The sequence below is a fragment of the Photinus pyralis genome, unplaced genomic scaffold (assembly GCF_008802855.1).
Source record: "Photinus pyralis isolate 1611_PpyrPB1 unplaced genomic scaffold, Ppyr1.3 Ppyr1.4_LG5, whole genome shotgun sequence".
NCBI lineage: Eukaryota > Metazoa > Arthropoda > Insecta > Coleoptera > Lampyridae > Photinus > Photinus pyralis.
The window spans coordinates 48,615,397-48,754,644 of NW_022170596.1; the positions used below are offsets into that span (position 1 = coordinate 48,615,397).

The 139,248-nt window shown below is 36.0% G+C and overlaps 17 protein-coding genes and 5 long non-coding RNA genes across 31 annotated transcripts; 11 read left to right on the top strand and 11 right to left on the bottom strand.

The window, feature by feature from the left end:
- Positions 1-16,018: 16,018 nt before the first annotated feature.
- LOC116171886 lies at positions 16,019-16,499 on the bottom strand. The gene is made up of 2 exons (XR_004145555.1): positions 16,372-16,499; positions 16,019-16,320 (listed from the first exon to the last, which is right to left on the bottom strand). It is a non-coding gene; the product is annotated as an uncharacterized LOC116171886 (long non-coding RNA).
- A 1,370-nt stretch (positions 16,500-17,869) lies between these two features.
- LOC116171887 lies at positions 17,870-18,368 on the bottom strand. The gene is made up of 2 exons (XR_004145556.1): positions 18,273-18,368; positions 17,870-18,219 (listed from the first exon to the last, which is right to left on the bottom strand). It is a non-coding gene; the product is annotated as an uncharacterized LOC116171887 (long non-coding RNA).
- Positions 18,369-18,925: 557 nt separating this feature from the next.
- LOC116172136 lies at positions 18,926-19,950 on the bottom strand. The gene is made up of 3 exons (XM_031489282.1): positions 19,440-19,950; positions 19,297-19,396; positions 18,926-19,249 (listed from the first exon to the last, which is right to left on the bottom strand). Exons 1-3 carry the CDS (start codon positions 19,823-19,825, stop codon positions 19,019-19,021), a joined length of 717 nt encoding a protein of 238 aa, XP_031345142.1. The 5' UTR covers positions 19,826-19,950; the 3' UTR covers positions 18,926-19,018.
- A 2,076-nt stretch (positions 19,951-22,026) lies between these two features.
- On the top strand, positions 22,027-25,818 carry LOC116170133. Its single transcript, XR_004145174.1, has 3 exons — positions 22,027-22,168; positions 25,167-25,303; positions 25,581-25,818. It is a non-coding gene; the product is annotated as an uncharacterized LOC116170133 (long non-coding RNA).
- A 6,132-nt stretch (positions 25,819-31,950) lies between these two features.
- On the bottom strand, positions 31,951-35,169 carry LOC116170525 (chromobox protein homolog 5-like). The gene is made up of 3 exons (XM_031486992.1): positions 35,024-35,169; positions 34,564-34,891; positions 31,951-32,947 (listed from the first exon to the last, which is right to left on the bottom strand). Exons 2-3 carry the CDS (start codon positions 34,888-34,890, stop codon positions 32,204-32,206), a joined length of 1,071 nt encoding a protein of 356 aa, XP_031342852.1. The 5' UTR covers position 34,891; positions 35,024-35,169; the 3' UTR covers positions 31,951-32,203.
- Positions 35,170-35,650: 481 nt separating this feature from the next.
- Positions 35,651-38,764, top strand: LOC116170522 (transcription initiation factor TFIID subunit 5-like). Its single transcript, XM_031486986.1, has 7 exons — positions 35,651-35,844; positions 35,896-36,475; positions 36,520-36,727; positions 36,775-36,894; positions 37,114-37,270; positions 37,319-37,639; positions 38,143-38,764. The coding sequence occupies exons 1-7, from the start codon at positions 35,770-35,772 to the stop codon at positions 38,650-38,652; spliced, it is 1,971 nt and encodes a 656-aa protein (XP_031342846.1). The 5' UTR covers positions 35,651-35,769; the 3' UTR covers positions 38,653-38,764.
- LOC116170521 lies at positions 38,717-51,981 on the bottom strand. Of its 4 annotated transcripts, none has more exons than XM_031486981.1 (10): positions 51,752-51,981; positions 51,004-51,146; positions 50,886-50,955; positions 50,586-50,834; positions 49,979-50,265; positions 49,617-49,933; positions 49,305-49,566; positions 44,345-46,053; positions 44,136-44,296; positions 38,717-39,734 (listed from the first exon to the last, which is right to left on the bottom strand). In XM_031486981.1, the coding sequence occupies exons 2-10, from the start codon at positions 51,130-51,132 to the stop codon at positions 39,007-39,009; spliced, it is 3,912 nt and encodes a 1,303-aa protein (XP_031342841.1). In that variant the 5' UTR covers positions 51,133-51,146; positions 51,752-51,981; the 3' UTR covers positions 38,717-39,006. The 4 variants fall into 4 exon arrangements, with proteins under 4 accessions (XP_031342841.1, XP_031342843.1, XP_031342842.1 ...); XM_031486983.1 differs by having other exon boundaries at positions 51,004-51,104; positions 51,752-51,770; XM_031486982.1 differs by lacking the exon at positions 51,752-51,981 and adding an exon at positions 51,227-51,418.
- LOC116170526 (gustatory and odorant receptor 24) lies at positions 51,426-56,099 on the top strand. Its single transcript, XM_031486993.1, has 6 exons — positions 51,426-51,645; positions 55,114-55,175; positions 55,222-55,614; positions 55,669-55,740; positions 55,790-55,879; positions 55,930-56,099. The coding sequence occupies exons 2-6, from the start codon at positions 55,131-55,133 to the stop codon at positions 56,050-56,052; spliced, it is 723 nt and encodes a 240-aa protein (XP_031342853.1). The 5' UTR covers positions 51,426-51,645; positions 55,114-55,130; the 3' UTR covers positions 56,053-56,099.
- Positions 55,783-56,233, bottom strand: LOC116170528. Its single transcript, XR_004145249.1, has 3 exons — positions 56,093-56,233; positions 55,954-56,041; positions 55,783-55,901 (listed from the first exon to the last, which is right to left on the bottom strand). It is a non-coding gene; the product is annotated as an uncharacterized LOC116170528 (long non-coding RNA).
- Positions 56,234-57,291: 1,058 nt separating this feature from the next.
- Positions 57,292-71,735, top strand: LOC116170523 (seizure 6-like protein). Of its 5 annotated transcripts, none has more exons than XM_031486989.1 (9): positions 57,292-57,422; positions 58,947-59,118; positions 61,539-61,642; positions 61,890-62,081; positions 62,135-62,506; positions 66,453-66,545; positions 66,595-66,679; positions 69,279-69,384; positions 71,605-71,719. In XM_031486989.1, exons 1-8 carry the CDS (start codon positions 57,362-57,364, stop codon positions 69,343-69,345), a joined length of 1,146 nt encoding a protein of 381 aa, XP_031342849.1. In that variant the 5' UTR covers positions 57,292-57,361; the 3' UTR covers positions 69,346-69,384; positions 71,605-71,719. The 5 variants fall into 5 exon arrangements, with proteins under 5 accessions (XP_031342849.1, XP_031342850.1, XP_031342847.1 ...); XM_031486990.1 differs by lacking the exon at positions 71,605-71,719 and adding an exon at positions 69,856-70,702; XM_031486987.1 differs by lacking the exon at positions 69,279-69,384 and having other exon boundaries at positions 71,605-71,735.
- Positions 61,636-67,657, bottom strand: LOC116170529. Its single transcript, XR_004145250.1, has 3 exons — positions 67,339-67,657; positions 67,040-67,286; positions 61,636-61,754 (listed from the first exon to the last, which is right to left on the bottom strand). It is a non-coding gene; the product is annotated as an uncharacterized LOC116170529 (long non-coding RNA).
- LOC116170520 (HEAT repeat-containing protein 1 homolog) lies at positions 71,665-86,585 on the bottom strand. The gene is made up of 4 exons (XM_031486980.1): positions 86,428-86,585; positions 85,223-86,380; positions 78,095-80,473; positions 71,665-74,250 (listed from the first exon to the last, which is right to left on the bottom strand). The coding sequence occupies exons 2-4, from the start codon at positions 86,371-86,373 to the stop codon at positions 71,736-71,738; spliced, it is 6,045 nt and encodes a 2,014-aa protein (XP_031342840.1). The 5' UTR covers positions 86,374-86,380; positions 86,428-86,585; the 3' UTR covers positions 71,665-71,735.
- A 234-nt stretch (positions 86,586-86,819) lies between these two features.
- LOC116170527 (mediator of RNA polymerase II transcription subunit 20) lies at positions 86,820-89,211 on the top strand. Its single transcript, XM_031486994.1, has 2 exons — positions 86,820-87,521; positions 89,192-89,211. The coding sequence occupies exons 1-2, from the start codon at positions 86,912-86,914 to the stop codon at positions 89,194-89,196; spliced, it is 615 nt and encodes a 204-aa protein (XP_031342854.1). The 5' UTR covers positions 86,820-86,911; the 3' UTR covers positions 89,197-89,211.
- Positions 89,212-90,393: 1,182 nt separating this feature from the next.
- Positions 90,394-93,383, top strand: LOC116172378 (SET and MYND domain-containing protein 4-like). Its single transcript, XM_031489586.1, has 4 exons — positions 90,394-91,245; positions 91,594-92,716; positions 92,770-93,106; positions 93,164-93,383. Exons 1-4 carry the CDS (start codon positions 90,957-90,959, stop codon positions 93,380-93,382), a joined length of 1,968 nt encoding a protein of 655 aa, XP_031345446.1. The 5' UTR covers positions 90,394-90,956; the 3' UTR covers position 93,383.
- A 2,608-nt stretch (positions 93,384-95,991) lies between these two features.
- LOC116171392 (porphobilinogen deaminase) lies at positions 95,992-99,130 on the top strand. The gene is made up of 5 exons (XM_031488204.1): positions 95,992-96,232; positions 96,286-96,358; positions 96,410-96,596; positions 96,642-96,906; positions 97,917-99,130. Exons 1-5 carry the CDS (start codon positions 96,173-96,175, stop codon positions 98,838-98,840), a joined length of 1,509 nt encoding a protein of 502 aa, XP_031344064.1. The 5' UTR covers positions 95,992-96,172; the 3' UTR covers positions 98,841-99,130.
- Positions 99,131-102,672: 3,542 nt separating this feature from the next.
- LOC116170923 (glycerol-3-phosphate dehydrogenase, mitochondrial-like) lies at positions 102,673-107,812 on the top strand. 3 transcript variants are annotated; one of them, XM_031487478.1, is made up of 13 exons: positions 102,673-102,862; positions 102,910-102,984; positions 104,425-104,579; positions 104,630-105,015; positions 105,109-105,272; positions 105,320-105,616; positions 105,662-105,865; positions 105,915-106,109; positions 106,156-106,344; positions 106,391-106,600; positions 106,648-106,847; positions 107,382-107,483; positions 107,592-107,812. In XM_031487478.1, the coding sequence occupies exons 3-13, from the start codon at positions 104,478-104,480 to the stop codon at positions 107,724-107,726; spliced, it is 2,184 nt and encodes a 727-aa protein (XP_031343338.1). In that variant the 5' UTR covers positions 102,673-102,862; positions 102,910-102,984; positions 104,425-104,477; the 3' UTR covers positions 107,727-107,812. The 3 variants fall into 3 exon arrangements, with proteins under 3 accessions (XP_031343338.1, XP_031343339.1, XP_031343340.1); XM_031487479.1 differs by having other exon boundaries at positions 102,918-102,984; XM_031487480.1 differs by lacking the exon at positions 102,910-102,984.
- A 430-nt stretch (positions 107,813-108,242) lies between these two features.
- LOC116170924 (zinc finger protein 385D-like) lies at positions 108,243-109,261 on the bottom strand. The gene is made up of 3 exons (XM_031487481.1): positions 109,064-109,261; positions 108,838-109,009; positions 108,243-108,784 (listed from the first exon to the last, which is right to left on the bottom strand). Exons 1-3 carry the CDS (start codon positions 109,166-109,168, stop codon positions 108,642-108,644), a joined length of 420 nt encoding a protein of 139 aa, XP_031343341.1. The 5' UTR covers positions 109,169-109,261; the 3' UTR covers positions 108,243-108,641.
- Positions 109,262-110,500: 1,239 nt separating this feature from the next.
- LOC116172147 (cleavage stimulation factor subunit 1) lies at positions 110,501-112,718 on the bottom strand. The gene is made up of 4 exons (XM_031489293.1): positions 112,545-112,718; positions 112,149-112,491; positions 111,868-112,101; positions 110,501-111,431 (listed from the first exon to the last, which is right to left on the bottom strand). The coding sequence occupies exons 1-4, from the start codon at positions 112,628-112,630 to the stop codon at positions 110,781-110,783; spliced, it is 1,314 nt and encodes a 437-aa protein (XP_031345153.1). The 5' UTR covers positions 112,631-112,718; the 3' UTR covers positions 110,501-110,780.
- A 598-nt stretch (positions 112,719-113,316) lies between these two features.
- LOC116170915 (transmembrane 9 superfamily member 4) lies at positions 113,317-116,758 on the top strand. The gene is made up of 8 exons (XM_031487468.1): positions 113,317-113,465; positions 113,520-113,908; positions 113,953-114,108; positions 114,157-114,434; positions 115,108-115,311; positions 115,359-115,776; positions 115,827-116,010; positions 116,063-116,758. The coding sequence occupies exons 1-8, from the start codon at positions 113,454-113,456 to the stop codon at positions 116,300-116,302; spliced, it is 1,881 nt and encodes a 626-aa protein (XP_031343328.1). The 5' UTR covers positions 113,317-113,453; the 3' UTR covers positions 116,303-116,758.
- Positions 116,759-117,090: 332 nt separating this feature from the next.
- On the top strand, positions 117,091-118,615 carry LOC116170916 (GPI transamidase component PIG-S). The gene is made up of 3 exons (XM_031487469.1): positions 117,091-117,300; positions 117,343-118,327; positions 118,377-118,615. Exons 1-3 carry the CDS (start codon positions 117,249-117,251, stop codon positions 118,483-118,485), a joined length of 1,146 nt encoding a protein of 381 aa, XP_031343329.1. The 5' UTR covers positions 117,091-117,248; the 3' UTR covers positions 118,486-118,615.
- Positions 118,616-122,201: 3,586 nt separating this feature from the next.
- On the bottom strand, positions 122,202-124,872 carry LOC116170454 (heat shock protein 83). The gene is made up of 3 exons (XM_031486869.1): positions 124,712-124,872; positions 123,148-124,605; positions 122,202-123,088 (listed from the first exon to the last, which is right to left on the bottom strand). The coding sequence occupies exons 2-3, from the start codon at positions 124,603-124,605 to the stop codon at positions 122,390-122,392; spliced, it is 2,157 nt and encodes a 718-aa protein (XP_031342729.1). The 5' UTR covers positions 124,712-124,872; the 3' UTR covers positions 122,202-122,389.
- Positions 124,873-126,124: 1,252 nt separating this feature from the next.
- Positions 126,125-127,100, top strand: LOC116171540 (mitotic spindle assembly checkpoint protein MAD2A). The gene is made up of 3 exons (XM_031488440.1): positions 126,125-126,319; positions 126,367-126,513; positions 126,564-127,100. Exons 1-3 carry the CDS (start codon positions 126,250-126,252, stop codon positions 126,953-126,955), a joined length of 609 nt encoding a protein of 202 aa, XP_031344300.1. The 5' UTR covers positions 126,125-126,249; the 3' UTR covers positions 126,956-127,100.
- The last annotated feature ends 12,148 nt before the right edge of the window (positions 127,101-139,248 follow it).

Below are 139,248 nucleotides of genomic sequence, written 5' to 3' on the forward strand. Positions count from 1 at the left end.
TCTATTTTATGCTACTCAAATAATTGCGTGGTAGGCTCAACTATTAACAAAAATTTCCTCTGTGCATTACTTTATCACATTTTTTTATGATAAGGTGGGTGTGTTATTCTGCTCGCCGCAATGACAGTGGTAGTTGATGTGTTCATTGACTAGAAACTTTCTCATTAATCTAAAATAATAGACCTGAAGGTTTTTCTCATTAGGCCACCTGGAAAATTTTCAACAGAGACCCTAAGTGTTCAACAAAAAAATGAATTACTGTGCAAAAGTAGTCCTTACGATTCTTCTTCTTTTGTTCTGCATTGATAAGTGTTTCGGGCAAACTCAATTCCCACCAGGAAGTATTTTTATTATACGAACCTACCTACTTTATTTATTGATTTGTTTTTTAGATGAGAACCAGTTCTGTCTCTTTTTCGAAATGACGTGGATATTTGGTAGATGTAAGCAGCAGTGTACTGTATCACAAGCCATAATGGAGTGTTGGCTTCCTGGTGCTCTAAATTTAAAATGTTGCACTTGTTGATGTCAACATGCTCCTAATCATTATCATTTTTGTTGGGTTATCTATTGATATACGCAACCAACGGAAGTCTGATCTGATCTATTACAATTCATTACTCATTAGTGCATATATTAAGCCAGAAATGTGTCTTAGACGTAGACCGTATCTGTGTTAACTTTTCCACAATGTAAAGGCGTATAGTGTTTCAGTATTTAGCTTAAATCTCTTAATTATTTAATTAGAGTGATAGTAGGATTCCATTTAATTATGTTACATTAACCTTTTTTGTAAAGTCCCACCCTTTACTCTACCCAGTCTCTATATTACAAACGCTCTTTGTGAAAAACCATTCGTTTGAGCGTGAAAACAAATAGGAAACTGAACAGAAAGATAATCCCATGAAAATACTCAAGATTACTTGTAACGGAAAAAATTGTGAGGCACTTGGGAAAACCAAAGCTTGATTTTGGCGTACCAAACGTTTTAAGCAGGCTCATCATAAATTCTCTGATGTTACGAATCTATTTTTAACACATAGAAGAAGTGACTGAGGGGGTGAGATGCTCTAAGTTCCATTGGTAAATGATTTGGAGATTATTAAGGAACCCACATGTCTCGAAATCGTACCGTCGTCCGTCGGTTCCTCTGTCCGTGATAATTCATGAACGCAAGGTTCAAGAGGCCTAGTGGTTCAAGGATCTTCCTTATCGAATTTAAGGATAATTCTATCAGTTATTTATTTCAAACACAGATCATTGACAACTTTCAATAATAGGAATGCCTAATTGAAATACCATTGAGTATCATATCTATCTTCTCAGAGATTATTGCATGGATTCGGCTGTCATTACAAACATCGTTAAAAAGCATATTTAATGCACGGCTGATGTGTCCGCTGACCTCCTCGTTGTGATTTACGCCGGTTATAGTAAACTGCAACGACGATATTCAATTAAATCAAAAAGTAACAGAATGGTTAACTTACGTTCGCCGATTCAACTGAAGGCTTAAACACCGTCGGCTCAAAACCGCTAAAAATCTTGTAGCCAATTCTCAGCAAGAGTTGAGCATTTTGAATCTCGTATCTACAAAACAAGGATCAATAACACCAACGACTCAAAGTTCCCACTCACCCAAAACTGCCCTTCCCGTAAATAATGGGAATATTAGTTTCCCACAGCTCAACCGATGCAACCGACTTGGGGAGTTGAATTAAAAGGTTGCAGCTTATACTAGGAAAATTCACGTCTAAATAAATATCAGTTAAAACATTCGAAAATCCTTCAGCATATACATTGGTAGCGTTGAGGTGCATCCTAGAATTAACAAACTATATATTGAAAAGATTATTCAGTAAGCAGCTTACCCCAAGATCTCCGATTTGTGTTGGTTTACGTTGATTGGATCAGTTTTCTTAAGAGGATCGATTAATAAGTTAATTAAATCCTTAATAAATGTCAACTCTAGTTTGAAACGTTGTGAGCTTGTGGAAGTGGTTGCGCCCAAAGCAAGCAAGCCGAGGAAGACGAGGATCAGCTTCATGTTGAAAGAATTAGAACTATTCGAAATGTATGGATGAGATGGTGCTTATATTAGCGATCAGGTACCAACGTATCGGGTGAAGTACCTACTTAGTACAGAATAGATAAAATCCTTATAGGTACTTGTCCTAAAACTATTTGCACATTTCCAGCATAACTACTTTATTATGGCATCTAATACTATAATCGGGATCAATTGTTCGCTGATGATGACAGCTTTGTCGTTGAAATGCGTTGATATTGTTGTCCTTTATAGGTGTTTTTGTTTTATTTTTTGTCACTTCTATAACCACAGCAGTTTCAGTGCTTCCAGTAGATAACATGATCAGGTTAATTTGCCATTCAGTTACCAAACGAATAAATAACTAGGTTCGAATGTCGTTAGGCAAAAAGCGTTCAATCATGTAATCAAAATAAGCGATGGAAAGACATGTTAAACTACAAAAACAGTAATTTGAGGGGAACAATTGGTATGAAACATATTGACCTTTAATTTTATTCAACCAGTCAGGTCGTTAAGATCCACTTGAATCCATAATTTGAAGTTTTCTGTTATGGTTACAGAGTGCCATATGTGCATATCTATATCGTACCGTATTCTTACTAGAGTACCATTGAAAGTTTAATCAACTTTGGTGAGTATACCTTGTAAGATATCACATCTATTTAAGTTCGCGATCTTAGGGTACAAGATGTACTATACTTTGAAATATAGTCCTTTCAAGGGATTTTTTGCAATGGAGGATCAAGAGATATGTATGACATCATGTCAATAGTTAATAAAACTAAGTACTTAAGCACATCATCAGAAAACCTCATTGGGAAAGAAATGGGGACTGTCGAATAGACTAACCAACGGCCTCCTCGCGCTACAGGCGACAATGAATGAGGTTCCCACGTCTAAAGTTGTCCAAAATTAAGTAAAATATTGATCATATTTTGTCTGGAATATACCTAGCAATTTAATTCTTTCTAAATTCGAGCAGTGGCGATGTAAGGATCTGGATACAGCGAGCAAAGCTTCTATCACGTGTGGGGTACTATTCTCAAGAAGCGAAAGCTTTTACGCTGAAGAGCTTCTTTATGAAATCAGTAAAAACTGCACTGATGAGGTAAACACGAGCTATTGATGTACCGAGTTTATTTGTCTTAGATTATAGGATGAAATGATTGACAATTTAATCTGGCATAAGTAGAAGCAATATCAGGGTTCGAAATTTCGGTGCGAGGACAAGTAATGATCTGAAATTTTAGCGATAACGAGGTGGAAATTAGTCCCTTGATTGTATGTGTTTACCATTTTACTCACAAAACTAGAAAATCATTTATTATTTACTTTTGAAGTAGATATATTATACTAATTTCTTGGACTAAAACCAACGTGATTTGTCTTCCAGTTAAGGGAAACTCATTACCTTTTAATCCCTTCGGGAGGAAAAGTAACACATATACGAAATTAATTGTTTTCTTCTTATATCAATTCCCAAGAGCTGGGCAGAATACTTTCAAAAAAGTATTTTGAAATACTAAATAGTAAATACTTTTACAGCAAATCAAAGGTATTTTGAATACTAAATATTTTTAACGTCCAGACAAGCCGAATACAAGAACAGAATACTTGAAAAGTATTCAATACTTAAAAATAAGTATTCAAATACTTTAGAATGTATTCGAATACTTTTCAAAAGTAATTCGAATACTTTGAAAGGTAATTCGATCAGATCGACCCGGAATGAATGTGGCCCTGTAGAAATCCAATAATTTCAAACAGTCCAAGATTGGGCTTACTAGTTCAAAAGTTACAGCCCTTTGAATTTTCTTTCGAAATTGGTTTCTAGTCTATAACCTTTGATTGAGAAGTCTGATCGAAAAAGTACGAATTGATTTGGATTCTACGCACCCAAATTAATAAAAAAAAGTGTTTTCCCGAGAAATTTTGGTGTAGTCGATTTTTGGTAAAAAAGGAAGGTTATACACTGCCTTTTTTTGAGGCTCGAAAAAAAATTGTCTCAGATCGATCCGGAAAAAAATTTTCTTATAGAATGTGGCCTGTAGAATCCATAATTTCAAACAGTTAATAAGAAATTAATAAGAAAAAGTGTTTTCCCGAGAAATTTTGGTGCAGTCAATTTTTGGAAAACAAGGAAGGATATACACTGCCTTTTTTTGAGGCTCGAAAATAAAATTGTCTCAGATCGACCCGGAAAAAAATTTTCGTATAGAATGTTGCCTGTAGAATCCATAATTTCAAACAGTTCCAAGATTGGGCTACTAGTTCAAAAGTTACAGCCCTTTGAATTTTCTTTCGAAATTGGTTTCTAGTCTATAACTTTTGATTGAGAACTCTGATCGAAAAAGTACGAATTGTTTTGGATTCTACGCACCAAAATTAATAAGAAAAAGTGTTTTTCCGAGAAATTTTGGTGCAGTCGATTTTCGGTAAAAAAGGAAGGTTATACACTGCGTTATTTTGACGCTCGAAAAAAAATTGTCTCAGATCGATCCGGAAAAAAATTTTCTTATAGAATGTGGCCTGTAGAATCCATAATTTCAAACAGTTCCAAGANAATAAGAAAAAGGGTTTTCCCGAGAAATTTTGGTGCAGTCGATTTTTGGTAAAAAAGGAAGGTTATTCACTGCCTTTTTTTGAAGCCCGCAAAAAAAATTGTCTCAGGTCGACCCGGAAAAAAAATTTCTTATAGAATGTGGCCTGTAGAATCCATAATTTCAAACAGTTCCAAGATTGGGCTACTAGTTCAAAAGTTACAGCCCTTTGAATTTTCTTTCGAATTGGTTTCTAGTCTATAACTTTTGATTGAGAAGTCTGATCGAAAAAGTACGAATTGTTTTGGATTCTACGCACCAAAATTAATAAGAAAAAGTGTTTTCTCGAGAAATTTTGGTGCAGTCGATTTTTGGTAAAAAAGGAAGGTTATACACTGCCTTTTTTTGAAGCCCTCAAAAAAAATTGTCTCAGATCGACCCGGGAAAAAATTTTCTTATAGAATGTGGCCTGTAGAATCCATAATTTCAAACAGTTCCAAGATTGGGCTACTAGTTCAAAAGTACAGCCCTTTGAATTTTCTTTCGAATTTGGTTTCTAGTCAACTTTTTATTGAGAAGTCTGATCGAAAAAGTACGAATTGTTTTGGATTCTACGCACCAAAATTAATAAGAAAAAGTGTTTTCCCGAGAAATTTTAGTGTAGTCGATTTTTGGTAAAAAAGGAAGGTTATACACTGCCTTTTTTTGAGGCTCGAAAAAAAATTGTCTCAGATCGATCCGGAAAAAAATTTTCTTATAGAATGTGGCCTGTAGAATCCATAATTTCAAACAGTTAATAAGAAATTAATAAGAAAAAGTGTTTTCCCGAGAAATTTTGGAGTAGTCGATTTTTGGTAAAAAAACGAATTGTTTTGGAGTAGTAGTAGGTATTCAAAGTATTCAAATATTCAGTATTCAAATACTATGCGAAGTATTCGAATACTAAATATTTGTGAAAGTATTTGAGTTACAAATACAAATACTGCTTCCATAAAAGTATTTAATTACAAAGTATTTGAATACTTTAAAGGATTTGAATACCTACTAAAAAGTATTTACAAAATCGAATACTGCCCAGTTCTGATTCATTCTAATCGTTCCACGAAATTTTATAGTGATTATACCGTTTTCCATTTTTTTTGTGAACATGTAATAATATACCATTTTTATATTTGGTAGACAGTTTCCTTTATAGCTTCTTCTGCGAAGTTATAAATAATAATTTCTGCACAAAGGCCACCCTCGGGATTAAAACACAAACTTTAGTCTCTTGGCAGATATCTATTTATTAATCCTCCTGAGAAAATTATGGATTTCCTCTTAAAATTCCCTAGTTTAAGTTTGTTAAATTGTTAATTTCGATGTTAAGAAGTTGAATGGAGCACTTTAAACAGAAACTACCATTTACGTAAATTAAGGGTATAATATGGGAGTCTCATAATTCGAAGGAACTAAAGGTTCGGGGCATGATTATACAAGTCGAAGGTGCATAGTGGGTTAACTCACGTGGTGGGTGAAGCTGCTGCCGATGTTTGAAAAACCTTCAGCGGGTACGTTAAACTTCAAAGTAAATTCGGAAATAGAAGTAACCTTAGTTAGGTAGGTAAGTATGTACATTGGTGGAACATTAGGTTTATGTTTAAGAACGGTTTTTTTCCTGTGTGATTATCTCGAACAAATACACAATAAAGTCAACAAATTGTACCAGTGGGAAAAAGTTGATCCCATAGCGTTGTGCAGGAGAGAGAAAGTAAAAGACTATTCATTGAAAGTAAGGTGTATAAAAAAACTTGCATCTTTTATAGTAGAAAAAAAATCTCCAAGCAGATAAAATGTGGAGTAGGTACTTAAAACTACACGATTGCATAATTATCATATGATTGGTCAAGTGTTGGATCAAGTTGCCTTAGAAACAGTCAACAGTAGCCAGCGATTCCTACTTCCTGACCGGTTTAATTCTTGATTTCAGTTCCCCTTGTAGAAGCATGTCTTTTGAACCATACGATTGCATGTTATTGCCTGTAATGAGTCAAATTAATTACATTGACACTTAATACCAGTGATACTTCGATCATACTGATGCTGTAAGTGGTTCTCAGACCTCAAAGGAGGCTGATCATTTTCGGCATTGAGGAAAAGGACCAGGCTAACCTAATTACGAGGGGGGAAATGCTCAGTTATTGGTTTTCCTCTCTAATGTTGAGGGTTGAGGGTCCCAATAAACCTGCACGCCTCTTTATAGGTTGTGACGCAAGTGCGCACTATATACTACATGGGAGAGCACTAACGTCAACCCTAGGGGTAAATTATTACTTGAATATCTGACAAGTACTAATCTAAAGATTCTCAATCAAGGCATCGAAACCATATGTTCGTAACTAACCCGAACACATAATGAACTGGCAAATCACTCCAGAAGCGACTATGCCAGATCATAGAATAATGTCATTTGAAATTGAATAAATTGGTTTTTGATGATGATGACATTAGCCACGCGGAAACACTTTTTACAACGTAAATTTGATCAATTTTATCTAACTTGGGCATTTCCAATTATAAGTTTTTGATTTGATAAGGTATTTATTTTTGATTAGAGGTTAAGGACTTTAGATACCGAGAAAGGAACATTTCGAAACTTGCCTTTTGAAATTTATTTTTACAAGAGTTTCACAACTTATTTTAGTTTGTAAACTTCTTTCCCGTATTCAAGGAGGCGGTTATAATAGAAGTAGAAAACTAAGGAAACGGGTTGATAGGGTCATTTCAGATTCAAATGGTCTTAGGTGCATGCCCAGTTGTGAAAAGACGGGGAGACGTTAATGAGAATTAAATAAGAAAGACTGTAGGGCAGGCATCTTTAAACATTTTTGACGCTACGGACGTTATACTTTCCTAACGGGTTATAGGAATTCAAAATGTCGACTATACGTTTTATGCACCTACAAGTTTAGTATGTTTTCAATTAAAAGAGAAAGGAACCCATCAAATATATACTTGTATCGTTCTGATGGAGAATGAAGTGGTATACAATGTAGAAGGTCATTTAAGTGCCAAAATTGATATTTCTGTGCCAAGAATAAATGACTGTGTTCCTTTTGTAGTACATAATATAAATGTTATCATAATTAGCGATTTCAAAATTCGTAACCTGTTATAAACTTGGGCAGCAAAGTATCTTGACAACAATTTTATTGTATCAGCAAGTGTATCCTGCATGAAATTTCTTTAGAAAGCACGAGCCTGATAGTTTTACGGAAGGCTATGGTGTATACTTTGGAATTAAGACACGCTAAAAGATCATTTTAACAGGAAATTTCTTACTTATTTCATAAAAAGTGTGTATATTGAGAGTATTTGTACACGGTCGTCGTATATGTATCGGTCTATCATGCATATTGTGAATAAAGTCATGCATACAGCAAATAGGAAATTTTTGATCTATTGTAACTTATGTTTACTTAATATCTCTTTTATCGTTAAGTCTTATCGCAAAATACGAAAAAGATATCTGCCTTGTTTTATCCTTTGTCTTATGCTATTTATAAAGTGCACAAAGCAAAAATACGTAATTTCGGGAAGGTATAAAAAAGAACCAACATTAATCACAGGCATAATTTTACCTAGTTTGTAATTGTCACATCAGGTTTATAAGCTCGTCAATATGAAGGTAAGGATTCTTGTCGTTTAGAAATATAGCAGTTTCTTTTTTCCACCTTAGGATTGTATAATATTGCCCGTTTTGATAATCCTGATCGCCTTCCATTTCGCGAATGCTCAGTTCAGTTTGGGTTGCACCCTTTCCTGCACCATTTGGAACGTGTGTCGAACAAGGCAGTCCATTTTTGGAAACCTGGTTGCTTGTGGTGCACAACCAGCAGGTTGTGACTGTACTCATTTTGTATGGGAGGGATAACTACTTTTAATTTGTTGTGCTTTATATATTATAATTGATTCTACTGTGTATCTTTAATGTGGGCCAATAAAGAGAAATTCTAATGCATTATGTTTATACTTATTATTTTTCATATTTCTGTAAGCTTTTTTTTTTTTTTTTTTTTTTTGATAGGCTATTCGGGATCAAAGCCCATAAGCCACGTGGGGGAATACAAGAGTGTGCTAAGGAATCACAGGGCCACACGCTTCACGATTCGGGGCCTATCGAATCGACTTTGAAATCACACAAACGATTAATCAGCCATCGGAAAATGGGTTGTATCGCACAAAGGAAAGGGGGAAAAACGGATAGGAACTCTCGTATTCTCCATTCAAATTTTTAATTTGCATTCAATTATGTATTCAATTATTGCCTTATATATATTAATGTTATTAGTTTGTAAGATTTGTACCATGTTCGTAGGAAACATAATACCAAGTTGTGTCAGTGTATTGTATAATAGCTTCCGTTGGACTTCATATTGACTGCAGTTTAGGAAGATATGATTTAAATCGGCTTCTATGTTCCCGCACACGCACTCCGGACCCGGAGACCCGATTATTTTTAATTTATATAGGTGAGCTGGATATTGTCCATGGCCAATTTTTAAGCGCGCTATTGTCGAATAAACGAAACGTGATACATTTACATTCTTATACCACTGATCGAAGCTTATGGAGGGGTGAATTTCTGCATATTGTGTTTTCTTTTTTTGTTGGTCCAGTTCCCATTGTTTTTCCCATCCTGTTCGAACGATATCTTCATAACACTTTCATTTCGCATTAAGACTCTCGACAACTCGCATCGCTTAAAAGTTTAAAGCTTTAAAACTAAAAGCTCTTTTTAAATACGATTTTGGTAATCTCGTCTTAAGTAGTAACCAGATGTCCCGTATTATATGTATATACCGGATTGTCCCTTATTTTCAATTTTTACGATAACTCCGTACTGTAGTAATCAAATGTTATGGTTCAGTAATCAGTTTAAGCCCTGGTTTAAAGAATTTGATACCTACGTTAAATTTCTATAGAGATTAAACGTAAAGTAAATTTAAGCTTAAACCGGGCTTCTGGAAGATACGTAATAAATCACGACAGATATTTTGATTTGTGGAATGTGATTTTGTGGTTGTAAAATACTCTCTCTCTCTCTCTATGATAATGATTGGGTGAGGGAAGGGATTGAGAAAAACGTCACATGCCCTGAATACCTACATGACTAAGGAATGATTGTAATGTACTTTCGGTCAAGATACAAATCAATAATTTTGGCTTTTGAAGATTTTTTCCAATCAATCGGCGAACTTTTACTAGTTGTGCATTTAGTGTACAATATATTTTAAACAATACCTATAGCCACAGAAACAGGGCTTCATTGCTACATTTTATATTATAGACTGAAATGTTAACGGCGTATCAGTATTCATTTACTCTTAAGCAATGTACTGGCGATAGGTATAGAAAAAAAACCTTTTTCATTTATTCTTTATCCAAAACGCCTGTGTGTTTTATTTACTTTGTTGTCATTATCAAGGTATGGGTAATCACAAAATAATCCCTTTGTACAGTTTATAGATATTTGGCTATAATCAGTTGTGAGATAAGGAATTGAAAAAATATTTAAAAAGAAAGTTTACTTTTGTGAAGTTCATAGATTTACTATGGTTTGCTAAATTTTGCTAAAACATGAAGGTGAGGGATTGATATTTGGAATGATGGAGTCTTACATTTTATGTAATTTATAGGGCTGTATAATATTGTCTGCATTGTTAATGGTGGCGGTATGCACTCTCACCACCACAAATGCTAAATATGTGAGTTTGAGTGATATGTTATGTAGCATATGGAAAGCGTGTCATGAAGAGGCTAGCAAAAATTTGCAGAATTGTGGTTCACGACCCAAAGACTGCAGAGTACAGTTAACTGCATATGGACAGTGAAGTTTTATGTAGATGTTAATATTATGATACTATGAATTTTTTTTAATTAAAAATTGGCAGAAACTGCGTTTTTATCTTTCACCTCATGAATCGCAAGTCAAGAAAATAATTCTCTGAAGACTACCAAGTAGTTAAGGAGTATCTGAAGTGACTGCAGACGGTGCGCTGATTTTTGCCAACTTTCTTATAATTTTCTACGCCTATTATTAAAGCCAAAGAAGTTCTCAATAGCACATATTATTTCTGTTACATAGTAGAATGCTTGTACGTAAAATATTATTTGATACTTATTACAGTTTTTGAGTTTTTTAATTCATTGTCGAAAGTTTCTTATAGAATATCAACGTTATTATTTGGATTACAGAATATATATTTATGTCGATGCATGCTTCTTAAAAAAAATCTATGCTTGTACATAAAGCGATTTTCTTCAAATATAACCATAATATCACAATTTAATAAAAAAGTTTTATGGGCTCATAAAAGTTAACGAAAAATATAGTAAGGTTAGGCAACTCAAGTGACCTGAGTTGTAACAACTGTTGTCCTTGCAATTGTAAACTACCTGCTACTTGTTTGGGTCATAATGAGGTATCACCTAATTAGTCCGATAAGCATCTACTATGCTCATCCATATTTTTCCTCATTGTCTGTTGCAAATACGTTCTATTTATATAAATAATGATTAGTAGTTAGTTATGCAATAAATACGATACAAAATTGTTGTGATTTCTTTTAATTAATATTTGACTATTTTTTGTCAACGTGTTTATTTAAAAATAGTTATAGTTGCTTGAACGTAGCTAAAATACGTACATTAATTAAATACCAAATACATAATACGTGCTTAGACGTTGATGTGGATGTAACCTTACTCCAACTTAGTATATGGATCGAACTAAAAACATTTAAAGTGCCTATTGAATTTACCTTTTACCTTTTTTTCCAATTCGATATGTAAGTTTATTAAAATTGTAATAATCATACGAAGATTGTTTATTTACATACATTTTCTTACAACATTATATTAATTCATACAATAAATGGATTAAGACATATATATTTCGCGTAAATTTTGATTTCGGGTTCTTCTAGGGTCTATTAACTCAGGCAAGAACGAATTTGTAAAAAATTCATATAATTTGTCCATCATCTTGTTTTTCCAAAACAAATCGTCTCTGGAAATAGATATATAATTAATTTTGTTAACACGTATTTATGTTTTACGTTACCTTTTAATTTTTTCCACATGTATTCCACCTTTGGTATATACAACAAAATAACAAAGCTCTCTCTTTGTAATATGAAGAAGCCCTTGCACCTGGTAGTAATAGTTGTGGTTTTTACTCAGATGCCACTGTCCGTTCTCTTGTGAGTAGTAATCTATCTTACGCTGCTCAAAAGCATCCAAGGGAGCGAGATCTCCACTTTAGCGGAACTCTTTACCTCTACTACTGCCTTATCATCAACCAGTCCATCTGGAGAGCATGCCAAAAACGAAAAATGATCATCGATTATTAAACCACTTTTGGTAACCTTTATTTTACACTCCTTCTCCAGTAACGAAATTGCAACACCCTCGTTATTTATTCCAAACTCTGTTGCGTTATTGCCTTGGAAATTGGAGTACAGTAATGTAGCTACGGTCTTAGCAGTGTTAGTGGTTCTTCTCAATTTGCAAATTTTCCCAAAAGTAGACGCTGTAATTCGTTTTCTTCTCTCAATCTTCCATGTTTCGCATTTGGATTGAAGCAATGTTTCTTCACAAAGCCGTTTTTTGTCCACACTTGATAATCCATGCATGAATAATTCAACTTTTGCAGAATATTGCTCCAAATCTATATCGGGCAGAAGTAAGTCTGCATCGGCGGCCTCGGGACTTGATTCACAATCACAAACTTTATATTCCAAAATTACAGCACTAAAATAGCCCGAACGTTCGACTGCAATAGTCAATGCAATACGTGCTATTACTAATTTTGTGTAAATCAAGAAGCATTATACACCAAAATCTCAATTAAAACAAATTACTTATTGTATGCAATCACATTGCAATAATTATCAGATTATGCGTAATTCGGTTTTAATATCAATAACTCTCACATAGGTACGCATGCACCTAATTTAGAAACGAAATAATTATAAATATAATGATAAAATAATGGATCCTTAGTAGTTATTTCATATTTGTTTTTCCGTAGGTACTCTAAATTAGATTTATTATTATTTTGGCACCTATTAGACAGCTGTCTCGGAATGCGAAATTATATAATTATCAAATTAGTACCTATTTCCTACGTGAAGAAAAGGAAAGTATTTATTCTAATCAATTCAAAATAAATGTAACTCATTAGAACATAAAGGAATTCGAAAAGTAAAGAGGTGATATGGATTACAATGCAATGATATATTTATTACTTATACTCATATTTACAACGACTAATGACAAATAACCTCATTAGTGAATTGCGGTGAATTGTCATTAGACATGAACATTTCCATTCAAAAGTAAATAAAGAGACTAAATGGTATCTGCAGGTATAAAATAAGGTTATCCTTTTCTTTCAATGTCTCAATCTCAATTAATTCGCAATCGAAATTAGGCCACTTTACATACTCCGTTTGCGATTTAAAATGTACTCCTAAGGAGCCTTAACAAACGCCGAAGATTGTTTCGTTACTGACTAGTCATTTCTTTGCAAAAGGCTCGAGGGAAATGATTTTTTTCGGTGTACGGTATTTTTATTGCAAGATAACATGATAGAGATGATATTGAAATTATTCATAGTCGATTGTTGTTTTATAGGTTTAGTTCAATTTACCTAAAAATTAATAACTGGTAGCTAATTTGCACATAGGTATACGTACCTATGTAATTCATTCTCCTTAGTGTCTTAGAGTTAATGCAATTTATTTCTACACTTCGTACATAATGAACACTTAATTACAGTCTGTCCCAGAAATCAGAAAGTAATACATCAGAAGAAATTTCAATATCTGTAGAACCAACCAGCTACATCGATGGAACAAAATTTTCCATCACTGAAGGATGGTTTTAATGATGTCAGCATCGTCGCAACATCAAAAATTGAAACGTTTTTATGATTACTTCGTGAAGAATAACCAAAATTACAATCAAAATGTGGAACTGTTAGCATTATACGCCATGGAACTAATAATTCCGTTGAAGGATAGACTAACTGTTTGCATCAAACGTTGAGGAAATCCCATCCATCCATTTTTCAATTTATTAGTGTATTGGAGATGGAGGCAGAATTACGGATTTCGTATGCCAACGTTATGAGCTGCAAGTAAATAACGGGAATTCTCTCCGAAAAGTTCCCCTAATAATCGTGATAAGATAGGAGAATGTATTGATAGATGTATGATAGAAGTGTAGGTACGTCTTTCGACGATTTAAAAACGTTGTACAGGTCTTTGAATAGCTACATACCTATGCTTCTTTTTCAACGTTGAATTATTTACCTACCTATAAATGTTTTCTTACCCATTACTTCCTTAAACCATTCGTACATAAATGTTTATTTTACTACAAATATAAAAACACACTCCATTTATATCTTTCATTATCTCGTAGGTACCTATATAATGAGACAATACCTGGTAATTTTTTAACCATAAGGAAAATGATAAATAATCTAGGGAGGGAGCAAATAAAACAAGCAGTATCAAGTAAAACATTAGCTTGAGACTGTTGTATTCAACGTAGGTTTCTAATTTCATCATTATGAAGGTAAGGGTTGCTACTATGAAATGCGAAATCTTATGTTGTTTGATTTATAGGTTTGTTTAATATTTTTCGTACTGTTAATGTCGATTATGTGTATTGATGCCGGTCGTATAAGCTTGCGTTGTACATTGAAATGCGGAATTTGGAACGCATGCAGAATAATGGCCATCAGATCGGGAAATCTGAACAAATGTGGTCGACAACCAAGACGCTGTAACTGTTCACGATTTGCGTGGGAGGGTTAAACGCTTGTGTACGTTGATCTGTTGCATTTTGTATAACTTAAAGTTACACTTGTATACAATGTATATATAATCAAAGAGTACCCATAATTACTCTTTGATATAGGTAACCAATTTTATTTATCTTACGCGCTTAGGTATAAACTTATGATGACAATCACAAACTAGGTAAACGTATGCCTCTGAACTGAATAATGATAGCTCTTCTTTTATACCTTCCTAAAGTAACTTATCTAAGTATTGGTTTAAGCACTAATAAAAGTATAACACAAAGGATAAAACAAGGGAATTACTTTTTTCGTATTTTCCGCTAAAATTATGATAAGGGTTAATAAACTTTCTAGTGTATAGAAGTAGGGAGAAGCCGAGGAGCCCTTTTTCTGTCCCATGATCACATTACAAAAATAGCAATTTTTTACGATGGCAGATGAGCTTTAGGTGACTTCACTGATTAAGTAGTACCTACTTCATGAATACATGTATAGTTAAACGATATTCTTACATGTGTCGTTCGAGATGTCACTCAAACCGGCAGTCAACAAAAAAAGCAGTGGCTGAATTTGTAAATGCAAAAACTTCATGGCGCTATAAATCAAAAGCAATTCGCAAATGTCAGAAGGGTTTTCAATTCAGCATAAGAACAATAAAATGTTCTGCTATAATTGCGTTTGATAGGTACTTAAATAAATAAGTAAATATTGAGGCATTTTTCGAACTACAAAAACGGAAAGTTAAGCTTGCAAGAAGTACAGTTCATTTTAAAATAAGTTGCAGTTAAATTCGATTTCTTGGTTTTGCTTTTTGTACCAGTCACCACTTAGACATCGTTTTGGATCAAACAGTTTATCGGTTAGCTTTGTGGGGAGACAGTTTGGGTCCATTCTTTTTAGTTTTTACTTTTACCATTGAATAAAAACAGTGTTTTATTCAATGCTTTTACTTGATCACCGAATCAATTGCGCTCATAACCAGCTATGTATTTTATAGCATAATTTGGTGATTCAGTATTGTACGAGATAATAACACGACAATACGCACCCTTTCGGTATTTCAGAAGTCGGCGTTAGCATGCAATGTTATGTTTAAACCCCAATATATTCAAAAAATGTCCAGAAGGGCAAATATTTTCAAGAATCCAATCTTTTCAACTTCCAAGGTGTTTTTATTTCAGAAATCAAATTCATTAATGGATGCAATTTCATATTTGATAATTCATTGTCGTAAATATATTGAAAAATGATAATACGTTCTTAGTTCAACTAAAACGGGATCTTAATTAAAATTTTTATTGCAGTCTGCACAACTAGAGGTATCGTAATCATCGAGGTAAGTAATTATAAGAAGAAGAAAATCCAGAGTCGACATGTAGTTTGAGAGTAGTTTCACTGTGTACAAACAAACAGACATTTTGTTTGTTTATTAAACAATGGTAGATGATATATTTATTAGACGTACTGTTTAGGTATATGTAATTTACATGTATTAGAATTTTGACCGTCTCAAACGGGCTTTATTAATGTTCCTCCTACCTATACCAACTAAAAATAGCATAAAATATCATCTGTATTAGAATTTCTATTTATTGACCCACATTAAAGATATATAGCACAGTAAATCAAAGTATAATAATATTTAAAGTACAAATTTATCAAACAAAAGGTAATTATCCTTCCCATGCAAAATGGGTACAATCACAACCTGCTGGTTGTGGACCGCAACTCTCCAGGTTTCCGTGACTGGCCTGTTTTATTCGACACGCATTCCAAATGCCACAGGAAATGGTACAGCCCCAACTGATCTGAGCATCCGCGAAATTGAAGGCACACGCGATCAGCACTACCAAAGCGAGCAATATTATACAACCCTAAAAGGAAGAAAAAGGAACTTTATATTTCTAAAAGACAAGAATCCTTACCTTCATATTGACGACTTGTGACAATCACAAACTATGTAAACTTATGACTCTGAATAATGATGGTTCTTCTTTTATACCTTCCTACTATCTATTGCTTTATCTATTTATAAAGGATACCTAAATCAGGGAATTACCTGTTTCGTATTTTGCGATAAGATGTTTATATTAGCTTATGATAAAAGAGTATTGAAAGCTTCCTATTTACTGTATGACTATGTCGTTATGGGGACTTACTAAACGAATTCAACGAAGTAGGGAAGAACGCTTTTTCTATACCCATGATCACATATGTTATGCGCTAATAGCAATGTTTAGACGCAATTTAACTTTTGACCAAGATGACCAATGGTGCTTTGGCGATTTCATCTTATTAAGTAGGGCTTCATATCCAAAAAATGCCCAGAAGTGCAAATGTAATTCAATTCTTATCCAGGATGTTGTTAATTCCATAAATCAAGTTCATATTTGACTTTCGCGATAGCAGACACTAACAAAAGACTAGACGATTTCCAAAATCCAAGTAGTGGTCAAAGCTCCAGAACTCGATTTTTCATTTTATACGTAACAAACAATAACACCATTTAGAATCAGGCATTTTACTTCATAAACATCAATGGATATATTCTCTAAATTGCTTAAACCCTATAAATCCCATAATCTTGATTCAAACCCAGGCCTTTCTACAATAGGTATTCTCCAGCATTCGGCGATAATTCATTTGTCGTAGTCTACAAATTTGCAAATAGAAATAGATCAAATAGATCGATTGTATAAAGGAGGTGTTAAAAGCGTTGACATTGAAACTATTACTGTAGTTTGAGGTATCGTAATTATCGAGATAATTATCACACATAGAGAAAATCCAGAGTCGACATGTGGTCTGAGAGTAGTTTCACTGTGTACAAACAAGCGGACAGACAGATATTTATACAGGTATCGACACAAAAAAAAATTGGGTTGAGGGCATCCGCACTCCCAACTTAGCTGGACTAAAAAATTCCACAAATGGGAGATTCTAAATGGCGGAAAAATCTAATTAATTTCTAAGAGAAAGACTGATATTATCATTGTTTATTGCACAATGATGGATGTTATATTTATTATACGCACTGTTTAGGTAAATCTAATTTACATGTAGAATTTTGACCGTAATTCGAGTTTGTTGATAACGAGCGCCGATTCGACTACCCCTCGAAGACGCGCACCTTGCAAAAGGTGGTTAATTTCGCACTTTTAGGAAAAAACAAAATTCCCTCACGCAAGAGTTGTGCGCGTATACAAGACCTTTCCGTCGACACGAATTTGAAAACAATCGAACCAAAATTGTAGAAGAAGATAGAAAAATACTGAAAATTCTACGTATACGTGCACTTCTCTTCTTTCTACAAGCGTTCTTCTACGGGCTCTCATTTGCTGCCAGCCAGCCTACCATCCCGCCAACCGGCTAAAGGGAATTTAAAACCTACCTTTTTACATAAACTTGCAAAAATGCTATAAAAAGGGCTAGATCAACCTTTATTAAGTCCTATAATATAAACATTATTATTACCTACCTAAAAACAATTTGTTTTCATTTTAAGTTAATTGTACTGCAATTTTAATTTGATGTAGCTTGTTATTTGCAATTGCTTTTGGCTGCTAACCTAATAAATGTAAATAAATCTAAAATTCCCCAAAAGAACAGTCACAATCTGCTGGTGGAGGACCGCAAACCTCCCGGTTCCCTCCATATTTCATTCGACACGCGAGCCAAATGTTGCAGTTAAAGGTACAACCCGCAATGATACCATCCGCGAAATGGAAGGCACACGAGATTATCATTACCAAAACAGGCAAAATTATACAACCCTGAAACCAATAAAAAGAACTCGCATATTACTAAAAGACGAGAGATTTCTTACCTTCATATTGACGAGCTTATAGCCCTGTGACAATCACAAACTTAGGTCTCGGAATAATAATAATTCGTCTTTCATAGCCCGTCCTAAAGCTTCTTATCTTACCTATTGATAAAGATAAAGATATTTATATTTAACTTATAATGGAATTTTTGTACTGACTGGCTGACTGGCACCAAATGAGGACCTTGTAGACTTTGAATTTGCAGTTTAACTAGCGAATAGAATACTGATCTGCCACACATAAATGCCCTAAATTTGTAAAAATGCGCCAAACAAAACTGTAAACGTATCCCAGAATCGTTTAGTATTTGAAGAGGGTATCACTTGTTACATGTTACGACAGTTCGCCATTTGAGACGGAATTTACATCAAATTTAAGTGTGGATTGTATGTTATGTAAATTGCGTCTCAAATTTTATGTTAAGCCGCTTAAGCAACCAATACAGCCTCAGAGGGTGGTTCAAATCCGTCGCGCACCATTGGGATTTCCGTAACGGTCTGCAAAGATTCAGTGTAGGTTAAATTGGGGCAAAGTTGTCCCGTGTTGTGACTAAAAACGCATTTGGAATGTTGAAAAGTGTTTAAAAATAACTGAGAGATCACCGAAAAACTTAAAATGTCAAATTTCTTTGAAAGTCAAGATACATCCAACCAACAATTAATCAAATGATTATATTAAACTTTGTATATACTTAAGACAATGTTAATGTACAGTAGAATGACTTAAATATCTACAGCATATTATCTCAAAAAGTGAAAATTTCTTCCGCATCACTAACCAAAACTCCTTCTCCATTAACAGCGGCCACTGCTTCAAAAAATGCATTGGGACGAGGCCACCCCGATTCCGAAAGGAACTTCTTAACAAAGGCGTCCAGTTTTTTACCAAGTTCTTGATGAGTTTTGCGACTGTTTACTATTTCAAAAATGTCATGACTCACTTTTCTGCTCAATTCGCGATTACCATCGATTGTTACCTAAAAAATATAATAAACAGGTGATCAACAAAAATGTGAAAATTTACATTCACTCTTCCAATCGACATTGATACTTTGCTGGGCAGCATACCGCCAGATTTTTTAATGGCGACAGTTGTGCTACAGTGAAAGTTTTTAAAACTGAAACTGAAAGGAACATATAGATTAAGAATAACAAAATTATTTGTACCTTCCGTCGCCGTTGAATGCGAAATTGGGTAGGTCGCTGCTGAATGACTTTATCTCTCCAGAAACGTAAGGCAGAGTAAACTGATATTTCAGTACGGTAACAAAACGATTGGCGCTAAGGAATTTGGAAGTTCTCACATTTGAAAGGCCTTTTATGTGAGCCTCGGTGAAGTTAAAATAATGCCCATTTATCCTTATGGATTGATTAGCTACTTTTAATGGATCGCGTAACACAAATTTCTCCGCGTAATTGTCAAGAATATCTTTCAAAGTTCCGAGTTCTACAGACGCACGTTCCTCCAAAAAATCACCGGCAAAGGATAGGTAATCATCTTCCAGTGCTGCAGCTGCAATCACAAAGCAAGTAAAGATCACAAACAATTTCATTTTGACGCGATCGTAGGTTATTATTACTGCTTTTGGATCTAGCAAACTTTCCTTATATATCAAAAGGTAGACAAAAGATGATAGTTTTGTTTTGCACAATTTGGGGATGAATCACTTTGGCTTATCAATTTGTCATTGGGTAAGGGGGGAAGTACCAAACTGAATTATTGGCAGGTCCCGTGAAACCTTAATGTTTGTCCAGACATAGTGTAAATAAACAACAGGCGATTATCGTATCTGTAGATACCCACACATTTCCTAATTGATCTTGCCCATTTCTCTTGTACTCTACGACTTAAGTAAGGGGGATGGAAATATATGAACTCATTATATACTTGAGGACCATTCCTCTCGCTATTCCTCTTACGAATCGCATCAATTAAATGCGTTAATTAATTAAAGGTCGAATATTGATAATTAGGATCATAAGTACGACATGCGTTTATGACTATCATATCTTATCTTCCCTTTGTAGTTGAATGTCATCATTTCAGGGACGTTCGTGAAATTTTCTGTCACTAAATAAGGGGTTCAGTAACCTCTTTAGCTTAGGCTGGAATTTTTTGGATGAATATTTTGGTGAGATTATTACAAAAAACTGATGACTTTTTTAGTCATATAATTTACATGGTAACAAATGCTTTTTTTTCGTTTAATGTCATACTTATTCACGGCCCCCGTGAAATCGCACACTTTTCATTCTTTCCTAAAACTTTGGCAAGCAGCCAGTTTATATATGTCAACTGCCAATATAATAAACGTTCACGCTACTTTTGAAACGGTTACCTATTAATGAGGTGCCCTCTTCGTTACCTATGCCAAAAAATTAAGTCAATTAAGAGCGATCATAGAAAACTTACTTTAGTTTTTGACATTACGGCACAGAGCAGTTAAATGATTCATGAAATAAACACGCGATAGACCATTCACCTAGTTCTTTAAAAATAATAGGCTGCCAAATTAACTGCTAACAATATTTAAATTTTTCTTTAAGCACAGGAGCTGAAAAACACGGTGTGTCAACGTGACAAGTAGTAGGTAAATGGCGCCTTATGGTTCATCAGCAGCAACTTATAATTAAAAACGAGGACTTTGCAATGGCACAAGACTCATCGCTAGGAGTCAACATAATAGAATGTACCTATTATTTTTAAAAAAGTAGTTGATACGGTACGTAAGGAAATGGGAAGCGCATATAACGAAAAAAATGTTGATAATTGAGATGAAGAACGACACGGGAGAGACCAATACAATTATAGCTGCTTACAGGCCTAATGAATAAGACGGAAAAGTGGTGAGGAAAAACAAAATTTGGACGATCTAAACTTGGTGATAGAGAGCAGTAGAGGAAAGTAAGAATTAGAGTAAAAAAAGTAGCGCCCACCTCACAGAATCCTCGATATCAAAATTTAAATTCGTCATCCCAAAACATGTAGTGTTTCTAATTATTACTCCAAATCCACCTGAAAGGCTCATAGGTTACGTTTTTAAAGGTATCATTGTAAATGTCAATTTTAACCAATTCATTGTAGCGTAGTTCAGATTCTGGAAACTGCTACACTCTAAACAAATAATTTTGTCACTATCGAACACAGTTGTCACAGCTCTTTTTAAATTCCAAGTGCGGGGAATTTTTGGTTTTGAGTCATCGATCACATAAAGAGAACTTGTGGGTGTCTGTCGTCAGTGTGGTACTTGCACACAGTCACTAGGAGTATTATTCTATGGGAAGAACATTAACCTTTCACAACCGAGCATTGGTTTGGCAAATTTCATAGTAAGATATTCGTATCGCATTCACAGTTCTATTAAGAATGTTCATGTCCTTTGGACATTTGGAACAACCGTTCTCTCTATTTGTTGCAATTGTAAATTACCAATGAAATTCATAGGAAATAACAAACTACACAAAATGTAGCAGAGTGTATCAAAGCAACTTTCTTTGGGAAGCTGCCAAAAATTGGAGATTACTGAGTGAATTATTTCCATATACCTACTATACCATAATATTCGAACACCACTTGATCAATATAATAAAAATCATAATACAGCGTATGGAAACGTAAATTGTTTTTGAAGTTGTTCAGATTCCTTGAATCTATTTTAAGATGTGCTTGAGTAAGAAAAAATTTACAAAATTTACCCCGTCCTTCTCTCATACACTTGCTCTTTCGAGACATGTAGTGCAAATAAACGAAAATCGTAAATTTAGAAAACTCAAAAGTTTAAAACTCCTCCTACAACATGATCGTCATCAATCCAGAACGAGCTTTTGCAGTGTTAAAGCGCCACGACGCCCGTAAGGTGCCTTTAACTGTTGAACCAAACGCTTCTTCCAATCTTGTAAGTATATTTTGTAATTGGCTTAATTCTTATTGTACGTTAAGATAACGACACTTTGCAATTGTGACTTTTTTTCTAAGGGATAATTACCGTTTGAATGCACTGGGGACTGGCAAATTGCCGCTTCGTTAATGTAGATAAATACAACCCAATTAAAATCTGGAAGAGACGTGCGTTTATGTGGGTGAAGGTCGTTCGCGTATTTTTGTGGACGAATCTGTTTTTTTAATAATAGCAAAATGTCGATGCTTTTTTATTTTCCGTACATTCGAGTTACTGGTTCCAAGACGCGTAACGGCACGTACCTATTTAATTTTTTTTGGCAATGGTTCAAATCAATGCAGTAAACTTGTCTAATTTGAAGGCATCGTATTGAAACATAATTATTTTGTTATACCTATTTATAGCCCCAAACGCAGAAACTTAAAATTGGATCCGTACGAGACCGTAATCGGTCAAAAACGCTTAGGACCAAATGGTTCTGCTACCATGTGAGTTGGCAAAGTGATACAATTCGTAAACAATTTTTGGAAAATTGACAAATTTGTCGTTGCTAGCTGCGCTTAGCTGTGGGAGTGCAATATCTTTTTCAAGAAAAAAATTTTCCGATTTGGATATTAATCACATCGTTTTGTCTCGCTGTGAAGGTTGATTTGTAGCGATTCCAACTTCCACCTTATCATTAATTTGGTTTTTCAACCTAATAATTCATGTATTTTTCTCCTACAAACTCCCATTACTCATTTTAATCTCTACCGATGGACGTTTGGTAATCTGCCAAAATCCATTTAAATGCACCTGTGTGCAGCTGAGGCTATGCAAAATACAGACATTGATTATCAGGTATTAATTCCACTTCATAACATTTCTGAGCTGCGTAACATATTTATAATGCTTGCATTGCGCCGATGGCCAGCTGAAGGGAGAGTTTGGTACAATCACAGGGATAATGGATGTCCCATCACTTTCTTAAACTGCTTTAATTTTTGATCAGTTGAATTGTGTTAGTCATTGGATTTGATTCATTTTCAATAGGCTTATAACTTGTCATGCATATAGGTCAACTGTCCAAGCGTTTGACCGTTATCGTGTTCACGGCAGGGGCGGTTTTTGGGGGGGCGACAGGGGCGATCGCCCCCCCTAAACATACTGCTCAATTGTTTTTTTATTACATTAGGTTCACATAATAATCGAATTAAATAGACCTAACCACAAACCACCTGACGGAAAAGTAAAATTGAATAAAATAGGTACAAAATAATGCCGGCGGGGGCGGAATCGTGTATTGTCCAGACTGCGACTCACGACTGTACTTTAGCACTATCATTATCGCCTCTCGTATTTTTTCTGTCTTTGTCAGTATTCGGAAATTAATGCGGCAATAGATAGTTTAACAAAAAAATACAGCTGAAATTGGGTCAAAGCTACTCAAAAAAAATTCCCGCGCACCTCTGCATCTGCAATTCTGTAGTTTTTTTATTTTCGCCCCCCCCCCTGAGTGGATGTATAAAACCGCCCCTGGCTTCACGGACAGACGGACAGACGCACCCTAGACTCCTATATAAAGCTTGCATCGCTTTGCTCTGCCATTAATAATGCGGTCATTATTAACTAGTAATCAATAATAAAGAACCGTCACCCTGTCATATTTAGAAATCACAATCCGAAATTTCGCTCAAAAACGTTTATACAATTTCTCTAAAATGAATAATTGCCACCATCCGTCATTTCCAGAGAAATCTCAACGACAGAACAAACAAAATACGGCCTGCTTGACTTTTACTTCCACGCACTTGATTGGCATGTTAAACTAATAAACAAAAAATTCTGTCCAACCGTAGGTACACTTTCTTAACAGTATAATATGTTAATTTAGAAGACGTGAAGTCTAGCTTCAAGTACTAGTCGTGAAAAAATAGTATATATACCATGGTAAAGAGGCCTATTATTGGCTTGGGGGGGGGGGCAAAAATGAAATAGCCTATCAAAATAGGACATACGGTACCTACATATAGCGAAAAGTATTGGGTTTTACTAGATTTGTCTGTCTGACTCTTTGGTAATACGCGATTCGCCCTTTTGTAACTGTGAGAAATCTTCTTCCCTGTTACACCAAAAGATCACAAAAAATGCTATAAGGGCGTAAAAGAAAGACACTCAAAGCAGGATTTTCCTTTTTGTGATATACTAGCTACTTTATAAGTTTCTGCAAGCAACACAAATACTACTTTCTTATATCTCTCACATCCTGATTTAGCCAATTGTATATTCACAGAAATCAATAAAAATCATCTTAATGTTTCTAATAGACAATGTCTTCAATTATTGTACCTATCTAGTTAGCCGTGCACTTTATCCGAAATCCAAGAAGGTTTTATCTTCGACCCATTAAACTCTCCATTGAATCGTCTCTCTAATCCACTAGCCCCCAGGCCTCTACGATTAACAATTGAAAATGCTAATCCTGTCTAAAGAATTGGGTGAGAACCATATATACAACTTCACTCCCTCGACCAATGTCACATTTTACCATTGGTTTCCATCCAATATTAAACTCTTCCAGTTCGTGTCGACTTAAATGCTATGCGTTTATTACCAACCCTTAAAAAACACCTTACATGTAATCACCATATATGCGAAAAAATTTTGGAAAGAACCTCACTCTCGTCCTATTGTAAAACATTTGAAAATTTGGCTGTTTAAACTAAACAAACTACAGCGTAAACTAAATCTTCTCGGATTTGTTTTTGATCTGCAAATCATTATTCGCAGAACATTTTATTTGTAATGTAGTAACAAATATCTTAGGTATTTCCCACCTACATATAACGTGACAGATCATTAGGATATTTTTAAACCAAAAAATTGGCGCCAAAATTGATAATAAATTAAAAATCTTTATAACGAAATTTTAATTAATATTTTTAGAACGTCACTTAACCAAGGGTTCTTCGTATCCTTTTCCTTTTACTATTTAATGCACGCGTTTCTTTTGCAGGATACTCACAAATAGAACAAAATGCCACAAGCGGGAGAGACGAAAAACCTAATTACGACATATTTAATTTTGGTGGCTCTGCTATTTGCCCTCTGGATGCTTTACACCGGCCTGTTCTAAGCATGTAAACGATCAACGTAAGTATTAGAAACATCAAATTAGCTTTCTGGCAGCAAGAAAAATGCCTGGCATAAGTTTTAGGGCACATTAACAATATTCCTACCGTAAACCTCATTGGTAAAACATCATTTGTGCAAATGATGTAACGCGCGCTATTAATATTAATTCTACCTGACTGTACGCGTAATATTGCAAAACTAATTTTAGAATTATACTGCAAGCATCGTTTTAAATAATTGTGTAAACTGTGTTTAAAATAGAACACTATTTTTAATTCGGTTGTTTTTTTTGCAGATCAAAGACGAGTTAGAAAAATGGATGCAAGAAAGACAATATACATACGTTAAAACATTAGTTGCTGCAAAAGTCCCCCGTCATCGATCATCATGATTCATAAACAACTTGCCTAACATGATGTGTACATGTGCATTTGTATTTTTATAAAAAAAATAAGACACTACCCTAGAATGTTTTTATTTAATTTTTAAGGAGATTGTTAAGTGGATCAATAAATCGTTAATTTTTCTAAATATTGGGCACACACTTTAAATTTTATTTATTGGTCTTTCCCGGCCTAAAAGCTCTTTCAAGGTGAAATTAAATGTGTTTGACACCTAACTCAATTCCATATTTTACCTATTCTTAATTTCCCTGATTGCAGAGCCACTGGCAAACCTGCTCTAGATGTTTCTATAGTCCGCGGTTTGGAAAGTCGGTAAGGCTATATGCGCTGTTATATTCTACTTCGAAAGTCTTACATTTTAGTTATAGTCCAGTCAACCTGTGTCGTAAAACACCCGTCGAAGGAAAAAAATAGTATAAAGCTAATTTTTTCCCCATCGACTACTACCATTTAGACAAGTGTTTAGCCAAAAGTCCCCACCCCTACCCCCCTTGCTTCCCTCCCTGTGCCCCCCTAAACATGAAAAGTGTAAGGGTTTCTTAAATCGCGTCTCTCTCGATTACTAAACGACATATCGGATTGCAATTTGTTTTATTCTCTTTGCTATAACATTGTCTACAAATAAGTTTCAATTGACTTTCGTCGTAACTTTTACCGTTTGTTGGTAATGACTATGAAAAGGTAAAAAGTGGTATATTTTTCGGCACGTAATTTTACTTTTTGTCGCAGAAATTTTCACGCCGACATTTTATCAAAAAATGTTGCCTACAAAAGTTGTAGCTCCCATTATTACCTTTAAAATGATATGACATAGGACGTACTTTGTTGAAGAGCCGCCGAGATTCAGCCGGTGTAATGCAGAATGCGTACCCAGTCGTGGCGGGCTTCGTCGAGGTGGGCCCGGCGGCGCGGCGTTACAATGCTAATATTGTTGTATAGTGAGTGTTTTTTTTTTAACTTTAAGGTACACTATTGCATTTTCCCTAAACAAAACCTAAATTCCACCCTTTTTCAATTTGTGTCAAATTTTAATAAGTCCTTGTATGCAGCTAAAAATCGTATTTTAAATAGTTTTCTATTACCCAAAATCGTCCTGAAACCTTCATTTTCATGCTTACTTTCTGTCAGGAAATTTTAGTTTCCATGACAGAGGCAGAGCAGACTACGTTTCCTGCCGTTTGTCACTTTACTGGCCGCACCTGTCACTTATTACCGGCCGCACCGTCACTTTACCAATTACCGGCCGCATTTGTGACATTTCCAAATGTCTATAAAGACTCCTGTCATCACTGAGACTGACATTAATCAAAAGTTCTATACAATAATTGAAATTTGATATTAAAATACGATTTCGGGTAAAATTTCATACAAACCTCGTCAGTAAAATGACATTACCTGACTCGGAAATTAAAGTACTCGACAGTAATGTATCATTTACCTGACTTTTATGTAAATAACTATTGTTTAAAAATGCATGTAATATTTTTTTTATGTTATTTTAGAACAAACTAATTGCGGTATCTTAATTTGAAGTAAAAAATATTTTCAGATTATTCACATTAAAAAATAAATTGATGTTGACCATTTCCGATTTCCTAAACTTCCAGGACAAGTTCTTCATTTTCCTTGACTTCAACCAAAGTTACATTACTGCATGATCCGCCACAGCTCCCACACATTTCTGTGCAACAAGTGATGCTTTAAAGCAGCTGCCATTACTTTTGCAAGCCTTTTTGCAGTTGCAGGATCCAGTTTTGAATCTGATAGTATGCTCGATAGACGATAAGCGTGTTGTTCAGCAGCACCAGATGTTGGAGGGAGGGATGCGATGTTAAATTTGGATTTTAATGACATTTTTGCAACAGCTTTAAGTTACATTGAATATCAGACATGCAGACCTTGTGCATCCATATTTTTTTCAAGAAAAAAACCTCTCCTACCTCTTTGAGAATATTTTTGTCTGCCTGTTTTTCATAAAACTGTCATTTGATGAACTTAGCAACTTGTATGCGTTGATTTTGGAAGAGCAATAGTGTCTCCCGACTCCCAGATTCAAAGTGTGAGGCCTACAGTTGTTGTCGGACACGATTCCGATCTTTTCGTTCTATTCTTAGGGCTATCACAGTGCCAAAATGTACAACTCTTCTTCCACAAACCCTCTGGCATACCATCAACCTATGACATCGGCAAGACCCGTGAAGAGATTGGTGATATGAAGGATGTGATATTATTTTTTTATGCTATCACATAATGTGATACCACGTCTTCTTTATTCGGCAAAGGCAAAATCAACGAGAACAAATCGGAAATGGTCAACATCAATTTATTTTTTAATAAAAAAAATTAAGATACCGCAATTATTTTCTTCAACATAAACGAAATATTACATGCATTTTCAAACAAAAAACTATTTAAAATACGTTTTTTAGCTGTACTTATACAAGGACTTATTAATATTTGACACAAATTTAAAAAGAGTGGAATTTAGGTTTTGTTTAGAGAAAATGCAATAGTGTACCTTAAAGTTAAAAAAAAACACTCACTATACAACAATATTAGCATTGCAACGCCGCGCCGCCGGGCCCACCTCGACGAAGCCCGCCACGACTGGGTACGCATTCTGCATTACACCGGCTGAATCTCGCAGGCTCTTCAACAAAGTAAGTACTATTTCATATCATTTTAAAGGTAATAATGGGAGCTACAACTTTTGTAGGAAACATTTTTTGATAAAATGTCGGCGTGAAAATTTCTGCGACAAAAAGTAAAATTACGTGCCGAAAAATATACCACTTTTTACCTTTTTATAGTCATTACCAACAAACGGTAAAAGTTACGACGAAAGTCAACTGAAACTTATTTGTAGACAATGTTATAGCAAAGAGAATAAAACAAATTGCAATCCGATATGTCGTTTAGTAATCGAGAGAGACGCGATTTAAGAAACCCTTACACTTTTCATGTTTAGGGGGGCACAGGGAGGGAAGCAAGGGGGGTAGGGGTGGGGACTTTTGGCTAAACACTTGTCTAAATGGTAGTAGTCGATGGTGAAAAAATTAGCTTTATACTATTTTTTTCCCACTAAAAACACAGGTTGACTGGACTATTAGCTCTTTTTCAGTTGCCAAGCTCGTAGGAATCCCGTAAAAGTGCAAAGATTTCATTGCCATCGTGCTGTGAACTTTAGAAAATTAGGGGGAAGCAGCATTTTTGCTTGGTAGATTCTAAATACTACGTACCCCATCGATCTAGGTATATGCCGCTGTGAGTTTCACGCGGGATTAAAGGTCCTAAAAATCTGTTTTTTTGTTGTAAATATCTCTTTCGAATCCCATATTCGTATCTCCCCCAACAATACATGCTTTTCTTGTTGGAGAATTATAGGTATCCACCGAGGAAACGATTCCACTGTGGATTGAAATGATTTTGAAAATCCATAATACTTGTTCACCATATCCAGACATATTTTGTTTGATTTTAGTCCTTTCTTAAGCATCAAAATGCACTAATAGCGATATTAGTCTTGATTCCTGCTTATATGACTTTGCATTTAGTAATTCATTACCTACACTGCAACAAAAGATGCTACTGGCCAAACATTTCTTGGGAAAACACTTTTTCTTATTAATTTTGGTGCGTAGAATCCAAAACAATTCGTACTTTTGAACTAGTAGCCCAATCTTGGAACTGTTTGAAATTATGGATTCTACAGGCCACATTCTATAAGAAAAATTTTTTTCCGGGTCGATCTGAGACAATTTTTTTTGAGGGCTCAAAAAAAGGCAGTCCTTTTTTACCAAAAATCGACTGCACCAACATTTCTCGGGAAAACACTTTTTTCTTATTAATTTTGGTGCGTAGAATCCAAATCAATTCGTACTTTTTCGATCAGACTTCTCAATCAAAAGTTATAGACTAGAAACCAATTTCGAAAGAAAATTCAAAGGGCTGTAACTTTTGAACTAGTAGCCCAATCTTGGAACTGTTTGTAATTATGGATTCTACAGGCCACATTCTATACGAAAAATTTTTTTCCGGGTCGATCTGAGACAATTTTTTTTTCGGGGCTCAAAAAAAGGCAGTACCTTTAAGTTATTCAAATATTTGAGAACGATTTAGAAATGTTTAGGGAAAGTTTCCATTGTCACAAAATCAAATATAAAAATCCGATACATCTGAATACCGAACTCGATAGTCTACGTAACTTAAAAACAATAGGGACCTTTCTTATATCCTTAAGACCATGTGTACCAATTTTCAAAGCGATCGCACGTTTCTAAACAAGTTATCATGCACACGGACAAACGGATGGTCAAAAATGGATCTGTTCCAAAATCGCTAGGATTAATTTCAGAAAGGCGTACGTATCATGTGCACGACGTACTCGCTTTGAAAACTGGTACACGTATTCTTAAGGATATAACTGGTATAAGAAAGGTCCTGGTAGGTACCTCCTATATAATAATAATAATAATACGCTTTTACTCCCCTTAAATTTGTATATAACAATAGAAATAGAAAAAAAGCTAACCCCATACAAGGTATAACTTGATTTTTTATGTAGTATACTATTTTAAATTTTTAATGTATTTGAGTGACAAGTATTTGAATACTTTTCAAAGTATTCGAAATGGTACTTTTTATAGTATCCGAATACCTTTGATAGTATTAGAATACTTTTGAAAGTATTCGAATACTTATTTTTTTAAGTATTTGCATACTTTTCAATGTATATGTATCTAGGATTCGCTTGTGCTGGACGTAAAAGTATTTAGTATTCAAATACCTTTGATTTGTGTAAAGTATTTACTATTTAGTATTCAAATACTTTTTGAAAGTATTCTGCCCAGCTCTGATGGAATGTATATAAGGGCATGTATACAATTGGAGGTAAATTAATATGAAGAGGAAATTAAGTGGGAAAAATCGTTAAAAGAATTTTCTCAGGCATATAGTAGCGCAATAATTAGCAATATACTTATATAAAATGAGTAATGACATTATAATTATTGATCACGTTAGAAACTGTAGAGAGCTTAGGCTAAGGCGCAAATACTCATTCTGGGTTACATTTGGATTTGCAATAGAAGGTAAATGTGTGACTAACAGAAGACTCAAAAAGGCAAGCACACATTCTACAAGTCAAAGCTAGAAACTCTCTAATGATTCAGAGCAACTAAAATTGTGTACAAATAAGTAGGTAGTTGCGTCCTCTCTAAAACTTTAAGGAAGTTTTCAGATATCATATATGGATAGGAAAGTCAATTGTGACTTATAGGTGGACATAATAACATTTGGTCACAACAAAGTGAAGATGATGATTGTCTGTGTTGTCACACCAAGAGTAAATCGAACATTAGGAGTAGTAGTAATATCCGTTTGTTAATAGCTTTCTATTTTTGTTCGCTGTACGAGTTGTGCAAGCATTAATTGACATCCTTTTTCCTCATGTAGTATTTATACAGCGTAAATTTGTAAACATTTCCTTCAATTGGAAAATCTTTGAATGGGCAATCTAGTAATCCTAGTTGATCCTCGATTCAATATTGTAGTTCATAGGAACTAAGTGTACGTCCCGTGTAGGTACTTAAACTTATTTATGGTATGATTCGGTGTGTGCCCGTATAAAATTGATCGACGTTTAAAAAATGTCATTCTGAAGCGCTTTAGTTCTTGATTTAAAAATGTGGTACAAGCCCCAATTGATACCTAACGGTATTAAAGAATTCAATTCACAATTTAATTATAATTGAAGCCCTTTACTTTACTTGAGTTTCAATTACTTAGTCCGATTTTTAGATATTTTCTTAAAAAATGAACCTGAAACACCTTACCAAGGAGATGGCGCACTTGTACCAATTGTATTTAAACTAATTATTCAAAAAAATTTTTTTCCGGGTCGATCTGAGACAATTTTTTTTCGGGGCTCAAAAAAAGGCAATGTATAACCTTCCTTTTTTACCAAAAATCGACTGCACCAAAATTTCTCGGGAAACACTTTTTCTTATTAATTTTGGTGCGTAGAATCCAAAACAAATCGTACTTTTTCGATCAGACTTCTCAATCAAAAGTTATAGACTAGAAACCAATTTCAAAAAAAAATTCAAAGGGCTGTAACTTTTGAACTAGTAGCCCAATCTTGGAACTGTTTGAAATTATGGATTCTACAGGCCACATTCTATAAGAAAATTTTTTTTCTGGGTCGATCTGAGACAATTTTTTCCAGTTCCAGTATATCTAGTAGGTATAATTAAAAATAAATTTACAAAAGAAACTATATTATTTAACTCTTAAAGTTACACTTACTGCTGAGAACAGTGACATACAGTACGATCTGACGTTGAATACATTACACATAACTTTTTAATGTAGTCTTAAATGAATACGAAAAATAACATCTGTCAGAAGAAAGTGAAAGTATAGAAGAAATGAATTTCTTTCCTCTTAAAGGTAAAATGAGACTGCAAAGCAACTCAACGATTAAAAAGACGCAACTATCCAACTTAAAACAAGACTAATTGTGTTCGTCAGGAGAATGCCAGGCAAGTCTTTCTTCGTAAAACTGTATGACTACTTGGGGACATAATACATTGGCCTTCTTAGCAGCAACCAAGTCAGCATCATCTGTACCCTTCCACTTCATTAAGAACATTAGCTCACCGGTCGTATCGGATGCGCCAATAATTTTTTCTGCCTCCAACCCCCGATCAAATCCAGTTTTGGAATCGGATTTGGAACTCTTGGATTTCGATTTTTTATCGGTCTTAGTGTCACTTTTACCCTTGTCACTTTTGCGCTTAGGTTTCTCGCTATCGTCGGACTTATCTGAACTTTCAGAAACTGCACGTTTTCGCTTCGATTTCGAATCTGACTTTGACTTTTCTTTTTTCTTGGGGGAGACCTCCTTGACATCGGAATCTGAACTCTCAGACGCCGCGCGTTTTTTCTTATCTGGCTTGCTCTTCCTCTTCTCTTTCTCCCCTTCGTTGTCGGATTCTGAGCCTTTCTTATCATCTTTCTTTTTATCAGATTTGGACTTGGCCTCTGTGTCTGAGTGTGACTTGGCGGAATCAGATGATTCCGTACGTTTAACTTTCTTTGCAGACTTATCATCTTTCTTTTTAGATTTTTTTACTTCGCTGTCTGATTTTTCTGAGGACGAGGAACGGGTACGTTTCTTGGACTCTTTCTTCTTTGCTTCTGATACATTAGACTTCTCAGAGTCAGTGGACACGCGACGAGATTTTCTTTCGCTTTTCTGAAAGGAAAAAATTTTTAACTTGAGGGACAAAGAAAACCAAAGTAATGTTCTCCCAGATTTCAAGGTATACTACTCGGTTTGGGGTAACACTGCATGAAAACAACTAAACTTACCATAGACATCAAAAGAAATGTCCAAAAAATGGTGTGTGCACGATATCTAGTAGGTCATGCATATTTCAAAAATAAAGAAAAAAAACAACTGTCCGCCAAAATACATTCCTAAATGAAAAAAGTTGCCAACCTTTTTCCCACCAACAGAATGTAATATATATATAAGTAGGAGAATAGATTATAGTAACTAACAATTCAGGTTACCAAGGGTTGGTTTTTCATATTTCAGTTAAACTAACAGTTAAATTATCTTCATAGGAACAAATGTATTCACATAATAGGTTAACCTTCAGTTGCACATAATTTGAGGAATGTAAATAAATTAGAATTTAGTCAATAATCACAATACAAGTGGGAATGACACATCGCCCTCTAGGAAAATGATATAGTACTACAATGCAGAATACTGTCCTAAGACAACAGTTTTCTTTCCTACAACAAATATTGCACCCATTTTATAATAGAATCAATGTCAATGTCATACTCCCATCGATAAAGACTAATTTATTTAGTAATACTCATTGACTTTAGAAAAATAGTTTTGCATATCGAGAAACAAGTGCAAATTAAGATAATCTTATGCTAAATTACTATACATAAGTTAAAATAATTATTATTCGGAAAACCCACTAGTTTTGACATGGCTATCACTACATCAGTAAAACAATTAAAATAGTGAGGAGGGGTTAAATTAGACAAAATTTGATCCTAGTAGACTAGAACTCCTGAAATTCTATCATATTTGAATATTATCTAGCAAAGGGCCATTTGAATATATAACTCTCGCCAGGAAAGATTGCCGGTCACAGCACACCTTGTGTCGATTTACAATCTTTGTTTTTATTAAGATGCGAGCGACTTCTGGAATAGGATCGTGCTAATGTTGAACAAAAAGTCTTTTCGTTCAACATTGACACGATACTATCCCGGAAGTCGCGAGCATATTACGAAAAACAGGGATTGTAGATCGGGATCAAGTGTTCTGTGAACGGCAATCTTTCCTGGCGAGTTATATGTAATTTAAATTCAGCGATCAATAAGGGGCGATCAAAAATGAGTTGCTGTCGAGTCGCCTTTGTAAGTTCAAGTTAAGTACGATTTCCCATGTAAACAAAAATTCCAAAGGTAACTCGACAGCAATTCACTTTTGATCGCATAGTACAATACTTTAAGCAATGAGAAAAAAAACGGAAAAAACTTGAAGAAAAAGACACACGCAGCAGTAGTACATGAAAGAATAATGAGCGATCAAAAATGAGTTGCTGTCGAGTCGCCTTTGGAAGTTCAAATTAAATATGATTTTCCATGTAAACAAAAATTTGAAAGGCGACTCGACAGCAACTCATTTTTGATCGCATAGTAGTATATTAACCAAATTAATAGAGGGGGACCGCTCATCACTTTTCAAACGCAGATAAACCTTCTGTCTTTTATTACTGGTTAAGAAATTAATACTTTTTAAAAGGGGAACAAGAAACAGTGCAATAAATTGTTTTATACCTTCTCCTTTTCCTTGTCCTTCTCCTTCTTCTTATCACTCTTTGTATCGGAAGCATCAGATGCGACTGAGGAAGTGGAATTGCGCCGCTTTTTGTCTTTATCCTTGCTAGCTTTCTTCTTCTCGCGCCTTGTCTTTTCGAAGGCTTCGATTAGATCGGGACAGTCGAGATTATCCTCCGGCTCCCAGGTGTTGTCGGTCTCCGAGTAATTCTTCCATTTGAGGAAATATTCGACTTTACCGTTTACTATCCTTTTATCGATAATCTTCTCGACCGAGTACTCCTCCTCGGAGTCGCTGCTTTTGTCCGCCTTTTTGTTTTTACCCATACTGAAAAAAACGTTAGGGAGTCAAGTTTGTTCGATGCTTCCCTCACCGTGCTAACGGTTTGCGTTGAATGCAACGGTAAAACGGTAGCTACGCGCGATGTTTAATAAATGAGCAGTAGTTTTAAAGGCTTACCTCAATACTTTTCGTAAAACTTGAGAAGCAAACACAAAAGACCGCTAAACGGCTAAATACAGGTACGCGTAATGGCGAAGATTTTATTACCAACGTAATTAATACCGCATTTTTAAACGAAAATCCCTAACAAATGGCGGTAAGCGGTGGCGTTGGGTTCAATGGTTTTAAAAGGTCAAGTCAGTGGCGTCCCTGTTAATTTTTATCAGTCCAAGAATACGACAAGTTTCAAATCCTTGGTGTTTCTGTTTTGTAATGTTAGTCAGTGCCTCTTCCTCTTTCATTTTCTTGTCCTTCCTCTATCAACCCTCTTCCCTCGCCCATCTCCCGCGGTTTTTGTGCTTTTCAGTGCTATCACTGAATAAGTAAATTACTTAACAACAAAGAACAAACAAACTTGTTCTGGGCTTAACAGATATAACATTAACGAAACGTAACTGCTAACTGCCAGAATCAGGAATTAGTACAGTACCATTGAATAAGTATTACCGTTGAGTGAATATTTATTACTCAATGGTATTATGACAGTACCTTTCTTTCAACTGCCACTGTTAAATTTGCGCATTTCTTCAATGGTGTCGTCATCTATCGGCGCATATAGAATGTTAAAGTACCAACGGCAACTTATTGTTTGTTTTTGGCAACATTGTATTGTAATGTAATATCTGTTTTGTTTTGGAGGTTATGGTTCAAAAGTTTGATAGCTTTTAAATTTAATTTTATAAAAATCGTAATTTACATAAGACATGGGAACAAACGTAAACCCGGATAAAAATCAGCTTTTAGCTGTTTTACAAGTTTTACGAAAATATAACCTAAAAGTATGTATTTACAATTAACAATGCAAAATAACTAAATAACATAATTCTAAGGGTACGGAAGAGTTGTTAAAGAAAGAAGCGAACATTGCAATCAATTTAGAACAAGAGAAAGTAGAATCAGATGTTAACAGTGTTCTAACTGGGTACAAAAGTGATGGTGATCCGGAAACGTACGAAGCGTCATATGTTGAGCTAAAGCACTTCGTTGAAAATTCTTTGGATATTTACAAGCACGAGTTAGGGATGATTTTGTATCCTGTTTTGGTTCATATGTATCTTGAGCTAGTTTATAACGGTCACACTGAAAAAGCCATTGATTTGATGCAAAAATTTGGCCCAGATCAAGACTTATACTATCAAGATGATTTAAAAAAATTGGCCCTGGTCACAAAAAGAGACCATATGAACGGAAATGAACTTACCGACACCTTTAAATCAAATCAATTTATCATACGCATGTCTCGTGATACGTTATCCCTACTCAAACGGCACCTGCATGACAAAAAGGAATCAGTACTCTTAAATATTATTCAGGAACACTTGTACTTCGATATGTATGAGGGAGTAGCACGAAATAAGGCCCAGATCGACGCGACTGCTGGTGCAGTTGTAGGGGAAGCAACTCGCTTAGGTACAACTAAATGTGTGTAGCACAAGTACATTGTTCTGTTCTAGATAATAAAGCCAAAGTGTATTACGGCATTCCCAAAGCACCTGATATACAGACATTGGCAGCACCTGTTGAGGATGAAGAAGAAGGCGGCGAACAAGAGACCCCCGACAAACCGAAGAAGAAGAAAGCAAAGAAAGATCCTTTATTTTCAAAGAAGACCAAGTCGGATCCCAATGCCCCACCTCCTGATCGTATTCCCATTCCGGATTTGTGAGTTTTCTAGTCGTTTATGTTTAGCCTAAGATTGGTATTTTCAGGAAAGACAATGACAAGGTTGAAAAGGTGAAGTCGTTTCGTGAATCGTGCAGGCGAATTACTTTAGGGCCAGAGACAATGCCTTCTGTGTGCTCGTACACATTACTGAATGCAAATTATACGTAAGTCTAGTCTTTATGTATGTGTCCTTTAGTGAAATCCGTCATTTCACTAAACTCTGGCCTAGTCATTTAGCTAGATAAGTGATATCATTTATTGATCTCGAAGAGGAAGGGAATCCAATCGTTTGTCCCTAGAAAGTACACGGATTTTACTAAAAGACTATGACATATCTATTAGAATGCACGTCAACACGCCCTCTATATGTAGTCAATTTTTAGGGTGACCTGTGCAGAAATTACTGAAGATTCAAGCATATTGGCAGTCGGGTTCAGTGATTCAATTGTTAAGGTATGGACATTGGTACCGCAAAAATTGAAAGCTATGAAATCCGCTGAACAGCTGCAGGATGTTAACACGGATGCCGAAGACGTTTTGGTAAGTCATTAAGTGTGGATGACACGATTTTACAGTTCGTCTGCTTAGGCTCGAATGATGGACGAGCGATCCGGCGAGAGTTCGCGATCTTTGGTTGGACACGGAGGTACAATCTACTCTGTGTCATTCTCACCTGACAGGACGTTATTGCTGAGTTGCTCAGAAGACAGCACAGTTCGTTTGTGGAGTCTACAAATTTGGACTTGCCTGGTTGTGTATAAGGGCCATATGTTTCCAGTTTGGGATGTTAAATTTTCACCATTGGGGTACTACTTTGCAACTGCGTCACATGATCGCACAGCACGTCTTTGGGCAACAGATCATTATCAGCCTTTACGTGTTTTCGCAGGACATTTTTCAGATGTTGATGTAAGTTAACAGTCCTCACACTTTGGAACACAGTTAAAAACAACAGTACAGTTATCAATATTTTAAAAAGCGCTTGAGAGAGACACGTGTATTGTTCCGTGGGAAAGAGAAGGACGACGCATAAGAGAGTGCGCATTCTCTTCATCGGATAGACGCAGACAGAAATATTAATTTTAATCAAGGGTAGTCTTTACCTAATTTCTGAAAAAAATATATTTCACTTGGTAAACAGATTAGAGAATCTTACACTATACTCTATTCATTTTAAGAAGGTAGCAGTAGGGAAGCTTTGACCTTCACTGTGATTGGTTAGTCTTACTCTAAAAAATAAAACGAGTGACAAATTTTGTAAGATGGTAATTCCTGATCCCAAAGAAACTGTCCAACTGTATTTAGCTGTTGATGTCAAAGATCAAAGCGTGAAATTGTTTAACCTTACTGACTATGGAACAAAGATACTAACAATATTCTCAATCTAATTCTTTGTTTTTTTAATCTTCCAGTGTATACAATTTCATCCAAATTCGAATTATGTGGCGACAGGATCGAGCGACCGCCGGGTCTGTTTATGGGATTGTGTAACTGGAAATCATGTACGAATCATGACTGGTCACAAATCGCCAATCTACGTTTTGGCCTTCAGTATTTGCGGACGTTTCTTAGCATCTGCTGGAGCCGATTGTAACGTACTAATTTGGGATTTAGCTCACGGACACTTGGTCGCAGAATTTCAAGGACACGAAAAGACCATCCACACGTTGACATTTAGTAGATGCGGTAATTTGTTAGCCTCCGGCTCCTTGGATCACACCTTGAAATTGTGGGACTTTAATAAACTATCTGAAGACACCAATTCGGAAGATGTTAACATATCGCATAATCCAGAAGTAAAAATGGGCGATTTGTATATGTTACGGAGTTTCGCTACAAAATCATCCCCTATTATTGCTTTACATTTCACTAGGCGTAACTTATTGTTAGCCGTCAGCATGTACGATGGAATTACTACTTAAATACTAAACTTCATTTATTTATAAAAATTACAGAAGTAGGTTAGGTTATCGAATGTAACACAGAATGAATTTATGTTTGTATTAAACGAATCTTTTGTCTTATATACATTTTTTAAAAAATCATACAATGCAAATGAGTGTTACCCTAAATTGATAGTGTAAACAGAAAGAAAACATTAAATGGAATAATTAACATTAAATTTGCAGATTCAATGCATTGTCCTTCGTCAGTAACAACACAAAGCCAAAAAACTAAGCTACATATATACAGTATTACCGAAAATGTAATATTTTGAACACTACTCAGTTTCTTAATTCATGAAATGTAGGTAAATTACCTAATAAATCACTTATTTAAACAACTTCCATACTTTCGTCAGTCTGTTCATCCACTTTTGTATTACTTTCACTTTCGTTACATTTATCTACTTCCATTACCATACTGTCTGACCCACTAATCACCGTCGATTCTTCTGTTATGGCAGTTTCATCGTTATTTTGTTGATCAGTCTCGTTTGTTTCTTCATTACAATTGTTCGTAGTTTCAACATTGTCAGTAGCAATTTCATTGCTGGTCTCTTCTGTGTCATTTCCATTCTCTTTACTAAAATCTTTGTCATTAGCAACGGGAATGTTATCATCCACAGAACTTTCTGCTTCTTTGTCAGGTATCCTACTATCCTCGTCATTTAAACTTTTAGTTACGTTCTCAGCTTCATCTTGTTTAACATCCTTATTTTCCTTTTCCTCTTCGTCGTTTATTTCGACAACGTCGTCCGATGTACCAATTTCCTTTTTAAACTTTTTACTTGGCTTCAATTCCTTCCTATCCAGACTCTTTTCCTTACTACTAGGTCGTTTCGTCTTCTTCGTCTGTGATTTTTTCACTTCTAGTACTTCATCTAGTTTCTCATCTACAGCATCGCCAGCCTGTGGCGTAGTATTTGAAGGTTCTTCAGGACGCCTGACTAATCCAAGCACGTCGAGCATACTGTGCGTTTTAATTGCCTTTTTCGCATCCTCTGCCGATGGATAGGCAGACTTCCGTTCACATTTGGCTAAATGACTGGCCAACATATTTCCTATAACAAATAAAAATTAAAGATCGAGAAGATTACTTCAATACTATACAGGGTGTTTTTTTGGGAGCTTTAGTTAAACGTTTCTGGGAAAGTAAAATAGGTAGGTTTTTGAAAATTTGTACTTAGGAGTTACGCTGAAGGCGGAATCGATGTAAAATATTTTCAAAATTGCCACACTTCCGGAAACACTGGAAGTAGATAGTAACTTCGTTATTTTAAATAGCAACCTCAATTTTTTATTGGGTTTTTGGATTCTACGTGAAATTCTTTGATACCCATATGTCGATATCTGCCATTTATGGTTTTTAAGTTATTTTGACTTTAAGAAAAAAAATGGCGGATGCAGATGGTACCTTGATAATTGATTACTGGAAAACGGTTGTAGTCATGGCAACCTATTTTTATCAGTGCATATAGAATGAATACAGCTTTCTTTTAGTGTACTTAAAAAAAAGTTAAGTTGCGTAAGACCGCCCCTATGGAGATCCAAATTTATGAAACTTCAAAGACTAAAGACTCAGTTTTTTTTTTAATGGAATCACCATTTTCTTAATATTGCATGAGATAAAGAATCGAAATGGGCATATTTTGACAATACATTTTCCTATAGCTATCTTTAACAGTTTCTGACTTATTCCCATATTATTGAATTGACACTATTTTTTTCGAATTTTCTTTTTAGTAGTCGGCCATGATTTTATAACAATTGAATTTTAAACAATTCTAGTGACAGTAATCCGTCACCTACTGTTATAGGTTAACATAAGTTTTTCAAAAATCGAAAAATGACCCGCAGTGGTTTCACCTATTTTTGAACTTAATTGTTATTTATGGTGAAATGGACAGAATCACGGCACATGCTTGCCGTACATTCATTCGAACACTGGAACGAAATTGTATGAATTTTGGAAATGTTGTATCCCCAAATGCACTACAAACCGTTGAAGTACAAGTGATACAAAGCTCTACAAGAGAATATTTAAGAAAATGAATTGAATTGCAAATGCAAGATTAACAAAATAAATTCCATGTAAAATATAAAAAACTTCGTTGAAACATTTTTTGTATGGAATTGTTGCTAGAACAGCATTATCTCTCAGAATTTTCAGACTTATATGTTGTTTAAGAAATTCAGTTGAATGACTCTGTCTAGGTTTCTCAAAAGCTTACCGTCCTATATCTTTAATAAATGACTTATTTAGACTAGAATCAATGATATTAAAGTATCCTTTCCTTGATTTGTTTAAAATTCGATTGTTATAAAATCATGGCCAACTACTAAAATGAAAATGCGAAAAAAAATGGCATCAATTCAATGAAATAGGAATAAATCAGAAAATGTTAAAGATAGCTATAGGACCATGTAATATCAAAATATTCCATTTCGATTCTCTATCTCATGCAATAGTGAGAACATGGTCATTCCATTTAAAAAAACTGAGTTTAAAGACTTTGAAATTTCTTAAATTTGGATCTCCATAGGTGCGGTTGTATGCAACTTAACGCCCTATTCATTCTCTTTGCACTGATAAAAATGGGTTGCCATGACTATAACCATTTTCAAGTAATCAATTATCAAGGTACCATCTGCATCCGCCATTTTTTTCATAAAGTCAAAATAACTTAAAAACCATAAATGGCAGATATGGACATGTGGGTACCAAAAGAACTGAAATTTCACGTAAAATCCAAAAATGCAATAAAAAATAGGGGTTGCCATTTAATATAACGAAGTTACTATCTACTTCCGGTGTTTCCGGAAGTGTGGCCATTTTGAAAATATTTTACATCGATTCGGTCTTCAGAGTAACTCCTAAGTACACATTTTCAAAAACCTACCTATTTTACTTTCCCAGAAACGTTTAACTAAAGCTCCCAAAAAAACACCCTGTATAGGGATGAACAATGAGAGGAAAAACAATCAAGGATTCATCCATTAATGGTGTAAAGGCAATGTTTCTTCCAACACTATAAGGGTGTTGGTGGAGGGTCATCATGACTTTCCAATCTTTTGTTTTATGCACTTTACATCACCGCAATAAACAATTGAGAACACCAAGTGGATTTTTTGTGGTAAATTCTGTCATTTTGTTTGTATCATTTTTAGATTTGCATGATGTTTATAATTATTTACTCCTATGCCAGTTCCTCTTTCCACATTCATTATACGAGGGTGTTTAATTCATAACAGGAATCATTAAGAAAACAAAGTGTCTTGTTCTTTTGAAGAAAAAAATGTCCATGTTTGCCGCTTGATAGTTTTATTAAAATTCCATATTACAAAAAAAAATGAGAAAAAAATCAAAGTTAAAAAAACTCAAATATTTTTTGTCGCCAAAACGGTTACTATAATCGGGCGAATGTACACTGCATAAACGATGCAAATTTCCAAAAATATTTCCATAAATAAGAAAGTTGACACTGCGCATGCACGCATTTTACATAAAGATATTTTTCTCCAACCACCTGAATAAGACCCTATTTTGTTACGCTTTTTGGTACAAAAATTGGGCGATTTCGGGAGTCGTCGGTGTCACCATGGTAACTGTCCAAAAAGTAGGTACTTTTCGGACTAGTCCAAAAAGTAATTTGACCTTCAAGACGAATGTTAACCAATCAAAAAATTACAAATACCTAAGGCCTGTTTAGAGTTTGCAAGTTTTATTGCGGGCAATAAAAATTGCGGCAATATTTATTGCACGCATGCGCACAAGTTTTATTAAATACTGTGCCGAAGAAATATGTGAACCATTACAGTACATCGTCAATAATTCCTTGCAATTTGGAGTATTTCCAGATAGACTCAAGACAGCAATAATAACGCCTCTACACAAAAGCGGCAACAAAAGAGATATGGCAAATTACCGGCCTATTAGCATCTTGTCTTCCTTTTCAAAAATTTTTGAACATGCTATGTCCAATCGAATAACTACCTATTTACATGAAAATGGACTCTTTTCAACTTCTCAGCATGGATATATAAAAGGTAGATCCATCGCTACAGCTGTTTTTCACTTTACCGACAAAATACTTAATGTTTTTGAGAATGGTAAAGTGGCACTGGGAATATTCTTAGACCTTTCAAAGACCTATGACCTAGTCGACCATGACGTGTTGCTAGACAAGCTGTTAAGGTATGGTATTAGAGGTACGGCTCATAACTGGATTGCGTCATTTTTACGGAACTGTAACCAAAAAGTTGTAGTACAAGGAGAAGCAGTCATAAGGGAATCAAGTACACTCTATACTACCATGGGCATCCCACAAGGAAGTGTAATTGGACCACTGCTATCCATTCTTTTGGTGAACGACATTGATTTAGTCTTACCCCAGGGCGATAATTGTTTAATTACTAATTACGCAGACGACTTTAACATCCTGATAGAAGCAGAGAAATTTGATAACCTAATGTTAACTAGCAACAAAGTGTTCGGTGACATGAGGTCCTATTTTAGTGCTAATCAACTCCTCCTCAACGAAAATAAAACACATTGTGTGCTTTTCAAATCTGTGTATTCAAATTTAAGTGTACCTGACGTAATTAATATTTGTGGTGCTGAGAGACGCTTGTGTGAGAACACTACATTTTTAGGAATAACGCTGCAATCCACTTTGAAATGGTCCGTGCATATAAGTAGAATCTGCATAAAATTAAATTCTGCATTGTACTCTATACGTGTCATGAAACCATACCTCAATGCGAATTTTGAAAGCCGGTTCAGATTTGGCATAATATTTTGGGGGCATAGTTCTGACTGTGAGAAAGTTTTCTTAATCCAAAAAAGAGTAATCAGGTCCATTTTCTCGTTATCATACCGTCAATCCTGCAGGGGCGTATTTAAAGGTAATGGCATTCTTACCGTCTCAGGGGTGTATATATTTGAAACATTAGTGTTTATGTTCAAGAATAAACTTTTATTTAGTCGCGATAAAATCGGACATAGTTACAATACAAGGAAGCTGGAGGCCTCGTACAACGTACCCACGCATAGACGAACTGACAGGAGAAGAACTGCTATTATTCTTGCATCAAATTTTATAATAGACTTCCAACAAATATACAAAATTTAAGTAGCCTTAATGAATTCAAAAGAGCGGTGAAAAACATACTAATTCAAATTGAACCCTACAGTGTGTCGGAATTTGTGGAGCACCGGCTTGGACTTTGATTGGTTTGATTATATGTATTGACAATACTTGCGTCAAATGTATTTCAATGTAATTGTAATTGTATACATTTTTCCGCAAATATATTATTTTATTATTATTATTATTATCAAGTGTACTTTTCGATCAGCTGTTGCAATTTTTATTGCGTTGCCAGAAGTAGATCCGGAGCGATTTTTACTGCATTGCACTAACACAAGACTAAACATTTTAATATTTAAGAAATATACCTACCGTCATCATCACTATAACCGCACACGCAGAACATTTCATGTGGCAATACAGATATGGGCAATGATGCGTTGAGTTTCTCGCACATGCCCATATGCGTTTCCATGGCTGCCTTACACGACGTTGAGTATTGACAATTTCTGCTGGGGCAACCATCTAACGACCTAAACGGGAACATTAGTCTCAATGACTCGACAAGAGCGCATACTTACTGGAAGTGTTGAGAAGCGTTAATCGGGAATTTACATTCTTTACAAACTAAATAACTAGGGGCACTAACAATGGTTAAATTAGAGAAATTAATCTCCCTTTCCGTGTCCTCCCACACCTGCTTGTCTTGTTTTGATTTAGGAACCATAAGGCCATTCTTCGGAGGCGTCCACGATATCAGACCGGACTTGCTACGCTGTGACGAATGCATGGTGATCTGGTGATCTTTGAGAGTATCTTTGTGTATAAACCATAGGGCACATTTAGGACATTTTTTCGCCATAGTCTTTTTCTGATGTTTTTGTAGATGTTGCATGAAATAGTTAAGATTCTGTGGCAGAACTCTGCCCGCTGTACATATACTCGTTGACTTCAAACAGAACGGGCACTGAATTGTTGAACCATTGTCATGCTCGCTGTAAAAGTGATCAATGACTTGGCGATGTGAGGAACATCTGTAGCTGCATGTGCCGCACTGATAGGGTAATTCGGCAGGTACATGCTCCTTTGACAGATGCTTGCCCAATGAGAATGAGTTAGCAAAACGTGTTTCGCAGATGATACAAATGTACGCCTCTTGAAAGCGCGTTTCCGAAGGATGTGATGATACAATGTGTTTCGCAAGACCTTCAGGTGATCCTACACTAGATAAACAATATCTACACTGTTGTATACCTCCAGTTACACTGTGGGCGTGCGAAAACAAGTGGTTCATTAGCCGTATATTGTTACTAAAATGACTTTTACACATTGTACACTTTAAGTTATACCCCAACTTTGGTGTTGAATTTTGTTGGGTGCCTTGAATGGTTCCGTAATAGTAATTTTCTAAGTGCACCATCTGCTCAGGTACATCGGGTGAAATTGTTCTTGGGGGCTTGGGTTGCATTTCTAAAGTGGGTGAGGGAGAATCCGATTTGAAATTAATGATTTTCCTCTGTCTGCCAGAAGTTCGTTTGGCACCACCAGAGGGCGTGTTTGTTTCAACAACCGGAGTTGGTGCTGGTTTGATAGTGACAGCAGGTGGGGGCGTCTCCTTTGTCATAATACTCCAATTCCTAAATGGATTATTCGACACTTTGTTTAAACGAACGGGCAGGGAATCTGCGGTATCGGCTCTGGTTTGTTCCGACAAATGCAGGAGAAGATTGTCGAAACATGCTGCGGCTGTGGTCCCATACCACTCTCTCCAGACCAATTCATCCAAAAACTGTTGAATAATCTGCCGAGATAGTAACGACAACGTATTTTGGAACATTCTTGGTACAATTCTTCGTAAATAATCCATTATCGTATGATTATTTTGGGATGCATCACTCGAAGTGGATTGGAGAACGTTAGCAAATCCGATAGAATTTAATGTCCCTTTATCTACAGTCAGATCGGTTACAATAATACTTTGCGGATGTACCCACTTAACGAGAGGTTCTAATATTTTTGCAAAACGCTTTTTGTAATTCCGATCACCGTCAGCTAAAGGTTCGACGGCTCGTAACCGAATTAACCGTGCTTCTGATTCAAGCAAACCAAGCACTTCAACTTTAACCTGTCTCTGTTGCCCATCTTGAGATGTCGTCCCCAATGATATCACACCAACTTCGACACGGCGCCCTGGACCCCCAAGCGGCTTAACATGAGAATGTAAAGCTACTGTACACATCGCCCGTAACCATGTATATATACCCTTCACGTAAAAGTTATCAACTTTAACCTGAAATATGCGGGTGTTAACAATGCATTCGTATGGTTGAATGGTAAATGTATCCTGATTAGATCTAGCCCCCCCCCATCACCAAACACTACTCTGAATCATTTTGGAACATTTGATGATCGTACCTATCAATGTACTACACGGTTATTATGTTGTCTACAACTGTATTTAATCACACAATCAACTAACTGATAACTTCTTAATGCAAGCTGTCAAATTAATTAATATTAGATGTGATCTAAAATTTACACGGCCTTCTATCAATCAAAATTAGCTTACTGACTTATTCAATAAATATAAGTTCTGTAGCATACATTTCCTATTTTCCAATTGTTTCCAAAATTTCAGCCACATGGGTCTGCTCCTTACAAAGTTATACACAATTCAATATACAGTGTGTCCCAGATCGCGTGGGATTGCATGGGTAACTTTGTTATTATTAAAGATAGAGAATTGGTTAAATGGGCAATGTTTTGCAGTTTTGGATGCTTATTTAAAATTTCCTTATGGAAATTCAAAATGTCGCATAGGTTCGACGTAAATTCAAAAAAACTAAAATTGGTCATTTCCTTGAATGTCTTATATCATCGAAAGTATAAGAGATATAAAAAAAGTTTTATATAAAACTGACTGTCTTTGATACGGTTAATTTAGAATTGATGTCAAAAAAAATTCAAGATGGCCACTTTTGAGGAACATTTACCAACTTCCTAAAGTTAAATGGGCGCCATATTGGATTTTTAGATTACTTGATAGATTTTTAAATTCTCTTTTCAACAAGCTATTATAACATAAGATTGAAAATAAGATACCAGTTATATTAACGGTTTTTGTATTTTAATCAAGTAGTCTGTGACGAATAAAAAAAAAAAAAAATCTATTCGAGGCAACCAAACAATGAAAATAATTACACCAGATGTTTAAAATACTGGCCATTATTAGTGAAACACACTTCAAGACAGTTTAGTTTAGGCAACACGTTGCCATTGATGATTATTATTATTATTGTAGTGGTAGCTACTTCCACTTTACTTTTATTTTTTAATTAAGTACTTACTTTTATAATTTAATGTACTGTACATAATTCGTGAATTGTGACCTGAGCAGCCAGTTTGTTGGTAGGTAGCATAAACTAACCCTTCCTTCGAAACATACGTTGTCGAGAAAAATCCTTTAAGGAAGTTTATTGGAGAATTTGTAAATAATGGTGAGCAGTTAAAGATCCATCGAAGATTACCGGTCCAATTACATGACTTCCCATTATGCCATAAAATACATTAATTTAAAAAAATATTACTTGATTTCGGCGTGAAACTACAACATGTAGGTTTTCCTGTGACGAGTAGTGTTCATAATGTCGATTTGAACACTTCGCAGTTAGAAAAATAAGATTCATCTGTCCATATACTCGGACTGGTAAAACTGTTAGTTTCGATATTCTTGCGGATAAACCACCTACAAAATGTGACCTGGGACAATGCATCAATGGTAATACATTGTGTAAAATAAAGCGAAGTGTCTTGAAATGTCTTTAACTGGATAATGGTATGACTGATGTTATAAAAATCAAATTTTTCTAGACCTAATGCTTATATAAAATTTTGGAGGGAGTTGTAATGCCCAAACCCCCCCTCTCATGAGTGCGTCCCTGATTTTTTTAAACATCTGATGTAATTATTTTCATTGTTTTGTTGCCTCGAATAGATTTTGTTTTGTTTTTTTTAATTCATCACAGCCTACTTAATTAAAATATAAAAACCGTTGATATAACTGGTATCTTATTTTCAATCTTATGTTATGATGGCTCGTTGAAAAGAGAATTAAAAAATCTATCAAGTAATCTAAAAATCCCATATGGCGCCTATTTAACTTTAGGAAGTTGTTAAATGTTCCTCAAAAGTAGCCATCTTGAATTTTTTTTTTACATCAATTCTAAATTAAACGTATCAAAGACAGTCACTTTTATATAAAACTTTTTTTTATATCTCTTATACTTTCGATGATATAAGACATTCAAGGAAATGAATAATTTTAGTTTTTTTGAATTTACGTCGAACCTATGCGACATTTTGAATTTCCATAAGGGAATTTTAAATAAGCATCCAAAACTGCAAAACATTGCCCATTTAACCAATTCTCTATCTTTAATAATAACAAAGTTACCCATGCAGTCCCACCCGATCTGGGACACACTGTATATAAAATTTATTGCCATCTTTGAATCACTTCCAAAAGCTTTTCATCTCTCGAAACCTGATTAAGTCACACATTCCACATTATTGTGGTATCCGCCTTATTCTATGCTATCAGTAGTCTGACGCTGCATTAATTATCAACAGTTGACTATATTGTATAGGGATAAACAAAAGATGAGCAGTTTTAAGTGTTGTATTATTCCAAAACAACAACAATGACACTAGATAACCGTTTTATTACCTGTTACCTATCGCGATTTGCCATACAAATTTTTGCAAAAAGAAAAGTCGTTTTTCTTGGAGAAAACACAAAAATATACATGTGACCAATAAAAAGTAAATTGTGTGGCATGATTTCTATTTTCTATTTTTACGTGTAGCATGTAGTAGAACTGTATGCCCTTGAATAACCTGCACATTTGAGGTAAAAAACTGTCAAATCACAAAAGGGCATATGTGATACTATGAGGCAAAGAACAAAATTTGCAGTTTTTAATGGTGTGAAAGATGTCCCGTTCTGGGACAAATAAAAAATGCACATGGCGAACCATCGTGCGCAGGTGCCCTATGCTCTATTATATCAAAATATACTACAATGTGCTACCCAATACGTTGAGAGATCCGGAAGAGAGGGAGTTCGTTGCCAAGTCCTTGAAATTGGCGAATGTATTTCTAAATTAATTGTATACAGTGCATGTCGTTTGATATGGACCGTAAAAAAAATCATGTAACATGTCAATTTTAGTTTTCAGAGGGGCACGATTCTACATACAAATCAACACCTTGTCATCTACCACTCTCTATAACAACCCACATGCACAGTCAGAGCTCATTGCTTTACGTAAAAACTCTTAGATATCTTTTCATTCGTGCATAAGTAAAGGGCTACTTCCAAATGGACTTGTCCGTCCCACAATAAATTTTAAATTCTCATTAAGCTCTAAGAATGAACGTCTACACGATCAAAAGCTCCTAAATAGCGTGTAGCAATAATTGAATTGATTCCGAGTAGCAGGGGGCTAGATCAAACAAGGTAAATATACCAATGGAACCTACCCATTGTACGACATTTTGAATATTTGTTTGGCAGGCCCAATGATAAATTAGCTTTAATATAACACTGGGAGGGTAGGGACAATTTTCAAATATTGACCCACTAAACACAGATACAAATCTAGTAGGACAACATTCCGAAATCCAAACATAGCCACCCGAAAAGGGAAACCTCGAAACATCGCTGTACATTCCTAGTTTCAATTTTGCGGATGAATGATTCACACAGTACTGTTCGGATCGTACCAAGCCCTGCTGTATCAACCTGTAAAAGTAAGACTTAAGTGTTCAGCATTTAGAAGGTCAGAAATTTACCATTCTGTAAACTTTGTAGGTACGTGCATTAGTACACTTTTTACTTTGGAGTCTAACTTAGATCGGTCACCTCCAGTAACATCTTTTATGCCGAGGTGAGGACGGGCGACGACCACAAGCGAAGGAAAGGTCTTCCCTTGCAGCTTATTGAAGGAGATTTCTCGAGAATCAGGCAGCGGTCGACTGTCATCCGTTGTCAGATCAACAACAGCAGGTGAGGCAGAAGGAGTAGTAGGTTTCTGTACGTTGGCACTACTGTTTTTAGAAGTCTCTGTCGGTCGCAGCTGTACTAAAGGTGGCGGTCCCACAGAAACTGCCTAAGCAATACATTATCACCCAAACACACAAAGCGTGCAGTTTACCTTTTGGGCTTTCGCTGGAGACAATGATGGTACGACAACACTATTCCTTCCGCGCCGCCGCTGAGGTTGGGTCCTTGTGATCGTTGTCACTGGTGTTGGTACTTGAGGTTTGGATACTGATGGAGAAGAAGAGGTGTTTTTGCTACCCGTCGGTGTCATTGTGCCCACTATAACACCCAATCTGGGATCCATAACTAACTGATACGAATTATTTTGCTTGCCCGGTTTTAATACTACATTCTGTTGAGTGCTTGATACACTTTGTGTAGCTTTTTTCTTCGGAGTTTCTGTAACAAAAAAAAAATTGAAACACTAACACATGCTTCTGTCTTTACTAAATGCAAAAAACGAAAACTGGGGGGCGGGGGGGATAAAATATTAGCGCGTTAAAAACTGGCGACCATTGGCGCCGCCTTGAATCCTAATCATAAAGTGAGTTGATATGTGATATCCACACAATCCATGGTAAGGAAATTTCATAAACTGGTAAAGATAAAGACATGATTCAAAGGGCGTTAAAACATTCCTGCGCATGCGTCCTGACGCATGCGCAAGCTGGTCTTTTTCATAAGGGTTATTTATGGCTCTAGTTAGCTTGAATACTCACCAGGAATAGTGGTTGATGTAATGTTTTCAATCTGATAGATACTGCAAGCCTCCCCTTGGTGCAGAATTTCAGTGTTGTCATGCTTGGTGAACGTATCCAGTTTCTTTGACAACTCGTCCAGCTCATTTTCCACCTTCTTATGCCACTCAACCTGAACCGAGGACAGTTCATCTTCCTCGCATTCCATAAGAAACGGCTCGTCGCTGGCATCATCGCTACCAATGCTCTTAAGGACTATTACGTCGCGATCTAAAAACACAACACGAATAGAATCACACCCAAAGTGAGAGGGCAACGTACCATTACCGTCTGACGATTTGCGATGGCTAAGGCGATACTTTTTTTTGGGTGGCATTTCGTCTTCTGCCATCTAAAACAGGTGTTTTATACATGAATGGGGTGCGCAAAAATTGTTTACGTAATCATCATCCTCTGATGGTACGCGAAATGTGTCGCTAGGATCGTCATCGTACGCAGTGTCAGAGAGAAGTTGCATTTGTTTCAATGCCTCCGTACTGGCTGCACGCCGAACATTTTTGCGAGACATACTTAATTTACTATCTATAAATGCAAAGAGGAAGTCGACTCTTGTTAGAGAAATGTTAATTTTAAGCGGTAAATATGGCGGTAATAACACTAACCTCACTTTATTGTTTTTTGGCCATCCGCCGCAACAGAGAAACGGACAGAAACATGCTGTACATATGAATTTAGAAAAATTACAGCAACAATACCGTTCTCAATGGAACGAAAAAAGTTAAGGTTAAGTAATCACAAAAGCGTATTTTTAAACGATAATGTTACAGTTGTGAACAAGCCACAAGGGGCTTGCTTGTTTGTGCGCTCATAGCGTTCAAAAGGTGCATTCACACAAGTACGTCTCAGAGGTTAGAAACACAAATTTGCAGTGCACAAAATCAGACCAACCAAATTTGAATATCATGCGACAAATGTAGAACAAAAAGTGTTTGCACAATACAACAAACATAGCACAAATGCAACAGCAGTACGTGTAACATCGTATGTCATGGCGGTAAACGAAGCTCAATCTAAATCTAAGGTAAGTCTGCATACCAAGCGATTCCGCTTTACATAACAATACGTATTGTAGATTATTCAAGTAGCGAAACACTTACGCATGTAAGAAATCTACAAAATATACACACCTTGCTCTTAGATATCTTGAAAAATTAAGAAAAACACAACTTGTCAAAATAACACCTAACTAACACTGGCGGCCATATTACAATAAATTTTAAGTAACACTCGACGTTTATTGGTCAACCAAAACTTGTGCGTTAGAGCGGGAAATATAAACATTTCTCCTTCGATTGCATAAAGATCCGCTCTGTATTGCTAATATACATTGTATGTTAAACTTTTTTATATACAGTGTGTGCTCACATTATTTAATAATTACCCTTATTTTAGATCAAAAACGTTAGAGAGATCATGCGTAATAAGAAACGAACCAATTGTGTCGTTTAAAAAAAAAGATGGAGCCATGCCCACCATCTTGATATAGAACGTCGTTTTGTTAGACAACCAACTCTGCTCGAAATTTGTATTTACGGTAAAGAATGAAATATAAATGAAAAATTATATATTATTTTGACTATCGAAAATGTTTAAGTGTATAAGTGTGTTTAACACCAAATTCAAATAGCTTATATAAAAAATTATGTTTCCCTGTATATAAATGTCTGAACAACGCTCTCACTTTATACCTACACTGCAAATTAGTTGTTCTTGTATTATATTCTTCATCTAAATTTAAATTACAAATAATATATGGTGACATGGAGCGCAATCAATGCCAAAACTTGGAAGTATTTTGAAAGCTTGGGCGAAATAGTGCAGAGCATACTATACAGTTCTTACACAGGGTCTGCAATTCTGTACTGGTAGAGTACTAGAACTAATAAAATTTATTAAATAATAATATTCAACTATAAGGACAGTTTGATGATCAAAAGTTATAAGTTAAACAAATACGTAAACAAAAATTGGGTGATGAAGAGCACCAATAAAATAAAACATTTTTTGTGAAGGCTCCAAAACTCTTAAAAATGTGCGTTTATTCATTAATTTTTTCGCAGCAACCATAACGCGTAAAATGGGATCAAGCTGACGGTTTGGGCTAAGTTCTTGATGGGTACGGCACTTCCGATTTTGTAAACAAATTACAGCATAACATAAAAAACAAGGAATCAAAAATTCAAACAAAAAAATTGGAATTGCCTTTGCAAAACACACAATTTTGTACCTAATTAATTTTTATTATTATGTTTTCGTCACGTTTTTTAATTGAATTTTAAAATTCTTCATGAACTAGCAGGGTGAGAAATTTGTTTCTTCAGAATCAGTGTTAAATTTTTGGTTCTGTGTGAGTTCTGGGAGTAATTTGTGGCGAAATATTTACTTGAATTGTTCTGAATACATATTTTTTTATATGGCGGTTTTTAGTTATTTCTACTGGGTTTGAATTTTTCAACAACCGCTTTCGCTTTTCTCTGTCCTTTGGGATCGATACCGGTGCTCCTTGTACAGATCAAAAGGTGGCAATGAGAAAGTGTTTTTATTTTTTGTATCTATTCAAATAACATCAGAAAAAAATAAAAACCAAATCAGCAAGTTTCGGTTTCTTCGGAAGTAGGCAATCGGAATTTTCTGGTTCTATTTAAGGCACGATTATAACTGTTTAATTGGGCATATTTTCTCTAATTCGACCATCGTCGTATCTTCTATGGTTTGTGAGATTTCCATGATAGACATCCTTATCTTACACACAGTGTATATTCTTGGTATTCCTTTTACCCCTAGACCTATCCGTAATATTTCTGCTTCTGCTCAATGTTTAAAAAAAGTAAAGTAGTAACGGTTTCGGTCTGGTTTTCAGTTCTGTTGCCTACCGTTCAGTTGAAATTGCTGGTTCACTTCACTTGGGGTGATTTTGCATTAATAAAAATATTTGTACACACGATTCTCCTTTGTTATGCACCTTTCTAGTTTATTTACCTACTTTCTCATCGGCCCCGGTCGAGGAACGGACTGAGCGTTCCAGGGGGAAAGGTCCTCTCTCCCAATGGTAGAATGGTAGCAGCTGCGTTAGTTAGATGTTTTAAATATTTCATGATGACCCGAAAGCTGCTTCGCTATGTGACGAACTCAACTTCATAGAAAAACACACAACTGTACATTTTTTCCGAAGGTTTTCAATTTGTATAAATGGACTTGAAACACTGTTTCTATGACTCCTCAAACGTGCTAGCATTTCTTATTCATAATGGTGTTAGGTAGAACAGCGAGCAATGTATTAATCACAATATGACCTTAAAACTATGAGTTTGCTGTAGTTCAAAGTCCGCGACTGTGTTCAGTGGCCCACCCGTTTTTGGTAGAAATTCTTATTCCACCAGCAGATGAAGGGCTTATATACCTATAGTAAAATCGCTGCAATAGTTTTGTTTTTTTTAGGCATTTATCCTCAAATACACCCTTCACTCATTTTCTTTTTAAAAATGCTCCACCAAAATTAATTGGATTTCAATCACATTTGAAAAAAAAACCTTGAATCTTGAAGGGTAAAATGAGAAATTGTTTGCATAGGAGAAACCAATCAGACTGTTACCGTTACGAGAGGGGCGATGGATATCCACTTGTAGCTTAATTTGTCAATGAACGGCACTCTAAAAGAACCAAATTTCAATTTCAGTTATCGATTTCTTCGCTGTCAACCTTCATTAGTCATTTGTTATTTGCATAGCAAACGACTTGGCGTAGCATTAACTAACAAAGGCGTCAAAGGACTATTAATTATTGAAACTAATTATAAGGTAGAAGAAAACTTGACCCATTTGAAATATTCTAAGAATATTTCACGGTCACCCTTTAACTTAAAACACCCTTTCCTTTCTTTAATTGTGTTAGTGCTTCGGTGAACTGTGAACAATGTACACCTCGAATTTCGGTGACAGCGGCGTCAATGGACAAGTGCAGAAACGCGGCGTGTATCTTGAAGGTTCCAATTTTTACGAACCAGTAAGAGTGACCAAAGTTGGTGCAACTCACCCTAATCACACTGCGGCTCTCGCATTCGCCTTGCAAAAAAATCGCAATGGTGTACTGTACGAGTTTCTCAAACCGATGATGTACCAAATGCGCGCGATGGCCGTTCTTCCCGTGGGTCCTGATGAAAACAATCACTTCACGGTTAGACTATTGTCGATGATCTACTGTGTAATATTCTACTTGCTAATATTGGCCTACGTCGGCTACATAAAATGGGACCGGGTTGAAATTAATAAATCTGCAGAGGGAAAATTTGAAGAAGCCGTTATTGATTATCTTTTCACTGTTTACCTTTTCCCGGTTGTCTTGGTGCCCATATCCTGGTACGAAAGTCGTAAGATAGCGAATGTGTTTAATGAGTGGTCTAAATTCGAAGCAATCTACAAGAAACTTAAGGATAAGGATTTGGATATCTTTATCGGAAATAAGCCGTTAATAGTTACACTTGCACTTCCAGTGATTGCGTGTGGCACCATGGTTATCAATCACATGACCATGGCTCAATTTCGAACGCTGCAGGTGAGTTAGTTTAAAGTAACGTGACACAAAATATGTTCTGAACTAGGTCATTCCATACTGCTACATCAACATAATAACTTGCGTTCTTGGTGGAATATGGTATTTGATGTGTGACGGTATTGCGAGAGTTGCCACTTTAATCGCTCAGGATTTGGAGGTATCGCTTCGGCACGTCGGTCCTTCGCAGTTAGTAGCCGAGTACAGGGCAATGTGGATGCTATTGAGTAAAATAGTGCGAGACGTGGGAATGGCCTTCACCTTTGAAATTATCTTCTTAGCCCTTTACCTATTTTTCATTATCACTCTCACGATTTACGGCCTATTTTCACAAATACAAAGTGGATTTGGGATCAAAGATGTCGGTCTCACCATAACTGCATCACTTGCGACCATGGTTTTGTACTACATTTGCGATGAAGCGCATTATGCCTCATACTGCGTGAGTTGCCGATCGATACCATAAAGTAGGTAATTACGAACTTAGCGGTTCCAGGTAAAGGTACTCTTCCAAAAAAAGCTGCTGTTGGTCGAATTATCGTGGATGAACGAAGACGCACAACAAGAGGTAAGCAAGTGCCCCTGTCGCAATTTTCTATGAGCGAACTTGTTTTCAGATTCAAATGTTCTTACGTGCAACAGAAATGAGCGAGACCAGCATGTCTCTTGGTGGATTCTTTGATGTTAATAGAACACTATTTAAATCGGCACGTTGTTTTTAATTCATTACTTCAAAATGTTAACATTAAACTTCTAGCTGTTGGCCACGATGGTTACCTACTTAGTGGTGCTACTACAATTCCAGATTAGCTTGCCCGAAGATCTCGATACCGGTCATATTCTATCAACGATGGCGAGTCTGCTGAGTACTGTGAAATGAACAAATTAAGCCATTAGTTTCGTATAGACAATGTACTAACCTTTTTGAAAGTCACTTGCTCTATAGTGATCCTCACACCGTTGAAGATTGAAACTCTGCGGACGATATTCTAATTTATTTACCTAATCGTGAATGACGTTACGGCTGTATCAATCTGGCTTAAAATCGAGCTTTATCTGCCTCAGATGGATTACCTACCTATACACTGAGTTGGTTAATAAATAAATCGTAACAACCTCCCACAAACCTTCTAGTTCTTACTATACTTACGTGAAAAATGCAATGTTGTTTAGCGGCAGTTCTTTGGCGTAGCTATTATATCAACATTAAGAACATCCACCGCGGATAATGGTCCTTATATTTACGTTATTAAGTATTCTAAAAAAGTGTATATAACTTTAAAGTTTGTAATCTATTTCTATTTATTACAATGATGAATATTTTTGCAATTAAGTGTCTTAAAAATAATATTTACGTATTAAAAAAGTAAAACGAAAAGAAAACCCTTTCTGTTTCCTGATAATTGTATACAACGACGCATAGCCATAACAGTTCTATAAGAAGAGATCATGCGTTCCGTCTTTTAGAGGGTGAATAAAATCTAGAACACGAAATCACTGTTCAGCCCTTCCATGGAACGGTAATTTATATATTCAAAGCTCTGACGCTTTGCTAATTAGCAGAGAGCCATGTTAATTAATTTCATTCCGTTTTATTTTGCCATAAATTTGCTTTTTCCCTCCCCAATAAACGTGGGTATACAATTTACACGCAAACCAATTAAGTCCGCTGATGAACGGTTTTTTTATCAATTCCATCCTGAAAGGACAGATATTTTATTGTTTTGTTCACGCTCACGCCGAATTTTGAATATTCGGGAAATGAACGTAATTTAAAAAGCAGAATGAGACAGACACGCAAATATACATAAAATTTCAATTGAAATTACACAGCCCCGTTCCCCAGATACAGATAGCACAAAAGATACATCAGTAGTTCAGTAGGGAAGTGTGCAATAACAACCCCCACACACACACATTCGGGAGAAAGATTTTTGAGGGTGGACTGACGTCACGTAACCTTGGCGCGGGTGAAAACGTGGCCTACCAAAAACAAGGACGTTGTATTTCGGCGTCGCTCGGCGTCGGACAAACACTTCTTATGGTGCGTGCGTCTTTCGAGTATACGAATTCACGTGTACGACACCAATATAGGGCTTCAGGTGCTAACGACCCTTGCATATGCGAAATCCCTTAATTAATTTAAGAAGAAAATGTGCGGGCTTCGTGATGAGTTTTAATAAGGGAAGATGTGGTTTAAAATTGGTTTACTGCTCATCTTGGTTACCGAAGAGGTACGCGGATATATAGGTAAATAAAAATTTATTGTGTTTTTGGCGCCACTTGTATCTTTCCTTACACAAAAATCCTTTTAGAGAGTAGGTAGTAAAAAAATTATCTGCAATGGGAATAGTATGCACGGACACAATGTATTGTTACGACCCCCGATAATTTTTCAATACCGATTCACCCTTATTTATTACACCATCTCTTCGGACTAACATTTCCATTAACATCCGATAAAGTTTAATTGAAATTTAAATTTGCAAATTTGCTTTAGTTGTGTGAAGTATGAGCAGAATCAATGGAGATTTGAGCAAAATTTGTTTTGACGTTTATAATAAAGATTTACAACCCTTTCGGAAGGTATGCGATTTACTACATCAGATTGATTCGAAATATACGTAAATCTTGTAGCACTTTGTAAAATTGTTCTCTGTCGTAATATCAATTTTATCCTTACGACATTTTTGGATAAAATAAGAAATACAATTGGGCGGTTATTAGGAATAGGCAATACAAAATCGTTCTGTGGTCCTTGTGGGTCATCCTCTTCAATAGGTACTCTTTCGATCGCACTTGCCACTTATTTTAATCACCTAAAACTGTTTTCGTTTATCGCTAAATGAAATATATCCGCCTTCTGAAAATTCAGCCAAGGTTACGAAGGAATATTCAACCCAGCATATCCCAAGGAAAAATCTGATAACTTTTCCCAGAACCCTCACTGCTCTCGTGGTGCTTTACTGGAAATGGCAATGGAACTGATGTACTACTGTGGAGTATTTTATACCCCCTCAGACTCCCTGGTGCTACATTATCCGCAGTACTTCTTAGGAAAAGAGGATATGATCATTTTTTCACAATAATCATCATGACACTCCTCAAGGTTGAACGTCTTCTGGAAGAAATTGTTTCTGGGATGTTAAAAACCACCTAGTAATTAAAAATTTTAAAACTTTTCCCTAGAACTTTCAGTACTCTCATGGTCCTTACTGGAAATGGCAATGTAACTAACGTGTGGTGGGGGATATTCTCATTCTCCGCAGTAATTCTTAGGGGAAGAGGATATGATCATTTTTTCCAAGGTCGAACGTTTTGTGGAAGAGTTACCGGGGGTCTGGGTAATATGAAATACCCCCCCCCCTTCCCAGCAAAGTAAAATTGGATTATTATTTTCTGAGAAATTGCGAAATTTCTTGAGGGGCGAATGAGCTAGAGCTAGAGGAGAACGGTAGAAGTACTAGTTCCTCTGTGGCTTTATTTCAATCTTAGGGACTTTCGCCATTTTGGAAAAAAGCTCAAAACTCACAGTAGATTCGGTATATTAATTATGTACTACACCTGAGATAATCGAGGGACATTACTTCTGACCAAAAGCAAAAACCGTACCTTTTTCTTGAACTTTCTTGTATTAGAATTAGCAACTTGGGCTTGACCTAGTTATCTAGCTATAGACTATAACTGTGTATATTGAGATCGTATATTAGGCGAGTAATTTGGAAATGCAACCTATAAATTGATATAGTGATTGCACTACTTTGTTTGTTTTAGAGTATGTGGAAACAAGCGGCTGCGAGTCATGTGTTCTGCGATTAACCTGCAGGCACTTGAATTCAATTATTAGCGTGCTGGAAGCCAATTTTGAAGTGATAGAAAGCTATATTAACGAAACGTTGCCAACCCCTTTTCCACCAATGCATCCACGCATTGCCTTAAATCAAAGGTAAGTGAATTATTAAATTAATTATAAACTGTACTCTCATATTTCGGATAAGTAGCAGACGCCATTTCTATTTATAAGTTATGATTATTAAACAGCATTTAAAGCAAATTGCTCCTTTGAACAGAGCCGCCACAGTAGACCTAAGCTATACGTACAAAGAGTCAAAATTTAGTTAGGTATTTGCTATTGTTTCTCTTTAATTGAGTGATAACAATTTCACCTTTGATTGTTATTTGTTATCAATTTTTTCTTGATGTCTATATGGGTTCACTGTAGCAGTGTCCTATGCAGTTTAGGGATGCTCAGCCAAGGTAAAGAATGGGTTATGGGTGTGAAAAAAATGAAGAAACGAGTCATCAGAACGCCACTAGTGTTTTTAGGGTGCAACGTCTTTGATTTGAAATTAATCCGTGGAATAGCACAAATAATTAAAAAAAAATTAATAAGAAATAACTATATGCCCTAAAGGTATTTATTTGTATTCAAATTGATCTAGAAAGTTCCATAATATTCGTGAATAGACATAAATACTTATTTAATACGATTATAAATAGAGAAGATAGATAGATAGAGAAGCAGACGTAAAAAGTATTATAGACATAGGTAGCGAAGAACGAAACTAATTGATGGACGAGAGAACGTGAGGAAATAAAAATTTCACCAAATGAAGACGAATTACAACATAAATAAATAGTATAGTCCTAAGGGATCTAAAGTGATCAATAAGTGAACTATAAGTTAAACCTGCTCATATACTGCGGCTTACAAAATTGACCAATTCCGCCTTTATAAATGAATAATTTGTGAACGTCACCGTCACATTCAATGAAATGGAATTAAAGTTTTATGTGGAAAGGTACTCGAAAGTTTTCATTTTTGTACGCATTGCCACGACTGCGTGAATGTGCAAAAACAGTACAAAAGGAAGTGAATAAATATTCTTTTACGGGAGTTTCGTGCAATTAAGCAGTTAATTTGGCTTCCACCAGAGGGTAATTATGGAAGCAACTAAATGATTTATCGCTGGGATTAACGATGTAGTTGTAGTAGCAAACAGTCAGGTCAAAGTGTAACGAAACTTACGAACCCGGCAATTTGAGGTTTCTGTAGATGTTTCCCTCCAACGCTGCGGCTTTATTTGCATGGCGAGCTTTTAGAGTCCGCGTAGGGGCGCTTTCGTTGTTGGTATCTACTTCGATATTTTATTAAAATCTCAGAAGTGCACAACATCTAAGGGTTGGTATTTCGGTAGTAGATTTTGTATAATCATGAAACAAACCAATCAAATGGTTAAATTACAATCTTCTAAAGTAATAATAATAGCTCAATTAAAGATTTGCATACGAATGAATACCTTCACCCTTTAGGACCTTAGGTGCACTCTACTGATAACAGCCTAATGCTTCATTGTTTAAAGACCTGCCAGGTGAATTCGTGGCATGTTATTGACATTGATTGACACGCATATTCTTAATGAAAGAATTGACAAAGGCAAACACTTTTGCTAGAGAATATTTGCCGAAATAGAGTAGGTCATGGTGCAAATTACAATATTAAGGGGAACTCGTAAGAGGGTGAAAGTTTTATATAAGGGTCGTATGTTAATGAGAATTTATATATTGATTGTGTATATAGAGCACTTTTCAGAGATCTACGCGAATGCTGCCCTTATTTCAAAGCCCGCGTTTCCGTTTTCCGACATCTGGCTAATTATATCAACAACCGTTTGGTTTTTGATCAAATTTTTCGCTTGGTTCTCCATCTGCCATATATATCTACTATCATATTTTTGATCTAAATTTAATCGCTTTTGAATTAATTTGTTACGCTTTTTTAATATTAGGGGTTGTTAAACAATTGTGTAGTCTTATTATACGGGAAAGTACATTCGCTTTTACACAACAGTTGCGGAAATTGAATTAAAAAAATCAAAAACCATAAGAATACTTGAGCAATTTGTTAGAAATGGAATTTGTCATGATATCTAAATTTAAAATTGATATTTAAAAGATTGATAGTTTCGTTTAATATTGAACTATTATCGTGGTGTTATTTAATTTCCTTTTTTCCAATATAGTCACGTTTTGGAAAAGGAAATAAAATTATAATAGTTAGATAAACCCGCAAGACTGTGATACTTTATCGCCTTGCCTGTTTTTATGTAATGCAAAATTTATACGGAATCATAAAACAATCTAAGTTTGCATGAACTACCCTGTGTTACATATGCCCACGTGACTGCAAACTTCAATGCCTATCATAAATTATCTTTGGAGAGTTTTCTCTCGAAACGCCGCGTCCATGACCATCCTTCTGTACCCATCCTAAAATCAATGCGGATTGTTGGTATTATTATGAGTTTCTCTTTACAAAAACGCAAACAAAGTGAGAGATTTCCTAATCCAAATTGATTTTTTTAGGTGTTCCGGTGTAAATCACTGCAGCTTTATACTCACAAAAGACTGTCCAGGTGCTGATAAATGGGGCCTCGGAAATTTAACAGTAAATTATGCCTGTATATCAGGTAAGCGCTAATACAAATTTTATAGCCACCGCATGCGTCGGGGATTTCTACAATCCCTTAGTTTAGGGAATCCACACGAGCCGAACAGCTTTTTGTTGCCCTCGCGTAAGCCCTGAAACCAAAACTAATCTTAATATATTATTGGTAAAAGCGGACGCATGTTACGCTTACGAGGGTCGTATCAAAAATAAATAACCCCCCCATATGATCCAGTAAAGGGAATTGGGTGAAAATCTCTCTGTTACAGAAGACCGTCTCACGAAGTACTGCAATAAGGAGATTTTATTGGCCTCTCCGGAGACGTTCGGCATCTCGCGCGGATTTATTCATAATCCAGGTTATCCGAGATTCTATCTGGGGAAACAGAAATGCCGATGGACGATACATGCGCCGCCTTTACAACGCGTCAAAGTCACAATTTACGACATATCACTGGTAGGTGAGTATCGAAACGCCTTCCACATCTTAATCCTCACAATATTCCTATTTCAGCCGATCCGAATTTGAGCAAGTGTTCAGATATTGTCGAAGTTAGTGATAGGGGTCAGATTTTATATTCAACTTGCGAACAACACGAGCCGCCTCTCGAAATAACGTCATTAGACGATACGTTAGATGTAACCCTTATACCTTCGCCTAAAGAGAATCTCTTGCCGAGGCGCGGAATTATGTTTTATTATACCGCCGTTGGATGTTCCACTCCAATCGCGCCCAAAGATGGATATTTAGTTTATAGGAATGATACAGTTGCAGAGTACAGTTGCTGCGTTGGTTACGCTTTTCCTGATACCAGAATACGGAGTCGAATTATAAAATGTTTGGGGTATAGGTGGAACACGACGGTGCCTCTGCCTGATTGCAAATGTAAGTGTTCCGGTTTCTTCCAGTTAACCTTTCATAGGAAAACTTTGAATCGAATTAGAGGAAATACGTGCAAGTGAAGGAAAATTATTAACATCCCCCCTCCCCTCTCGGGACCTGCTTTTGCGCGTTTTGTAAACCTCCTGAAACTGAGGACTATGGGATTGTATTTTAGACGCTCACTCCGCGTAAAAATCGAAAATCGCTAATAATTCTTACTCAGTTTGAGATCGAGGAGCGATGAAATGTTCGCTTTGTAGAATCGCACCTGGGATTGTTCGACGGGCTAGCCCTCTTAGTTTTCCCTTCTCTGATCGAGTCGCCTTTGGAAGTTCAAGTGAAGTACGATTTCCCATGCAAACAAAAATTCCAAAGGTGACTCGACAATACAAATCATTTTTGATTGCGCAGATATCGAACTGTGTGGCACATGAGGTCGAATTATGTTTTTGAGGAGTATTTGGTACCAGTCCATAGTTTTAGTACTATGATTAAATAAGTAATTAGTTACTCAATGGTACTATTCTTCCTAATACCTATAGTATATTAAAGTACTATTATATCTCCACACCACATTAAATTCCATTGTTCCAAACAATATACATATTCATCACCAAGAAATTCAATTTGAAAGTAACTTCTGTTATGTAAGTTGCCTGATTACAGGCACTGTGACAATTAACATGTTGTCAACAAAACGATAAAAAGTAAGGGAAACGTTATGAAAATGTTACACAAGATCGCCGCCACTGGGACGCAACAGATTACAGCGTCAATGAACCTATTTACGGGATGCTGCATTCGTAAAGTTCAACATCGGCAACTCTAAAACATTACCGTTCGTTAGTCACCCGCAGTAGCTTATTTGCATTAAATGTTACGTCATTTTAATAGACGACTTTGTTCTAAACATTCCTCCCACGTTTCCGCTTTTAATAATCATCATGGCGTCCATGTGTTGATTAAAAGTACAAAACAAAGCGCATCTGTGTCTATATCTGAAGAAGTAAATAATAGAGTGACCAGGTTGGTGGTTTTGTTGGTGTATTAAAAACTACGTATATATAAATTCGCTACTAACGCCAGAATCGCGCACATTTACGATGGAGCTGCTCACAGAAGCAAGTGTTGTGCTTGAAAACTTTGGAGGTATTTTGCATTTTTTATTGTTAAATTAAACTTCTTCTCTACACCCTTTTTTTTGAAATCAGCATGATACGCATGGGAAATTCTCGCGGGTAATGACTTTTTTTTTAGTGTGCGCGCCTTTTGTAAGTATTGAAATGCACGTGTTGCTTTGCCTTTTTTTCAAAATTTGGCTTTATTTGTAAACGTTAACATTCTTGTTGTTGATATGATAACGTTAACATAATTATGTGGGATGACCGTAAAATTGGTCAATCGACTAATATTACCTTTTATTATGGAAAAGCTAACGCAAATTGTCTTGTATGTATGCACAATGTTTTATCGCAACGTCTAGACGTTACAATTGGGAAGGGGGTGGCGACGTCCCCAAACGTTCAATAAGTTTTTATCAAGAAGGTAATATTAACATTTTATTCAACGGTATTGTCGCCATTCAGACTCATTAGTGCATAGAGTCATTTGTGGAATTTGCGACAATTGTAATAATGATATTTCCAATCTTCATCATAAAGAGGTGCTCGAGATGCGTCAGCGTTGGAATATCGCCAATGGTCCATTATATTTACCAATTTCGTTGTTTACACTGGCTCTCACAATCCGCCCTCGCGCCCTGAGAGTTTCTGGTCTGCTGTTGACCGGAAAGCTTCAATAAAAAGTTCCTTTCAGCTACCGATTTAAATGGAAAAGCCAATTCAGATATTTTGCTCGGTAGCTTAGTCAATTACTGGAGACTGAAGCCCACCTTAGGACGATAGGTCGTAGGTTATATTTGTACTTTATCTTGTGATATATATCTGTAGGCGCCGACAGAATAATGTGTCGTGGCGACTGTATGCCGATCATTTTAGCTGGCAGAAGAGACCTTTTAATCAATATACTTTTATTCGCCTATTTTAATTTGCATATTTATTTATTGATCGGCTCCATGTGAGATGTATGTGCGTTGAAACAAAATTTAGATTTCATAATTTCGCAAACGTTGGGAATTCTGTAGCTACACGAAGAATATTTTCCAAAAAATTATTATTCTATGAAAATATTTTTCGTGTAGAGTATTTTTGAGTAAATATTTACATAGGGCTCGGTGAAAAGATCGCTTTTAGCTCTACTTTTAGGGTGAACCAAGAGAAGACAAAATGATGAAACCAGTAATGCGTCAATGCTACAACTTTGTAACGACGAACGCCTTAGCCTAACTTAATTAACTGCATGTCCTATACACATATACAGTCATTTGCACCAAAGGTGTCATCACATATAAACACACATGGGCGAGAAAGAGGGCGAGAAAGAGAGAGTAATTGAAAGAAAACAATGATTCACAAATAAATCATGTTTGGTGCAAACATGTGAGTGACACAGTAGAAACAACACAAACGATGATTCAAAATATTATAATGGTAATAAACATCTGACCTTATAATCAAAGGAGGCGAGCATTCTAATATTTTTCATTGATTAAGCTTAGTCAACCTGCATGTCAGTAGGAACAGCTATCGTGGATGTTATTTATAACATCATTTTCGAGTTTGTCCTATCGAAATCACTATATGTGATAGGTAATAAGAGAAATTTGCAAAAAAAATAAATATCGGATTCCAAAACAAGATTTTTCTTCTTTGCTGATAAAAAACGAAAGACGGGTCATTAGTCAGTCATTCTCCATGGAAGTCGTGAACCTGACGTTTTAAAGCGATTACGCTGAGATGTGATCATCATGACCCAAGCGATTGGAATATCTATGACAACTTATTTAACAAAAGCAAAGATGCATACAATCCACCAAAGAAGCAAAAGTACCTCAAAAAAAGACAGCAGGCCCATCCAACCACTCTTGAATTTAACATAAAAAATAGGCAATGTACGACATAGGTTCCCACAACAAATTTAAAGACAATAGGATTGGTTCAGCTAAAGTGGGACTGTTAGAAGCATTGTGTTATTTTTAATAATTTAACAATCTTAGGGGTTATTTGTGGGGGTGCCATTTTTTGATATATTAATCAGCAGAATTTATACTTTTAACTCAGTTATTTTTTTCATGGATAGAAGTTTCTATGGGGAAACTGGATAGATTAACTGAACTATTTATTTGTTTTTTAATGGAAATCCCTTTTATTATTTTCGTCTGGGGGGGGGGGGCAATTTGTAATTAATTAAAATTTCGACGACGTGATATGGTAATGTTTGCGGTCTCGCTTTTTGTGTAATATCGAGCAGTTTCTGAGCTCTGTCTAGACGTTAACAATAAACACGCAACACCTCTATCGAACGCTGTTACATTCAAATCCCACCCACTCTCATACTCTAGCTCTACAATTTGATTTAGTTTCGTAACAAAACTCCGCGTTGAGCGCAAACGAGAGCTTTTTATGCGATCCTGGTACAAAAATACCTGCTGACTAATGTTATTTTTAGATTAGCTCAACCCTGAACGTGGCGAAAGAAAAGGAAGTGCCGTAAGCAAAACGCAACGCACTTCCCTTTCCACTCTCACAATCCTGTCCCAACCCTTCCGTTTGTCATTTACATTCTGAAACTTTTGAGGTTAAAATTCCAGTGTGCACGTGGTTCCCCTCCCATTTTTTGGCCATGCCATTTGCCATAATCTTACAATAATCTTATCGTGATCGTTTCTATACCTACTAACTCCATATAATTAATTTTAATTGGTACATTAGCAATTAATTGCTCATTCAGTGCGCACATCGCGGGCGTAGTTTCAAGGGTGAGCTAAACTAGAATTATGTTTAATCAATAGAGAATTTTGGCGGTTTTTTTAATTTGAACCCTGTTCCAGGTAATGCTACACTATCCATTAACGAGACAATTACTACCTCGCCTAACAATACAAATAAAGTAGGAATCATGACTGTATCAAATGATATCGAAGGTAAGGTAAAATAATATCGAAAGTTTTAAACTAATTTCTTTTTTTTTAGAAATTGTGATACCCTCAATTGTGATCGTGGCTTTATTCCTTATTAACGCCGTCGTCTTGTTCGTCATTTATAGGTATAAAAAGAGGTGAGTTGTCTTATTGTTCTACTTTTTACTTTGATTTTTAATCTGCCACTGCGACCTAGTGTTAGGAACGTGACCAGCTGTTTGATGTCAATGAGACAAAAATCAATGCCCATTGGTGCCAACTGCACCATACTCAATTTACCATCCCATCTAGCACAATTTGATTTAAATGTGTATCAGATAGCTGGAAAGTTTCCACTGCTAGTGCAGGATAATATTTGGTTAGTCCCCAAATTTCTAATCGTCATAACTATCTAATCAAAACACTAGAGATAGTGCTATACAATAAAGCTTATCTCAAGTAGGTAATTGCTTATTTAGATATTGAAGATCATTGCTGTATCAACATAAAATACTGACCTTGGGACACTTATGGTGCATGGTCTCATTTATAATAATTTGGTCCTTACATCCACTGCTTGTTGCTAAAGTAGACTTGGGTGGCCTTGGGCCAGATTTTGTTCATAAAGTACTCCGTTTATAGGTACATCTTGATATGTATGCACTTGCTCCAAAACAAACATAGAAAGGGAGAATCTTTGTCCACACCAAATTTTCTTATGAAAATATACAAGACCAGATAATTATAATACTGGTCAATTTGTATCTAAATATAGGATAAACAAATATAATTTCTTACATAAAAATACTGCCATCACCTTTGAGATACTGCGATTTCAACAAATAGTTTCTAACACAGATTGGGTTCGTCCCTCGAAGCTCCTTGTGTTGGGTCACGCCTACGCACTTTGACCCTTGGATCTCTTGTGCGTGCCTCAGTATGATAAAAACAATTTGAGGATCCGCAGCCACAACCTCACCCAGGCCTTGTGATTCGCACCAGCAGTTCCGCTATCTCTTCCTCCTCGAAGCAGAGATGATATCTCAAAGGATGTTGTCCAGTGACAAGGTCTATGTATGATCTTAGTCCACTTCTGCCGAATGCTAGCAACAAGCTGGTTTTAGTCTCCTGGAAACTGATCAAAGAAATCATATGAAGCAACTTATGTCAAAACAAAATTAGAAAAAAGGCAAATGTTGTAGAACAATAAAATATACAGGGTGTTGCATTTAAAAATAAAAGCCCCGGCTGAGCAGTCGCAACATTTTACAGAAAGAATTCTAATAAGAAATGTTAATTTGATAACTCAAAAAAGGTTGTTATTTTTGGCGACTTTTTAGTAGTACATACGGAACATTAAATTTCTAAACATCGAGAGCGCGCAGATTACAAGATCTTTATTATAAACGTTTTAACACAAACGCTCCAGATGCAATTTGTGAATAATTTGAAGTTTGCAAACAGTGCTACAATGGCATCATTTTTTTTACCACACAATATTATGTATTTTATGTTACTTTTATTTAGCATTTGTACATTTGCTCATTAGCTGATTTTTAATGTAGGATCTCACGCTGATACGTCTAGTTTTTTATTTTAAAAAAATGATAATAGGGTGCCGTCCAAGTTTTTCGAAAATAAGCCGAATTTTTATTGAAGAGTCCAATGATTTATGTATAATTTGCAATAAATATTTACGAATTTTGGTTGAAAGCAACAATAATGTATTTGGTATTTATTTTATTGCTAACCAGCGTGTTAACTTTCTGATGGTGTTTGATTAAGCATGTAATTCAAATTAACGATATTTTACGAAAACTCTCTTATCATCAAGAATGGTTTGGAGTTTGATGCCCTCGGCTCTTTGCACACAGACGTCTTTGCTGGCCAGAAATTTTACCACCGCTGAGGATGTGTGATCAAAAATTGAGTCAAAATATTGATTTCACAGATTGTAATCCAAGAATGCAAGAATTATAAAACGTTTTTAAAGAATGTTAAAGCTTTTATTTTTTAGTTTCAGAGCTAAATTTCTGACAACTGTTTGTCACCGTAAGATTCAGTTCATCACAACCTTTATTAGTCAATCCTCCTAATAACCCATTATTGCAGGGTTCAAGATATGCACAAATTTATTTAGGCATCTACCTTGTGTGCCAATTTCCTGTTACCACGGAGGCCGTGCTCTAATACGGTATCTACTAAACTATTAACTGGCAGCTTGTTAAATAATGAACAATTACCTAAGTAAAATTAAATGAGCAATATATTGATAGTAGAATAAGATTTTTCAAAGTGCTCTGTTTGCTAAAATGCCAAAACGTGGAAAAGTTACCTGTAATAAGAGCTGTGCAATATGGAGAAACAAATGTGCATTAGTGATGCAATGTGTGCAGTATTGCACATCTATGCACATCTACGGTACCTATCACTTTGAAGTGATCACCTCCTCGACTTGTATTATACTTAATAGAAGAGCATAATCAAATTTGCCCTTATTGTGAAAGCGTTCACAAATTCAAAATACAAATTGTTTGAAACCTTAGCTACACGCGATTCACCCCAAACACAGTAATCACTAATCACATTTGTAAAAAAGTTACAGCTGTTTATTAATTATAACATTTGACATCATTTTAAATTCAACTTTAACACGTTTAAAATTCCAAAATGGCTATTCCTGTCAGATAGTCTCTTTCTTAAAAATCTACAATTTTCATTGAAGTTGAGACTGCCGCTTATTTTTTATTTCTCTAGGGACGAATCGGTTTCCAGACAAAATGGTCAGGGGCGAGACAACGGGTACGGAACAGTGGGGACATAATGGCGGGAACTAAAGGCCACTAACCATGGCTAATGAATGGTAGTACATTGGCAGATAAACCTCTTTTTCCATCTTCATTTTCATTACTCGAACAGTATGAAAATATTTACACAAAGTGTTAGGGTTTGCAGTTGTATGTCCCTTATAAGTTTCTGAACGGATAGTTATTAAACATCTATAGGAGCTAAAAAAACATTGGTCACGTGGTCCAGATCATGGTCGGTTGGTCGCCATATTTAAAAATGGCCGCCGTTAGATTTTTTTGTTTAAGTATATATTCTCACACAAATGGGTTTTTTTCTCTCACATAATTTCTTAAGATCATTAATTTATTTATTTATTGTCCCTCTCTTGTTGTGCGCCCTCAACAGGCTTTCGCCCAATTACAGAGCGATCCGCATAATGCTGTTTAGAGGTGCATAAGGTCTGAAGTTGTTCTATACTACTTCGATAAAGGTTTTTCCTAATTCGCCCGAAACTGATCTAAGAAAATTCCCATCTTTGCCACAGATGTCAAATTCACCTCAATCCAGATTCGAACACCTGACCCCCGGCTATGTAGCCCAACGTATCTACACTGAACCACACAGACGGATCTGTCTAACGTCCGAAAAAAATTCCGCCCTTAATAAATCAGGGCCAGAAACAAATACTTAATACTTCAGCTAAAGGGTGATATGTACAAAATCTTCAAAATGGTAAGTCACTCAAGTTTACGGTACCACTATACTCTGTATTCAGTTGTTTTTCTTTTTGTTGGCATTAACCCTACACCTTAGGGCTTTTGAGTTTTCATTGTCCTATTAATTTCAATTGCTTTATTGCTAAAATGTGTTCAGATATCTCAAAAATTAAGAAATTTAGATGTTGAGCACATAATTTCAAATTTGTTATAAAAACAACACTTAAAATAGTGAGTCAGTAATGTAGTGTGAGATCATGGTCTGCTCACTGTGCAGTCAATTATTGTTGCGTGTATTTCTTATGAACATGTTTTGATCGTAAGCTAACCGATATGTGAATCGGCATTAACTCCACCTTCAGTTTTAAAATACCTTATCCCCTCCGAAAATGCACACCAAATCTAACTATAAACAAAGAGTACCCATAATAAGAGATACAGCGCAATGGTATAAACGTGTGTTGGCTATAAGAACTCGCCCGCTAGGATTCCAAAAGCGGGCCCTCGCGTAGAGGTGACCAGAACTAACCGCCTCTTTAAATATTGGCGCGTATTGAATTAATTTTGTATAGATGCCTACATACGCTGAGTTGTTTAATCATTAACAATCAATCATTACAATGCAATAATCCTTATGTCCTGAGAAAAAAAACATCAGTCTAATCCAATAATCAGTTAAAATATATAGTGCAGTTAAATAATAAATTAATAAATCTGCACTCGTTGAATAAATTTAATTAAATATTTACACGTTATTCTCATTTAAACAATTCAATTAAAAAAATACTCTCGACCCGCATTTTAAGCTGCAGCACTAGCGCGCATCGGTCTCCTAGCAACTAAGCGTCGTACCATTGAGTTAGAAAACTCAATGCGTCGTACATATGTCTTTCAGTCACCATTGGCTAGTAGCGGAAAAAACACATAAGTATATGTATGTAAATTTGCCGCTCAACTTGAGCCACCGCGCATTCTGGTAGTGATTTATGCATATAAACGATTGATAATGCAGTGTATGTTCTCATTTTTGAAAACAACATTGGCTTCCACTCCAAATATAGAGTTTCTGGAGTACGGCTTATTGTTACACGAAGAACATATCCTCGCACCTATGAATCTAACCAACAAGCGTTCGGACCTTAATAAATTGTGCCATAAGCGTAGAATGGAATAACATATCTCTAAACATCATACATTTCAAGGAATAATAGATACCTAAATAAGTACAAGCAAACACTAAACATTTGGCAACATTGGGATTTCTGCAATGATATTTATAAACTTCTAAACAAGTTTGAAGCCTTGAAATAGCCCCTTAGGCGTAGCGTACGCCAATAAAATTGAGAAAAAGCAGTAAAATTTGTTAGGCAACACACAATACATATGCAACACTATTCTCTATGCCGTTGGATCTCTTATTATGGTTACTCTTTGCTATAAATACAAAGATAACAATAACAGTATGAAAAACAAAACAGAAAATAAGATTACAAAAATAAGACTTTCATTTCATTTCATGTGATTTTTCAAAAAATGGGCAAACATAAAGGTATAATGTTTGTATTTTACCTTTTCAGGAAACTACCGGAATTCACCGAAGAGGAACTAGGAACATTATCGACGAATCAAACGAAGACTCTTCAAATATAATTTATTCTACAATAACAATGTAATTAGTATGATCCAAGTAAATTTTATACCTTACTAATTAAAAATATTTTTGCAATGGTTCCCCTAAAACCCTCTCAAGTTCTTGTAGCATCTTTTGACAGGACTTCTCGACGACTTCATCTTCGTCTTCCAACAGCTCGGCGAGGAAAGGTATCGTCTCGGGTAAAAGTGGCAGGAAATCTTCGCCCAATTTCTTCGCAGTTTCGCCCACGGCGTTTAGGGCTATTAAGCGGATTTTGGACGTGTTGTGCCTGGTCTTGAGTAAAATTTGGTAATTCATTTGTTTCCACAGGGAGTCATCGGCTGTCGCTACTGCGAACTGCGCTATGCACGGAATTAAAATTTTGTTCGCTCTACTTTCTAAATTATCCAACCCGTCCAACGCGTTTTCTAATTGGTCGACGATTGGTTGCATTAACACCTCAAACCGTTCCTTATTCACAAACTTTTGGCTGTCGTACATGAAAATTGTGTGAAGAGTTTTTAAAATATTCTCGACAAGCATTACGCTTTTAGTCTCCTCGTCAAAGTAGAGACTTTCACTTTTTACTTGGTTGCATTCATCTAAAAGTTTCGCAGCATTGTTTAGGAAGTGGCCGGCGAACAAGGAGAACAATCCCTTCAGAGAGTTCGCAAACACATGCGATAAATTGTAGAAGGTGATCACACGTGCGGTTTTAACATCCGTTCGCACTGCCCAATCGAATATTTTATAATACAATGGTCTGAATGTTGTTTCAGATAATTTTAAAACCAAGCTGCTGATTGCTTTAATAATATTCTCTTCAATTTGCTCTACATCTTCGCACTTGCCGTCTGTGCGCAGTTGAAGAGCTTGCAAAAAGAAGTTTGTCAAATCTCCCAAATGACCTTGAACGTCATTGCCTTTCAAAGCATTCAGGCTCTCGCATAAAATTTTCATTAAGGGTTCGATTCCAGAAAATTTCCCTTTGTTTACCAACTCTGCATATGACTCTTGAACGGCAGGCAGCAACACACGAAATGGTACCAACTGCCCCAGCTTCCCCTGTACACTCTGCACCTTCGCGTTAAACACAGTTATCTTTGCATCATCTGATCGTAGCATACCCCACTTCGCCGCAAGTATTGAAACCCCACACAACAGCTTTTTGAGGAACGGGCTCAGAAAAAGCGACAGACTATCCAGAATTTTGTTAATAGCGGCCACATTGCTGGTGACCAACAAACTTGGAGCAGCTTCCTTGTTCGGCTTTAACAGTTTGAGCATCACCGGCATGCACTTGGTCAAGCTGGTTATCGCATGGGCGCGCAGTTGATTGCACAACTCGGCAACGCATAGTATAAGTGAGGCGAGAACATTGTCACTGATTGCGCCACGCCCGTTTTGCACCAACTCGGCTGTGAAGTTCAAAATTGGTCGAAATTTCTCGGGATTATCGGCCCCAAGATGTTTAACAATTAATTTTAACGAGAGCAGCGCTTTTTGAATGACTTGCTCTTGATCGGCATCCAGATTCGGGTCTTCGATCGTTCGTATTATGTTGATGAGGGGGGTTACAATTACATTGAAAAGTTCTTCCTTATCGCATTCGTTGATGAAATCCGTTTTATCTTGCAGTTTGTTGTTCAGCAAATCTAAGGCGCGTTTACGTATAGTGCTGAGACTGTAAACCATCAAACCGTGTATTACAAGCAGGAACATTTTTTCTGTCAGCAGGGAATTGAGCGCATCTAAAGTGTCGCAACTGTAGTGGAGCATGACTCGCCAGTACTGCGATTGGGGGGTGTTTATATTGCTGTCAACTAATTTGGCGGTCGTCTGAATGTGTTTAAGCATTACAATGATTGCTTCCTTAAAAGAAGTTTCTAACTGTTGCATATCGGTTTCTGAGAGTGCGGCTACTTGTGTTACAAACTGTTTCGAGCTGAGCAAGTTTGATATGAAGAATATTATTATATATTTGTAATGGCGGAACTGTTTAGGGGTGTATCGCTGGATATCAAAAGTATAGTTGTCAATGTTTTGAGTGTCATTCTTTTTCTCCTCCGGAAGCTTGCTCAAGTACTGTAACACTTTAATGCAAGTGTTTATGACTATTTCAGGTGAAAATTCCCTGCACAATTCTGCAGCGATGTCCAAACGTTTGGGCGATTCGTTAGTTGTTAGCGACTTGTGCGCCTTTTGTTTTTCAGCTTGACCGTGCACCACTTGCGCTTCCAGTACGATCAGTACAAATAAATGCAAGTTTTCTTTTGTATCAATTCGCGTTAACAACTGCTTGAAAAGACGCATGCGGCGATGTTCTGGTATGTCTAACACGGCATCGACGAATACACGCAATACCTGCGCGACACTTTCCGTTTTGCCATCTTCTATTAATATGGGCGTAACTGTGTCTATAATTTTCGTAATTATTTGGAAGCTGTACTCATCGTCGTGGCGTAGGACGGAGGATCCCATAAACGTAAATATGGCGATAATGTGGTGGAGCACTTGTTTCGGAATTAAAGATGCGATTTCCGCCAATAACAATAAGGCGTGATGGTGAGTTTGTGGATTTTGAGATGCTCTAGAAGTACAAGAACAATTTTTAGTCTTATAATACTGCTAAAATTGGTTGCTTTGTTAGTTCTAAATAAAGCGATCGACCTACAACAGGAAGCCTGCTACATTGCTTGCATGGACTAACTTCTTGAACAGTAAGACACAGATAAAATACTACAGGTAAGTAGATAAATTCATTTGCGGATTTTATTTATCGGCAGGATGGTACTTCACTTTACTGCCATCTCAATGTTCATAATTTCCTGAACTTCGAGGCAAATTGATGGATCACTGAGCCAACATTAAATATTATTATACACTGTGTCCAAGATAAGGATGTCTTATCATGGGGATCTCGGAAACCATAGAAGATATAACGATGGTCAATTAGGGAAACTATGTGCAATGAAATACTTATTATCCTGCTTTAAAGAAAAGGAGAAATTTCCTATTACTTCCGAAGGTATGATTTGTACTTGGTCACAAAATCACACCTGTCATATTTTATCCTTCGCGGGGTCTGTCTTAAATGTTAGATATTAAGATGTGCTTTAAGACGGGATTTACGTTTGGTGATGAAAGCGCACTTTGGTCCTTGATGACCTTGTGTGTTAATAAATGTGTTTTGCTGCATAACCACACTGGACACATTTTAAATCCTTGCTCGTGTGCCAAAATGCTATTGCGCATGTGCAGTGTTCTACATACGGTGAAAAATATATCTCCGTCTTTGTTAGGTATGTTGGTACAGATTTTCCTTATTGAAAGTAGATGGAATATATGATCTACTCACAGTGTTGTCATAATTCTTTTACCTGCTTCTCCGAGGATAAAGTAAACTTACTCGAGCCCAATTTTATGACCTTTTGAAAAACTTTGCTTTATGCTGGTCCCATCATTTTTAATTGCGTAATTGCCCCGAATTGGTTAAGAATTTAAAGAAACTTAAAAAATGGTTATACATAACTTTAACAATGTATTATAAACATTTGATCTGATAAACTATACTCTATACAACCCTTAGTTCGACAAATGGAATAGTTATACCAAAGAGTACCCATAGTAAGAGATACAGCGCAATGGTATAAACGCGTGTTGGCTATAAGAGCTCGCCCGCTAGGATTCCAAAAGCGGGCCCTCGCGTAGAGGTGGCCAGAACTAACCGCCCCTTTAAATTTTCCCCGCGAAATTAGAATTTGCAGAATTCTTTATAGAATAGCGGTTTAAAATATTTGCGCGGTTGTCACATTTAATTTTCTTTCTTATTGGCTGTACAAAATGTAGACATGATATAATTAGAAAACCATTATGCTTAATATAAAAGAAATAAGCAACGGAGATTTAGTACATTGTTAATTAGATTAATATCTTCCTGTTTAGTTGGCATTTATAGAATAGAAAGTAATTACCATTCAATTGAATAACTAGTACAATGACAAAAATGTCATTAAATTTTTATTTTGTTATTCACCTAGACTTTCCACCCTTTGTACGTACAGTTAGTTCCCTTCAAATGCTAAACAGTACCACATCCCAGGGTTTGTTAAAGTTATATTGTGTTTTGATAACGTATCTTTAAAAGTTTAAACTTAATCGATGGTTCATTCGTGTGTATATATTAATTGCGATGCAAATCGCCGAAACGGTGACAATTTTTCAATTTCCCCTAGAAAAAGAACGATGTGATAAATGGTTAAACAATTTAAAGGGGAAGTAAAAAGTAAACAGTTTTGTTTGTTGAATGTTATTCATGGAACCTATCTATGTGACTAATGGACTGTAAACATTTGTATTAATTCGCTCTTTTTGTTTTATTCTGAGGACCTATAGGTAATCACCCTCGTAATCACCTAACCACCAACTCAATATTTCCTACTCCTTACAATCCTATGTACATTATTATTATTTCCACATTGCGCGCAACGTTAAGCGTAAATATTTTGGATTTCGGAATTAGGCTACACAAGGTGTAGAAACGGTTTAAATGCCATAGTGCAATTCAAATTTCTTTATATAGAAATATTTTCTCCCCGAATTAATTTAGAGCAAAGTTGTAAATAGGTTTCTTGTAGCTCGGAAAAATCTGCGTCTGCTCATGTACTCATTTATGATTTTTCAATTCTGGAAACGGGAAAAATTAAATAAATTAGAATTTAGCATTTACGTAAAAATCTAATTTTTGTTTCAATAATTTCACGGCACGGGTGATTTTCACTAAAATGCTTACTTCTTTCGTTTCTTCGATTTATCATAACAAAAAAATACAAATAAGCAAATTAATAGACGTAAATTTCACAATCTACAAAACATTTATTTACAACTTTGCTGTGAGATAATTAGGGGAGAAAATATTTCAGTATAACGAAATTACCATTGAAATACGTATGGTGAGTGCGTAAACCAGCCTGCATACAGGTACGGTAAGTACGAAATTCCTGCTAGGTAATTATAATTCTTTTTAAATTTCATCATCAAAAAGATCGCATTAAATTCATTTAAATCACTATTGTGATTGGAGTGGCAATAGAAAATATATTCCAGTAAATTGCTTTCAAGGAAAATATACAAATAATTGGCAACGCTGGAACTTCTGCCAATTACATTTATAAATTTACAAACAAGTAGTCGCCTTAAAAATCTGGTTTAGCCCCTCAGGCGTAGCGGGCGGTACAATAAATCCGCGAAAAATCAGTAAAATTAGTTAGGCAACACACATTACACATACAATACTTTTCCCTATACCGTTGGATCTCTTACTATGGGTACTCTTTGGTTATACCACCATGGTCCAAGAAAGCTACTAATGAAGAGTAATGTACGTTCGTCCCTCAATTCACAATTTTGAATCTGATCCAGCTGTTCCGCGTGTGCCAGAGGTTCCTGTAATATCGAATTCAAAAGCACCAGAAGTTCAAAGAGTGACTGACTCGATAAATTTTGTTATCGAGATCTCGATCGATTTATATAAAGCTTAAAAGGCGACCGATAGTTAGTGAAACTATAAGCTTTCTGAGAATCAAAAATGTGCTAAGAAGGTACTTGTATATTTATTTTATAAATATGAAGTGATCCCTTTTTACACCACCTATGGTTATCACCTGTTTACATTCGAATGCTATTGCGCATGTGCGGTGTTCTATTTATGGTGCAAAATATATCTCTGTCTTTGTTAGGTATGTTGGCACAGATGCCCTTTATTACAAGTGGGAAGCTATATCTATGGAATATATATGAATTAAGCTTTGTTTTACGTCATTCAAGCCTGAAATTCGAAAATTAATTTATTACAACAAGGAATGACGATGGACATGGTATATTCATGACGTGGTCTGAACCAGAGCTGCAGACTACCCTTGGTTTTGTAAATTCTAATTAAAATATTTACATAAATTCAACACTTGATTATGATCGAGCGTCCGTTGAATCCATATTCATTCAAGGAACAATTTTAAGTGTATAGTGGGTTGGATGAGAAAACGAAGCACTCTTGGTGCTGTGGACGCTTAAAATAAAAACAGCAGCCCAAACTGCACATATCACGCCCCTAATTTTAAAAATAGTTGATTTTGTCAATTAGTACTGTTGTGCAGGCGCCATTTTTTACAAACCTCGTCTGCCTATGTCTGTGGTATTTTATCTGTGATTAAACCCTCAAATTTCAATTCGAGCTCGGGCAATTCGCTCTCGGACAATTCGCTCCAAATATTCCACAAAATCACAGCCTACTGACTACCTACTACAAATTGTAAAATTTTTCTTGGACCAATTTTGCTGATATACAAATAACTTACACTCTCGCCAAATATTCAGAGGGCGAACTGTCCGATTGTGAATTGTTCTACAACCCTAATCCCCTTATGAACACTTACCTGATACACTGGACAACAAGCTGCATATCAAAAGCACCCTCGGCAATCTTACTATCCAGCTTTTGGCAACAATGCAAAATTGTCGACAGCAACAACTGTTTCGGATACTCTACGTTCGCCTGCTCTTCGAAATCCAGACACTTTTTCAAAATTTCGAACAACGTCCCCAATAACAAATTGGTATTTCGAATTTTTTTCTTATCCTGTATGAATTCCAGTACGGTAACGCCCCTCCGCCAATCGGCAGTTTCTAAAATATCCACAGTGGGCACGATGGTAACGCGACGTTTCAACTTTTGGGGGTTAAGTGAAGGTGAACGAACGTCTTTCATACGCTGTAACGGTTCCAAGACTAAAGTAGAATCGATGTCGATCCGCTTAAATACGTGACCGGCGGCTTGCAGCACCTCCGCATTTGTTGTATTCGTGGCGACCTCGATGATTTCATTTAAGATTAGCTTCTTCACGTTTTGCTTTAAATGCGAAAAGATCTCTCGGTCGATCCCCTCCAGCATCAGCGCGGACGGACAGGTTTGCTTCTCGTTGGCAAGGATGGATTTATCATTGCGGATGCACGAAGAAATAAAAGACCAAGCCGTCGAGTTTTCGTTCACCTCCCTGGCGTGATGATTGCTAAAGCTGCCAATATTAATTTCAATTATTCTAGACTGGGGAGCGTCAAACGTTTCTCCGCAATTCTTCAGAATTTCGGCGGCTGTTTGCGAGGTGCTGTTGTATATTTGAAAATCGGCTGTTTTGTGTAATAGAGTGAGAATGCCAGCTTTGAAGTAAAGTGGATAATTGCCATGGAGTAACTCTGCAAGTTGCCGAATTAGGGTTTTGGCTGCGTCCGTCATGTAAACGGTTTGTATCACTTGCGCGCATCCTTCGTTATCCATCACGACTTCTTGAATATGTTCGGAAAATTGCACCAAGAAAGCATAAGCTGCGTGGGCCGGCTGAAGATTTGTGTAATAGAAGATTAAAACATCGGCAATCTCCTTCCTCAAGGCTGCATCGTGAGAAGTGAGCCCCACCAGTAAGTAAGGAATAACAAGACCTGTTTTTGACAACTTAACATTTTTCTCTGTAATAGATTTCAGCAGTAGTATGCAATTAAACCGAAGCTCTTCGTCAATTAGTTGATTATCGCTAATTGTCAGATTTAAAAGAAATTCGCTTGTAAGAGTGACGTCGTTGGAGCAAAAATGTTTGAGAAAGAGACTCAGAGCAGACTTGTAGGCTTCTGATTTCGCTTTCTTTTTCTTTGATGTTCCCTTAGTCAACATCTTTAAGATTCGAATAATAAACGTCGATGTCTCTTCATTCATGTTGAAATCGTGGCAATTAAGTGAGACATTCTTCGGTGTAATTTTAGAAATCAACTTCTTCACGCAATCCAGCAAGCAATGCAAACTTAATTTATTTTTTCTTGCCAATAGGATGTAGCTTGACACTGACTGTTCACTTTGAGAAATCTCATTTTGGGACATGTACATCTCAATTATGTCCAGCACCAAGCATGCAATTTCAAAATCGGTTGTGGAAGGAAGTGCACTACACATGAGCAACAACCCCATACATTTATAAACAGTATTTGTACCTTCGGGCATCTCCTTCAAGGTTTTTACCAACACGGACATATCTAATGGGTGCACGTTTTCGCACAAGCTTTGATACACGTTCGATGCGAAAGCAAATGCATTTACCTTGGCAAGATTTTTACCAGCATGTAACAACATCGGTGACTTCGCCCCGTATGTTGACTTCAACACCAAACGCGCTGTTGCAAGTTCGGCTTCAGAAGTTGGAAGTAAGAATGGTAAAACTGTGAGGAAAATCTGTATATCGGACGCGTCAAAGTACTGGCATAACAGCTCAAGGGCCATCGGTAAAGCTGGCAAGAAGGCGGGGGCGTTCTGGCAGCGAACTATAAGCTCCAATAGAGCACTCTTCAAACGATCGAAATTAAGACTGGCGAGCTTCATTCGAAATTCCTCCAACGTCGCACACGTCACTTCAACGCAATCGTCCTTAATCCGATCTAAGATCGCATTTTCAATCGCCTCGCGATCCCTCTCCCGAAACACGTCAAATTTCTTCCGCAACACTTTTACACTTTCCAAACGCGTGTCCGAATTTGGATGATACAGCTTTTCCATTAAATCGTAAATACTATCGATATTGCCGATGTCGCCCAATATGTCACAGATGGTTTTTTGTAAGGATGTCCGTTTCTTTGTCAATTTCATTATGTCTTTAATTGCTTTGTCAAATTCGGCCGGATACTGTCTTTCAATTTTGCACAGAAATTCTTTAACCCAATCATTATTTTTCGTCGACGATTTATTAATGTCGCTACAGGTTTCCAAAAGGCATCTGAAAGGACCAAATAAAAGTATCAATCTTTAATCAGATGGTATAGGAAATTCCTTATACTTAACGTTTAAGAGCGTTTTGGAGGGTAGTGGATTATGGAATGTAATTAATTTTGTTCGAAATCGTTATTACTATTATTATTAAATATGTATTGAGAATTGCCAATACTGTTATTACTAGGTGCAATTTTCATCGCCCAAAGAAGCAGTTGAAGCCTTCAAAACGCATGTTTCTTTTGATTGGACAAAGTGCTTTGCCGTGCGGTTCAATCGCATGCAAAAGTACATAGATATACAGGGTGTTTTTTTGGGAGCTTTAGTTAACCGTTTCTGGGAAAGTAAAATAGGTAGGTTTTTGAAAATTTGTACTTAGAAGTTACTCTGAAGGCCGAATCGATGTAAAATATTTTTAAAATGCCCGCACTTCCGGAAACACCGGAAGTAGATAGTAACATCGTTATTTTAAATGGCAATCCATATTTTTTATTAGATTTTTGGATTCTACGTGACATTTTAATCCTTTTGATACCCTTATGTCGATATCTGCGATTTATGGTTTTTAAGTTATTTTGACTTTAAGAAAAAAAATGGCGGATGCAGATGGTACCTTGATAATTGAATACTTGAAAACGGTTGTAGTCATGGCAACCTATTTTTATCAGTGTATAGAGAATGAATAGGGCTTTCTTTTAGTGCACTTAAAAAAAAGTTAAGTTGCGTACGACCGCTCCTATGGAAATTCAAATTTATGAAACTTCAAACACTAAAAACTCAGTTTTTTTAATGGAATGACCATTTTCTTACTATTGCATGAGATAAAGAATCGAAATGGGCATATTTTGACAATACATGTTCTTATAGCTATCTTTAACAGTTTCTGACTTATTCCCATTTTATTGAATTGACACTATTTTTTTCGGATTTTCTTTTTAGTAGTCGGCCATGATTTTATAACAATCGAATTTTAAACAAATCTAGTGACACTAATCCGTCACCTACTGTTATAGGTTAATATAACTTTTTCAAAAATCGAAAAATGACTCGCAGTGGTTTCACTCATTTTGGAATTTAATTGTTATTTATGGTGAAATGGACAGAATCGCGACACGTGCTTGCCGTACATTCATTCGAACAATGGAACGAAATTGTATGAATTTTGGAAATGTTGTAGCCCCAAATGTACTACAAACTGTCAAGCATAAGTGATACAAAGCTCTACAAGAGAATATTTAAGAAAATGAATTGAATTGCAAATGCAAGATTAACAAAATAAATTCAATGCAAAATATAGAACAGATATCGCATTACCTCTCTTAATTTCCAGACTTATACGTTGTTTAAGAAATTCAGTTGAACGACTCTGTCTAGATTTTTAAAAAATTTTCCGTCCTATATCCTTAACAAAAAACTTATTTATGAATGAATTATTTAGACTAGAATCAATGATATTAACGAATCCATTCCTTGATTTGTTTAAAATTCGATTGTTATAAAATCATGGCCAACTACTAAAAAGAAAAAATGGCATCAATTCCGAGATCAATTCAATGAAATAGGAATAAATCAGAAACTGTTAAAGATAGCTATAGGAACATGTAATATCAAAATATGCCAATTTCGATTCTCTATCTCATGCAATAGTAAGAACGTGGTCATTCCATTAAAAAAAACTAAGCTTGTAGACTTTGAAGTTTCTTAAATTTGGATCTTCATAGGTGCAGTTGTACGTAACTTAACTTTTTTTTTAAGTACACTAAAAGAAAGCCCTATTCATTCTCTATGCACTGATAAAAATGGGTTGCCATGACTATAACCTTTTTCAAGTAATCAATTATCAAGGTACCATCTGCATCCGCCATTTTTTTTTCTTAAAGTCAAAATAACTTAAAAACCATAAATGGCAGATATCGACATATGGGTATCAAAAGAATTGAAATTTCACGTAGAATCCAAAAATGCAATAAAAAATAGGGGTTGCCATTTAAAATAACGAAGTTACCTACTTCTGGTGTTTCCGTAAGTGCGGCCATTTTGAAAATATTTTACATCGATTCGGCCTTCAGAGTAACTCCTAAGTACTTTCCCAGAAACGTTTAACTAAAGCTCCCAAAAAAACACCCTGTATATAGGTCTTAAAGGCGATTATTTTGAAACGCATAAAAATATTTTTGATAAAATTCCTTTATTTATTCTTTCTATTCTCAATACACAAATAGTAAGCCTCGTATGTATTTAATAAGTTGCATGATTGATTGAAAGGGACTCATTTCACGTAAATTTCTTTATGATAGCATCTGAATGTACAGGGTGTCGTTCCATTATGACACTTTCACATTGTTAGTGTTATCAAAAAAGCAATATAGGCGGCGTCATGTGCTCTTTTTGTGTCAAACTTAAAAGGTAGAATTCACATTTGCGTTCACTTAAGACAAGGGAAATTAAAAAAGTTGTGAATTTCAGAATGACCTTATGCTTTCTCAGTTAAAAGAGATACAGAAAAAAAATTGTCAATTCAAAAATCAGTTTGGAATTTTTTGAATCATTAAACCGTTTTTAATGTTTTTTAAATCTGTCCGATAATTTTTTTACCTAAGTAATCTTGATTTTTTTACAAAAATAAATAAGAATATTTCTTTCAAAAAATGACAATAACTCAATAACTGCCGGATATAGGCATACAGAATGTTAATAACAGTGACCCTAAAATTGAAATAACATTCTTTTCTCAAGTCAAGTGTCAAGTGATTTTTGGGTTTATAAGTGACATGTGACAATCGTCATCCGACATGCGACTCAACCATCGACATATCTTAATCGTATCAATTTTCTGTCACTTCCAACTTGCAGGTATTAAATGAAGGTGGCCTGATTTCTGCTGCTTCGAAGCGGGACGTGTCGCGAAAAATGTATGAGGGGGGGGGGGGCTGATTTGAAAGATGGAATTAAAACCAAATTCTTTCCAATTATAAATATCTTTCACTTCCATTCATTTTTTAACTAACAAAAGTTCACTGGGAAAATTGTCTCACAACTTGCCGCCAACTTGATTTTCACACATAAAATCACTTTTACTGCGATGCACGGTTAAAATAGGACAGGAGAACCTCTAAAACTTGAGCTTCACATTGAGAAATTTACCGTTTTTATTTCTGGATATTTTGTCACTTATAATACAAAAACATTTCATTAACGTACTGTATAATAGTGACATTTGTAGCAAATTGTAATAAAGAGAGCGAATTGATGTCGCGCTCACGGCAGTCACTGCTTCAATCTAACAATATTGACTACCATTGAATACCCAAAGAATATCTGATATGATACCATCTCGGATACCATATGCATGGTACCAACAGAGCTGGGTAAAGCCCTCTTGAAAAGGGCTTGAAGCACTAAGCACCGAGCACTTTATTTTGATAAAAGTGCTTGCAAGCCCTAAGCACTTTTATGTGATGAAAAGCTTGGAATTACCAAGCACTTTCTAAAGTAATTGAAGATACAAAGCACCAAGCCCTTGGAAAGTGCTTGAAGCCATTTAAAGTGCTTGAAGCCATTAAAAGTGCTTGAATCACAGTAATTGACAATATAAATTAATATAAATATAAACAATATAAAGCACCTTTCATAAAACTGGAAACCGAGCTGGAAACACTTTAAAAAACACACTAGAAACAGTACTTCCGCATCGTAAATATACTGGAGGAATTAGTGGTTTTATCGCTAAAGTTTTGCTTGTCCAAATTTTCGTTTAAAACGATTAGGTAAACAAAAAAATGTTGTTACCGGTACAGTACTCTCCCCGTAACCATGGGTAATGTAGAAGTAATAACTGCATGTGCTATAAAAGTAGGTACTACAAGAAAAAAATGGGATGTGCAGACTGCAGACTAATCACTAATGAAGCACGGAACACGTAGGTAACGTCAGAGTAGGAGTGAAGGAATGAGTAAGACCCAGGGTTTTCTAAATTCGTCACCTAATTCACGATAAGAGCTTCGTTATGAAAGTGCTTGAAGCTCTTTGTAAGTGATTGAAAACCTTAAAAAGTGTTTGAAGTTCTTTGAAAGTGCTTTAAGCTCTTTGAAAATGCTTAAAGCTCTTTATAAGTGCTTGAAGCTCTTTATAAGCGCTTGAAGCTCTTTATAAGTGTTTGAAGCTCTTTATAAGTGCTTGAAGCCCTTGAAAAGTGCTTGAAGCTCTTTAGAAGTGCTCGAAATTGTATGAAAGTGCTTCAAGCACTTCAATAGGGCTTGAAGCCCCCTTGGTAATTGAAGCACTTCTTCCTGAATTGGAAAAGTAATTGAAGCACAGAGCTCTAAGCACTAAAAGTAATTGAAGTCCTTTAGCAAGCACTTTTTTTCAAAGCACTACCCAGCTCTGGGTACCAAGCATGTACATGAAGAACCTATTACATACTAGGACCCTAGCTATAAAACAAAACAACAACATTTCTGAGCTATAAAAACAAAGTAAATACTTTGTGAGCATAAGTATAATTGATAAAATTGACATAAATCCTTAACCATGCTCCTTGACGCTTTCTAATATTCTAAATTCTAATGCATGGCATGTCGATGTAACAGTGAATAAATTCCTTGCAATGTCCACTACCCAGCTTTGTACGCCTAAACCGAGGCCTAAACATTTCAGCAGTTTACTCCTTGCATGGATAGGTAAATAAAAAATTACAGTAAATTAGTAGGGAATTTAAATTTTTAAAAAATTAAAGTAAAAAAGATGCAACACTTACCTAATTAAGGGATCAATAAACTGTTGATCAAATTTAATTTCATTTAAGATTTCATCTACAAACATCTTGCAACCTTCATCGTCCCTCATTAGTATCTCTTCAATCGCACTCTTCAATATGGCAATCAGCAATGGATTCACATTCATCCCCTCCCGATGGTATTTCTCAATCACTCTCACGAGACCCAATTGACTGCCGCTTAATATCTTAATATTCGCCATGAAAGTGTGATGCTTTTGCGTTTGATACAGAACGAGCAGTACTAATACCGCTTCGTTTTTCAACTTGGCAACTTGAACCTGACAAATTTTGTTCGTAAATTTGTTCAAAATTTTGGAAGAAAGTTGAATCTTCGAAAATAACTGTGCGCATATAATGTACGAAGACGCTGCAAAATCGGGTGTGTTCGACGATAATCCATTGAGGAGAACAGGGAGCATTTGTGATATTTGTATCTCGGTGACCTGTTCCGAATACTCGAGAGCTCCCGCAAACGAGCTGCAGAAAAAATTATACACTGTGGTTAAGCACGATGGGTTTGTATGTTCTTTCACAATGTTGACTACGTAGTTTGAAATACACTCCAAAAAATGCGAATTTGACGCTAAATTGTTGTACAAAACTTGTTTTGTTAAGTGCACTCCGGTTTTTTGTAACGGTTTCATCCAATGCCACTTATCCTTTGGACTCTTCAAGTTTAACAATTGTAACGTTCTCACAAAAATATTTGTTTCGTGATAAGGTAAAATTAACATTAACAAATCCTCCTTATTATACTCGTGAATATAATAACGATACACTAGCCATTCCAATGCTTTATATGAGCAGTTAAACATAAAATGTGGGGACAATAAATACAAAAATCTCCTAATGTTTTTATCTAACTTTTGATTCGCTTGTGCCGTTTCGACGGAGCGTTCGAAATCTTTCGCAGTCACATGGAATATCGTATTTTCGAACTCGGCAAACACTATATCGCGCTCTTTTAATTCTTCTAATCCGTCTATACCAATTTGGTATGCAGTCTCTTTATTTAAACTTGCCGCTTCTTTTGGGTCAAACAGTAAGGAGGCGCGCTTTTTGTCTTGCTGAAGACGAGTTGTTTGAGGTACGGCAAGGCGTTGTAGTTGTTCTGCTAAGGAGGTACTCATTGTGAAGCTAGAACAGGTTATTATTAATTCACTGCAAGAAACATTATTGTTTACCTTAATACAAAAAGGGAATTTTTTATACTTTTCGGGGTTACAGGTTACACTTTGCAGCGTAATTGAGAGTAGCTTAGAAGAAAAATTTAAAAAAGCATGGAAAAGAAAATTAATTATTACTTAACCTAACTAAATATCAAGAACAATGCTGAAGCAGCGTTGCCGTCACACAACAACACCTACCAGTGGCGCACCAAACATTAATAAGAGTGTCCGTAGCGTTGTACAAATTGTTATGAATTATACGGCGGTTTCTTTGTGTCTAAATTATGATTTCGAGTAGGAATATACTAATATCTTTGTTTCTTCATAAACAAGGCTAATATCTTACAATTGGTGTGCTTAATTTGTAATCGTTTATCTGTATGCTCACAATGGTCATGATCACCCTGTATACAGTATACTCATAAACTGTATATCAAAACATAACCTATGAAATTACCAAAAGTTAAATTTTGAAAATTGAGCTACAGACTCTTCAGTTATGGGTGTTACAGTGCTTCAACAATTTCCAATTGTGGAAAATAGAACGGGCCCCTTAACTATCGATCTACTAACAAAAAGAATCTCTGCACTGGGTGCCACACAGCAAGGGCAATTTCTGGTCGACTGCGAAACCTTTACCTCCATTCAACAGTTGGGTCATCAACGAACAGTACACGTGCTACACAATTCCGAGCAGCCCGCAACCGTGTTTTCAATACTGGAAACGGGCACGAAAACAATACCTCTAGCAACCGATGGCTTATTCGACCTACTCATGACGAAAATGAACAACTTTTACACCGCTAAAAAGCAAACAAAAGTTGAGTCAAAAGGGCCCAGATTCGAAATTGGCGATTTTTTGGTCAAGTTGGGCAGCGTGACGATAACACAGAATTTTAAAGGCGTACTGGTGGAGGTTGAGTATAAACCGTGCGTGGTGCCCGCAATGTGCTGGGAGTTAATGAGAGAATTTCTGCAAGGATTTTTGGGTTCTTCCGTACCGAATACTCCCCCTGCTTATCTGCAAAACAGAATGCAGGAGATTTACACTCCAATTGACACAATACATCAGTACTTGGAACAATTTACAATGTATAGAAAATCTCCAGGTATGAGAACGTAACATTAATTTATTAATCATATAATTGTAATTTATAGTAAATAAATTTGTATTGATTCAATTTCTATAAACTTCTTTTTTCAAAAGCGTATTTATTTGTTTGTAAATCTAGGGGTAAGTATACATAATCTGACATTTAGATTATCTAAAAAAATAGTTAAATTGCTCCACATAATAATGCATTATGGAATAATGGGATAGAACGATAGATAACAAAAAAAAGACAGAGGTTCTTCTAGGTACAGTTATTTTTTTTATTCTATAATTAATTTTGTTTATCTACTTTATTTATAGATTTTTGAATAGTAGCAAACACCTAAACTTATTTGTTAGTGGTTGTGCTTAACCACAATACAGTACCTATAAAGAAGGATATAAACCCACAGTCTTATCAGATGTTATGTTAAATTGGTAATCAAAATAATTTTTATACATTTGAGAGATCCGCCATGTCTTTTTACAGCATGGGAGAATGCCTGGCGTTTCTTTAATACCTAATTTGATTTCCTACTCCTTTAAAGAGTATCCAAAGGTACCTGATGTACTTATGCAATAATGAGATAATCATTAATGGCTCACACATGGATGATACTAGTCTATGGTTACCAATAAGTTTGCAATTTAGTTATAGCTTAAATTGGACACCTCTTCGTTCTTTTACCGAATCATTTGTGTGTCGTCTGGTATTGAGAGAGGTCAGTCTGCATAGTGACATCCCAGTTTCATCTCTTCATAGCACTGAATTATCAAATTTCTGACCTGAAATTTTAGTGCAATCAAAGATATGAAGTTCCGAAGGCTCTTTCAGTTTAACACTTTAGGATACTTAAGACTTTTTTGATTTTCTGACCTTTAGCGCCTATTTTTCTTTCCATTTATGCCGAATAAATTTGTTTCATCTGTAAATGGTTAGTTTTGTGTTTAATCCAGCCCAAATTACGATTAATGTTAAATTTATTTCTACTTCGTACCCAGAATTACATCAGGTGTTTGTTGGAGGTTAGGCAAATTATAATTATTTCTTTTAAAAGTTTTGTTAGTGCCTGTGTTTAACTGAGCTAGCTGGATCTCGAGCTGGATTGGTGTTTTGTTATTTGCCACTTGGCTTTTTATCGCTTATAGTTTGGTCCACATACTGTGTTTGGACACAGGTACATCAGTTAAAAGGAACCCAGTAAGGCATTTTAATACAAAACTCGTTTTGTACAATTTTAACACTTTTGAGTGTTTTATTATGGAGCAGCCAATTGTTTCGGCTTTACATACATTACCTATACGTTACCATCACATGTATTTTACTGACATAATGGACACTACTCTATAGCTATCTGAAATTCCAATAGGTTTTTAGACATAACATTTAGCTCCAGTTGCACCAACAAAATTAAGCCTTGCTTGAAGTTAAGTCGAACTTAAAATCTATGGCAACAATTCGTTGCTATGGTATTTAAGTTATGATAATGTATAATGGCCGTTTGCACCAACAAATTTAAATGGAGCTTAGCTTAGGTGTAGCTTAAAATCTATGGCAACGATTATTGAGACAATGGTTGCCATGGATTTTAAGCTACTCTTAAGCTAAGCTCCACTTAAATTTGTCGGTGCAAACGGGCATAAGTTGTATATTTTCAGTGTGTGATTGTGGGCATTATTTTTCAGGATAGACAATTCAGTGGATGGTAAAGATCACAAAATAATGTCTGTTGCGCTTGTCTCTTCGTTTGGAGCTGATGAAGAAGATTGCACTTTCCTACACCGTGAAGGCCAGTATCTCGTTGTAGAAGAGGTATTGTTTAACTTAGCCCAAAGGTTTAATATCTAACGCATCTTGTACGATTAATAGTTTATTAATACAGTATTGAATATCCTCGAAATACCCATAAGAGATATCCAAAATGTGTCTGCATCTATGAAACGACAATTCTAATTCTGACATGGTGTTTTTGTTGATTGCACTGCTTTAGAGTGAGTGTGTCATAAGCATACAGAACAACAGGTGTGTTAATGTTATCCTTATCCATTAGCATTGTTTTTAAACAATACCATTAGGGGGTATATTTGCATAAACAACAAAAAAGAGAGGACGCTTACGATTAATCCAAGTGCAACTCATCTTATAGTTTGATGAGGATATTTGCCTTTGTGTCGCTTATTGTTATGTACTGTCGGCGGTTTTTAAGGTACAAAATGGATCCCAAAAGATTTAGTGGTAGTCCTTCTATGTGGCTACCAAGATCCAAGTTTTTTAAAGATGATTTCGTAGATTAATCGAGTCGAACTCCTTTGACTGTTCTTTGTAAAGGCTCGATACCTTTTTATTGTGGTTAGTAGTAGTAGATGCTGTGTATTTAATTGCAAGACATCTCAGACATATCATTTGGTTTGATCACTGGGGATTTAAGTTACTAAAATGGCTTAAAATGTTACAGATGAGGTCAGCTATATCTTTAAAAGAATCTAATTCTAATGATGGGTATTTTTTTGGTGATGCAGACTCTTTTTTCTAATGCACATTATTAACCAGAGCTCCTAGCGAGTTCATAATTCTGGAATGTCTGTCCATTAGCACGATATCTCCATAACGAATGGACCGATTATGAAAACATGTTGCAGGTGGATTCTTTATCAAATCTGTAGATCGGAGTTCGTGAATTAATTGGCAATGTAGACCAAAAAATAATGAAGGCCCGTTTGACATCTCCGTTAGTTATGAACGGAATTGCATGAAATTCAAAATGAGTATAGCTTTAGCCATATAATACACAATGCCAAGCTATAGCCATACCCAGGAGCTCGTTTGATATATTTGTTTACACATTTATTTAATGAACAAATATCATGTATTAATTAAATTAGTTAGTCTAAGATTTTCCATATCAAATTTGTGGTTCCAAGTTAGATGTTTTGCACAAAATTTTACAATAGGTACAAGTATCCTCCAAGCGTCATGCGTAATAATAATATATAAGTAATATAAAACCGTCAGATTACAGTAAACATATTTAATTTAAATTTAACGTAGGACATTTCCTTTAAATTTTTGAGTGATCGTCGTATATCAGGGAAAATATATTAGTGGAAATTGGTATTTTAAATCAAATCTATTCTCGGTAATTTTCAATGTAATCGATTCAGCTTGTCGGACACCCTGTATACTGTAGATATGTGATCATTTCCCTTAAAATATCATTTGTACATTTTTGAAAAAAAATAATCCGTACGGAATAGGCACTTATAGGTAGGTATGTACCTACTTACTTTCTGTCAGACGAAAGTACACTAAATGCGAACAAATGTTAAGAGGAAGTCATCCATTCTATAAATAGCTTAACTTAAAACATCCACCACGTTGATTCTGTTCTGGAACCGATCCAAATATGTATAAAGTATAACACGAAACGTGCCCGTATTCTTATTTAAAAAAATGAAGCAAATTAGTAATTTTTTTAATCAAAATTATGCGGAACTGTTGAATAAATTAACCGGCCAGCTTTACGAAAAATTTGAAAATACTGCGGATGAAGACGAGCGCGTCAAATTATTATATCCGCATTTGCAATGCATCCTTATAAAGCCCGAAATTTATGGAAAAAGTATGGAAGACGCCTTAAAGGAAAAGTCGGATGGCAATGCTTATTTTGTTAAAAATGATTGCGGTAGTGCCTTAAATTGTTACTCGACCGGCGTTTTAAAATGTCCTCAAAACTCTTTAGGTAAGTTATTGATCTTATTTTTGTTCAGTTCAGATATATCTATTCTATTCATTGAATCTTGTTAGGCATGTTTAAGATATACGTTAAAGGAATACTCTGTATTTACTGGATTGATAAAACACATATGACTAAAAGACTTATTTTGTTATAATATAAGCTACACGCATATTTAAACGCCTTACATGGATTGTACTGAATATGGAAACTATATTGGTCTACTTATGCGATTTTACTTTTTTTTCTCTTGCATGGTTTTAGTAAAAAGGTAATATTAAAAAGGCGCTCCATACCAAAAACAATTTGTACCAAGGTAATTTCGTGTTTTATAAAGTTTTAATTTCATTTCAGAATCACGGAAGCTACTAGCAATTTTAGTTGCAAATCGGAGTGCCTGTCTATACGATCTTAGGCAGTACGAGGCAACACTGAGCGATATAAATTACGTAACCCACCTAAACGTCTATCCAGAACACCTGAAATACAAGCTATTTTTTCGGGAAGCAAAATGTTACACCTTGATCTCCAGTAAAATACACCTGGCTGGGCCCTCCTATAAACTAGCGTTGGATTATCTCGACTTATCCACATTAGACAAAAGCGCGATCGAGAAGAAAAAGCTGGAAGTAAGGAACGCTTTGAAAAGTCTCGATAATTTGAAGCGAAAGGAAACGAAAGAAAAAATCGTTCACTTTAAATGCAACCCACTGTTTCCGTCTGCGAGTGCGTCTGTCATGTTCGATTTTGAGCCAGATTTAGGCCGATTTGCGCGTGCAGCTTGCGATATCGAAGCGGGCGAAATTATCGTACAGGAACCGGCGCATTGTGCAGTTTTGGCAACTAAATTCTCACTAACAAACTGCCAGTATTGCACAAAGTCGACAAACGCTCCACTTCCATGCGAAAAGTGCGCCAATGTGTGCTTCTGCAGCTTCGACTGCAAGTCTGCAGCATCCGTCTACCACCGGTATGAGTGCGGTTTGCACCATACAATAGCGGAGTCTCAAGCGTCCATTAACTGCTTGATGGCGTTGCGAATGATCACCCAAAGTAGTATTAGCCAGCTGGAGACCGTGATTAAACATATTGCAATCTCACCACAAATCCATACATTCAATAACTATGCATGTGTGTATTCTTTGTGTCGCAACGAGCAATTACGAAACACGAAACAGTACTTCCATTACACCATTATGGCAGTCTACCTCCTACGTGTACTAAAAACAACCTCCTACTTTGGCTCAACTTCCCAAGACAATAAACTAACAGATGACGAAGTTTTCATATGTAAATTAATCCTCCACAACCTGGAGATGCTTCAATTTAATGCACATGAAGTATCCGAATTGCACCAAGCTCCCCCGGGACCTCTGGACTCTCAAGATGAGCCGAACTTTAAAGCAATATACGTGGGTGGAGGATTATACCCGACTCTAGCGTTCTTCAACCACTCTTGTGATCCGTGCATAGTTAGGTGAGTTTCAGAGTTCCTGAAACAATTTTTTTTTATTATAGCTTAATGTATAGGTACAACATAGGGTCAAAGATGATCGCAAAAACTGTCAAACCAATTAGAAAAGGGGAAGTGATTTACGAAAATTACGGACCGATTTATACAAATTCGCCCAAGGCTGAAAGGCAGCAGTTTCTGTTGGAAAATTACTGGTTCACTTGCCATTGTAAAGCGTGCGAACAGGACTGGCCACTGTTTAAAGAAATGGAAGATAATGTTATTAAAATTCCCTGCAAAAATACTAAATGTGCTAACTTTTTCTTCCTGAACGATAATGTTGATAATCCCTCCATCAGATGTACATCCTGCAATAGTTTGATCAACCTTTTTCCACATCTTAAAGCGCTGGCCGTGAGTATCTATTACCCAAACAGCAGGATGCTCCTTATAGCAAATACGTTTTTTTAGGATTTGGAAAATATTTTATTTGAAGCTGAAGGGCGCTACAAGGAAAATAATTACACGGAGGCTATGGACCTATACTTAAAAGCGATGAAAATTTATTTTAAGAACACCGTACCACCATTTCCAGATTGGGTCAAAGTGCAGCAACGTTTAAGAACGTGTTTTGTGAGTTTTGGAAATAGGTGTGCTAATTATGATAAGATTAAAAAAATTGATGAATGAATTAACGTGTTTGTTTTCATATTTCCACTGCATTTTATCAAATAATTTTCTTCGCAGGAGTTTCGTATATTTGACGAGTTGCTGATCAGACTATTGTCTATGTCGAAAGCAAAATGCAAAACGGCAGTCATATATTGACCTTGGTAGCGCGTTTATAGATGCCTCACAGTTTTGCCATAATTTTAAAAACATAGTTCCGTTAACAGTGGGGGCACGCCGTAGTCGCGGTTAAGAGTAGGTGCGTAAAAATCTGAAATTAGGACGGATTCTCCTTTTAAAAATGCTTGCTTGAAAAACAACCCTCTGAAGAGAAATCATGTGTAAAAAGAAAAGTCCTACAAGACTGCAGGAGGAGGATAGGTACATGTAAACAAAAAAAAACAAACAAAAACGAAGTAGGTATATTGTCCAAGTTGCAGCATTGCTGTGAAAATTGTATCCTGGATCTTACCTAGAAATACATATCCCCATTATATCCACGTTTCTATACTGCTTGTATTTTTGTAAATCAAAGATATTAAATTATAATACAAATTGACAAGCTTTAATTTTATGGAATACAACAAATTCAATTTTTTAAACATTAACTATTTGACACTTTTCCACAGCGAACACTTGGTTTAACAATTGCTTAGAATGGAGATGACTGGATTTTATTTTTCCAGTGTTCTTGGCGACATTAACAGTGTTCCAGTTATGATAATGAAGGAATTTTCATTTGTAAATCAACGCAAATCATCAACCGGCGCGATTGCAGTTGTTTTTGAAATTGTTTTGATTTTTGTTTATCAAACAGATTTTTTCACCTTTTGTTATAGCAAACGATAATATATAGGTATGTTATTGTATTTATTGATGCCACACTTTTACAGTTATAATATGTTGCTTTAATTACTTTTACTAAATACTCTAAGTGCGTGAACTTCCCCTATAGAAAATTTGTTACATTGGTAATATAAAGTTAGCAGTTATTAGTATCATATTATTCATTCATGTGCATATAAAATTGTGCAAGGTTAAATTATGTCTTCTCCCAATGAATTGTTTTATATTTAGAAATAGCAATAAAATTTTACAATTAAATAAATATGCTAACTATATTAGTATTATACCTATGAAGATTGAAGAGATGTACTATTAACGTAACGAGGATATTCATATCTTTTAATGAGTGTAATTAATTATCAGTTAATGAGCAATTTATTGATATTTCCAGGCAATTATGATTAGTATCTGCATACTAACTAATTTAACTAAAAAATAAATGAAAATAAATAATTCCGAATATTAATTTGAAATTATTTTTAAAATATTTTGTACTTGTCATCTTGTGTGTGTATGTATGTGACATAATTTCACAAAAAAATCCAATTCCAAATAGAAATTTATTGTGTGTATTTTGAAAATTAAAGTACATTATTATAATAAACATTACATGGAATTTAAGATATAAATTAAAAATTTCATCAAGGGAAGCCATGGATAATTGATGGTTCTCACATTTCCCGTGTCAATTTCTAGTCCAAGACAGGGTTTGGCTCTTGGGTCACTTGAAGAGCTTATATTATGCTCGCCAGGAGAGAATGCGGGTCACAGAACACTTGATGCCGCGATCTACAAGCGTATGTTTGTACGATTGTAAACCGGGTATCAGATGTTCTGTGACCGTGGCATTCTCTTTTGGCAAGCATAATAAGCATTTTCCCAATTGTTTGTATGGTTTGTATCTTTGATATATTCAAAGGTTGGCATCATAGTACAGGGGCATAGATCTGGCATCGTGAATTTCGTGAAAAAAGCATGAAAGAGAGAGAGATGTACTCCAGACCATGGGGACAGATATGGAGCCACCTCACATTTTTCCGTGGGTCCCTACCGGAAGTGACAAATTGGAAGTAATGTGTACTTACTTATAGAAAACGCAGATTAAACCTCTCGCCAGGAAAGATTGTCGGTCACAGAACACCTTATCCCGGTCTACAATCTATGTTTTGCTTTCGGGATAGTATCGTGTCAATGTTGAACGAAAAGACTTCGTCTGAGGAGTGAGGACCTTCACGGCCTATATTATACAGCTTACTTACAACTATGTTGTCAGCTTAATTATGTCGCTATGGCATGTGATTGGATGTTTTTCATAGGATAACATCATTCTTTGCAAAAACATCCAAACACATGCCTTAACATTATGTTAGCTGACAAAGTGACAACATAGTTAAGTACGCTTTATATAATACCGGCCATCAGTCTTTTAATTGTTGCATAGTGCTCCAGAAGTCTTCGATAGTTATTTCAACCTTTTGATGGCATTTAAACTTATATATTTGTATTGCAGACGGAAGCCGTTGGAAGGTTTGAATGTTTGACCATCCCCCCGAGGGGGGAGGGGGGATTATTTATCGTACCACCTCTTATAAAATTCTGGAATTCAGAAAGAGCATGTTTTTTTGTGCTATGAAGACTGAAGGGATTACATTGGGGGCACCCAGATAATATACTCTGCGAAACTAGTCCCGCACAGCACTGGAATTTTTTAGGGATCTTTAACCTTACTTTTTTTTTACTTATGTTGGTGTTGGTGAAAGACATGCACTTTCTCTTTCACTCTTTCATTTCATCATCATGAAATATGAATTGTTGATGAGAATTTTGTGCTCTATTCGTTTGTAGTTCGAGGCCAGACCATACCAAGCTGTATAAATTTCATTAAATAAGTAGATAATAATATGATAAGGGACTTTTGAAAGTCATTGTTTTTAAAAGCGTATAATAATCGAGCAAGATCCTAACATGGAGCAAAAAGAAGCCAGCACATCTTCAGTTATAAGGGTTGGATCTCGTAAAAGTGAGGTAATTTTTAAGTATTTAATGTAGAAATTAGGTTATGTAAGTTTATGTTTTAGTTGGCTCTAATTCAAACTCGCCATGTAATCTCATTACTGAAAAATATTAATCCTCAAAAGGAATTCGAAATAGGTACGTTCAAAGCGAGCTTTCCAACCTCTCTAATGACAATGACCTTTTCAGTTACCATGAGCACTTTAGGAGACAAAGTTCTCGACATCCCCCTACCGAAAATAGGGGAAAAGTCGTTGTTTACAAGAGAGCTGGAGACTGCCCTAATTACGGGTGCCGTCGATTTCGTTGTGCACTCCCTTAAAGACTTACCTACGACGTTACCTACCGGCATGGCCATTGGTGCTGTTCTTACAAGGTTAGTGAGGAAGACAAAGTTCACATGAACCCATTGAAATTGTAGAGAGGATCCACGCGACGCTTTGGTTTTACGAAGTGATCACCAGCACTTAACGTTAGAAACACTTCCCGAAAATAGTGTGATTGGTACATCCAGTTTGAGACGAACGGCGCAATTGGCAAAGAAATTTCCCCATTTGAAAGTGGAAAGTATCAGAGGTAATTTAAACACTCGATTACGGAAGCTTGATGAACTGGGACATTTCCATGCCATTATCTTGGCAACTGCGGGTTTAAATCGCATGGGTTGGAAGCAACGGATTTCGAAGGTAGGTAGTTGGCCCCTGTGAACTTTGCACACATTTTTCATATCAATAAAATTACAAATTCATCAAGTGAAATAACTCAAAATAAAAAATTATTCCTCAGCAAAAATTAATGTACTTACAAGTAGTTTAAATGTACCTATGAATATTACCACCTAATACTGAAAACTAAGTAAAAAGCTTGGTAAAAATTGCCCATTTTAAGGGCTTTCCAAACAAGAGTCATTTTGTGGCGACATAAGTAAGATAATATTAGTTACGAGATAATGTAAACTTGAGATGAACCACCATGAAAATATTTATTCCCATTTTGTGGGTCTCCTTCTTGATGTACTGTTTCAACATGAAAGAAGTATTAATTACTAATGATTTTCGTTTTGTGAGGGATTTAGCTTTTTTTTTTACCAAAATGTAGGAGTTCGAAGTCCATTGAGTGCACCTTAAGTCCAGGAACGATTGAACCTCGGAATTTCTCTAACTCCCACCATGCTCTCCCCATTATCCCTAACAATTTGAGTATTCTCACACATTTATACTTAATGACACAAATCGATACACCTGTATCAATTAAAAACGTTGATCCATTGCCTTCTACATTAACTCAAGCAGTTTTTTCAAGAATGTCTCGTGAAACTTTATATTTCTTTGCCAGAATAGAGCAAACCTGTGGCTAGCAGACTGTGCCACAGGCAAAGGGGCTGCTGCTTACCCTCCAGGTTCATGTTCTCTGCCACCTTTCTAGAGGAAAAATGTTTGATTTGTTGGAACCCAAACTACACAATAAAATCAGGCCCCAACCTCTTCTCCAATGACGACCAGTGTTGAAAGTAAGTTGGTCTAAATTCTTTTAATTTGTGAATTAGAATTCAAAGTACCTACCTTGTGTAAGTAGTAATCACACCCATAGAATGGTCATTAAAAAGGATTTAAAAAAAGTTATTTCATTTGATAGTAAATTTGTTGCTTAATTCATGTGAGTTGTACTGACCGCTTAATATTTAATGTGGATTTAGGTCATTGAAGAAGATGAGCTATTGTATGCTGTTGGGCAAGGTGCTTTGGCTGTCGAATGTCGTGAATCTGACGAAAACACAATTCTGCTGTTGAAACCGCTTTATGACCCCAAGACTGCCATGCAAGTAATAGCAGAAAGAAGCTTTTTACGAACCTTAGGAGGAGGATGTAGTGCACCTGTCGCCGTCACAACAAAATTAGTTCCATCTGAAACGAACAAATTTAAAATGTCTCTTACGGGGGCGGTATGGTCTTTGGATGGTAAAGAGGAGTTAATTCAGAGTGACGAGTCCCAGATCGAAATTAGGGAGTGTAATCGATGCGCAGTCTGTCCTTTCGGTTTTAAAAGCTACGACGCTTCCAACATTGGAAACATCAGTTCGTGTACGGCCGATAAGTGCACAAACACGGACATCGAATGTTTGCAACAGTGCTCGTTTAAACGTCCCACCGAGGAAACTAACGGCAACATTCCAAAGAAACAGAAATCACAAAATCCCCCTGCCGAGTTACTGAACACAGACTTTCATCAGTACTGCCCATTAAAGATACCTGTTGGATTGGATTTCATGGGTAAATGCCCATATTTAGAATCCGAATTTAATACCGTCAACATATACCCGAAGCGATGTCCCATTTTCAACAAGGGCCAAGTGGAGGGGATGAATGGGGATTTTAGTAAATGTCCATTCTTAAAGGAGGGTCTCTTGCAGGAGGTAATACCTGATAACAACAATAAAGAGAAAGAGGCATCTGCATCGAACAACTCAAATTTGTATGTGGGACTAGTTCCTCACGTAGATATTCCCGAGTCATCTCTGAAAGAAGCTCAACAGTTAGGGACGCGTTTAGCGAAGAATTTAATGAACCAAGGTGCTACTGAAATTATGTCGAAAGCTCAAGAGATTATCAGAAATGGTTGATTTTATTTTGTAAGCTAATTTTATTGGGAAGGGTAACCGATATGGGGGTTGGACGTTGCTAGGCGGATTTGAAATTTTTATAGTTTATTAAATGTTGTATGTTATTTGTTATTACAGTTGATATTATAGATTTTAAATTGCGCAAATTGATGCGAATTGCAGTACAAAATGAACCGTTATACTCTTGGTATGGTCATTGTTTAATTGTAACAATGTTACCGAATAGGATTTTTCTGATAATACAATGTATTATGTTCCACATTTTACAATAAAAATGATGTATTTTTATACATCTGCAACATTGTGAACATTATTTTGTTTTGTACTGAGCATACCCATTATACAGGGTGTCCCTAAAAGGTCTGTACAACGCGCTACCAGGGGTTCTTGGTATCAAAATAGGACGATTTAACCCAACTTACCTCTATACAAAAGTGCTTCGGTAAGGCGCTATCTACCGCCAAAGATTAAAAAAAAAAAATCGTAATTTTTATTTTATCGGAAGATGGTTTTGCCGATTAAAATGAAATTCGGGATGTGAATGCCTAATGTAAAAAGGGTCTTTTTGATTGTAGTTGCTATGTAGGTGGTAAAATACTGACCATCCACATCTGAAGAGGTCTAAAACTTTTTAACTACTACATATTTTGACGGTTCTGAATTTTTAGACGCTGATAGACAGTTTACTTGCAAGCATTTTTTGTCTCTTGATGAATATCGATATCTGTGATGGTTTACGAAAAAAAAAAAATTTAGGCATGGTGAATGGCATGCACCATACATGCGATTGTTCCTCAAAAAATCAGAAGATGGCTGTGAAACCTTAGAGTGGCGTAGCGTTTGTTTGTTGTTTCTTAAACTTTAACAATTTACGTTTTGCTTGAAGACTTAAAATTTCATTGTTAAAATTGTAATATGGCCTTTCAATACAGTAACGCAGAGTTAACTGATATGCTATTAGTGTTTGGATACTGTCGTGGAAATGGTCGCAAAAAAAAAAGTATATTGTTAAAGTTTAAGAAACAACAAACAAACGTTACGCCACTCTAAGGTTGCACAGCCATCTTCTGATTTTTTGAGGAACAATCGCATGTATGGTGCATGCCATTCATCATGTCTAAATTTTTTTTTTTTTCGTAAACCATCACAGATAGCGAAATTCATCAAGAGACAAAAAATGCTTGCAAGTAAACTGTCTATCAGTGTCTAAAAATTCAGAACCGTCAAAATAGTAGTTCAAAAGTTTTGGACCTCTTCAGATGTGGATGGTCAGTATTTTACCACCTACATAGCAACTACAATCAAAAAGATGATATCAAAAAGACCCTTTTTACATTAGACATTCGCATCCCGAATTTCATTTTAATCGGCAAAACCATTTTCCGATAAAATAAAAATAACAATTTTTTTTTTAATCTTTGGCGGTAGATAGCGCCTTACCTAAGCACTTTTGGATAGAGGTAAGTTGGGTTAAATCGTCCTATTTTAATACCAAGAATCCCTGGTAGCGCGTTGTACAGACCTTTTAGGGACACCCTGTATATGAGTACTTACAGAGAGTGACTGCTTCTAGGTAAGTTTCATGTTTTGTTGTATTGGAAATTGATGTAGAAAAGTTTTAAGAACGAAGGGTCACCTACAGCATTATTAGGCATATTTTAGGGTTTTGTTTAATTAATAATTTATCCTTTAAAAATCATGATTTTTTCAATTTCAGGATCCTAAACAAATATTCTGCCCTAGGCAGTGTGTTACATACCCGGCCATTGTGGATATTCTGTTAATGGTCAGTGGGTCTATAGTGTTAGTTGTTCTGGAATTTTGGGCAGTTGTACAAAAGACTGCTGAAGCTGAGCTTAAACAACGCCTTAAAGATGATATTGTTCGGTAATATGCTCTTCACAAACTATTAATTACTAATGTCTATTTTCGCAGGCTAAGCAACAGAAAGTCTTCACTCTTCAAATTTATAAACCAAATTACTCTCTTAGTGGGTAAGTTGACACTTTCCTGTTACCTTCTTTTTAAGTCATTAAAATGTGTATCCCGTAGGAGGGTTTGCGAGAGAATTGACTGGGCTTTCATTTCTTGTGTGACAGAAGGCAAAATGTCGACAACTGAAGTAGGAGCAACTTTGTTGGTTCTTAATGATAATCGACATTATTGATATTACCAAAGACTATCCCTCTTGATATTACCTATGACATGATTGTCTTGTACTCATATACTTTAGATTGATTCACGAAAATCTATTCTATTGGAAAACGGCTGCAACAATTAAATGGGCCACTTTCGGGCTCATTTATTTCAGCCGTTTTACACTAGACAGGTTTCGAGAATAATCAGTTCGATATAATGAGCGAAATGCAATGATTTTTTTGTACTTTGGAAAATTATAAAAAAACAACGGAGTATGAGAAGTTGCATATTATAATGCACATTTTCTATCTGTACATACAAAACAAGCGACGCAGTGGAAACGAGCCCGTTATGAGCGATAATACCTCGTAGAAAGTTAGAAGTTTTTTCACGTTTTCGACTGGAAAACGAGAGTATAGGTCAAATTTGATCTTGAAATTCGATTCTACCTGGAAAAAAATACCCTGAAAGCATGTGCAACATATATATTCTCAACTGAAGTACGCATTTTAATTGCTCTTTTCCGGTCACGTCACCTTGTACCAAGGAATCCACCATTTTTTGAAATTTTACCGGTATAGTAGCAATTCCAAAAGGAACCCCGAACCCGCTCTTATATTGGTGGGCAAATATGGACGTTCAGAATTGGGATCTTAGACTGCTTTCGCGTAGAAACTGATACAACAGAACAGTTCCATTAAAGATCATAGTGATCTTTGCTTCCATATATCTTTCATAGGTATATATGAACAGATCCTACCAGTGGTTCCAGGTAGTTATGAGGCCATCCTTAGTTTGGAAAATAGCGCATCCGCCTTCACCTACATTAAATTTCAGTTCATCATTACATTTGGGTCTTTATGAATTATGAATCATAATCTGACAAATGGAAGAGCTCTGAGCTCCCAGGCGCCTGAAGTGTGGGAATAAAACATAAGCAATATGAACGTTAGGTACTATAAATATGTCGTTTCTGGCTTGTAATTTCAGACACTTGCATTAGGTGAAGTGAAAATAAAAAAATTTAAAAAGTCAAAATCAAAATTTTGTACTGTTATTTACATGCGATATTAGCGATGAGCATCTCAGAGAAATACAACAAAATGCGCTCTTTTACTGCATACACGCTCGTACGATGCAGATGCTGATGCATTTGTCTTCACTTGCATTACATCCACCCTTATTATACTACCAGAAGGGGAAGGTCAACGAACTAGTCGACAAAAGCGCTTTGCCAAACGGTTGGTTTTCGGTTTGGTTGTTTAATGTACCAGGTAGCAGGTAGGTAACAATTCATTTGTCTTTTGTGTCGCTGGTATCGAAACCTAATTTTTTTCTGTCCCTCTAATTTTTGTACCACCTTCGTAGTGTTATGGGGCATTTTCCACTCATATTTTATTAAAGTGATAGATAAAACGAGTCATTGTTTGCTAATTAACAATATCAATTTTTTAAAGTACAGATTACGTAACCGCTTCATACGCCACTGGATTTTCCGATAAAATTTCGGCTTATTTCCTGTGAACAGTAGATTAGGCCGGTAGTACTTCTAATGACGACGGAAAATTTTCAATTTGAAAAAACAAACGCGGTTGTATACCCACCCAGGTAATTGTAAAGTGGCCTGACCTTCGTCTGTTATTTTTTTGCACAACAATGAGAGAATATAATACATTATTTGTTTGCGCCAAAAATCAAGCCCGCTAACCCAAATTCCGTATAAGTTCGGGAATTACCTTCTCATTTATAGTGCGTTATTTTCGTGCGGCCAAGACAAACTTCTATTCTTATGTTCGTTCAGAGATTCTCGTAATGATACTACACGGTTACAAACCGTGTGACTAACGTGATAAATAAACTACGATATTACATTTTACGACTAGGTGAGGAGTTGATATTGAGATTTATAGTTTTACTCTTTTATATAAAGCCGTTTAGGTATTTGCAATCAATATCGCGGAAGGCGCTTTCGATTGTGTCGCGTGTGTTTTTCGCGTTGGTTCAGGTAGGTGTTGCCACTTTTTGATTAATGTTTTATAACCCTTTTGACCTTCGGTGCGCACCAAATTATTTATTTGTAAATTAGGATTAGACAAATTTGTGTAGGTAATACGGAAATATTTATAAGTATTACACTTGACCTACGTTCATTCAGAAATATAAATGTAATTTAATGGCTCATTATATCTATGTCACTGCTCATATCATGTAATTAGATATGCTATAAATTACATGCCGGATGTTAATCTAGCGCCCTTTACAATTTGGCCGCCTACCGGAATGTTGGTATTTACTAACCTAACCCCTTGCTGCCTTCCCGCACAGGTAGCATGTAAATGAACAAAAATAGCGATAGGTACGATAATTACACAATAATGCAATGCAATAGGTCCCGGGAATATCATTAAAGTATATTATTAACACAGTAGTGTTGCAATTATAGCGAATAGCAAATCATTGATTGGGCAATAAAATAAATCTCATTCATCCATTTTCACAAGAAAACTACTAAAACGATTCACTTTTTAAAATCATAGTACAGATTTAGAAACAACCGAAACGTTGAGTGTACATATTTACAATCGAGGCCCAAAGTAATGGCACTCGGGGTAATAATACCAGCCCTTCCACTTGTTTCTAAATTAATGGTTTTCCTCATTTATAAATAAAACTGAAAAGTCAACGAAGGTATATTGGTTACATTGTGCTACATAGCGGGAAATTACTTTTGACCTTGATTGTACCTATAGTATGGAAAATACCAGAAATCTGGAAAAAATTGTGGTATAAGATACATAGGCATTTTTAAATGGCAATTCTACTTTCTTGCCGCCCTTTTGGATAGGGAGGCTTTTCATGAATAGTGGGTCCTTATTACACTACCTACTACTACATAATTATGTACCTATATGGTACAACAAACATATTTATTTAACTTGGTAAACCATTGAAACAAAGACGTCATTTGTTTCTCACCTGTAAGGATGGGATTCAATATAAGCTAATTAGATGTTTTTGATGGTAATTTAATATAATCGTTGAGAGGACGGTATATAATTGTGTATTTCAAGCGTATGGGTATTTCCAATGGAAATAGGTATTTTTTCTCAACTGTGTTATATACATTTTTTAGTCACCGAGTCTGATTTCCATCTTCTCATCTCGCTACAGGTATCACTATTGAGATCTTTCTTAGTAAGATTGATTTAAAAAAATCGCTGGTAAAATTGGTAAGAAACTCGCCAAATAGGCGTATATATTTCACCAATGTCCTCTCCATCTTTTAAAGCGGCTTAATCTCATAAACCCATGGTATCCCCTAAGGCATCTAAAGATATATTAACCCTGGGCTAAAATCTATATGGAACTCCTTTTTATAAGTTACAAAGTGAAAATTTGCATTTATGAGAACATGCAAAATATCTATATTATTTTGATTCCACAGCAGGGTCAGCGTGACGGTTTGTCCCTTTGCCGTAACCCACTACGAAATTAAATATGGCGTTCACTTTAAGAAAAGTTGCCATCACTGGCGTCACCGGAACGTTAGCTGCTTCGATAGCCGCCTACTACATGTTAAAAGAAGAGGGCGACAGTAGAGTAAGTACGCCCTGCAAAAATATGCTTTTAATGCGAATCTTGCATTTCAGTGGGCAATAGTAAAGGCACAGGAAAGTGTGCCACGAAAGGTTAAACGCACCCTCCCGACAAGGGATGACCAAATCAGATCCCTGCAGACGGATAGTTTTGATATTGTAATTGTCGGTGGTGGCGCGACCGGTGCCGGATGCGCATTAGACGCGGTGACAAGGGGATTGAAGACGGCCCTAATTGAAGCTGACGATTTCGCTAGCGGAACTTCCAGTCGAAGCACCAAGCTCATTCACGGTGGCGTTCGTTACTTGCAGAAGGCAATCATGCAATTCGATATTGAACAGTACAGAATGGTAAAGGAGGCGTTGCACGAAAGAGCCAATATGCTAAATTCCGCACCTCACCTGGCGCATCCCTTGCCGATCATGTTACCAGTGTATCAGTGAGTATGTTTGGGGGTACGTTTAGATAAATCTTTGGTTTTGAACAGGCTTAGATACGCTTTAAACTAATAATCGAAAACGCTCCCTTACAGGTGGTGGCAAGTTCCGTACTACTGGTTTGGTATTAAAATGTACGATTTAGTTGCTGGATCAAAAACAGTCAAAAGTTCATATTTACTGTCAAAAAAAAGTGCGCTTGAGCTATTTCCGATGTTGCGTGGCGATAAACTTGTAGGTGCAATTGTCTACTACGATGGTAGGTTATCCATCTTCTACCATTGCCCGATAAATGGCTTGCTCTAGGACAACAAGATGACGCGAGAATGAACCTGGCAATCGCACTCACTGCAACAAGGCATGGCGCAACAGTAGCTAACCACGTGACCGTCACAGGTCTCAGCAAGAGTGCCAATGAAACCGGAAAGCAAGTACTATCGAGAGTTCACGTTAGAGACGAACTAACTGGAAAGCAATGGTCAATCCCAACGAAATGTGTTATCAACGCAACCGGGCCATTCACGGACTCCATTCGCAAAATGGACGATCCGACGGTGAAGGAAATTTGTAGTCCTAGTAGCGGAGTTCACATCGTTCTTCCAGGTACCCACCGTGTGTTTGCTCGGCCAATTACTTACAGTCTTTCAGGATACTACAGTCCAGAGCAGATGGGTTTGCTTGATCCGTCAACCAGCGATGGACGCGTGATTTTCTTTTTGCCTTGGCAAAGGCAGACAATAGCCGGGACCACAGATTTGCCTTGTAAAGTAACGCACAATCCGAAGCCGACCGAAGACGAAATTACCTTCATCCTTTCGGAGGTGAAGAATTATTTAAATCCCGATGTTGAAGGTGAGTTTAGCAGCATGGGGCGAACCAAACTCTAGTGTTGCCTTTACAGTGCGTCGTGGTGATGTCATGTCTGCGTGGAGCGGTATTCGCCCACTAGTATCCGACCCAAATAAGGGTGACACACAATCTTTAGCTAGGAATCACATAGTGCATGTAAGTGAGTCGAACTTGGTTACAATAGCCGGAGGGAAATGGACAACTTATAGATCTATGGCCGAAGAAACAATAGATGCGGCAGTTAAAGGTTTTGGTATTCTTCTTCCAAGCAAGTTATCAGAGGTGTATTTCAGCTTGTAATTTACAACCAACAAGCAAGTCGCAAACGGATGGACTGCTCATTGAAGGCGCTCACGGTTGGACACCTACAATGTATATTCGATTAGTGCAAGATTTTGGACTGGATTGTGAGGTAGCCCAACACTTGGCAAAGTCCTATGGAGACCGCGCATTCGCCGTAGCAAAATTAGCAGCACTGACAGGTACCAGGCCCAGAGGTGTGAGGCCTTACTAAAACCACAATTTAAGGGAAACGTTGGCCCATTATCGGTATTAAACTCCATCCCGAGTTTCCTTACATTGACGCCGAAATTCGTTACGGTGTAAGAGAGTACGCGATGTCCGCGATTGATATGATCGCCCGCCGATTGCGATTAGCATTCCTAAATGTGCAAGCCGCCGAAGAAGCGCTTCCTTACATTATTAAAATAATGGGGGAGGAATTAAATTGGTCAGAGGGTAAGTAGAATGTCGCAGAGGGTTGTAACTTTGAGAAAATGTTCTAGACGAAAAGGCGAAACAGTTGAAAAGCGCAACGGAATTTTTACAGAACGAAATGGGTCAAACGGTCAATCGAGCCAGTCGAGATAAAATTCCCATAAATCTCACAAAGGATGAAATTCAATTGTATATCCGTCGGTTTCAACTCATTGATAAGGATCGCAAAGGATATGTTTCTATCAATGATATACGCAGAGGGCTGAAAGTAATTAAATATCTATTTCTTGCTATGTTTACCAGAGCTGGATTGCACACCGAAATATTTGGCGGCCCACTCCAACTCTGATATGTACTGCTTTGATGATCCTCGTTACAGCACTAGTGTGTTTCAAAATCGTTCATCGTCCTTTTGTAGATGGCAGTTTTGTCCTGCTTGTATAATTTAAATAGCAACTCGAGTGTTTTCCATTATTTTTGCTTATAGAATTTTCATGTATTGAGTAATGGTCGAGTTATCTCCATCTAATTATCTGTTATTTGTATTGGGTTGGTTATGGGATAAAAAATTGTATTAGCATCGCGCTACTGTGTTTTGTAATACCTATGTGTCGATCTTTAGTTTCTATCAAAAAAATAATTACTTTGGTTCTGTGTCTACAGTTGCTCGGTTTGAAATTCGAAGACAGTGACATTGATGAATTAAAAAGAGATGTTGATGCATTCCATAATGGCCTATTAGAATTAGCAGATTACTTACAGGTGAGCAATGTAACAGTCTTTAATATCATTATTATTACAGGAAGAGGGAGAAAAAGATGTATCTAAAGAGGAACTTCACGAAATTCTTAGAGAAATAGATACAAACATGAACGGTCAAGTTGAACTTGATGAATATTTACAGGTTTGATACAATTTTTAATGCTGTTATTGCATGGGTTGTTTTATTGAAAATATTTTTCTTTAGTATTTGAGATATTAGTGTAATAATAGTACGCATTTCTTTGTGCAGATGATGTCTGCTATTAAATCAGGCCATGTCGCATACTCGCGCTTTGCGAGAATGGCAGAAATGGAAGAGGAAAAGCATGAAAGAGAAATGTTGAAGAAGAAGATATCGGTTGAGCGCAGTGGAGGTGGCTTGTAAATTGATGAAACTTGTTATATATTTACAAAAATTACTTAAACCAATGTAAATTATTTATTTTTCAGTAGTACATACCTATATTAGTATTAAATTATTTAAACCTTTTCGTAGTGTTGTTAGTAGGATAGGACGCTCTAATTCGTATGCCAGGTCTAGATCGATTCTGCAGTGCAGCTTACAGCACATCTACAATAAATCCACGCAAAGCTATAAATAGCGTGAGCATGCGTTTTGTGTTCTGCCTCAGCGGGTTAACCCATAAAACCCAAAATCATTTTAAGTTATTGTGCGAATCGCAAAACGTTCAGACTTTTCGATGTTATTAAGTATGTAACTGCTTACAATACTCATTACGGTTAGTCATTGAACAATGAATAAGTAAGGATTACTTAAGAAATGACTCCATTAAATTACTGATCAATTAGGGCTGACTGCCCTAAATTAGTAGTGCAACTTCAAAAATTTGTTTTAAAGGTCAATAGAAAAAAACACCCTTTAATGGCACTAGAACACTTTATTCAGCCTTTAAATTAAAGTTGTGCAAGTAAGTATCATTAATGATAATCATAACAATTTAATTCTAGGTAATACATGATTGTCGACAAACACCAAGTGAAACCACAAAATATTTTATATGCATGAAAAAGTGCAATAACAAAATGTTTTTGTATGACCTAAGTCATCGACACATGATGAAATATTTAAGAGTATAAACGAAAATACGGCAAAAATATTTCACATGGTTTAAATTGTTTTCGATGAAAAGTTGTAAAGAACATTTTCGTTAATTACATTTAACAAGCGAAATATTTTGGGGCTCTTAACGTACAAAAAATAATAAATAAATAATAATAACTATACCTTAAACCTAGACTTAAAAACTAAATGGCCAACACAAATAGACGCACACGTAATTTACAACCAAAGTTTAAAAATAAGAAGAAAATTGACAAAGACACAACCAATGCCAAATAAGATTACCCACACCCCTCGATTTCCGTTCAGCTTCAAATTTTCGATTAGGTCTTTTTTTTCTAGTTGGTATTTGTGACGAGAGCCTATAAACAATTACATTACCCTCGGAGCATGTTAAAGATTTATTAAGACTTACTCTTTAAGTGGTTGTCGAGTTGTTTTTGACTGTTAGCGTTAACTTGGCAAAGATCACAATTAAATATTTTACCTGCACGTTCGACACGTACTTTATGTTTTCTACCTTCATAATGTCGTAATAAAACTTTGTGGCTTGTGGTATTAATTTTACAAATATCGCATGTGTATGTCTGCAAAAAAAAAACTTGAAAATGATAAGAAAAAGCACATGTGCCTTGACTTACCCATTCTTTTGTTTTTTCCTCAATTTCTGCTGTTACATAGTTATTGTTAATAGTGGGGATTGCTTCTCCCAGATTTGCAATACACATTTCTAATTCGGTCGACATTTTAGCCCAATTTTATTTTAATACAAGTGTCAAAGATGTACACATTTTACACGACATTAAAATAATGCGACGCGCGATTACGATTACAAAAAAATTTGCCCGGCAAAAACCTTAGGGATTTTTGGATTTCCATGGTTCTGATTTAGTTATACATAGGTGTAACATAAGATCGTTAAAAAGGGGACGGCGGTACGGTATCCTTAAATTCAAAACCGAATACAGCTTTTCATTCGGAATTGAACATTGGAATTTTTCGAAATCAAAATACTTACAGATGCCGGCACGCAAGAAGGCTACAGCGGGCTATGCGCACATGTTTAATTTAGAGTCTGTAGTCAACTGGCTCCGCGGCGCACTAGTAGAATGAATAGGGATGCGTGATCTTTCGCCTTCTTACGCGCCGGTTACAATACCTTTGTATCTTGGTCATATTGCTTTTGCTAATGTTGAGGAAAACCAAAATATGCATTACAGCAATTTTATCCACTTTTTCCTGCACTCACAAGTAGGGGGTTAGAACCCATATCCATATGTACTATAGCCAAATTAAGAGTATCCAGTTACTCTTTGCTATGGACAAAAATTGAGGTTCTGTAAATGATTTTTTTATAGACGTACGACAAATGCAATGAGCTATTCTTCCTCCAGAAATTGCTAGAAACAGAATGGGACATCACAGGGACTCGCAGGATGATACATTTATCAATTTATGAATAAATTTTTGTAAAATACCATTAAAATTGACCATATTGGGGGAGGGGGGGTCCCTTGAACGAGAACCACTCTCATACCAACTGTATATACCTGCACGTTAGTAAAGAAGGGGGGGTATTGCATTGGGGTAAAAAATAACCCAACACTTTTTTGACGGAAATACAAGTTTTGAAGCACCAGGCGGATTCCGAATCAAACAAAATCTTGATCATGTAGGTCTGTACTCTCATTTCCGACTACACGGCTGAACGGAATGGATCCAAATTTGGTAGGCACACATTTTTAAGACATAAAAGGAAGAGCTGAAAGGTTTTGGGCATGATCGCGCACGTGCGTCAAACACTTATTTCTGGTTAAACAGATTGGTACCAAATTTGGACAAAATCGCGCATGCGGTATCTATGCTGGCCATAGCAAATTTTATATAGTGCCTCGGACTGATTGGCTGATGCATGTGGTAACATATTGGCAAGTCACAATTCTCTAAATACCCAGAAATAAAACCCTACAACTTAAAGCATTCAATATCTTCAAAGTTAACACACCAATTTTTGGTAAAATTTAAAAAAAAACATCATTACCCAATACACAGAGTATGTAAATAACGATAACACCAAAAATCTTCTAAAATTTTATTTTGTCAATAGTAACTCCACTTGTTTTTGTTAACAATTATTAAATTCCTAGTCCTTATCACCTCAATATAAGCGAGAAGTAATACAACTAATTACAGAAATCTTGGGAGTTGGTGAAGACGAGGATGTTTAATTACAGTTTAAGCTTTTGGTTTCACAAAAGTTATTAGTTTTTAAAGTAACAATTTCAATATAAAAACATATAATACTTTCTTTATTTAAAATTATATGGGACTAAATACACATATGTAAAGCTTATATGTTTATAATGTAGCAGTTCTCCTATACCAAAATCGGGCACGAAAATCATCCGAGCAGGTTAAAAAGGCTGCCTGAGTAGGGGAATGTGCGATAAGTCTGACAGCTCCATTGTGACCTAAAGATAACAACGTTTTTCTAGAGGCATTTCTAGAATTCCAAGCGCATAGGGAAGTAGTTGCCTCATCGGGGAATAAAACATAATCTTCGGTATGGTTGAAGACAGCTTGTGCTTCATATTCTTGTTTACCAGTCGTTCCCGCACCGGTATATGCGATTAAACAGCGGCTTGTTGTTAGCTCCCACAGTTTACAAATTGAATTTTTCCCAGAAGAGAGTAGATACTTTCCATTTTTGGTGAAAGCGACCGAGCACACCTCCAAACCGTCGTGTGCCTTGGCGAACGTGTTAATGCAGCGATTAGACACTCCGTCCCACAATTTTATACTTCCATCTTTACTACAGGTAGCAAAAACTTTGGCATCATTCGACCACTTCATGCAGGTTACGCTGCTAGTGTGCTGATTTGACGGAATGCTACACACGAAGCATTGAGAGGTGTTTATATCATACAAGCGTATTACCGGATGTTGTGTGCCTACAAGTAGGTGCTCACCCGCCGGATGCAAAGCAAAGCAACGAACTGGTTCCGCTTCCTGTCACAATAAAATAAATAAATTTATCAACAAAAGCATAGCATGTACGTGCACATTCAAACTCGCATAAAAAAAGCTTGCTTATCGTTATGCTTATTGTTTGCACCACTAATTTGGTGCATACCAATGTAATTATTAAAAATAATTGGTCCAAGTACAGTTCCTTGTGGAACCCCTCATAATGGACATCTCTGCTTTACTTAAAACTTGAAGAGGCCTAACAATCTGCCTTTTGTGTCCAAGACATAACTTCAGAAAATTATATGATGCAATAATAAAATTCAAGGATTTCACATTTACTCAACCAGATGCATACTATGCCATCAAAAGTTGCTTTCAAATCACCTTTGGAATTTTTGTTTACATGGGGAATCATACTTAACTTGAACTTCCAAAGGTGACTACAGCAACTCATTTTTGATCGTCCGTTACTTACCGTAATTGTTTTAAAAGCTTTCTTGACACTAGCTTTAGATATATCAAATAACTTAATGGTAAGATCTTTAGAGCCTGAAAGTAAAATCAGTTCACGCGGGTGGAATTCTAAGCAAGTAACTTCCTCCATATGATCATATAAGGTGCGAATTACAGGATGCCCTTGCTGTTCCCCACGTGAGGGATCCATTTCATCTGGTGCCGATTTCGCCAGCATGCGGTCGACATCTAAAATCTACCCAACCTGTTACACACCTGTATGCTTTAAAAAAAGTGGAGTACCTTAATACTAGCATCAACACTCCCAGTTGCAATCAGCTGACCGTCTCCAGAAAAGCAACCAGCGCGACAGTTGCCCTTGTGCGAAGTCACGTAGGCAGTTTCATATAAGGCAGGCTCAGGGGCGGGCAAATTGGATTCAGTTTCAAATTCAAGATCCAAGCCAGGCCCGACGTTATTATTACCGATACCCACATTAGTAGGGCGATCTTTACGATCCGGCTCATTCTCTAAACCGGCCATCATGATACGCAACAGGCGATCACTAGGCGCACAGGGTGGGTCGGCGGACACTGCACTGCTTAAAGTGGTCGCGATGGACTGATGACCATCGTAAAACAACTGACTAAAAGAAGATGAAAAGTAAATCGTAACTTAAGATGCATTTAGATTTTTCACCTTATCATAAGTCGATACAAACATTCTCTAGACTTAATGAGATTCTTTGTGGTAATATCTTCTTCATTCATATTGTCGCACTTCATTTACAAAGACTCAAAAGCGAAAGCGTAAACCGGTGAACAAGAATTAATTCTAACCAAAATAAACAGGGATACCTTTGGAATAAATGGGAATGACAGATTCAGTTGTCTTATTACACCTAATGATTTACTATAGGAACTAAAATTTCGCAGTGATACAAAAACCTTAAAAGGATTTACAGTGTAGGTACACCACAATTTATTTACATTTATGGAGTTTTCCATTCTGAATTTCTAGAGAAATAATTTGAAACGTAAAACCCATTTTTACTAGTACCATTAGCTAATAAAAATGAACGAGAGAACAAAATAAAAAATCGCGTTTAATTACTATAACTAACATCGACTACGAATCGCGAATGTAAAAATATGGTGCATCTCTGAGTCGAGATTTTTCGAAGTGACCCAGCAATCCAGTTACCGTTATCAATAAATATCGCAATTTTCATTTGGGGTGGGACGGACGCGGGATATGGTTTGAGTGGACCTTTATACCACTTCACTAAGCCGTTTACAGGCCTCTTCTGCGTTTTCATTGAGTCCCTTATGTTCCCTTCACATCTGCTTTCCGCTTCCTTCACTTCTTCGACACTTTATATACTAACTTTATATTTCGTCACACTCATTCCTCTTTCACTACCCCTTAAAGCGCAATTTCATTCAAAAATTGAAACGTGGCAACCTCGCGTATTTAAAATGTCATGTTGTCAACTCTAAACAAAGTTGTCAAAAATTGTTAAATAATGGACTGACAAATACAAAAATTTCTACGTTTGCCTCGTCAACTCTAGCCCAAATTTTATTTATATTCGAAAAGCTTGTGATAATGTTTTTTTTAGTAAGTCCGCAATTGCCATATCTTATTTGCCCTAACCTCAAATAACTTTTTCAGAGAACTAATTTATTAATTCTATGCGTTTTGGCATGTATTGGCCATTCGTCACAGTTTTACGTGCCTGGAATGGCCCCAGTTGAATTCAAGAAGGGGGACTACATAGACGTAAAAGCGGTTAAAATGACGAGCATTCATACGCAATTACCCTACGAATACTACTCGCTACCATTCTGCATACCAAAAAATGGTTCAATACGGTACAAATCTGAGAACTTAGGGGAGGTTTTACGAGGGGACCGTATTGTGAACACTCCATACGATGTAAAAATGGCTGAAGATATTCAGTGCTCGTTGTTGTGCCACGAGCCACAAAAGCCTATGCATTGGAGTCCTCAAGAATCTCAAACTGTCGCTGATCGTATACAGCATGAATACTTTGTTCATTTGTACGTAAGATTGTAACATTCGTAATGTACGATGTGTCTTTTAGACTCGTCGATAATCTACCAGCAGCAACAAGTGTTATTAATCCTGAGACTAACGAAAAACAATTTGAGCACGGATACAGATTAGGTAGCGAAATTAATGGAAAAACTTACATAAATAATCATCTGAAATTAATGTTACTCTATCACAATCCGTCACCGTAAGTATTCTAGACATCCGTAGTTGCAGTAATCATTTCTTGCTTTAGAGATGTCTATCGAGTGGTCGGTTTCCATGTGGAAGCAAAGTCGATACATTTGGACGAGCTGAAGTTCAACAATAAGTTGTGTAGTTTTCCTGCTAAACCACGACCACAACCTGTTGATCCCAAATTGGGCACCTCTTTACTATTTACGTACGAAGTAAAGTGGGAGCATTCGCAGATAAGTTGGGCTTCTCGTTGGGATACTTACTTGGCAATGAATGATGTGCAAATTCATTGGTTTTCAATTATTAATTCCCTCGTAGTTATTTTCTTTTTATCAGGTGGGTATGTGAAATGATTAGTTGGGATAAGGTCAGAGAGATCTCACAAAATATAACACCCCGGAATGTTTGTGATGCAGCATTAGAAAAATCAACATTTCAGCTTCATATTTATGAACATGTAGGGTTGTAGCTCTATACGGCTCTCAGTAATGTTGACCCCCACTTGATCCAAAAACCATGTTATTACCGTTTTCTTCCGAAGAAACTATTCCTGTCTTGTAACAAAATTGATAAGGTAGATAAGTACTAAGGTTTCATAAATAGTTGATTTTTGTAACCTTCAATATTTCCTAAAGTAAGAAGTAGAAAGTACAAACTCAAGTAAGTAAAGCAGTCTGAGTGACCGAAACACAGAAGGAAATTGGAGATTTTTTTCAAAAGATTTAAATTGACAGTAAAGAAATAATTAGTGTATTTTATTGTATGTTCAGCATTGCTCTGTGTATTTAGACAGCGTGATTATTACAAGAGCTAGAAAAAAACGCCCTGTATTTTTGAAAATTTGGATAGATCTTTTTTTTCCGATTTCAAAAATGTACATGTTGACATTTGCTGTTGTATAATTATTTTAGAACACATGAAATAACACACTAGTAATAGCCATAGATCCCTCTTGAACACGGTGTTTAAAACGATTAAGTGTGTGAAATTGTACAGTTACCTCTTTTAGGAATTTTGACAATGATTTTGATAAGAAGTTTACGGAGAGACATCGCGAGGTATAATGCAGATGAGGGTATGGACGAAGCAATTGAGGAGACTGGCTGGAAACTGGTACACGGCGATGTATTCAGACCGCCACGAAACACTCGTCTATTTGCAGCTGTTATTGGATCAGGAATCCAAATCTTTCTTATGGCACTGATTACAATATGTAACTAGCATACTGCGCTTACTGGTAAAATACAATGTGATTTTTAGTTTTCGCAATGTTGGGGATGTTGTCTCCCGCCTCACGAGGTGCACTAATGACTGCCGCAATTTTCTTGTACGTTTTTATGGGTCTCATAGCCGGCTATTTCTCCGCACGTCTGTATAAAACAATGAAAGGACGCGAGTGGAAGAGAGCTGCTTTTTTAACGGCAGTTTTATATCCGGCGATAATAGCAGTGACATGCTTCTTTCTCAATTTCTTCATTTGGGGAAAATCGAGCAGCGGAGCAGTTCCCTTTTCTACTATGATATCATTGCTTTTGCTATGGTTTTGTATATCATTACCCCTTGTGCACTTGGGTTATTATTTTGGATATCGAAAGCAACCTTTCCAACACCCGGTGAGAACGAATCAAATACCTAGGCAGGTTCCGGATCAGCACTGGTATATGAATCCCTTCCTCTGGTAAGTTTTGTTTCCAATTGATATGTAAATTAATGCCAATTTTTCCTTAGCACTTTAATGGCGGGTATTTTACCATTTGGGGCGGTGTTTATAGAATTGTTTTTCATATTCACTGCAATTTGGGAGAACCAGTTTTACTACCTTTTTGGTTTTCTCTTCTTAGTGTTTATCATCTTGGTGATTTCGTGTTCACAGATAGCCATTGTGATGGTCTACTTTCAGCTGTGTGGAGAAGTAAGCGCCTACACTTTTTTTTTTGTTCTCAAAACTCATTCGAATGTTTCAGGATTACCATTGGTGGTGGCGAAGTTTTATTACATCAGGCGGTTCTGCGCTATACATTTTAGCATATTCACTGTTTTATTTTGTAACTAAATTAGAAATAACGGAATTTATACCGACATTACTGTATATTGGGTACACTGGACTTATGGTGATAACGTTTTGGTTACTAACCGGAACAATAGGTTTTTTCGCCGCCTACGCTTTCATTCGAAAAATTTATGGGGCTGTTAAAATTGATTAAGTGGTGTATCGTTTGATTGTGCAAGAATGCTTTACTTTGTTGGAACACTTAGTGTAGGAATAAGTAATTTTTAAGTAGGTTTAGTCTACCATTTATCAATCACCCAGTTAAATAAATATTTTTACAACTATAAAAAGTAAGACAATTTGGCCAGCCTAATGTTATCTAATATGTGTAGTCTAAATTTGTTTCTTAATCTATTCCAGTATTACTTTAACATCACTTGTATACTATTCACTGTAGATTTAAGCATTCCGAAGCATTACAAAGGAATAACATATTTATGTTTCATGTCTTGTTAAGAAATCGTTTTTAACTTTGTAAATATATTAGATTTATGTATCAAGATGAAATAATTATTTCCTCAATGAAGCGACGTACATAGGTGATAAAAACACCATCTTATTTTAAGAACACAGCGTGTCTATTTTAATTGTTAAATTTGTGATTATAGAATTTAAGTAAGATTATCCGTAAATACACAAAATTATTAGTTTTTCTTCAAATTTAGAGTATGTATGGTAAAGGTCACAAAATGCTTGTATCTTATCGGTTTGTCATCAGAAGGTGACTGGAAGAGTTGGGAGGTATTTGAATATGATTGTATCAATTGAGAGTCATCAGTTTTTAATAATAATTCGGGCACCATTGAGTATAATGTTCATAATCTCTAGCTTATTGTGTAGTGCATTATTTAAGGCCAAACAAGCTTTCCAAAAAAGAAATTAAAAAGCCCTAATCGAATTAACTTAACGAACATGGAGATAGATAATGCAGGTTTTAATAACATAGCAACTATTTTTTATAAAATCTGCTCTACCGAAAGCTGGTGTTTCGGCTCGTATTGATTTACAAAGTAAGTCACCCTGTACATTATGTATGCATTCAATCACGGTTGAGTAGACCTAACCTCAAAAAAATTATTTTTTTGTGATTATTCCTAAATATGACTAAAAAGGAAAAAGAAGAAGAGTCTTCGTTTGATATAACTAAAAAAGGTAAAATTAATTTGGAATTTCTCTTTTATCCATTTCTTGTAGATCCCGAAGCTATCTATCGTCTGTATAGCATCTTATCGTTCATAATTGTACTGGTAGGAGTGGGCTTACCAGTATGGTGGATGACAACTCGAGTATACCGAGCATCACTACCCCTAAGAGAAATATACGAGTTCGAGTTAAAGAACAGAACAAATCAAGTGTACGGTTTACCTTTAAGCGTGGAATATGATGTTTTAATTACAATTGTGAATCCAACTCCTCAATTCTTACATGTGGATTTAGATGGTGAACTTATAGATTTAAATCTACAGCCAATGCTAAATTTATTAGATGGTGTAATCGATTTTTCTGTTAAAACACAATGGTTATATCTAACAGAGCTGGGGGTGGCACCCAAAAAAGTTGATGATTTTTACATTCTTACACAAGAGCAGTTGCCTCACGTTATAACCCCCTTGGAAAAGAAGTTGTGGTCGCATATGTCACAAAAGCCTTGTATAAATCTTGTACTGTACATAACTCCATGTAAGACCCCTCTTTATATACTAGACGAAAACAACACGAAACTTCCCACAAACTCTTTTTTAAGCCCACGCTGGGGTGGTGTAACTATTTTAAACCCCAGTCCAGAAGCGTGCCAGTCTGGAATATTTGAACCACAACTTTCGTGGATTATCAATATTTTCACCAAGTATTTACAACATTTACTTAAACTAGACAGCAACTCGAAGTCTGATATAGACAAATTTGCACTTGCAAAATCTATGGACATGCTGAATTCGACACGGCGCACCTTAAAGAGTTTGGCCCAACTGCTCTCCGAGATTAACAGCATTGTAATCAGCGATGACGTTGCCGAAAGGATCAGTTTGGCTGTATCAAAAGCAAACGAGGCAGAGGAATATTTAGATGGTGGCAAGTTGCAGCTAGGCTTGGATGCTGCAAAAATTGCATTTCTGAACTCTGAAGCAGCATTTAGTGATCCCTCACTGTTGGCTTTACTATATTTTCCGGATGATCAGAAGTATAATTATATGTATAAGTATGATACCGTTTTAATTTTTTTTTTGTAGGTATGCTGTTTACATTCCCTTGTTTTTACCCATCGTAATTCCAGTGGTATGGTCATTGATGTCGGTGAAGAGTTGGTATTCCCCTCCTGTCAAGCTAAAAGCAGAGTGATGTGACACCAAGAACTGATTGAACGTTATTTTAAATGTGATATTATGTAACATTATGTGTATAGTGTGGATATCATTTTTTTAACATTGTGATAATTCCTATGTCTGAAATAGTACTCTTCAAATTTGGATTCTTTGTTTAATTATTGTTTTCGACTAAGCAAAAAATATGTTTAGGGAAAAAAGAAGTTTATTAAGTAATTCTCAAAATTTAGTCATCACTTTATGACAGTGACCCTTTCGATTGAATGTATTATTTAGTTTAATAATTTTTTTAAAATAAAGTTTAGAAATTGTAGAATCGCTTCAAATGTGAGAGTTGGTAATTAAGGCTTCACCCTATGGATATATACAGAAATGTAATGCTAGTCCGAAGGTCTTGGGTGAACACTATGAAAAATTCACCAGTTCAGGGTCGATACACATGCCCAGTCTAAAAAGTAGCATTTACGGTTAATGAATTTATCTGACGATACTAGAATCAGACTCTCGTGCAGGGCCTTCAATATTCGCAAGACCATTTTGAAATCTGCCCGGGTGAGACCCTGGAGCAAGCCCAGAATTTGTAATCGGCCTGGGTGAGTAAGTATCGACCGCAGGTTGACTTGGGGCGGTGAATCGATGATTCTTCAGTTGATATATACAGGGTGGCCATTTGAAAACGAAACAGAGCCTATTTTGGGGACATCAAAACATCTACAAAAAAATACTCGGACCCGTCAATTTTTTATTCAAGGGGGAACAATTTTTTCGCTAGTTTCGCCCCCCTGAGGGCAAAGCCCTAGCGGGGATGACAAGCGCTCCCAAAATTTTAAATCGAATGGGTGGTCGAGTGATACCTGATTTTGAAGGTATTTTGATGTGGATTATAACCCTTAAGTTTTAAATCGCTACTAATTTGCCTAGCCGATACAGGGGCTAATAAAAGTTACAAAAATGTGTCAACATTTTCTTATGAAAAAATATTCTTGTAAATGAATTAGTTAAATAACAAAAATAAAAGAACAGTAAATACAAAAAATGTTGTTCTCCTACATTCTGAGCCGTACTTTTTGTTGTTGTTTTTTCTTTTTAATACTCGTAAGTATAATGCCTTTTCTGCAACGCAAATCTTGGTTATTGTTGAGAGCATCATTTTGAAGTTTAATAGTTTAATTGTCAATTATTGTTGTCAGAACGAGAGAGGGATAATAAATAAATAATGGTTTATTCACTTGCTGAAATATAATTTATCTCTTTTTGCAAACAATGAAAATGCTAATAGAACTGCCCAGCTCCTTTAATCGACAACACCAGAATCGACAGGTTCATCGTATGTTTGGGCTGCCATTTTTGGTAACCGTATCGTAGGCCCCTTCTTTTTACCTGGAACTTTAACAGGAGAGATGTACCTGGAGTTATTAGAAAAGACGATTCGTTCAGCATTAGTGGAGATACTAGAAAATAACAACGACTACTTGGAAATAGTCTAGTATTTCAGCAAGATGGTGTGCCACCCCACTATATGCTGCAAGGGTTCGTCAATATTTGGACTAAACGTTTCCAGGACAATGGATTGGAAGAAAAGACGCTATTGAATGGCCTCCTCGTTCCCAGGACTTAAGTGCGTTAGATTTTTCTTATGGGGCCATTTAAAAACTAAAATTTGTGCTAGTCAGCCTACATCGTTAGACAACTTGCGACAAAAAATAATTGACGAATGTCGTCAAATCACCCCATAAGTTTTTCAAAATGTACGGAAAATGTTTGAACAAAACCTACTGTATTATTCTACGGAAGTCGAAGGCCAACATTTTCAACATTTACTTGATTTAAAATTAAGGGTTATAATCCACATAAAAATACTTTCCAAATAAGGTATCACTTGACCCCCCATTCAATTTAAAAATTTGGGGGCGCTGGCCACCCCCGCTATGGCTTTGGCATCAGGGAGGCGAAGCTAGCAAAAAAATGGTTCCCCCTTGAATCAAAAATTGACGGGTCCGAGGATTTTTTCGTTAATGTTTTGAGGTCTCCAAAATAGGCTCCGTTTCGTTTTCAAATGGCCACCCTGTACTTTGCCCCTGTACCTACATAGCGTTGTTGTAGGGGTTGTATATTTATTCACTCCACCTCGTACTGGTTCGGCAGGGTTACTAAAACCCTCACCTTTTTAGAAAAGAAAACCCATAACTGACCCTCCCCCTCTGTGGCGACTAGGTTAGCTGGTCTTCCTTCAGGCTGATCTTTCGCGGCTCTGGGGAAGATGCACCACTGCCTACCTGTGCCGAGGAATTCTGCGCTTTGATCACCGCCAGGTTGTCGGATTGCTCCTGGACCCAAATGCCAGCCTATGTGGAGCCTGTATTAGGAAGACAATCTTCCTAAACTACTTTTAGGTGTGTGCTGTCACCCACTTGCATCAAAGATTTGGGTGGTTCTACGTCTTAAAAACATCACAACAGTGAACAGTATATAATGAGAATATCTGGGGGGACTGCCCTACTAACTGACCTTGCGTCCAAAAGCCAGATTATACTGGCACAGATAATGGTAAGTATTTTATTTGTGATACTGGTCAGTTCATCGAATTCCATAGCATTTAAGCGAGTAGAAAAGCACGTGTTTATTAGCAAAGAGTATATAACGTTACTTATAATACTCTTTGGTTTAACTACTTAGTTTTTAGGCCTCTTTTGGCCTCGCGAACGAAGTTTTTGGGGTGCGTAGAAAAATAGCGATTGATATCATATCAAATACATGGTTTCCCCCACAACCACATCAGCGCAGTATGATTACTGATTACGTGACGATAAAAAAAATCAATTATAGACGTAGATAATTGCGCCCTAAAGAATTACCTCAAAGTCGTAGGATTCTTTTTTGCGATGCCTGAACTACCGTACCTATACGTTACTCCAATTATTATAATAACCCTTTGGTAAAGTTGAGTAGTACGAATTGATTCGTGTTTTAATTCGATTAATTATGGATCACATTCTTTGAATTAAATTAGCCATTTAGCAAGTGATGCAAATAGTAATTACTTAGGTATCTTTTTTGAATTACAGAAAAGCTGCACCAGAAAAATTTGTGCTGCCTGCTACCCATGAGAGATTATGAGAATTTACATGGATATCATCATTGTATATACATCTTATCCTTATTCATTTCCAAAAGTACACGTGCCGCGTTATCAACTTAGTATTTTACAGTAGATAACAATATCTGTTTCCGCAAGAAATACAGCCCAATTTTTTACTTGGGAGATACGTGTTTACGTTGTTGTTCCAGATACCGACCACTGTTCACCATTTCATTTAATGCTCATGAATTTATGTGCTTGCAACTTGTAAGTCATAAATTTTTGGATAGAGCCATAGACATTTAAAATTTTTTGAGGTCTTTCCTCGCTCTGCCATTTAGCCCATAGTGTTTATAAATCAGCTGAAATGTTTATTCAATTGCTAAATCAATAAACCTGCTGTAATCGGCAAGAAAACGAGAGATCCAACATCCCCGCTATTGATATTCCATGTATTAATAATTGTAGTACATCTAGTGCGGCAGGGAGTCGGTTGGCTCCTTCTGGACATGGAATTAGTATGATCAATTCCCGTTAACTATTTTACAGATTTTATAATCGGTTCACTTCTATAAAAACTGAAGTGTATATTGTTCACTGAATGTCTGAAGAAGCTTACACTAAAACTTGTACAAAAAAAACCTGAAGGTAAATTTTAAAGAAGATTTATTTGAAATCAGTACATTTGCAAAAACTAGTATTTCCTTGGACACAGCCTGTACATCAATAAGATATAAATAACTAAAAATAAATTCTTAGACAAAGGAATGAAGTTAAAAGCATACTACAACACATGCCTTCAACGCGAACAATTGGAAAAACCTAAAATACTGATAGCAGCTTAATCAACCTCTTCCATACGCGATGCATCTTCGCTTTCGGCATCTGTAGCTGGAACATCACCCGCAGCACCTTCTAATTCTTCAGTCATCATGGGTTCCTCTTCGTCGATACCCAAACCTAATTTGATCATTCTGTAAATGCGGCATGCATGTACTTGTGGTTCGTCGAGCGCGAATCCGGAACTAAGGAGAGCAGTTTCGAATAATAAGATAACTAGGTCTTTAACGGCCTTGTCGTTCTTGTCGGCTTCGGCCTTTTGCCTGAGGTTTTCAATGATGGAGTGGTCAGGGTTAATTTCCAGGTGTTTCTTTGCGGCCATGTAGCCCATCGTGGATGTGTCGCGTAACGCCTGTGCTTTCATGATACGTTCCATATTGGCAGTCCATCCGTATTGCGATGTGACGATACAACATGGCGATTCTACCAGCCTGTTTGAAACGACCACCTTTTCTACTTTGCTATCCAAGATGTTCTTCATGACCTTGCAAAGACCCTCGAATTTGGTTTTGTCTTCTTCGCGTTTCTTCTTCTCCTCCTCCTCTTCTGGAAGTTCGAGACCTTCCTTGGTGACGGAAACAAGTTGTTTGCCGTCATATTCTTTCATTTGCTGCACGACGTACTCATCAATCGGCTCGGTCATGTAGACAACTTCAAATCCGCGCTTCTTAACACGTTCAACAAACGACGAGTTGGCTACCTGCAATTACAGTCAAAGTTAAGACACTGCTAAAATGATTTCGATGGCGGTTAACTTACTTGATCCTTGTTTTCGCCGGTGATGTAGTAGATGTGTTTTTGGTTGGGCTTCATGCGCGTAACGTATTCTTTAAGGGAGCAGCTTTCATCTCCACTGGCAGACGTGTGGTAGCGTAGCAGATCTGAGAGTTTAGCTCTGTTTTGAGAGTCTTCGTGGATGCCCAACTTGAGATTCTTGGAGAACTGTTCGTAGAATTTCTTGTAACCATCCTTGTCTTCGGCAAGTTCATCGAAGAGTTCCAAGCACTTTTTGACCAAGTTCTTACGGATGACTTTGAGAATTTTATTTTGTTGGAGCATCTCACGCGAGATGTTCAAGGGCAAGTCTTCACTATCGACGACGCCCTTAATGAAGTTGAGGTACTCTGGGATTAATTCCTCGCAATTATCCATGATGAAAACCCGTCTGACGTATAGTTTGATGTTGTTCTTTCGCTTCTTGTTCTCAAAGAGGTCGAAAGGTACACGTCTGGGTACAAAGAGAAGTGCGCGGAATTCCAACTGACCTTCCACACTGAAGTGCTTTACGGCCAAGTGGTCTTCCCAATCGTTGGTGAGGGATTTGTAGAATTCGCCGTACTCTTCCTGACTGATGTCATCGGCATTACGTGTCCAGATCGGTTTGGTTTTGTTTAATTCTTCATCTTCGGTGTACTTCTCTTTAATGGTCTTCTTCTTTTTCTTATCCTTGCCTTCCTTATCTTCCTCTTCATCTTCACCCACATCTTCAATTTTTGGTTTGGATTCATCTTCGTCTTCCTCTTTCTTTTCTTCTTCGGCTTCGTCATCGCTCAACTCCTTTTCGCGTTCCTTCTCCACCATCAATTTGATTGGGTAACCAATGAATTGAGAATGTTTCTTAACAATTTCCTTGATCTTGTGCTCTTCGAGGAAATCGGTCTGGTCTTCCTTGATGTGGAGGACCATTTTGGTGCCACGGCCGAGGGGTTCGCCGTGATCGACGCGTACGGTGAAGCTGCCACCAGCTGATGATTCCCAAATGTACTGTTCGTCATCATTATGCTTAGAAACGACTGTGACTTTATCGGCGACAAGATACGCAGAGTAGAAACCTACACCAAACTGACCGATCATAGAAATATCGGCGCCTGCTTGTAGAGCCTCCATGAACGCTTTGGTGCCAGATTTTGCAATTGTACCTAGGTTGTTGACTAAATCTGCTTTAGTCATACCGATTCCAGTATCAATGATGGTGAGGGTGCCTTCGCTTTTGTTTGGGATGATTTTAATGTACAAATCCTTGCCGCTGTCCAATTTTGAGGGATTTGTGAGAGATTCATATCTGATTTTATCCAAAGCGTCTGAGGAATTTGAAATTAATTCACGAAGGAAAATTTCTTTGTTGGAGTAAAAGGTATTGATGATCAAGCTCATCAATTGAGCGATTTCAGCCTGGAAGGCGAAAGTTTCAACTTCTCCCATTTGTTCTTCAGGCATCTGCAGAACAAAATTCAAATAAGATGGCTGCACGTGCAATGGAATTACAACGCAATTATGAATGAAAAAGTAATTTGTTAACAAAACGGACGAGTAAAATACATACCTTGACTGTTTAAATATTTAAATGCACTTAAAATTATTAAATGAATGTAAAGATTTAACCGGTAATCGCACTTTTACAAGCACAACTTCCTCGCACCACAGCTTATTGACAATTGGCAGAACGCAAACCGCGCAATCCTTATATACCCACCGAGCTTCTAGAACGTTCTAGAACAAAATCGAAAAGTTCCACAACGTTCCATGGCAATTTCGACGTCAACAACACCGAAATCAATGCCCTCCATTTCCTGTATGTAACGCGCGAAATTCAAAATGCGCATCATTTTTAAAACGAAAATGACCAATTTTCGGATTGTTCTTTAGAAACGAAACGTTAAATTGTGAAAATTAAAACAATACGTCAATAATCTTCGCATTTAAAAGAAAAGCGATGTAAAAATACGTCTACCTGCTATCATTGTTTATTTATTAAAAGGTACTATACTTTCTACGATTATTATTTTCGTAGATTAAAAATTCTACAATTTTTTGAAAAAAAAATTAATTGGTCTATGGCGCCTTTTTGCACATGTACATTTTTCTACATTACTTCGAGGGGTTAAATCGTTAAGCATTGTAAGTTATTGTGATAAAGAATGGGGTTGAATTGTACAAAAACGTGCTGCATAAAATTAATAAGGGCTTTTTTTAAAGATTTTCCATAAAATTTGGGGTTAAGGACGCGAAAATTAATCGCAAGCATGGATCTATGCGTCATCTCATCGGCGTCACCCATTCGTTTCTAGATTATTCGATTTCAATGAGTATGAAATATTCTGTTGCACGTGGAATTGGGGGAAACTCTCGTTTTCTTTCCTGTTCTAGAAGTTTCGGCCAGGGGCGCCGGTTAGGGTTGCGCAATTGATTGATGATATATGATGCGGCAATGAAAATTAGGTACCTATATATGCATCAAGGTTTATTTTGTGCTTGTCATGAAGTAATTGTACTTTTGTTAATTTCAAATTTCAAGTTCCAATCTCCACAATATACGAAAATTCTTGAAACCTAATGCTGTATTATGTACTTCGGGGTTTCGTCTGGGTACATTTACGCTGTAATCTCTATGCTCTACCCCTTATTAGAATGTAATGTAGCACAACACGCCAAGTACGAAGATAAAATCGTTTTTGGGCCTAAACTTGAGATTTAAGTAGATGAATTATTATTACATTTCGATGTAGCTAAGCTGATGTCCGAAAAATTGAATTATTTTGTTTGCTACAGCTTATGGTAAAATTATATGAATGCAGGCATATAAGTTTAGTATTTGTATGATACAGGCATTGGTTAAATACTTATTTTAAACAATGATACAGGTATTGAAAATACGACTTTATGGCGAAAATCCATTACGACGCCAATGTTTTTTTTAAATCACCATTTTAAACCTAGGCACCATCTGTTGAGGAAAGTGGCAGGTTTTGACAGGAATCGACTGCACCTATTGTTTTTATTTTTAAAATAACGTCCGTTAGGCACACATGCTTATACTGTCTGTGTCGTTTTGAAAATACAAAGTTCTCGTCTTGTGCCAAAATGGCTGCTCAAAAAAGTAAATCTGCAATTACTGTAAAAGGATCAGCCGAAATTGTTGTTGAATACTTAGGTATGTTACAGTAAAGTCAGGTTTAAATTTACATTTTCTCTTTTCAGATTTTGGAATTAACTCGATATTGTTTCAAAGAGGTCTTTATCCACCTGAAGATTTCAAAACAGTCGAAAACTATGGCCTACCTATTTATATGTCTCAAAATAACAAAATTAAGGAATTTTTATCATCCACCTTTTGCCAACTGAAAGGTAACATTAATGTGGGCGTAATCGAGAAATTTTATCCCCTTTTTGTACAGAGTGGTTGGTAAAAAGGCTAGTTGATAAGATAGCGTTAATAGTAACGAGTGTCAAGACTCGAGAAGTTATGGAAAGGTGGGATTTTAACGTTCAGTACGAAGGCGACATAGACAATCCAAACCAGACGTCAGATAAACCTTTGAAGCAGATTCAGAATGAAATAAGAGATGTACTGAAGCAAATAGCATCATCTGTCGCATATTTACCGCTACTTGATTGCCTTTGTAGCTTTGATATCCAGATTTATACGAAAAACGATATCGAGCTGCCTCCAGAATGGGGTGACGCTCAGCCGGCTGATATTAAGAATGCTCAGTTTGTTCGGTTACGTTCCTTCTCCACTAACATTCATAAAATGGAGACTGTTGTCACGTATAAAAGTGAAGATTAGATTTTATTGAATTGTGCTAAGTGCTCCCGTTTTAAGGGTGTATTGATTTTATTTTTTTTATCTGATGTATTTTAATTATTTGAGTACCCTTTGCTAGATGTAAGTTTTATGTATGTAGCTTTTATAACAATTATTACAATGCTGAGTATATTTATTTATTTAACACCATACAGAATAAAAATTCCAATTACATGGGACTGGGGCTCTGAACAACATTAGGACTTAAGATCTAATTTGATTTATTATTGCATTTAGGGGATCGTGAAAAAAGTCGATATTCACTATGAGAACGGATTTTAATGATTTTGGCGATCAATATTGGAAATCTTGTCGAAAACAATCCAAAAGATTTGGACAATTAGTCCCTTAAAAATGGAATTTGGGTTTTTTGTCGGTCCCTATGGTTAAATAGTCTGGGCGGTTAATTGTCCAAGTTTACTTGTGAATTTGTTATAAATAAAGCTGCGTGTTTGGTGAATATTTAAATAAAATATATTTAGCCAAATAGAGAAGGCTGTATCAAAAAACCAGCGTCACTAAATTGTTGGAACCCATTGTTTATAATAGATTCGGTTTTGTATCATAGCCAAAAACGTTTTTTTTTTAAATTAGAAATTGCGCCAAAATAGTATCGTCCGACACCTAATGTTGGTTTAATAAAGTAGTGACGATACTAAATGCAGGAAATTACAAGAACGTACGTCATAATGAATTACCACGAAAGAACACGATTTTATTAGTTCAGTGAGGATATAAATTCAATGGTGAGGATGCCCCTATAACAAAGATAATAAAACGTGCGGACATCTGTCGTCACACTTTACCACTAATTGCGTACTCAGTACAGTAAAAAATTAGACAAAATATTGGCGTGACGTCCTCTGTAAAAGAAACATTGAACTAAGAAGCTAGCAGTAATTTAATTGCCTGTATCTAGCGGCAACACAACTAGTTCATTATACCAACGTTAGATGTCAGAACGATACTATTTTGGCAAAATATTTAATTTAAAATAAATTGCCGGTGATTAATTTTGCTATATTTTGTTCTCAGAGCTGGGCAGTATTCGATTTTGTAAATACTTTTTAGTATTCAAATCCTTTAAAGTATTCAAATACTTTGTAATTAAGTACTTTTATGGAAGCAGTATTTGTTTTTGTAACTCAAATACTTTCACAAATATTTAGTATTCGAATACTTCGCAAAGTATTTGGATACTTCGTAAAGTATTCGAATACTTCGCATAGTATTTGAATACTGAACCTTCCTTTTTTTACCAAAAATTGACTACTCCAAAATTTCTCGGGAAAACACTTTTTCTTATTAATTTTGGTGCGTAGAATCCAAAACAATTCGTACTTTTTCGATCAGACTTCTCAATCAAAAGTTATAGACTAGAAACCAATTTCGAAAGAAAATTCAAAGGGCTGTAACTTTTGAACTAGTAGCCCAATCTTGGAACTGTTTTAAATTATGGATTCTACAGGCCACATTCTATAAGAAAATTTTTTTTCCGGGTCGATCTGAGACAATTTTTTTTTCGGGGCTCAAAAAAAAGGCAGTGTATAACCTTCCTTTTTTACCAAAAATCGACTACACCAAAATTTCTCGGGAAAACACTGTTTCTTATTAATTTGGGTGCGTAGAATCCAAATCAATTCGTACTTTTTCGATCAGACTTCTCAATCAAAAGTTATAGACTAGAAAAAATTCAAAGGGCTGTAACTTTTGAACTAGTAGCCCAATCTTGGAACTGTTTGAAATTATGGATTCTACAGGCCACATTCCATAAGAAAATTTTTTTCCGGGTCGATCTGAGACAATTTTTTTTTCGGGGCTCAAAAAAAGGCAGTGTATAACCTTCCTTTTTTACCAAAAATCGACTGCACCAAAATTTCTGGGGAAAACACTTTTTCTTATTAATTTTGGTGCGTAGAATCCAAAACAATTCGTACTTTTTCGATCAGACTTCTCAATCAAAAGTTATAGACTAGAAACCAATTTCGAAAGAAATTGAAATTTTAAAATTCTGTATGATCCAATAGTTTTTGTCTTTTTAATTAATTTCAATTTTGTTCATTATTTCTCTATATTTCTGCGCGACTTTTATTCAGCAATATATGAGCAGTAATTGTCATTTTAGTATGGGGTAGCTACCAATGATGGATTGATATACATTTCACCTGGTTCTTCGCCATTGTCGGTCATCTGGCGAAATAAGCCATCTAGCGTGTGGATTTCGCTCCACTACCTATGAATTCGAATTAATTTGCTTAATCATTATTTTTGAACGTAATCATTTCAAGAAGAAGCACAACAAAATACAAAAGGTATGTGTGCAACACCTTCCCGTTGCTTTGCTCCCTAGTTTCATTAATAGGGGAACATTAGGCGAGCACGTTAAAAGATTCTAGTCTTTGCAGCTTATATCGACTTAACTTACCACAAGGATAGGCCGAGGATATTTTGGGAGGTTTTGATTTGTTTCATTCTGCACCAATACTTATAAAATAATTTGAATTGTACTATATGTTCCCCTTTGAAGGATTCTGTATGTGTATGGTCAGTAGTATAAGAATAAAGACATGCGAAAGCAGTATTTTTATTTTTCTAATACCATTTGCGGGATATAAGTTTTATGTGTGTAGCTTTTATAAAAATCTATTGCTATGCTAATTAGCAAAATTATCACCATTTACCGTTATCACATTATGCGAGTATTTTATATTAATTAACATCGAGAAGTTTTAGTTAATACCTACGTTTAGTCCAGATGAGAGAATTAGAAATGAACCATTTTCTATATAATTGTAAATCATTTCTAATTCAACTCTAAATGCCCTACGATGCCTATGCAACTGATGGTCTGGACTAACATTAGTAAGATGGTTGTACATAACTAATAGCACCATTTACATACAAATTAATGTGTAGGTAATACAAACAAATTAGGAACATCTACACACATTTGCAAATATTCAAAATGCAAATTGCAAATAATGTAATTTTGGAGTATTTACAAAACGTTACATTAAAAGAACATCTAATACATCAATATCTTTGGTATAGTTTCTTTATTACAATCATGGTTCGTAAGATCTTTATTATTTCTTCTTGATTCCTCTTCAGTACACTCCTACAAATAAGAAAAAATTAAATTACCTAAATAGAAAGGTAATGGCAACTGTAAGCTACCCTGCCCGCCTGCGCAAAGAGTCATTTATTTGGGTCAATTTTCAAAACTGCAACAAGCGAGGATTTTAATGATAGGCACGAAGTTCCCAAAGTTCTGAATTGAAAAAGAAGCGTTAAATTATACGCGGTCTTTGGGATGCGGTTTGGGGTTGCAATTGTTTTGCGAATTTGGGATAACTAGCATCATTCACTACCTACTCCATTAAATTTGTCTCCATTCAAAACACTTCCAATCATCTCAAGAATGCTCAAAATGTACAGGTAAATAGGAAATTTTGCTTCTATACTCAAACCAAGTTCGTTTATGCCTCTGAAAAATTGATGACGGGATAGTGTAGTTCTCCATCAATAATTTTTGTGCAGGAATGGTGTTCTAATGACGAGCCTTCACTTAAAAACTGTTGTGCTTATGAGTTACGCTTATTAAAGGATAAACAAAAACAGAAGCTGGATTTATCCAATTATTATTTCCAAATTTGCATTAATTTCGAGTTAATTAGGTCTTACAACAATTGTAACTTTTAAACTTGAACCTTAAACCTAATGAAAGAGCTATTTCTAAATAACGGTTACATATATGGATTGTTTTAGGGGTGGAACTCACAAATTGTAGTTGTTTGTGCGTAAAATCTTTAATTAAAAGAATAAAATCGAGGGAACACGAGGGAATCTAAGGTAAACTCTTCCACCCCCAATGAATATTAGCTTTCCACTTAAAAGAGCACTCAAATTTTATGTTTTCGGTATTAAGAACTCCTAAAGAGCTCATGCCGAATTCTGCGAAACTTTTGGTTAACTGGAGGTTCGGGGAAGGATTCGGTATTGTCAAAAAAATTACCAAACGGGAAACTTAATATTCGAAGTACGTGAATTGTGCCCGTAGGTTTCGCCTCATAGACTTGTTTCGTATGATTGGGGGTTAAACATAGATGACACAAATTCCTTTTTTGGATTTCCACTTATACAGGGTGGAAATGTATGGCTATGATAGGGTGATGGCTCTAAAATCAGGAAATGATAGCAAAGATGGAAGAGAGAAGAAGCTACAAAAACATCAATACCGAAGTGGGAAGAAGACAATATCTGAGGTTAAATGAGAAGTTGAGAAAAGAAACTGATGAACCTAGGAAAAGGTGGTGGCAAAATCAATTTAACGAAATGGAAAGCTTGGTAGGACAGGAAGGTACAATATTATTTAGAATAGGATTAACGAGGTTACCTGGGATAGATTCAAGAGCTGTTTGTAGCAAATTAAGTGGAAAAAGGAATGGAAAGGTATTGAAAGAAGAGGAAGATGTTGATGGAAACAGTAGGTGTACGGTGGATCCTTGACCCGGTAATGGCATTTGATAGTGTTCTGTGGGAAAAATTGGTAGACATTTTAAAAGAAAGAGGAAAGATTGGAATGATCAGCAAGAGCAGCATTGAGAGTCGGCGGAAACAGAACGGATTGGTTTGAACTGGGTACGGGCATGAGGCAGGGACCTCCTTTGTCATCGACAGTATTTAATACTTACGCCTCGAAGCGTTGGAAAAGCGATAAGGGCGTACATATTCTAGGAAGAAAGGTGATATCCATTCGGATTGCTGATGAAACGCTCCTCTTTGGAGAAAATACAGAGATCTGACAGTATTAACTTGAAGATGGGGCAAAAGAATATGGTTTACCTAGTTATAACTTATAAATCAGAACAAGGCTAAGGTAATGAGAATAGGAGAGGCAGAAGGAATGCAAGTGTATGTGAAAGATGCAATGCTGGAACATTCGTCACACGGGTTTTTCTAACATGACCAGTTGAAAATATGAATGTGAAACAAGCAAATTTCCTCCAATACTAACCCTACAATGCACCATTTTCGAGATTTAAACGAAAAAAGAGACATTTTTAAATAGTTTTTATAGAAGCTTTGTGAACTCCACGTAGAAACGACGACGTACGCTCTATGCTGTACCTACATATTCATTCAAAAGCAAATTTGGTCACCATTATCACAGTGTTATAAAGGAATTCGGACAAAAATGATTAAACCCTTATCGGAGCAAGAAATGTAAATTTAAAAAATTGATTTCTCACAGTGTCGCATAGGAAGGAACCGGAAAATTCTCCCCTCCCACTGCCGAAATAGTACAAAATTCTAACAAAGTAGTGGTAAATTACGATTGAAGAGAATGGACGAGCTAGGGGAGTATTTGAACAAAGTGGGTACGTAAAGTGCATCGTAACAACTTAACAAGCATTTTTCAAATGATTCTTTTAGATAGGAACCGTATCTGTCCACAGAGGAGAACCAATTTTCTCTAACCGTTCGCTGATGATCTCTAATTGTGAATGGAAATAAGACACGGATTTCTTGCTACTCCCCAGAAACATGAATTTTGATAGATTAAACAGGCAAAACAATTAAGTAATACTGTGCTACTCTCCTTGCACTTCTAAAGATTAAAGGAAAATGACCCGGTTTACGTTAATAAATAAATATGGCCAGAATCCCTTACCTAGGACACAAACTTTTAGATTTGTTTACCCTTGCTTCCTTATGACAGGGTCACATTTTTCGAATTTGGCCTAACGTAAACACCCTCCAATAAAATCTTATGTGTATTTTTATATTCTTTATTATTATTATCGCAAATGATGCTGGGCAGGGTAGATCGAAACACACGTTTAGTATCTAGGAACGTGAGCACTAAATGCCTACTAATACTTACAAACCCATACATGAACATCTCCAAGATAATCGAGGTTTCTTATTAAATGATCAATCAGGATAAGATGATGTAGTCCAATCGAAATCTTCACCTAAAACGTCTATGTTATTACATGCGGCAGATTTGAACAAAACGATTTATAGAATAAAGTAATGTGTTATAAGCCAATAAGTAACAGATATGTTAAGAGCAGATGAAACGGAAGGACATGCAACAAATTTTGTGTGTATTGTATAGTTAGCCATCTAAAACTCACAACAAATATGTAAATTAATTTCTACGTTATTTAAAAATAAATTTAGTTTGTAGATTAGTAAAGTTGTTATATACGAAGTGTTTTTTGTTAAGTGAACAGACCAGACAAAAAATTTTTATTAGGTACATACCTATTTTTTTATTAAACGAAATCCTGCATATTCCAATCAGCGTAACACGTTTTGGAGGTAAAGAAAGTAAAAATTTCAGTACTTTGTAAATAATTTATTAATTTTCATTACACTGTTGATCATGTATTTTTTTGTTGTGAACTACAATTATCGGCTCATTCTTTGTTACCAACAATTGTCAATTTGTTGTGAGTATAGATGCGTTAATAAATAAATATATCTACATGACTTTATACAAAATTAAATAAACGAATATTATAATATTTCGGTCCCTGATGTGTAAAGGATTTTTGAACATTGGCGATGTACTGACTGTTTTCTCTACAATTAAATTTGTTTATATAAAATTACGAATAGGTAATAATAAAATTAACAGTCTTATAGAATACGTTAGAATGATTTTATACAACATTTACAATGCTCAAATCGAGAAGTTGCTTTACAGATTCTTTAGATTGTTTAGGGGGGTAGATGTATAAGGGGAAATTATTTACAATAGCTTAAAGAAAATATAATACAAGTTTATCTTGTTAACTTTCTGTTATGCACTACCCCTCTGAACGTTCCTATTTTGTCCTATTAAAGTAAGGAATTTGTCGCCTAACAGTAGTATGTTGTCGATAGGCCTAGTTTACAAGAAAATGTGTTTTGCCCATACATACTAGAATGGTTTGATACTTCTTTTGCTTCACAGCGTTCTCCTATGAAGCCATCGGGACACCTGCAATAAAAATATACTTATTAGTGATTTTAATGCAAAAAATGTCTTATCTATTTATTTTTAAATGCTTTAAGGGCTGATTTCATCACGTGAATTCCGAATGTGATTTCACGCTGTGAATTCCATTGCAAGTCGATGTCTTCCTACCTTGTAGTTTTGCGTTGGGGAAAGCATCTAAGCAATTTCATACATGTGTTCTTCTGATGCCATGAATTTGTATATACTTTAAGGGTTAATTTCAACAAGTGAATCCCATTGCAAGTCGATACGACCCACCTTTTTGATCGCGTTGATCTAAGCGGGAGATTCCCAAACTCCTATCCATGGCGTTAATTGATTTTACGACACAAAAAAAGTATTTCTTAAAAAAAATTACATTTTATTACACAGGGGAACTTTTAAACCGTAAGGGATACAAAGTCGCTTAAATGGGAAAAGTTATGCAGAATTTTATGCTGATTTGTGTTTTCCAATGTTACATGAATTGCGAAATGTGTGCATTTTTTTCCAAAAATTAAAATTGCTTGGTAATTCTAAATAAAAAGTTTTCCTGTAAAAAGAGAAGAGTGTTAACTCGTATTTCTTGTAGGGCAGTTGAGTGTAGATATAATCGAAAGTTGATTCATAAAAATGCTTATATTAATTATGGGTACCCCAAATGAGTTCAGTTAATTAGGTTAGAATCTTTGAAAGCTTTAATTATATTTATTACATGATTCAATTCCCTTAGCCGTAGCTGAATTAAATTTAACGGACAAATTGCGAATTTACTGAAGAATTGAAAAAAATTAAAATGAAATATCTTTAAATTGTAAATAATAATGAAGTAAATTTCTTTTTTACGAAAATTTTACCGGACCCGTCAGTGCTAAGAAGGGGAAGTGAACTGCATCTTAATTGCAAAAATATAACAAATGGTCTGTAAGATGAATTCGAAAGGTTTATATTAATTATGGGTACCCCAAATGAGTTCAGTTAATTAGGTTAGAATCTTTGAAAGCTTTAATTATATTTATTACATGAGTTCAGCCCACAGCCGTAGCTGAATTAAATTTAACGGACAAATTGCGAATTTACTGAAGAATTGAAAAAAATTAAAATGAAATATCTTTAAATTGTAAATAATAATGAAGTAAATTTCTTTTTTACGAAAATTTTACCGGACCCGTCAGTGCTAAGAAGGGGAAGTGAACTGCATCTTAATTGCAAAAATATAACAAATGGTCTGTAAGATGAATTCGAAAGGATGTGTGGTTTGACAAAAAACAGAAAATGAGCAAATCTCAACAAGAGTTTGGAAGAAATTGCGAATGCGCGATTATATTTACATTGCCCACTTAAAAAAACATGCGAGCAATGAGCAAGAAATCTATTGTACTTGCAGACGTTTTTGGACCAATCTCATTTATTTCTGTCGACAAGTTTAGAAACGTTCACTTCGTTCCCTTCAGTTGTTTCCTTGTGAAAGATGAACATTGACCCAAGAACTGTTTGAGAACATTGCAACAGCTTTATATTTTAATTCTAGTCACTTTGATCGCACCCGAGTAAAAGATCATCTCAGAGAGTTAATTAATTACTATTCGTTACACTCTTCTTATAGGACTCTGAACACATTACACAACCCAGCAGATTTTGCTGTAAATCTAAAAGTTAACTAGTGTTAACTTTAGAATTGTAACACTAAATCAGCATTACTAGGAAATACTACCTACCTAATTAGTCAGTAGGTACTAATTTAAGAATTTTGTTTCGTTGAGTACACATGTAGCTGGTAGAACGTGCTGTAATTTAAAAAATAAAATACCAGTAAATTAGTGCTTAATTAGCCCTTAGTTAATCACTAACTAATTTTTGTTCAGTGGAATTGCGTTCTGCCAAGAAGATACCACAACTCTAAAAGTAAAGAAGAAAGGAGAATTTGGAATTAGAGTACAAATTTGGCACAGAGATGCTGAAGACCGCATTGGTAGTAGAATAGGTTATTGTTAGCGTTAATTTTCCTTTACTTTTTCAATGCGTTATTAAAATGGAATCGGTGAAGTCAGAGTACTCTCACTAAAACGGATAGGTAAACATGAAATAATTAAATTCTATGCAATAGAAGAATCATAGAACCGAAGAACACTTTGTTACAAACAAAATAACCTTTAGTTTTCAAATGAAATAAGTTTAATCAAAGAATTTTTGTGTTTATTCTTCTGTACTTATTGATTGCCACTGTTTACGTTCTTCACTCATCTTTTTATAGTCTAAAGTGTATTCTATTCTCACATAAAAGGCTGCTGCATTTATTACCTTGCACTGCATTGCCATGTTGGAACCTCTTTGTAAACCGAAATACTTGACACAAGTTGTATAAACAGTGTAAATAAAATTAATGCAGAAGCATGGCTTAATCAAACAGGACATTTATCGAAAGGTCTTCACTCCGGGGTTGGTCGAGGGTTTGCTGAAAGATTACTTTTTAAATCACAATTTTTGTACAATTAACTTGTCTGTACAAGCAATGGCACCAAAGGGATATGTGGCGTTTTAATTTTTTAAACTAATCTTTGAGTGTAGGTTGGAGTAAAGTAGTTTGTTGTCTATTCATTGCCCCATAGCGTGTTGCAGTGTCGTACAGACCGAAGGGTGGACATTGATGGCCCAAAATTCGAGTTTGCCGTTGAAAGCTCGTAGCCAGGATAAAGTAGCAGAGGTGGCAAACAGGGCTTAAGAAAAAAGTACCGATGACAAATTTATTCAGAATAACTGCAATTTTCGATTGATCTTAAGTTATTAAATTTACGAATTACCCTCTACCAATCAACTTTATGTGTTCTTTTTTTTCAAAGGTTAGAAATATTCAATGCTTTTATCAAAGAATAACCAGTACTCTTTGCTTTTATATCTAAAAATATGTGTACGAAATGTGGTTCCAATCGGATCAGCCGTTTAACCGGAATGAGAGTACAGATCGACATTATCGAGATTTGGTTTGATTGGTGCTCAAAACGTGCACATGCGTAAAAAAAGTGGAGGGTCATTTATTTATCCCAATGCAATATCACCCTTGCTAACGTGCGGGTGGTAAAAAAGGTATCCGCATGCATTTGCCAAATAAATACCTACCAATATCGAATTCTTGTTAAAGAAAAGTTGTGGGTTGTATTCAGGCCTTGTATTGTAGTGTTGCATTGCAAGCTTAATATTTAGTTACAGTAGGAGCAATTTAATATATTACAAACGAATGAAAAACATTTCCATGATGAATTTAGAAACTTTTCAAATTTATTTCTATTTAATTTACTTTATTTTATTAAGGAACGAGCCAGCTCGTTCGTGATTTTGGACTTTCTGTCCGTACGTCGGTGTACATGATAACCCGCGAACGGTTTCGAATTTTCCAATTTTGTTTTCAGTAATAGGTAGACTATGGTCAAGGGACTAACTGATTCAATTTTGGTCATTTGGACATTCTGTCTGTCTGTGTTTGTCGCTCGTTGCCTATATTGGTTTGAAACAGTTTATTTCTATATTTAACAACGCGTAGGTGGATAATAACAAACAAAATTATTTTAATTTAAGTTGGAATATAACGCATATGAATCAGATCCTGGATGGAATACAGTCAACGAGCGACAAAAGCCACTTCTGGCGTGGTGGTGGGAATTGGAACTCGTTATTAAACAAGTAACGAGAAAGTCAAGTTTGCATGGTTGCTTTTTTACTTAATACTGAGGGCAATAATATGCAAGAGTTTATCAATGTTATTAACAAGCTCCTAAGCGAGTTCATGATTTTGAACTTTCTGTCCGTTCGACCCACCGGTTGGGTACATTAGAACTCGGAACGGTTTCGAATTTTCCAATTTTATTAGAACTGATTAAAATTTCAGTCACTCTGAAGCTTGTTTACTATATTTGTTACAAGTTTATTCATTTCATTATCCGTAGTGTATTCAAACTCCCATTCAGGACCGACTCGTCGAAAAAAATGGGTGAGGCAAGCACCAACTTTGCCGCACGAATGGAAAGGTTTTCTGTTTGTTAATTGGTTCTTTAATATGAGTATAAGTACAATCAAACAACGAGAAAATTAAATAAAATCGTATAAATCAGAAAATGACGTTTAACCATACTATCCTATTACATATATCGCAAATTAGTGGCCTGGCAGAGATGGTTATATTTATATTTTATTTATATATTATATTTTGTTATCTTTAAATTTCAAAAATGCCGCCCCTAAGATTATGCCGCCTGAGGCGGCCGCCTCGCCGTCTCACCCCACGAACCGGCCCTGCTCCCATTATTCTCCTTCTCCAAAAAAAAAGAAAGCTGTAACTACAGCCTTGTAAGTAGAACACAACAAATTTTTAGAATACATAAAATTGGTGAACTACTCAATATTGGTTTTTAGGTGCCATCTATTTAACGACTGAAAGTTAAAAATGCCAATTTACTATTGCATAAAAATATGCAAAATCATACCTACATGGTTTGATGAATGAGTGCATATCAAACACAATTTTCCAAAAAAACACCGTTTTTTGAAACCGGAATGGGATTACATTTTTCGAAGGTATTTGGAGGATCATTTAAACATACGCAGTCAAAATGAAAAATATTTAATGTACCATAAAAGTTACAACCCCCCGCGATCGAGGACTTCTATAAGGGTAACAAAAAATGTTGGTGTACCACAATACTTACAACCCCTGCAATTAACCATTGCCCCACATGCAAGTGCGGATTTTCTAAAAAAAATAGATACGTAAGAAGGAAATGATAAAAATGTAATGTACCACAAGGGTTAAAACCCCCACCCACAATTTGCTATTGCTATACATGTTTGTGTGAATTTACTAATTTCATGATCATATCAATTAGTTAGGCGGTTCGCAATGTCATGGCTTAGGTTTACAAAAGACGAAAAAAACACGAGATAAAATTTTATTTACCCACCTTGACCGGTGATTATTTGGAGAAATTATACAAATAGAAAAACCGCTACAATTACTTCATAATCGTGATTGTAGTCTGCACGTCTCTAAACGTATATGCGAATTAAATACCTTAAGGAATATTCTAATGTCGGACTGTAATTTTTTAAAACAAAATTAACTGCAATAAAATTTAGTGTCAGATAACTATCTACACATATATTGTCCACGAAAAATATGAATCAATAAAAGTCCATGTTGTCTTCTCCAGATATATTTCTGCTTGTGTGATTAGCACCAGACCGCACACCAGCAGAAATGTATTTGGAGAAGGCAACATCGGCTTTTATTGAT

What these genes read in the sequence shown, in the direction of transcription:
- LOC116170520 (XM_031486980.1), bottom strand. Translation starts at nt 86,373, where the DNA reads ATGAGTACCTCCTTAGCAGAACAACTACAACGCCTTGCCGTACCTCAA. An exon ending in TTTATTGATCCCTTAATTAG is followed by an intron (nt 80,474 to 85,222) that starts GTAAGTGTTGCA and finishes TGGTCCTTTCAG; the next exon opens with ATGCCTTTTGGAAACCTGTA. An exon ending in CTTGTTGTCCAGTGTATCAG is followed by an intron (nt 74,251 to 78,094) that starts GTAAGTGTTCAT and finishes TTGTACTTCTAG; the next exon opens with AGCATCTCAAAATCCACAAA.
- LOC116170915 (XM_031487468.1), top strand. An exon ending in AGTTATTTTCTTTTTATCAG is followed by an intron (nt 114,435 to 115,107) that starts GTGGGTATGTGA and finishes TACCTCTTTTAG; the next exon opens with GAATTTTGACAATGATTTTG. An exon ending in TATGGCACTGATTACAATAT is followed by an intron (nt 115,312 to 115,358) that starts GTAACTAGCATA and finishes TGTGATTTTTAG; the next exon opens with TTTTCGCAATGTTGGGGATG.
- LOC116170923 (XM_031487478.1), top strand. Translation starts at nt 104,478, where the DNA reads ATGGCGTTCACTTTAAGAAAAGTTGCCATCACTGGCGTCACCGGAACG. An exon ending in AAGAAGAGGGCGACAGTAGA is followed by an intron (nt 104,580 to 104,629) that starts GTAAGTACGCCC and finishes CTTGCATTTCAG; the next exon opens with TGGGCAATAGTAAAGGCACA. An exon ending in ATCATGTTACCAGTGTATCA is followed by an intron (nt 105,016 to 105,108) that starts GTGAGTATGTTT and finishes GCTCCCTTACAG; the next exon opens with GTGGTGGCAAGTTCCGTACT.
- LOC116170526 (XM_031486993.1), top strand. Translation starts at nt 55,131, where the DNA reads ATGGTTATCAATCACATGACCATGGCTCAATTTCGAACGCTGCAG. An exon ending in CTCAATTTCGAACGCTGCAG is followed by an intron (nt 55,176 to 55,221) that starts GTGAGTTAGTTT and finishes GTTCTGAACTAG; the next exon opens with GTCATTCCATACTGCTACAT. An exon ending in CGCATTATGCCTCATACTGC is followed by an intron (nt 55,615 to 55,668) that starts GTGAGTTGCCGA and finishes TAGCGGTTCCAG; the next exon opens with GTAAAGGTACTCTTCCAAAA.
- LOC116172136 (XM_031489282.1), bottom strand. Translation starts at nt 19,825, where the DNA reads ATGAAATTGTTTGTGATCTTTACTTGCTTTGTGATTGCAGCTGCAGCA. An exon ending in GCATTCAACGGCGACGGAAG is followed by an intron (nt 19,397 to 19,439) that starts GTACAAATAATT and finishes TGTTCCTTTCAG; the next exon opens with TTTCAGTTTTAAAAACTTTC. An exon ending in TGTCGATTGGAAGAGTGAAT is followed by an intron (nt 19,250 to 19,296) that starts GTAAATTTTCAC and finishes TATATTTTTTAG; the next exon opens with GTAACAATCGATGGTAATCG.
- LOC116170525 (XM_031486992.1), bottom strand. Translation starts at nt 34,890, where the DNA reads ATGGGTAAAAACAAAAAGGCGGACAAAAGCAGCGACTCCGAGGAGGAG. An exon ending in AGGACAAGGAAAAGGAGAAG is followed by an intron (nt 32,948 to 34,563) that starts GTATAAAACAAT and finishes TTTTCCTTTCAG; the next exon opens with AAAAGCGAAAGAAAATCTCG.
- LOC116170916 (XM_031487469.1), top strand. Translation starts at nt 117,249, where the DNA reads ATGACTAAAAAGGAAAAAGAAGAAGAGTCTTCGTTTGATATAACTAAA. An exon ending in GTTTGATATAACTAAAAAAG is followed by an intron (nt 117,301 to 117,342) that starts GTAAAATTAATT and finishes CATTTCTTGTAG; the next exon opens with ATCCCGAAGCTATCTATCGT. An exon ending in TATTTTCCGGATGATCAGAA is followed by an intron (nt 118,328 to 118,376) that starts GTATAATTATAT and finishes TTTTTTTTGTAG; the next exon opens with GTATGCTGTTTACATTCCCT.
- LOC116170522 (XM_031486986.1), top strand. Translation starts at nt 35,770, where the DNA reads ATGGGAACAAACGTAAACCCGGATAAAAATCAGCTTTTAGCTGTTTTA. An exon ending in TACGAAAATATAACCTAAAA is followed by an intron (nt 35,845 to 35,895) that starts GTATGTATTTAC and finishes CATAATTCTAAG; the next exon opens with GGTACGGAAGAGTTGTTAAA. An exon ending in TTACTGAATGCAAATTATAC is followed by an intron (nt 36,895 to 37,113) that starts GTAAGTCTAGTC and finishes GTCAATTTTTAG; the next exon opens with GGTGACCTGTGCAGAAATTA.
- LOC116170527 (XM_031486994.1), top strand. Translation starts at nt 86,912, where the DNA reads ATGGGTGTTACAGTGCTTCAACAATTTCCAATTGTGGAAAATAGAACG.
- LOC116172378 (XM_031489586.1), top strand. Translation starts at nt 90,957, where the DNA reads ATGAAGCAAATTAGTAATTTTTTTAATCAAAATTATGCGGAACTGTTG. An exon ending in ATGTCCTCAAAACTCTTTAG is followed by an intron (nt 91,246 to 91,593) that starts GTAAGTTATTGA and finishes ATTTCATTTCAG; the next exon opens with AATCACGGAAGCTACTAGCA. An exon ending in TGTGATCCGTGCATAGTTAG is followed by an intron (nt 92,717 to 92,769) that starts GTGAGTTTCAGA and finishes CTTAATGTATAG; the next exon opens with GTACAACATAGGGTCAAAGA.
- LOC116171540 (XM_031488440.1), top strand. Translation starts at nt 126,250, where the DNA reads ATGGCTGCTCAAAAAAGTAAATCTGCAATTACTGTAAAAGGATCAGCC. An exon ending in AATTGTTGTTGAATACTTAG is followed by an intron (nt 126,320 to 126,366) that starts GTATGTTACAGT and finishes TTCTCTTTTCAG; the next exon opens with ATTTTGGAATTAACTCGATA. An exon ending in CACCTTTTGCCAACTGAAAG is followed by an intron (nt 126,514 to 126,563) that starts GTAACATTAATG and finishes CTTTTTGTACAG; the next exon opens with AGTGGTTGGTAAAAAGGCTA.
- LOC116172147 (XM_031489293.1), bottom strand. Translation starts at nt 112,630, where the DNA reads ATGAAGTGCGACAATATGAATGAAGAAGATATTACCACAAAGAATCTC. An exon ending in TTGTATCGACTTATGATAAG is followed by an intron (nt 112,492 to 112,544) that starts GTGAAAAATCTA and finishes ATCTTCTTTTAG; the next exon opens with TCAGTTGTTTTACGATGGTC. An exon ending in AAGCTTTTAAAACAATTACG is followed by an intron (nt 111,432 to 111,867) that starts GTAAGTAACGGA and finishes TTATTGTGACAG; the next exon opens with GAAGCGGAACCAGTTCGTTG.
- LOC116170523 (XM_031486987.1), top strand. Translation starts at nt 57,362, where the DNA reads ATGTGGTTTAAAATTGGTTTACTGCTCATCTTGGTTACCGAAGAGGTA. An exon ending in AGAGGTACGCGGATATATAG is followed by an intron (nt 57,423 to 58,946) that starts GTAAATAAAAAT and finishes TGTTTGTTTTAG; the next exon opens with AGTATGTGGAAACAAGCGGC. An exon ending in TGTATCAAATGATATCGAAG is followed by an intron (nt 66,546 to 66,594) that starts GTAAGGTAAAAT and finishes CTTTTTTTTTAG; the next exon opens with AAATTGTGATACCCTCAATT.
- LOC116170521 (XM_031486981.1), bottom strand. Translation starts at nt 51,132, where the DNA reads ATGTCTCGCAAAAATGTTCGGCGTGCAGCCAGTACGGAGGCATTGAAA. An exon ending in TACATCAACCACTATTCCTG is followed by an intron (nt 50,266 to 50,585) that starts GTGAGTATTCAA and finishes TTTTTGTTACAG; the next exon opens with AAACTCCGAAGAAAAAAGCT. An exon ending in TTCAAAATGTCGTACAATGG is followed by an intron (nt 46,054 to 49,304) that starts GTAGGTTCCATT and finishes CGCATATTTCAG; the next exon opens with GTTAAAGTTGATAACTTTTA.
- LOC116171392 (XM_031488204.1), top strand. Translation starts at nt 96,173, where the DNA reads ATGGAGCAAAAAGAAGCCAGCACATCTTCAGTTATAAGGGTTGGATCT. An exon ending in TCAAAAGGAATTCGAAATAG is followed by an intron (nt 96,359 to 96,409) that starts GTACGTTCAAAG and finishes TGACCTTTTCAG; the next exon opens with TTACCATGAGCACTTTAGGA. An exon ending in GGAAGCAACGGATTTCGAAG is followed by an intron (nt 96,907 to 97,916) that starts GTAGGTAGTTGG and finishes ATGTGGATTTAG; the next exon opens with GTCATTGAAGAAGATGAGCT.
- LOC116170454 (XM_031486869.1), bottom strand. Translation starts at nt 124,605, where the DNA reads ATGCCTGAAGAACAAATGGGAGAAGTTGAAACTTTCGCCTTCCAGGCT. An exon ending in CCGGCGAAAACAAGGATCAA is followed by an intron (nt 123,089 to 123,147) that starts GTAAGTTAACCG and finishes CTGTAATTGCAG; the next exon opens with GTAGCCAACTCGTCGTTTGT.
- LOC116170924 (XM_031487481.1), bottom strand. Translation starts at nt 109,168, where the DNA reads ATGTCGACCGAATTAGAAATGTGTATTGCAAATCTGGGAGAAGCAATC. An exon ending in AGGAAAAAACAAAAGAATGG is followed by an intron (nt 109,010 to 109,063) that starts GTAAGTCAAGGC and finishes TTTTTTTTGCAG; the next exon opens with ACATACACATGCGATATTTG. An exon ending in ACTCGACAACCACTTAAAGA is followed by an intron (nt 108,785 to 108,837) that starts GTAAGTCTTAAT and finishes AATTGTTTATAG; the next exon opens with GCTCTCGTCACAAATACCAA.